General features: G+C 34.9%; 6 protein-coding genes across 13 annotated transcripts; 4 read left to right on the top strand and 2 right to left on the bottom strand.

Moving 5' to 3' along the window:
* Positions 1 to 27,077: 27,077 nt before the first annotated feature.
* Positions 27,078 to 35,883, bottom strand: LOC128558876 (uncharacterized). The gene is made up of 3 exons (XM_053549119.1): positions 35,637 to 35,883; positions 34,077 to 34,190; positions 27,078 to 27,889 (listed from the first exon to the last, which is right to left on the bottom strand). The coding sequence occupies exons 1-3, from the start codon at positions 35,881 to 35,883 to the stop codon at positions 27,078 to 27,080; spliced, it is 1,173 nt and encodes a 390-aa protein (XP_053405094.1).
* A 1,109-nt stretch (positions 35,884 to 36,992) lies between these two features.
* On the bottom strand, positions 36,993 to 81,602 carry LOC123566540 (X-linked retinitis pigmentosa GTPase regulator-like). 4 transcript variants are annotated; one of them, XM_045360743.2, is made up of 15 exons: positions 71,557 to 72,190; positions 70,796 to 71,019; positions 54,313 to 54,355; positions 53,655 to 53,865; positions 53,067 to 53,108; positions 51,043 to 51,152; positions 50,400 to 50,527; positions 49,938 to 50,081; positions 48,315 to 48,476; positions 46,238 to 46,408; positions 45,601 to 45,680; positions 45,002 to 45,152; positions 43,750 to 44,585; positions 42,256 to 42,293; positions 41,211 to 41,381 (listed from the first exon to the last, which is right to left on the bottom strand). In XM_045360743.2, exons 1-15 carry the CDS (start codon positions 71,598 to 71,600, stop codon positions 41,354 to 41,356), a joined length of 2,412 nt encoding a protein of 803 aa, XP_045216678.2. In that variant the 5' UTR covers positions 71,601 to 72,190; the 3' UTR covers positions 41,211 to 41,353. The 4 variants fall into 4 exon arrangements, with proteins under 4 accessions (XP_053405730.1, XP_045216676.2, XP_045216677.2 ...); XM_053549755.1 differs by lacking the exons at positions 42,256 to 42,293; positions 71,557 to 72,190 and adding an exon at positions 81,168 to 81,602 and having other exon boundaries at positions 36,993 to 41,381; XM_045360741.2 differs by lacking the exon at positions 42,256 to 42,293 and having other exon boundaries at positions 36,993 to 41,381; positions 71,557 to 72,173.
* On the top strand, positions 73,288 to 79,397 carry LOC123565779 (cAMP-regulated D2 protein-like). Of its 2 annotated transcripts, XM_045359568.2 has the most exons (6): positions 73,288 to 73,437; positions 74,213 to 74,329; positions 74,684 to 74,807; positions 75,110 to 75,299; positions 75,791 to 75,921; positions 76,302 to 79,397. In XM_045359568.2, the coding sequence occupies exons 2-6, from the start codon at positions 74,241 to 74,243 to the stop codon at positions 77,289 to 77,291; spliced, it is 1,524 nt and encodes a 507-aa protein (XP_045215503.2). In that variant the 5' UTR covers positions 73,288 to 73,437; positions 74,213 to 74,240; the 3' UTR covers positions 77,292 to 79,397. The 2 variants fall into 2 exon arrangements, with proteins under 2 accessions (XP_045215503.2, XP_045215502.2); XM_045359567.2 differs by lacking the exon at positions 73,288 to 73,437 and having other exon boundaries at positions 74,066 to 74,329; positions 76,302 to 79,396.
* Positions 81,603 to 83,897: 2,295 nt separating the features above from the next.
* LOC123566541 (hemicentin-2-like) lies at positions 83,898 to 99,983 on the top strand. Its single transcript, XM_045360744.2, has 8 exons — positions 83,898 to 84,096; positions 88,482 to 88,591; positions 89,258 to 89,459; positions 90,701 to 90,832; positions 92,478 to 92,603; positions 93,711 to 93,871; positions 98,107 to 98,269; positions 99,873 to 99,983. Exons 1-8 carry the CDS (start codon positions 84,057 to 84,059, stop codon positions 99,914 to 99,916), a joined length of 978 nt encoding a protein of 325 aa, XP_045216679.2. The 5' UTR covers positions 83,898 to 84,056; the 3' UTR covers positions 99,917 to 99,983.
* A 4,576-nt stretch (positions 99,984 to 104,559) lies between these two features.
* On the top strand, positions 104,560 to 116,528 carry LOC123566543 (protein CEPU-1-like). Its single transcript, XM_045360745.2, has 8 exons — positions 104,560 to 104,768; positions 105,095 to 105,207; positions 106,909 to 107,110; positions 108,747 to 108,884; positions 110,122 to 110,247; positions 110,599 to 110,759; positions 112,462 to 112,623; positions 115,091 to 116,528. Exons 1-8 carry the CDS (start codon positions 104,723 to 104,725, stop codon positions 115,115 to 115,117), a joined length of 975 nt encoding a protein of 324 aa, XP_045216680.1. The 5' UTR covers positions 104,560 to 104,722; the 3' UTR covers positions 115,118 to 116,528.
* A 2,877-nt stretch (positions 116,529 to 119,405) lies between these two features.
* On the top strand, positions 119,406 to 133,627 carry LOC123566544 (nucleoside diphosphate-linked moiety X motif 17-like). 4 transcript variants are annotated; one of them, XM_045360746.2, is made up of 8 exons: positions 119,406 to 119,519; positions 121,882 to 122,267; positions 123,887 to 124,012; positions 126,465 to 126,648; positions 126,980 to 127,005; positions 130,175 to 130,276; positions 131,825 to 132,063; positions 132,893 to 133,627. In XM_045360746.2, the coding sequence occupies exons 2-8, from the start codon at positions 122,043 to 122,045 to the stop codon at positions 133,038 to 133,040; spliced, it is 1,050 nt and encodes a 349-aa protein (XP_045216681.2). In that variant the 5' UTR covers positions 119,406 to 119,519; positions 121,882 to 122,042; the 3' UTR covers positions 133,041 to 133,627. The 4 variants fall into 4 exon arrangements, with proteins under 4 accessions (XP_045216681.2, XP_045216682.2, XP_045216683.2 ...); XM_045360747.2 differs by having other exon boundaries at positions 119,416 to 119,487; XM_045360748.2 differs by having other exon boundaries at positions 119,417 to 119,480.
* Positions 133,628 to 144,179: the final 10,552 nt, after the last annotated feature.

Genomic DNA, 144,179 nt, shown 5'->3' with positions numbered 1-144,179 from the left:
TTGTTTACTATTGCATGCAAATAACTTTTGTCAATTGACTTGAAAGTGCATTAGCTTGAAAGTGTCGACCATATTACATGTAGTTAATAAAACTTGAATAATGTGTGGCATTTCCCTTGAAATTACTTTCGAATTGTAAATCTTAGAGATTGAAACGGTAATAGAAAATAAGATTTAGAACTTTCGGCAGCCAAATCGGTTGCACAGACTTCACCAAAACGAGTATTGTCCTCTTGTAGAAAGGTTATTTGGTCTGTCAGAAATGTGTCTAGTTGGTGCATATGATTAACATTAGATACTGCAAAACATGCCCCAAGTTGACCGTTAGAACAACTGTGGGACCCTGTCAGCCATCTTCAATAGGACCAGCGGGAATCTTGCCGTCTGAATACGGATTACAATTTTAATGACACTACTGTTGCAAGTGATACGAGCGCTAACATTTGAATTAACTACAGTTTGATTGAACTTAAAAGACTTTGTGTGTCCCAAACATTGACAAAATGATGAAAAACACGAAGAAAAGAGAAAATCCAGTATTGTACAACTTTGTTTTGAGAGGTCTTTCAAAACATGTGAGAAGTTGTGATAGGAGACAATTTCTAAAATTGATTGTCAACCGTAAAATTGTCAAAGTGAAATGGCAAATAGGATTGAGATAATAACTTTGATGAAGATGACAGATTAATTGGTCAAGTGTTTCATAAAAACATGATAAGATATTGAAATTTCCAGCTCGTGTTTGGAATTGCAGCCAGTGTAGTGCGTAGTATTTTCAACTATATAACATAATTTACACACACATTACTAGTCAGAAACTTGTTTGGTAGATCATCCATCCTCGTGACACAAACTATGAACGCAGAGGACCATTCTTTAAAATTACCTAAAATATTGACCAAAAGAAACTATCGAAATCGGACTGAGAGGTGCGAACTTTTTAAAGTACAAATGTACTTCAAAGTAGGATATGTACAAAATGGCGGAAATCGATTTGCTTAATTAACAAAAAAATCTCTATTGTGTTTACAGCTGGTGTTTATGGGTGGAAATTCGTTTTTACGATTATCCGTTATTTAAGAAGTATTGTCACAGCAGGTTTTAGATATCATACAATTTACAACTGAGGCTGTACGCAGATGCTCCTGTTAAGCACTCCTTGACATCAAAGAATAAAAAAGGTATTTCGGTTTTATATCATTCTGTTTAGTACTGTAAATACATACCAGTAGGTGTATGATGAAAATAATATATACTTATGACAGGCAATGAAAAATCTTCAGTCAGGATGATTAACAAATTTCTGTCTTAATACAATTAAATGCACTTAAGGCATAGTTCTCAGTGAGTTTCTGTCATTTTGTCCCTAACATATCTTTCTATCGTTTTCTACGGAAAGTCATTTCCTAGTTATTAATCAGGTAAATCATGCACGTAATCGTACCTGCTCACTTGAAGCATGTGCAATCCGTTCAACCGGTAATGCCTTTTGTCATACCACAAAGACAACCACGCAATATGATTTTATCGCCCCATGAGGAATTAATAAATGATCGTAAAACTCGATTTTCAACTGAAATCGCAGAGAACTCACAACCAATCGATCTTGGAATAAAAACAACAAAACGAATGCATAAGAATATGGTGTTCTACGATAGCACCGAATGAGGCAGCGCTTGTACATGGCTTTGTGGTTTAGAGGAAGGAGATAGGCGTAATTAATGGCGGGGGCAGAAGACAGGAAATTACACTATGTGTTTTTGTACCTCTCTTTTGAAACAATTATGCACGTTATTAAGAAAAAATTGCATCCTCTGTGTTTTTAGATACGTGAACTGCAGGCACTCAAAATACAGATGATAGTCGAGATTGAATTTTTTGTCCGTCAATGATAAAATATTGTTTTCAATACGCATTTTGGTGAAAAGCTCTGATTAATTAAATGCTTTGCTTGATTCAGGTTTGGTGAAACCGATCGGCTTTGCATAATCGGAGCAAAACCCTGTTTCCTACGGATTTATAAAATGTGGTACTTCAATAGCCTAACTGTGACAGCACTTTTCACAGGTAATAAAGTAAACAGAAATGCTGAGTGAATTCGGTGTTGTTTAAACTTGCTTTCATCGTTTAAAGTTTCCGGAAATGTGATATGGTAATATTAGTCCGCCCCGTTTGAGTTACATAATTCTTGCATTATACTCATTATCTTGAGTCTGTGATTCAATGATAACGTTCATTGTTCACTTTAAAACTTGCAGAATATGCAAATGTGTCTGCAGGATATAACGATAATTCATTACGCCATTATGATTATCATGTTTTTGTAAATATCATGCGGGTATCTTGTGCGCTTCATTCTTCCCAAACACACTCAGAATGAGGACCAGTAGTATTTGCCACCAAACAAAAACCTTGAATTGTTACAATACATTTTTGCTTATTGTTTATTGTGTGTCTCATCTTAAACATTATATTTTGGTGTTAATTATGTATTTTCTGTGTTCAGTATTATTAATAATAAAATTATTGTCATATCTAGCCCTTTGTCATGTTAAATGACCCTTACATGAAAAAGTTTTCAACGATAGACACGTAAGATATATTACATGTTTTGAAAAAAAAAGAATAAATAATAACATATATTATATCATTATTTAATCAACCTTGCCCTTTTAGTTTGCTATTTAACGCAATACCTTATATTTTGTATAGAACATCTCGACTGTGTTCCTTTTAGACATCTCTTTATGCCGTTGAAAAATGTGAAAAGGGTCTTTAAAACAAAAAAGCATTTAAATGTAAAATACGCGTGCAAGGCCTGTGGTTTCCCCTTTTATTATTTCTTAAATTACATTTTTTCCCGTTGAGATATACCCCTCGGTATTTTACCCCAGCTTCAGAGTACTAATCAACCCAATTTGCAATCTGTTCAAGCCAGTTTTAATATACACCTGCCAAAAAAATCGAATGATAACAAAGAAATTGACTCCCCATCTCAATTGCTGGTCACTTAATTTACATACGAAATAAGGCGAGTTTAAAACAAAGGTCAAGTCCAGTGGAGGTAAATCAAACTAAATCGCCATAAACGTCTCCAATAACTTTAATACCAAACAAGAGGTGGTCAATAATCTGTAATTATTGCAAAGAGCTGAATGTGGTACAGTTGTCCGTAATGACCGTTAGTGGACGTGCACTGGACACACGACTTGTAACCTTTTGTAATCTTGCTGGTCATTTTAGTAATATATCACGATAACAGTAATTCTTCTACGCCAAAAAAATGCTTGAGACAATTTGCACATCCATCTGTCATGCATGATGCATGTTGCGCGCAAGATGCATCTGCCATTAAATGTGAATAATTCAATAAAGTATTAATCTTTTCAGTATGAGACAATGCTCAAACGTAATTTATTAATCTGGAAATGGTTCCTTTTTTGTATGAAATGTTCTTTTGAAAATTAATAAATTATCAAGATATAAAACCTGGATGTAGGAAATCTTTGATACCTAATGCTCATATATTTCTTTCCTGATGACAAACTGCAACATTAATTGTTTAGTATTTAATAAATCATAAAGAATAGACTTTTTAGAAGTTACGGTTCTTTTCAACCAATATGTGTAAGTTCCTTTAAAAAAATTAGATTAATAGATTGATTAAAAGATTTAAAATCATATTAACCATATATTGGTTTTAATTGAAATTATAGACTACTAATAAGTTTTCGCCGTAAATATACACAAATTTTAGGTATCGTCCTTTTCAGCAGTTTCGGGTCAAAGCAATGTCCATTTCAATGATTGGCTCGCTTTTGGACGTAGACCTCTGACCCATACCACGTGTGCACTCTGACCTCTACTGTGATTTGCACACTGTCTGACCCCTACTTGTGCCTTATCTGCAAATACTGACCTGTGGTCACTTCGTGGTCATTTTTCGGTCGTTGTGGTCAAAAGTTCTTTAAATGAATTAATAGATGATAAAAGTGTTTTTGTATTTCTACTGGTACAGTAGCTTGATAAATATCAGCACATCTTACATAGCCGTATGAATAAGACATGCCTTAAATTCAGTCATTTGAAATTTCTTCTCAAACTTAATGTATTCGACATTTCTTAATATAAAAACAAAGAAGTATTAATTTCAGTGTGTTTTTCTTTTGCTAAAATAATAAAAAAAAAAAACAATTTTATTCTTTTACCGCCTTTAAGAATAGCCTAAATGTCTAATCCAAAATAGTTTCAGAATTTTCTTGATGTTATTGTTATACATATAATATAATTCTTGAAGCTTGCAATGTGTAATACTATTGTTGTTGCTGTTCCTGCTGCTGGTGTTTTTATTCTGTTGTTTTTGTTGATTGTGATTTTTTACAGCTAGGAAAAAAGAAGAAGCAGTGCTTGACGTTGCTTACGATCAGCAACACCGTTCCCTTTCATTTTTATTTGTATGATTATAAAATATTTAGAACGGATCATTAAACTTGCTAAGTCGTGTATTATTCAGTATGTTTGGCAATAACCTAGCAAGCTATGAAACCTGTATACAATTTCTACATAACGTTTATGTATGTAAGGTGCACCTGATGTCTCTGCAGATACAAATGATAATAATAATCGTATATTATTAGATACAGTTGCAGTAGGGCCAAAGTGACCGCAAAGTACTTTTACATGTAGGCACTAACAAGCAGAAACTGTCTTACACTGACGCAGGTCGCCATGTCAAATGCTGACATATAGGCACCACAGCATATGAGTACGCTTCGGAAAGTCTGTTACACTTAATAATGACATTAAATTTATAAAAAACTCTGTATTTCCTTAAGATGACACTTTTCTGTTTAATTTAATTTCACTATCTCATTTTAAGCTAGACATTATGGAATAATTAACCAAAGATGACGGCGTTCAATCTTGTCTTCACAATATCCATACTGACCACCTGTACCAACTCAGTTGTTTCTGTCATTTTCGGCTTATATTGAAATATAAACGTACAATGATATTGGCACCATATCAGTTTTTGTAATCATTTACCAAAAATATGTCTCCGGATTATGATTTTGTTTTCTTCTCTCGTAAGTTGATTACTCTTTGCACGCTTAACTGATGTCTACATATAATGACATGTCATAACTGATGGCAGGTGCCCACTTTATTAGCTATTTAACACCAGTCCGTGTATGTTATCGGTCATAATCCTGCGGCCTCCCGTCCTGACTTTCGATATTAATGAAGAATATCTTGCTTATCAAATATCTTTAAATAATTTCTCCCCTTGACGCCGGCTGTGCGATATGGATACCAGAGGAGCCTGTAAATATTTTATCCAGCAAGCTTCTATATTATTACTCTTTGGAGTTCAGCTTCATTTTCATTGAGTGATATAAATATGATATGTCCCATTTGCGTAACGGTCGTTTATTCGTACATTTGTAAAATTGTACCTGAGATACAAAAAAATACTTATTGACAGCTGAACGTTTATTTATTTCACTCTACCTAACTAAGAAGGACCTAGCTGATTGGAATATCAAAAGTTAATAGTTGTCATGTAATAAAACTCTTATTGAATGGATTTCCAGTCAATAATCAAAACTATTTGGACTATTGATCACTATGTAAACTGGTGTTATTATACACTTACTGAATAGCTTGCCGGTCAAACCATTCGATTTAAGTCTTTTATTACATGGAACCAGAAATAAATTTTCACAGATTTGTTTAATAAGTTTGACTTATTAGCCAGGTAAATATAGCAAAAAACTCTTACCGTCATTTTTTAAGACCTGTAATTTATATTGATTTTAATATTTCATCTTCACGTTCATGAACGTTGCTGACGGATAATGTTGTATTATATATGTAAATTTGAATGTCAGTTAAATCTTGCAAGTTGACTTAGATAATTATCCTTAATGTATAATCATTCGGTTTCGCATATCTTTGGATATTAAGAAATTTGGAGACTTAATCGCAAAGTACCATACAAATGAAAATGTTACGATTAGTTCATCTTTATTTTAACAGGAAGGTCTAACATCGAGTTTTTCTCGTTTGCAGACAGAAGGTTTGATGTGAATCTTAGACACATATTTTATAGCATATATCATACTTTAATGAGCTTAAAGTGCCGTAAATGACCGAAGATATTCCTGTAGCCCCGCTGTAGATCATTTTGACTGTCTGGTATTATAGTTCGCACGGCGGGTACTAATCATCTAATTACAGTGTCAAACACGGCGAGTTAGCGTTGTTTCTGACCATTTCGGACAGTGGTCATCAATAAGTGACCATACAGAACTGATAAGAGCCGGGGAAGTCACCTACAATTAGACTCATCATACAGACAAGAAGAAAGTATTGATTATAGGGTATTGGTCAGTAGATGGCTAAAGAAGTGTCTCACTAGAACTGACCACCTACGGACTGTGAGAAAATTCCCACAAATTAGTTTCGGTATAAATGTTAGTCTTCTTTCTTTTCCATTTTTTTTTTGTGAAATATTTGTCAATATATTATATCTGATAGTGCAAACAAAAAAAAACGCTGCATACACAGTGTGGAGTGTTACATTAATTATACTGTACGTTTTGCTGTCTTACTATGATCTCTTTTGTTTCATATGTATATTTCAGGAAAAACTTCTGTTTATCATACCAGATCCCATTATTCATAAAATCACCTTTAAACCTAAGTCCATACGACAGTTATTTGTAGAACTATTTTGCCACCCGTGCATGAATACAAAAGGTTAAGCAGGGTCGTGAGCTTTGTATGTATTCGCGCGCCGCAAAATGGCGGGTCAATTTACAGGTCCGCAGTAAATCTATTATCGCGCAGTGATGTCTGTATATATTTTCACATATATTTTGATATGGTTGGGGAAATGTTGATATGACCCAGCCGATCTATGACTACCAAGTGTCAAGAGCGGTTTACAAGGTCAAGAGAGGCGATGAAAGGTAATCGTTTCAATCTGGTGTACGTAAAGAGCTCAAACAAACAAAACATGTTAGAAAGTAAGATCAGTAGCTTATCAAACCTACATAAGAATTTCATACGTTGATTTTTGTTGAGAGGAAAGAAAACCATTTCTTACGCACGTGTTGAGTGATTTTTTTTTTACATTTTACTTGCATGTTTTATACATTAAAAGAGGTTCATAAAGGAAGAATTACAAGACAAACTCCATTTTTATTTAAAAAAAAAAACTTGAAAAAGGTATACGTGCTGAATTTTTATAACATTTCTAGCAAACTCAGGACATGTAAAAGTTATTTGTTTTATGAACTAAACTATCTAATTTTATTATAGCGTAAAAATCGTTGATCATGGATCAAATAGACGCATAGTGTCAGATGTTGGGTGCTTCACCCGTGTCAACTCGTCCACCGATGATCAACCTCTGGCCTGAGACCTCTAACCTCTGGTCGGCTGACCTCTGATCCCGAATATTTAATGGGTGCAATCTGACCTCCATACAACCCGGAAAATCTCAACTTGTTTTGAATATGTTAAGCACGTGAGAAATATCTCTCTTTAGTTAAACTGTAAAGGCGAATGCACAGCGACTTGTAAATATGACAAACTTTATCAGTAATATAACCAGTGGGTTTAAGAAAAACTTAAATGAAGTTCTATAAAATAATAAAAATGGTGTAGACTTGTAGCTTTTAGGTGATACTCAAAAATTTAACCTTTTCCACTTAAATATTGTATTATATTTTGTATTGATAAGGGGGATCTAGCTGACTAGATATAATGAGCATTCTTCGGGTATGTGTCTAAACGACTGGTCAGTTAATACTGAATAAATATTGTGTTTAGAAGCCTTCAAATCGTCACCTCTTTCTCAGCCGTCAAGAAAAGCCGTCTATCACCATTGAACAAACAGAGAACCGTTCTGTTCGCGTCAAATTTCTTGATAATTTTACTAAATAGATGACCAGTCCATACTAGCTAAATATTTATCTTGACCAATAAAGTGACCAGCGTCCAGAGCGATGGAGCCTGTATGACAGTTGATGTGCTTGGCATGCAATGGTCATTGTCAAACATGCCTCTGGAATTTTTCTCAGTGTAAACAATTGGCGATCTGTATATTAGTGGACAGAAATGATGACTGAAACATCAGAATGCGAGTGATAAAATAATACAAGAACGCGCGTTCTCATGGAATAAAATATGATTAGATATTGGTATTTGGGAAACACATGTGGAACGGAAGAGAATTGCGCTTTCATATTGTTCCGTTGAGTTAATAAAGCAAACGTGTTTAAAACAATGTAGCCGAATAAATTCACATAGAAATATTAATAAAACTTTACATGTATTTGATATAGAAAAAAAGGTATATTTTAAAATAAACAACGCTAGTGCAGTACCTTTTGTGATCTAACATCATTCACAAAACACACAAATTGATGTATCTGGCAATTTTTATAGTAGCTAAAACTATTTTTTTTTGTGTTGGATTTAAGTATTTTAAATCAAAATCAAGACCGACTGCCAAATAAAAATAACATAGACGGGTCATTGTTGTTCTTTATCATTTGAAAATTCCGCTTATCTCATTGGTCGGTAACTGGTCACATGGAGGTTAATAGAAAGTAATATCCACCGCATGAAAATTAATTTGTTTTCCGTGTATATCACATTTGTTTTATCCATATTCTAAATATAATTGGTTTAAATAAAAACAAATAAAAATTGTATTAATGTTTCATATTCTCTACGGTATCTTTTTAGATCGTCTGAGAAAATGTCATGATGAGTAGTAAATATAGATGGCGTGTGCGTTTGAAAACAACATCTAGGATTTATTAATTATTAGATAATAACCACATTGCTCTTTTTGCCAGTAAAGTCATAAAGTAACGTATTTACTGTAGGATGATGTCGGACAATATCCAAATTTACGGACCTGACCAAGGTGATTTTCACGTCGTTCATCCGGCTCGACGAATATCATATAAAATTCTAACATGATACAATTTATTTTCATATAAAACGAAGAAGTCTAAAACCGTGTGTTATCATGCACTGTTACTACATCATAAATATTACGTCATAGCCTCAAACGGTATAACGGCGCTCAAGAAAAGACAGGTAGATATTTGGTGGATGGCGTCAAGGATAGAGACAATAATCCATGATAGCATGTTGAAATCGAAACAATATATCTCAGTTGAATAAAATCGTATGCGTGTTATTATATTAATCGGGCCGTACCCTGGTGATATAATTCCTTCGCATCTGAAGTACAAAAAAGGATCTTATTCAAGGACAATTCGCTGTTTGTGATATATTATTTTTAACCGAAATGTAAAAGAACCCTTTGTTTAAATGCATAACTGCTGAACTGTCATATTCAATATTTGCAGATAAGCAGTCAGATGAAAACATATTGATGATGTTATAACTGTGAGTTTATTCTAAGGTATAGTTAGGCGGCAGCCAGACTGGAAAGAATCTGTCTTTCAGACAAGTTTTATTTTACACGAGCCTTTTATTAAATAGATCTGATTATTATTAAATTTCGTACATATTTTCTCTTGTTTTCATAATTAATGGAACAGCAAATATTATATTTCAGAATTTTATCCCGATCTGAATAACACGAATGACTTGTAATCATAGAGAGATTACGGAGCCATTCAATCGATGGTTCTGTAATAGAACCCGATTTGTAAAGAGCATAAATGGAAAACACATATCGGCTTTCAATTTGTGACAGGCTAAAAGGACAACCAGATCCCTATTGACGTTTGGCTTGATTATGTCATGGTTTAAATGACTTAGAGAACATATTCTCGGCTTTTGGCCAACTCTCCGACAGGAAATTACCATGTCGGGATCGGAAATGAAATTAAATATTTATGATTTCAATAAAGTTATGAATACTGAAAATATGTGGTGTTGGTTTTCAACCGTTGTCGAGGGAGCTATCAATAAATGGGCCATACACGTCGCCAATTGATGAACTCCCCTTTAGGAACTAGCAATAAAATAGAATAATTCCCGACCGCTGGTTTCCGGTTTTATCTCGACAAAGATTGAATTCTGGTCAGAATTAAGTATGTGGTCTCCAATTAGTTCCATAAGAGTGAAAGTTTTATGTGAATGATATTTTATGGAAATAAAATATTTCTTTATTAAGTAGGCCTTAGTTAACTGCTGTTAGATATGACTTAAAGAGTGCGTGTGTTTAACGTTATGGGCTACTGGAACTGAAACTTGAAACTACAATTCATTTAGTATTATACATAAAGAACATTTTACATTGGTTGACCGTCAATAATAGATGAATTACGTACGTTATCTAATCAAGATATCAGATATTTTATGTATTCCTTTATTTATTCCCCCGCCGAAGGTGGAGGGATATAGTTTTGGCTTTGTCCGTCCGTCTTTCCGTCCGTCCGTCCAAGCCATATCTAGAAAGTGGTTGGGAATATTTGAATAAAACTTCATATACATGTTCACAACTATAGGGAAATGCGGCCCGTCAAATTTCAGTCAGATTGCCCAAGTAACATCAGAGTTATGGCCCTTACAAGTTTCTAGTGTTAACTATATAGGATACTATAAATATGGTAATTTCTGCTTCATAACTTGTGACATATTTGACCTAGAACTCTGAAACTTAAATTAAAATTAGATCACCATAATGTGGTAGTACACACACAGCTTTGTCATGATCTTTTTAGTAACTTCAGAGTTATTGCCCTTTATTTTTTTTAAATATCCACATATTTGTACATAACAAATTAACCAATTGGTAAAATTTCATTAAACTTCTTTCATTTTTTCCCTTGAACAGTTATTATCAACATGTGAAGTTGCGTACCCACACCCGGTCACCCCCACTGCCCTGGTCACATCCCCACCCCCCCCCCCCCCAAAAAAAAATGTTCTTTTTTTTTTTAATTTTCCAAACCGTCCATGAATATTTATCAACATGCAAAGTTGTACCCTCCCCCATCTCGCTCATCCGTCCAGTCAACCCCACCATCCACGATCACGGATCATTCTACACGCCATTCACCCCCCCCCCCGCCCCCAACATTTTCTATTTCATTTTTTATTTTCCATCAATATTTACCTCCGTTCCAGATTTCTTACTTGCTTGTGTTCACTTAGGACATCTGTTCTAAGCTAACATCCTTAACTTTTTGCTGGATATATTTCTTTGCCATTCCTCACCACAAACCCATTCGGCAGAGGATACCAATTTATTTATTTATTTATCTCTGTCTTACCATTTTTTTTAGGTTTTTTTTTATACGTAGACTTCATAATTGTTATTTGTTTAATTCTATCATATTTCTAATTTTCTTACAACAAAGTCTATCAGGAAAGAAAAATATAGATACATTTAATGATTTTCAGCAGTTTAGGATGTCTTTATTTTCGTTACAGAAATTTGTTCCCAATATCTCTTCTCCACTTTTCAAACTTGATTAAGCGTCAGTAATCAAAAGGTAGCTGGGGGCGAGATAGCGGGACTAAAGATTGTGAGGTAATTACCCGAAAATGACCACAGGAGCATAATATCTCCCATAACATGTTGTAATGCATGGCAATACAGCTAATGATTGCCTTGATAGATTTGATATGACTGAAAGGATCTTCTGTAATTCGGTGTAATGCCTTAATTGCTTCAATTTAGAGCGCGTGCCAATATGTTACAAGGGGAAACAACGCGGTGTATCAAAGTAATGTAGCGATTTTGAAATAGAAGAGTTTTATTTTGTTTGAAAACAGGTCGAAATAAAAAAAAAGCTAGAATGAGGTTGATAACGGAAAATCATATGCGATACATGCAAATTTTTTTTTTATTTGTTCATTTACCAAAAATGATGCAAGTTGAATACGCCGAATGGCTTGCGGAGATGTAACGGCAAAAACACCCATCAAAACTATTTAGGTGTTTACAGTTTACGATGTTTTATTCTGTCATGCCGACTTACATGTTCATTCATGTATTATAAAATGGAATTCGTATCTTTTTTAAATTGCAGTTTGAATTACAGGCTTTTATTAACACTGTTCAGTAACTGACTGCTATAGTAAGTTATTACTCCACAAAAGCTCCATACACATTAGTACGTCAATAGGTAAAGGGACAAAGCGTCGACTTCAACACTGGGTAGTGGTTCGAATTCATCACAAGAAGAGTTTGTTTTTGTTGGATTTTTTTTTTTGAAATGACCAACAGGATACTTACATTAAAACTTCGTATAATCACATGCAATGTATTTTTGATACGTTCATCTAAAACATTAAGAAGCGTGGGTTTACAAAATGCCTTTCTATTATTTTTTTTATCAATTTCTGAAAGTTAGAAATTGTAACATGAAATCAAAAGTTGCATGTATACCATCTGGCAGGATTGAAAATAATGAAAAGTTTCTATAAATTTATCAATTCAGTCTACTATAACTCTTGCGATATTCATGTTTTTCAGATTCTAACTTGCAGACGAGAATCTAAACACGTGCCAAGGTTGTAATGGGTCAATTGAATAAACACGGTTCACATAGAAACTTAATAAAACACGTCTGTTGTAAGTAAATCGTTCACCACATACCCATTTGTGAGTATGGCAATGCAAATGCGATCGAAAGTTCGCCATTTGAATATTACAATACGCGACCACGATCAAGGAACTATTGATCTATTGCACTGTTATTAGGTCAAAAAAAACATTAGAAGGTCAGGATGCGAATGGAAAAAGCTGAGTTAATTAGCCTGGTTAGTTGATTTATATTGTGATTTTTTTTTCGTGGTCATTTCCCCTTTTTTTACACAGAATACTTTATAAAATTTGCAATAAGACATTCGAACAGTTGTTATATATGAAACAATTAATATTTATCTTACGGAATAAAGTTGATTATCAAATAAAATTTTAAACAGTTAATTGATTTATTCAGTGTCAGCCGATTTTATGCTCAGTAAATGTGACTGTTTGATGTAGGACGTGACGATGAGCCAGCATTTTACAAGCAATCCATGCAACACCAATTTCCCATAATTCACAGCGCCACTGACCACAGGTGTCTTGGTCAGTGAGACATTGACCATCGTGAGAACTGGTCAGTACGACACGGCCATAATAATAAGTTCTACAGCTCATCAATTTCAGTAATTGTGAAATTTCTGTCCGGATAACATATTAAACAGATCAATTTTCATGAAAATTAATTTTCAAACGGTTCACGTTTATGCTTCATTCAATTCGTAACTGAGGCGGGAATTTCTGGGTGTGATTTAAGACCCTTACACCAAGACTGACCTTATTTTATTCAACTCATTATAACTTTGAGCAAAGCTTACTCATTGCTCTAGTTTTTAGTCAATAACGAAATAATACGATTGTCTTGATTTGTGTACATCATTGTTTTTTTCCTTTTTAACTCTGATTTTTTTGTTTAATATGAAGTCAAGTAAGTTCCAAAATATTTCCCTCAGATCTCTTCGAAATAATAAGTAAATAAATACACTAAAATGAACTAAAACGAGAAACTTTGAAAGACATGATTGGTGATAAAGGGAAAATTTAACAGTGACAAAATATGTTTTCTATCTGTTTATTGTTCTGTTACAAAACGTTTTTATCTGACCTTGAACGAGTAAATCAGGAATAATTGACATATGGTTACAGCGGAGCTCATTCTAGGGTCAAGTTTCCAGATATGGACAATTGGATCAGAATCTGGTTTCTATCATACCATTTTAGTTGAACAGCGGTATTCAAACTGTGGCTAAAAATCCTAATGTCTTCGCTTAAAATATAACTTGCTATTTGTTTTTTCTTTTGGGTAAAAACTATGATCAGTGACTTCTGTCGCCGAAATTCATGGCCACCGGTGCCATTATATATTACCTGACAACTTTTTATATTTAATTAACAGACGAAAGTGTATATTTTGACAGTGCACATATACATGATTAGGTACAATTTGCATGCTTTCAATATACATTTCATGTTTTTTGATTGTACACTGCTAATTTAAGATCTTTCGATGTTTATGCACAGTTATTTTATGGAACAACTGAAAATCTCTTTAAAAAACATAACACATACTCTTATCAACTATACAAAAAATTCTGGCACGTTCTTACACCCCTTGTTTATCCCATTATATTTTTCTTGCCTGGCTCTTATCAAGTAAACGTGTTGGTATGGGGTGTAACAAAGGTCTTGATCCTTGTTTCGGATCGAGATAAGTTGCTGTTTTGACTTTCCTCGTTCGTAATAAATAGCAATTATCAGTTAATATGAAGGAAAATTGATAATTAAGGACAAATCTGTTAATCAGTCGAATTTATTGTCATTTCAGTTATTTCAGGATCTGCTAGACCGCAAGACAATCAGACACGCCAGGTCATCCGCAGACCCCGATGGCTCTTTCGACCTTCGGACAGCCACAAACCAGCATAATGACTTTCTAAATGTTACACAAGCAATGACATAGAGTCGAGTAGGTGTGTGATTCAAAGATATAACGGCGAATGCGTAATACATTTTTATACGACCAGCAGCGGAACTAGACAAAAATAGTCTTTAAATTTTATTTCATCCTGCGCGATAAAACTAGTAACTGTCGAGCATTTTGATAAGTGATATTATGATGACTTTGGTCAAACTTGAAGTGCAATGAGAACTCGAATTATTCTAAACCTTCACTGTTTGCAATAAACGTCTGGTATTGCAAGTTGTATTTTACAACGGTATCAAATTTTCTCTCATTTGTTTTATTCAGTATTTCCTTTTCCCATCAATTCATTTTTTTTCACAGTAAAAACCTTGATTGAAATTAAATGTTGTTTGAAGGAGATATTGCAAATGACCCCATCTTTTTATTTGCTGAATTTTCTAAGTATATTCTGAAGTTTTGAAAAATCAGAGTTTAATTAAATTCTACACTAGAAAAAATTTCGATCCAAACATTCAGAACTACCTTAATGGTTGACATTTGTAGCAACTGATGTTAGTCTGTGTAACATGTAACATATAAACCACACTGTACAGCATAGATCATGATTATACAAAAAATCTGAATCGACTAAATTTTGAAACTTTTCCCAAAAGACAGCCAAATTAAGGAAAACTAGAAGATAAATTCTGAAATCGATAAAAGAACACACTTTTTCTGAGAAAGATTAATTTCATCTTAAAATATTATCATGCTCTATGATCCTTGTTGGATTTTCTCCATCAATCAACTCGTTTTTGACAATCTGAATCACTTTTTCGTTCCAATTTTGATTACGAAATAACACAGTACGATAATTAACAAAATGGCGTAACAAAAAAGGAAGTCATCAATTCGGAATATCTCACACACTATGGGAGAAGAGACAATGTTCGGATGACGTCCATATTATTCACTGGTAATTTGAACTCTCCCAGTAGTGTCAGGGAATGGTTCATTCGGCTTATAATCAATTATTTAATAAAGAAGGGTTCTTTTCTGACGGCAGAAAGTTTGGTCATAAAATACTACATTTTGTTCTTTATTTTCTTCCGAAGTATATTTACATGATGATGCACGTAATTGTATATGATTGCAACTGGCGTAAAATAACTCTGATCCGGTCGAAGTTATTAATATTATATAGTTTATCATGCAATTCTATAAACGATAAAACTATTTTCAAAGATATTAAGGAAAGAAAAGTTACAACAATGATATTAAAAGTGTATCATTTCTTTTGTGGCTTAGAAAGAATAAACGTTATCAAATTATATTCAGTTTTGTTTACGAAGTCCCTAAACATACTAGCAATATCAAAAGATCGGTAGTTTTACAGCCTTTGTTAAAAAAAATGTGTTTCAAAGCAATATTCTAGGTTTCTTTTCAATTATTCAAGTATACATAGCTTACCGGCATCAATAACTTGATGCTATCAAATTTATGCTGTTATAAATAATTCATTCTGGACAAAGTTTTTCTTTATTCTTTAATTTTTATATTTTTTCCATCATATTTATATGATAAACAATCTGTGTCCGAAACTTGGAACTCATAAGAATGTTCATGATTAAATTTTCAAGCTACAGTCCGCTTCATTAATTTTACTTGAATTTCTGCCTAATTCTAGGTAACTTCCGAATTTGGTAGCCGACTTGACAAATCCCTTTCTTGGGCCAAAGGCAGGCCCGCTCTCCAGCGAATCAATCGTCTCTAGAGTTAACAAAAAGTGCAAGATTTCTTTTACGATCAATGTAAAATAAATAAGCTTACACTGAACATTAAATTTGTTGTTCGCCCACATTTTACAGACGGACGATAATAATGTTAAAATCAACACATTAACACCTTCAGTCTCGGCCAGTGAATAATTCATAACTGTTAGTAAGACATCAGAATGAAGAAAAAACTAATTTGTGGTAACCTTAACAGACGATATTTCCAATTAGAATCTAGTAAATCTATGAAATAACACATTAATTTATAAGAATAGAGAGCCAGCTCGGCATGGCGTAAATGCGTTACTTCGATTTTTGCTCGAATTACGTTCCCTTTTGGAGACCATGCAGCAATAAAAAATATCAGGATATCATATGGCAAAAAAAAAGTTCTTCACACCAATTGGGCAATCTTTTGGGTCAATAAATCTGATGTACCGGAAGTACTTCATGCATATCACTTAAAGCGTCTAATTATAACAGACATGACTTCCGGAACTGCTTCCCGGCAGTACTTTATTTACAGTTATACATCCTGGTATCTAAAGTCGCTAGAATGACTACAACGCAGCTTTATTTTCATATTCTCACGGACACACTTAAATGCACTACAATTTTTCTAATTGTTGAAATTAATTGCTAATATTTTGGGAATGTACATGTTTAGTATACATAAGTATAAAAAAAAATATATATATCAATAGGCAACGGTAATGAAACTGGTTCATGTTTCGCATTTTTTATTTGTTTAAAGATAGTTTTGTTTTTAGATCTTTTTACATTTAGCTTTCAGTATTTCTGAACTTTTGAACTGTCCACAAAAATATTTGTTTGTTATTTTGCTGTCGTATTGTCACCATTCAACATATAATTGTGTCGATGTGACGTATTATTTTTGATGTCTTTGATACACATATTGCAGATTCAAATTATTTGTTGTTAGGTTTAATCTCTCTTTCTCTCTCTCTGAAATAAAAGGTAAGAATAAACAAATTGATTTACAGGACAGTCGTCCCGAAAGTAATTTTTCCAAGTCTGAGAGAAATTCAAAAATAAATCATTTGCACCCTAGGATGTCTACAGACAGCATTAATTATAATAATTCCGAGAACTTTATGTGAATCTCAACTCGCAATATTGTTTTACAAAATGTACCCAACAGTTTCAAATTGACAGTAGTGAATAAAAACAATAAAATTATATTTATCAGGAAGGATCCTATCGATCAGTATGAAATACCCTTGTCTTTTGTATCCACTCATCTCTGAAAAAGGAATCTTCGGGGATTAATAAAACTGCCCCAGATGCTCAAAAGAAAATTAGCAATTTCTCCTTTTTCATTATTAGATTAATTGCATGAAAAATTTCCTTTCCGACCACGAACTCACTGATTGCGGTGAAAAAAGCATAACATTAAAATATGCGGGCGATGGTAACCTAATTATTGGGTTCGTGACTGAATGCAAGTGTGCATGTGCCACTGGTTATGTAATTCATGTATTTTGATTGAATTGATGAATTAATAATTTTGACAACGTCATGTGACAGTGTATTCTTAAGATTCTGACACCTTTAAGCCTCTGTAAAGGGAAAAGGGAAAGAGAGGCTTTGATGTATTACGATGCGTTTTCGAAAGAGAAAAATATACACGTTCTTAAATTGTAAACAATGTAGTCATTAGTGGATTTATTTGACAGATAAAATTAAACAATATTTCCAGTTTTTCTACATGTGATTCCATATAAACATTTTAAAAGACACGTCATTTTGTAAAAGACTAATTTATTTTGTATTTGATTACTTGTGTTTCACATGTTTTTAGTGAATTATTGAAATATTACAGAGATTTGTGTTTGAATACAGTCTTCCTTGACATGGAACTATAATTTGGCAAATGTTGGCCCAAACCATTAAAAACATATATTAGAACTTTGTTTTTGTTTCAGATTCAAATTTGAGAACGCCAGTTTTTACAATTGCACTTTTGGCTATGACACCCGCGAAAATACGCTCCTACACTGAAATGATACCAAATACACTCAATTAGAATTCAAAATCGATTTAATTTTATCTTTTATTTTTCTTATCACAGCAACGGGAAGAAGAAACTTCTTTATAAAAAATATGTTTGGCCTATGAAAATACCGCAATTTGTGTTTTTGATTAATTTTTGGCCAGATGGCCATTACTGGTTGGAATTTTCTCGAGTCGTCTGCTGCCCTGCTGGTTTTCGACATGTCGCAAAAGTCTATCCAATTTCTATAATTTCTCAGAAAATACAAAATAGCTGATCAATATCCGCGTAGCGGTTTTGTTTCGGTTAGAAATAAAAACGTTGATTAAAAGATCGTTCACGAAATAATTGAGAGTGTCAAACAAAGAACCCCTCTCTAATGAAGAGATTGGAAGAAAACATGTTTTGAGGTCTCATAAACCGCAGACGACATTTTTCTTTTATGCAGAAACGTTACACTCATTAGTTTTTCGTTTGTTCTGTATTTGTAACTGCACAAAATTTATTGCAAAATGCTGAACTTCTTTTGTATTCCAGGAAACATTTTTAGCATTTTATGAACTTTTAAGGTTAATGTCTTATTTCAAATTCTGTTTCATCATTTCTTCAGTGACCGCAGAAGAACACTTTTGTTGTTCTTGTTGTCACTATCCTTATGTCTATAATATCCCATGCATTTATTCTGTCTGTAATAATGATATCTTTATTATTTTTATTAGTAGTAGTATGAATAATTAATGATTAACTCTTTATGTAACAAAGGTATGGAATTAAAATAAAACATCAAAGTACAAAACATACTATTGTAGATGCAAATTTTATTTTCAAAGAGGCCTTCAAACATGAAAGAAAAACAAACGCATGTACAGAAGCAAACGCACTGATTGGACACTCATATTTCATTAATCTGAACAGTATAAATATAAAATTACTCCAGCAAACATAAAAATAAAAATTGAGACGTATATTTCTGTATATGGGTACGATGCAATGGAGCTCTGCTCAGCCAGTAAACTCTGTTCTATTGATATAAAGGCCGCACGTTTAATCCTGCGCAAGTATAGCAGATTAAGTTGAAGGATGAGATTGGCATGCCATAAACCCGTTGTCTTGAAATCTTTTTGACTGAGTGACATAGCAGACCAATGGAACGAAGGGAGGATATGATAGTGTACTGGCAAAATAGAAGGTGAATAACCTACAAAGATGACAATCGCTTAATCATCAGGATGTGACTTTTGAAATATGTTTTAACCCCAGAGCCACTTAGACCTGCGCAAACAAAACCTGTAATTTGTATTCGGTTAATATAAATACAAACCATCAAAAACATGACCTTTGACACGCCTGAAGATCTCCGGGTCATCTAAGGTGTAAGAGTCAACAAGAGGGCATACCGACACACACAGAAAACATGCATTTGAAACCATATCTTTATAAATACGAAACCATAATCTTTACTAGATCAGTTGAAAATATAACACATTTAGTACAAACTTTAATCATTGTGGTTGTTTGTTAGAGATCATATATACGATATGCAAAGGTTATCGTTGAGCCATGGTCTCGAGTTTGGCGTAGAAACAGGTCATTAGGGGGTGTTCTAAGGTCAGCGAAATTGTAAGTGAAAACATAAGGTCAGTTTCAAAGGGTCAAAGTAATCTAGCTGTCATGATATATCAAGGAATTTATTACTTTGATGAGATGACATGTTTTCTTTATATGAAACACGAGACTGGATTTATATGCACTACCGCGAGTAACGAATTTGATACATTCAGTATCACGGAGGAGCGCCCTGAGCCATCCCCTGGTAATAATACAACCTTTAATATTATAAAACGACGCATCTCTGACTGCACAGTGACATGTAGATTTATTTCAATAAAATTGTTTTCATTAAAAGTTTAAGTGAATTCACTTTTACAGATATTTACTCCATTTCTTGTTTCGAGCTTTTGGTTTTAATTACTTGATTAGCAGCTTTTATACAACAGTCTAAGATTGACATTTTGTTTAAAAAATGTTTACCAATTTAAAGATTTAAGCAGGCTTAGATGGGTTTTAGAGCATTATGTGTTATTCCAGCATGCTTATTTTCTGCTATTAGATCTTTTCAAGAAATATTTTTTTTTACACAATGACGTTACATACGGGCGTAAATCTACTGATCTGTTAAAACATCTAGCTAATCTTCTCGATTTGCCAGATTTCTTGGACATTCTGACTAGATTTTCAGAGCTACTACAGGTCAAGCCAGCATGTTTTCCATATACCCAATCAGTGGGTAGGTGTCAAAGATCCAGTCAATGTGAGATATATGGTCAGGAAAAAGCAATTTTCTACAGACATATGATGGATGAAGTACGGTCCGTTCACACTTCCAAGTGTTTTAGACCCAACCCGAGTGCTCTCAATCCAATTAATCGTTCATAATGTCAAAATCAGTGAATCTGAATGTTTCCCCAGGGAAGAACGATAACTCGTGTATTGATTGGTTTTGTATGCAAAACAGGAGAGAACTGACGAAAGGATATAATTTATTTAGGTGTTTTCTCGCGATCAGGACCTAATAATTGGTTATAGACGACCAAGGCGATATAGATCATCAGTCAAGTTTCTAGAGTTCATCACATTTGCCCGGAATTATTCCGGCTTTGGTTTAAATGTCCATATAGAGCATAGACTTAGACACAACACTTGTTGTGGAGAAAAGGAATTCTTACGGGAAAAAATGAAAAAGTTTTCTAGATATTTTTTATATATACTTGAAGGGAATAGACTTAGGATGTACTAACCAGTAGGCTAGTTTTATGCATTATTGTTTATCACGGGATTAATATATGCATTTTAGTAGACTTTGGTTACGTTTAAAATAATAGAGAAATTAATTTCAAGGTCAAAACCTTTCACAGTTTTTTACAGGTTTTTCTTTTTTCAAGTTTTATTTGTTTTAAGTGTTATAAGAGATTGAATAATCTGGATTTTTTTTCAATTTTCAAAGCTTCTTAAATCTAGGTTACTTTCGCGTTGTAACTAAAGGGAGAAAACTGTTACATTTATCTCTTCAGCTGTGAATGTTGTATTAATACTGAATGTTTCAGTGCCTTCATAAATGTATCTAATGTTGTTTTTATTCCGCTTGTAGTGATATATTTGCTAACAATATAAAAGTATATTAGAAAATTGGAATTTGTGCTTTTATTTTTTGTTTCATAATAAAGAAACCCGTGACATACATTTTTTTTTTAATAGGTGGACTTGAAGTGTTTCCAATATTGAATTAGTTACCACTTGTGTTTGTGTCCCGACTTAAATTTTTTGACGTGATGTATTCTAATCTAAACTGTGATACTCGGAGTAACGCAAAATTTATTTTCAAGAACTTACGCTCCTTTTGCCTTACGTTCTGCTGAGGGGTATAATGCCTTTGATTAGCTCACTCGTTTATTTCAAGCTATAATACATTCTGTTCCAGTACCATATTTGGTAACATTTCAGCAAATGACGAAAAATTACAAAAGTAATTTTATCGAATTGATTTTGTCACCTAACAGTTCAAAAGTATAAAACTATTTATAAACATTTGACAAATACTGTACAAGAGTTAACAACACAATATTCCATCCTGTTACAGGTTTTGTTTTGAAGTATTTTAGACATTTGAGCCGCGCCATGAGAAAACCAACATAGTGCGTTTGCGACCAGCATGGATCCAGACCAGCCTGCGCATCCCCGCAGTCTGGTCAGGATCCATGCTGTTCGCTAACCATTTCTCTAATTGCAATAGGCTTTGAAAGCGAACAGCATGGATCCTGACCAGACTGCGCGGATGCGCAGGCTGGTCTGGATCCATGCTGGTCGCAAACGAACTATGTTGGTTTTCTCAAGGCGCGGCTCATTTTAGTTTATTCTAATAAATCTGGTTCGTTCACTGCCTGAAAAGATCACTACTGGTGTCATATGGTACATTAAAGACATACCTATGTAAAAAGGTTCTATATTTACAAGATAATAAAATTTCTGAAGTATATTTAAAGGAAAAATGAAATAAACTGGCATTTTTGAAAAAAATGCCAGTACATGTTTTTCGAACAATATAATTAAATTTTATAGATATATATTTGTAATTGCTATGATACAAAAAAAAAAAAAAATTAGCGCATCTGAACAACGTAATTGGTAAACAGTATTATGCAGAAAATAATAATACGGGTACACATTTTTCTTCTTTTAGATAAAAACAAACAACACAGACAGATACATTGATAATAATGACAGAAACAGCAATATCGGAGCCATATATAAGTTTGTATTTTGTTCTATATTATTATCATATTTATTGTTATAACACATTATATACAGCAGACTTATAACTTTTAGATGTGATTTACAGAGCATATATCGGCAAATCTAAAACTGTGATATAGACTTAGTCAAACAAAAAAAAAATCAAATAAGTTGACAAAAATACTGTGTCAGTTTGCAAAGTATTGGCTTTTAACAGATTTTTAAAAAGTAGAACTCCAGTTTCCATACATCTCGGATACATAATCATTGTCTGGAATTATTTTGATGAGTCTGTTTATTCATATTTAGCATGTTGCGGTGCATCCACGAGGTGATCTCAGAGAAGCTGCCGTCAAAATGGTTTTCCATTTGACTACTTGGCGGTAATAATTGGGACTTTTATCCACAACTTTAAGGTATTAGACCCCTAATAGTAATGTTTACAAAATGGCTTTTGCTTGGTATTTTCTTAAAGGTAACCGTGTTTCACACTGTGTTGCAATTTTTAAATAACTTTTACCGTGCCTTTTTTATAAATTTTGTATAACTTATGGTATCTCCTCAAGCTCAAGTGGAGACAAATTTCAAAGTGATGGCCACTATCCAAAATCTTTGCAGAGAATTTATCATACCATTAAATTTGATAAAAGAAACATCAAACTATTGGTAAACAATTATAAAACACAAAATAAAAATGCCAATATCATTTTTTCCAGGGTTCCTCAAGTAAACAGATTTACTGAGACATAATTCTAACTCCAACATTGGAAAATTAAGGTCGAATCCTGTGGTTCTGTTTTGAATTTTGCTTACTTCATTCAAAAATAACCTTGGGGCAGACGTAAAACCTACCTAAATTTCTTCCACAATATGTAATCTAAAGAGTAAAGGCAAAATAGAGAACTTTTACCGCATGTAACTCAATATTTTTACAGATGTCTAACTCTACCCCTTCTGTTTCAGAGGTAAATTCACTTTGAACAGCAAGAAGTCGCTAATCAAATTATTTTTTTCCACTTCTGTACAATAAATCAATTATAAGTCTTGAAAGAAGTAAAAACTAACTAGAAAAAAGGAAAATAAGGGAAAATATTTGGTCCCAGTAGGGCTTGAAACGACGCTAGGTTGAAACTTGGTAGTTGATTTAAGAGCTATATAGCCAGTTGTAGAAATGGCAAAAAATGGACACAGCCGAAGCTCTGATTGTTTTAGTCCCACTACTGCTTTTCAAACTATAACCTAATCTCTTCTCCTGTCTCTATATTCAAGTATTGACTTTTTAGGCTGTTTTTAAATACTGCGGCTTTTTACATAATCAATCCAGATTTCCGCAGTTTGTAGCAGAAACTTGAAAAGTAAGAGAGGTTGAAATGGAATTGAATTTACAAACTTCTAAAAATTTGCACATAAAATAGGACAGGCTCTCTTTGAAACAAATACTACTTTCATGACATTCATTAGAATCTTTCCCTGCTAATCTGTTTGGACTTAGGATCTACTGTCATTACTAAAGTTAACTCAATTACCAGTCTTCAGGAAATACAACATAATGCTAATGGAAAACTGCATTTCCAACAATCAAATCATTCACATCACCAAAGATGAATATGTAAAAGAACTGGCTTCATGACCTTGCTCCTAGCTATCAGCTAATATGCTTTTGACTGACTCACTCAGACCAAAACTAAAGTAAAACGAGTTAGCCATTTGGATATACAAACATGTAATAATACTCTTGATCCTAGAAACAAACAAGATTCACCAACCATGAAAAGTAAAAAACTGATATAGACCTTGCTTAGTCTCCATCTTACATCTGACAACACAAAGAAAATATACTAAACATTGAGCCAATTACGCCATGTAGATGTATCTCCTTAGAACACGAGTCGACTCAGACCATTGGTTTTAAGAAATTACTATAACCTTAGATTAGTCTCCCTCTTCTACTGACTATATATGCTCACTCCATTCGTTTATCACTCTTTCCCCACATAGTATCACCCTTTGGAACCTTGTAACACGAGTCCTATCTGACTTTGAGCAGTTCAAGCAGAATATAGTAAATATTCTTGGCCGTTGTGATAATCATATTCGTATGTAATATTGGGTTTATCATTTGTTTTTTTATCATCATTACTGCATTTTAGCATTGTGTCATTTCTGAGGTGTGATATTTTTGTTTAATTTTTCAATTTTCTCCCTGGCTCATTACTTTTGTCTCACTACTACCGTTTCGGACGACAAGAAGTTGGTCCCATGCTTACATCCGGGCTATTTATTTTCTTCATACATTTGACTGATCTTTGCTTCTGGATTTCTTCGTGTTATTGAAATATGTTTCAATGCCCGGCCTGATTGACGAAAGGACTAATTTCCACTGGAGACTTGGTGGTGATTATAAAATACTAATGGTACTTAATCTGTCTGGTTGTAATCTATGCTTCTAAAGGATCTTTTTACAGGTTTTATTTTCTAACACAATAGCAGTCTACAGGTGCGATAACTGTAAAAGTCTCCCCGTACTTGGACTCAGTGGTGTTATATTTTCTGATCATGGAGTACATACATTTTAAAATAATAATAATAGTAATAAATGCATTGAGGTTTGAGACACCAAACTGGATTTTACTGAATTGATCGGTAAATAGTTTTCGGGAAGAATCACATTGAAGTTTTTTTTAATGTATTTTATTTATAACTGGTTATTGATATTGAAATAGTCATTTTGTATTGTAACAGTGGTAAAATTCAAATCTAGTTTAATTGTTTAGTATTCGTAATGACTGCTTAGATGTTTTTATGTTTATTTTAGACTATGCCTAAGCATATAAATAGAGAGCGAAATAAAGTTATAATCACTCAGTGCTTACTACTGCATATAAACTAGTAAAGGAAGATGGTGTGTCAGTCAGGAAAGCAGCAGCCCTTACTAGAGTGCCTGAGTCTACTCAGTTTAAACATATTTTATTTCAGAAATTCAAGGAACATTTACAAAATATTAGTTAAGGAATTGGACAGAAAGCTATAACAGAGATAGAACTACACTTTGTGATAGAACTTTAGGGAAAGTGCATCCAGATACCACTTATGCTGGAACTGGAAATCTTTTTAAAAATCTTCAAGAAGTTAAATTAGTTAACCATTTTAAATAGATGCTTGCATTTGGATATGGGGACGGCACCAGACAAGAATGTGCAGACATTGCAAGTGACTATGCTGTACAGTTCGGTAAAAGGCTTGAAGATACACCATTGACAACAAAATACATGCGTGGTTTTCTGAAGCGTTGGCCTGAATTTAAAGGGTCTTGAATTTTCTACGGCTAAAATGGCCTTAAAAGTAGTTTTAACTGTTTTTTTTATACCTGAAACATACCTTGGATATACACAACTTTGCAGACAAGCCCAACTTGATTTTCAAAGTTGACGAAAAAAGTATTTCTGTAGAACATAAGCCACCTTTTAAGGTTGTTGGATCTTCATAAAAATTATGCACTATCAGCTGTCATCTCCAGTAAAAACAAGACTATCACCATTTTGGGTTGTGGAAGTGCTGCAGGACGGACAAGTTCTAAAGGAAGACCTGTTGCAAAGAGTTTCTCCTGGAGCTGATGGCACCATTAGTGAATCTAGGTGGTAAGACGCATCCATTTTCAGACGCTACATTGAAAATCATTTCTCGAAATTTGCTCCTGGTCATAATGGACAGAAGATTTTTCTTCTTCGTGGCAACAAGTCTCATGCCAGTGTTGGTTTGTTTCAATGGGCTCTTCAGTTTGGAATCATCATCTTTATTCGCTTACCCTACTCACCGCAGTCACAACCAATGGATGTTGGATATGTTGCACCCTTTCAAAGAATTTATAACGCACAATGACAAAAACTAATCAGACAGTAATCAACAATCATAACTCGATACAACATTTGTGAAGGTGCTTGTCATGTGTTCACTAACATTCAGTCATCTTTTCATCGCTACGGTATTTATCCGTTCAGTGTTGATGCAGTCCCAAAGGCAGTTCCTGCCAGCTAATGTGTTTCAGAGTGAGACTGACACAGTAAATGACACAGACAGCCAAGCAACAGTGGAAAGTGGAATTCTTGATGATAATCAGTTAAGTATTGAAGATGAGGAAAATATTACTGACTTATTTGTAGAGAAAGAAAATCATCTCAAGGAAGTCAAAAGTGAACAAAAAAGCAAACAAAGGGAAAATGAGCAACCAAAAGAACTCTAGCCAAAATAAACAAGTGAAGTGAAAAGTCTAAAAGAGATAAAGTACATGTAGCAGTTTCAGTACCAGTGTCCCCAAAGCCCGGTCCTTCACATATTAATTTGATTCCAGATATTGATATAGATGAATCAGTGAAGAAGAGTTATGCTGCCATTGTAAGAGATACTCTCCAGAGGAGAATTGGAAGTTTCCAGGAGTATCTCTATCATTTTGCCAAGCGAAGACGTTGCGATAATGTAATCAGGGGCAAAACATGCAACCACTGGGTACATGTGTCTTATTGTTCACGAATCCGGGTGCCTTATATTGAATTTCAACCAGATTTACTTCCCCTGTGTGACGTCACCAGAATTGATGATGATGATGATGTTCGTCCATCGCTCAGCGAAGATGACCATGACATCAGACTCTACGTAGTTGACAGGGTTTGGTTGTCCGAAGGTGACTCGCCAGGTCAATTTGGGCATGAAAGTACCTTCCACAGGTCGGGCACTTGTGTTCGGTGTCGATATTGAAGTTTTCCACGCTGTGCGATCCTTCGCCAATTCCTCCCATTTGTCTATTTCAATGCCAAGTGTCTTCAGGGATGCTTTCAGACTGTCCTTGACGCGTTTCCACTGACCGCCTAAGAACCTTCTTCCAGCAGTTAGCTCACCAAACAGAAGTTGTTTGGGGATCCTTGTTTCTGGCATGCGGCAGATGTGACCAGTCCAACGTACTTGTGATCGCTGAAGGATGGCATATATCGAGGGGAGTTTAGCTCGAGTGAGTACATCGGTATCTGGGATTTTGTCTTGCCACTTGATGTTCATCAGCTTGCGAAGACAAGTCATGTGAAAGTGGTTCAGTCGCTTGGCGTGTCTGGCATACACTGTCCATGTTTCACAAGCATATAACAATGTAATGATGACGACAGCCCTGTAGAAACTTATCTTTGTTTCGAGATGTATGCCGCGACGTTTCCATACTGAGAGTCGTAGTCTCCCAAATGCAGCACTGGTTTTTGCTATTCGGCAGTCAATTGCATCATCTATGTGCACTGCTCTCGACAGGGTGCTACCAAGGTAAGTAAACTTGTCGACGGCTTGCAACTTTGGATCATTCACTTTTATGCTTGGTTCGACATATGGCTTGCCTGGTGCAGGTTGGTGAAGCACTTCGGTCTTCTTTGTGTGGTAAGCCCGAAGTTGTCACATGCCCTAGATAATTGGTCGACATTGTGCTGCATGTCTGGCTCTGTTGTTGCATTGATGGCACAGTCATTAGCAAACAGCAGATCACGGATAATGGTCTCCTTCAACTTCGTGACAGCTTTCAGTCGCCGCAGATTGAAAAGTTTGCCATCAGTCCGGTATCTGATGCCTACCACTGGGTCTTCATGACTAAAGGCGTCGGTCAGCATAGTGGAGAACATCATGCTGAATAGAGTAGGGGCCAACACACAGCCTTGCTTGACTCCGTTGCTCACATGAAAGTCACGGGATGCTTCTCCATCATCTAGCACTCGTGCCATCATGCCATCATGGAACTGACGAACTAAGACGATGAAGCGATCAAGGCATCCAAACTTGGACACGATTTTTCAGAGACCTTCTTTTGCTTACTTATCAAATGCCTTGGGGCCTCCGTGGCCGAGTGGTTAAGGTCGCTGACTTCAGATCACTTGCCCCTCACCGATGTGGGTTCGAGCCTCACTCGGGGCGTTGAATTCTTCATGTGAGGAAGCTATCCAGCTGGCTTACGGAAGGTCGGTGGTTCTACCCAGGTACCCGCTCGTGATGAAATAATGCACGGAGGGGCACCTGGGGTCTTCCTCCACCATCAAAGCTGGAAAGTCGCCATATGACCTATAATTGTGTCGGTGCGACGTTAAACCCAACAAATAAATATCAAATGCCTTGGTCAGGTCAACGAACGTCGTGTATAGGTCCTGACGCTGTTCCTGGCATTTTTCTTGAAGTTGGCGTGCTGCAAACACCATACCGACAGTTCCGCGATTTGCACGGAAGCCACACTGGCTCTCTGGTAGTAGACCATCTTCTAGGTGAAGTATCAATCGGTTGAGAAACACTCTAGCAAGAATCTTTCCAGCTATACTAAGAAGCGATATGCCTCACCGGAATTAGGAGAATAACAAAATGGCAGACGTTTTGACAGTTCATTTTGTTATAAAGTAGTTACATTCCCGATACTGACACAAGTTTGATGAAAATTAATGCAATACATGATGTTTATTGAAAAAAAAAGAAGATTTATTTATTCAGGTAAGTGTATATTATTTGTTTCTTGTATATATATTTTCTGCATTTTTTGCAATTATTTCTTATCACCACGAAATGAGTTCCTTTGATGGTACAAGCAAATAGCTGTTGCTTCACTATTCATATGACAATTATAAGACTGTTTGTAAATTTGCTTTTCGTAGCACATCCAATATGACTTTATTACCAATATCGTCAACGTTTGCAAATGTTATATTGTCATTGCCTACTGATTCACATTTCTTTGCATGACATTTGCCCTTTATTGTATTAAAATAACATTTCGGATCATAAGTTTAAAAAATAAATTTCACAGATATTATGTCTTATTTGCAATCATGGCAACAAGAGTTTTCAAACCTGTCCATGCTTTATAAACTCTTTGTTTGTTTGATTCAATGCCTTACTTGATCATACAATTATTCTGTGTCTGTTACAGAGTACCATGCCTTAGTTATGATTCAAACGGTAGCAGATTCGAGGCTTTCCTCGGTAGTGTTGCTCCATATACTGAACCCTATAACCTTATAAATGACATAGATATAGTACGAATATTTTTTCGAAACATACATATGTTGTTTTACATAGTCATACCTTGTTATGTCTCCCACCACACAGTGGTGTGGGAGACATATTGATTTACTCCAGTCTGTGTGTGTGTGTGTGTGTGTGTGTGTGTGTGTGTGTGTCACAAAGCCTGTCCGTACTTTAAGTCGAACATTTCTCATCCGATCTTCACCAAACTTCAACAAAATGTGTCAAACAATAAGTGCTCGGCCAAGTTCGATAACTAGCCTAATCGGCCTAGGCACTTTGGAATTATAGCCCTTGAATTACCGAAAAATGCTCAGATTTTAGGCGCATTCCTGGAGCCAAAAGGACCACTATACTACTGATGAGTAGTATAGGGGTCCTTTTGGCATGTTTGGCATGAGTAGTATAGGGGTCCTTTTGGCTCCAGGAATGCGCATGTAGTCTGAGTAGTATAGGAGTCCTTTTGACTTGATGAATGTGCATGCGCTCTAGTAGGGCAAGTTCGATAATGAGCCAAATCGGTCCAGGCACTTCGGAGTTATGGCCCTTGAATTACCCAAAATCGGCCTTTTTACTCTTGTCCGTGCTCTAAGTCGAACATTTCTCATCCGATCATCACCAAACTTTAAGAAAAAAATGTTTGACCATAGGTCCTCGACCAAGTTCGATAACTAGCCAAATCGGCCCAGACACTTTGGAATTATGGCCCTTGAATTACCGAAAATCTGCCTTTTTTTTCTCGTCCGCGCTATAAGTCCAACATTTTTTTTTTTTTTTTTTTTTTGAGGCCCAGATGGTAACCCCGTTTATTATCCCTGTACAATGGTATAATAGGGGTCGGAGAGCCATCCACCTATTAACCTTACAATAATATATGGCTACAATATGAAATTATGAAATATGAAATAATATGGTACAACAATATATATTTTAAACCTTACAGTATGTATGAATACTATATGAAATTATAACGTACAGCAATGTATATTTTTTAAACTCCAGCAAATACATGTACATACACAGTAAATGCACAATTATATGATATATATATACATGATATTTACTAGATATCAAAACAAAACCATACATTTTGGAATTTCTCAGATAAAATGGATTTTTTTTTTGTTTGGAAGTGGCCCTCAAATGGACCTCAAAAAAGTTTTCCGAAAAAAAAAATGAAAAGAATTTTAAGCTGCTGACCCCCCCCCCCCCCCAAAAAAAAAAAAGGGTGGGGGTTAAGATAAAAAAAAATAAAAGGGTACCTTTCCCTGCTATCGCCAATTATAAACCCTTTATTTTACATTAAATGTGGGTAATTTGAAAAGTAGCAAATGTAAATATTTTTTATACAAATCTGTTATTCTACGTATTAAGGTTTGGTCATATATACAGTTTTTGAACCAGTTTTGACCAGTTTTTATCAAACTTTTGATACTCTTTATTAAGTTAAGCTATATATTTTAGTGTTATGATTTTTTTTTCAATGTTTAATAAACAATGGAATATTTAGACACTGTACACAATTTTCTTTAAACTTCGACTTATAAATGTAGTATTTAAGTAGCAATGATATAAAATTTCCTTTATGGTTATCTTTAGCATATGAGAAAAGAAATTGCTTTTCTTGTATATCTAAGACTATTTCATATTCATTTTTTATCCAGTTTTTCACTTCTGTTAAATAATTTTTAACATATGGGCATAGATTGAATAAATGTTTAATCGTTTCTCTCTGATTTTTACAGTAGGAACATATATTACTGTCGCTTTTTTAATGACATATAAAAACGTGTTTGTAACAAGTATGTTTTGATTTATTTTAAACTGAAAATCTTTTAGCTTTACTTCTTTTATTGTCTGTAGATTTTTACAGTATTCCTTAAACTCTGACTCGGTAATTCCCATTGTTTGTATCCATTTATTTGGTACCATTATACTTTTCGTATCAACAAATATATCATAAAAAAATACGGCTCCCTTTCTTTTCTTCAATCAATTTTTTTAGATAAGGATTTAAATACATATTATTTTTATACTGAATTATATCATTTGCGTTTTGCCTTATTTTGTTTTTCCAATCTATGGGTATATTTGAAATAATGCGATGTAAATCTAAAAAGGTTCCATTTATTGTGTAATTGTTTTTCAGGCTTTCTAAATTCAAAAACATTCCCTCATTATCAAGTAAATCTATTACATATACGATATTATTACGATACCAGTTCTGTATGTATTCCGTTTTATTTCTGAAATGGTGGTTATACTATAAAGGTGAGTACAGAATGTCTTCTAAGTTGCTGATTTCACAACGTTCAATAAATTTACCCCAGCTATTAAGAACATTTCGCCAAAAAGGATTTTGTATTTCCATAGCGAGTATTTTTGAATATTGCGATCCTAAAGAAATAGTCTTATCAAATGAAAATGTTAAAAGAGAGTTCCATGTATCACAGTTAAAAATAGCTAATCTTCTAATCCAACTAATTTTAAGACTTAAGATAAAAGCTTTAATGTTCACCATTCTCAGTCCTCCGGATTCTATATTTTTGACTGCGTTTACTCTTTTTATTTTATCTGGTCCGTTATTCCATAAAAAGTTATAGGCAATAGTTTCTAATTGTTTAATAAATTCATCCGAGGGATCGGGGAGTGATATAAATATGTAAACGAACTTAGATAAGACGAGGGATTTTAGAATACTTACTCTTCCGAAAAGGGTAAGTTTTCTTTTTGACCATACACAAAGGATGTTTCTACACTTCAGCAAAATTTCAGGTGCATTCAGATTCCAAATATCATAAACATTTGCAGAGAAACGGACACCAAGTATCTTAATGGGTTCTTGACTCCAGTCTAATGGTTGATCAGTGCATAACTTAAGTGCAGAGTTTCTTAATGAACCTATCCAGTAGGCTCTTGTTTTATCAATGTTTATTATGCCCCCGAAGGGAGGCATATAGTTTTTGAACCGTCTGTCGGTCTGTCAGTCTGTCCGCAATTTTCGTGTCCGGTCCATATCTTTGTCATCGATGGATGGATTTTCAAATAACTTGGCATGAATGTGTACCACAGTAAGACGACGTGTCGCGCGCAAGACCCAGGTCCGTAGCTCAAAGGTCAAGGTCACACTTAGACATTAAAGGATAGTGCATTGATGGGCGTGTCCGGTCCATATCTTTGTCATCGATGGATGGATTTTCAAATAACTTGGCATGAATGTGTACCGCAGTAAGACGACGTGTCGCGCGCAAGACCCAGGTCCGTAGCTCAAAGGTCAAGGTCACACTTAGACATTAAAGGATAGTGCATTGATGAGCGTGTCCGGTCCATATCTTTGTCATCGATGGATGGATTTTCAAATAACTTGGCATGAATGTGTACCACAGTAAGACGACGTGTCACGCGCAAGACCCAGGTCCGTAGCTCAAAGGTCAAGGTCACACTTAGACGTTAAAGGTCATTTTTCATGATAGTGCATTGATAGGCGTGTCCGGTCCATATCTTTGTCATTCATGCATGGATTTTAAAATATCTACGCATGAATGTGTGACACATTAAGACGACGTGTCGCGCGCAAGACCCAGGTCCGTAGGTCAAAGGTCCTAAACTCTAACATCGGCCATAACTATATATTCATTCAAAGTGCCATCGGGGGCATGTGTCATCCTATGGAGACAGCTCTTGTTTTTAAACCTGACATTGTATAAAAGTTATTAAGTGTTATCAAACAGTGTCTTAACGATTCTTCGGACCCGTTTAAAAACATCTGGGTGTCATCAGCATATTGACTGATTTTATATTGTTTATACGGCAAATTAATACCTACAATACTATTATTTCGTCTGATCATTAGCCCTAATATCTCAGAACATAGAATAAATAAGTAAGGAGAAATTTGGTCTCCTTGTCTGCAACCCCTTTCAAGGAAGAAAAAATCAGACAGGTGACCATTTTGTAAAATGCATGTTTCACCCTCATTTTGAAATAAACGTATCCACTTCTTAAATGAATTCCCAAACTTAAAGAAATCTAAAGTTTTGTGTATAAATGCCCATGAGATTGAGTCAAATGCTTGCTGAAAATCTATGAAGAGCAGCAAGCCAGGTATATTTTGAGAGTTAGTTTCAAACATGATGTCGTAAATAAGTCTGATGTTTTCCCCAATAAATCTACCGGCTACGAAACCTTTTTGATCTTGATGGATAAGTTTATCCAAGAAGCGTTTTAATCGATTTGCTATCACTGTTGATGCTAACTTATAAACCACATTTAAAAGAGAAATTGGCCGCCAGTTTTTCATCAAACATCTATCTTTGTTTGGTTTTGGAAGACAGGTTATGACCCCTTGTTTCTGTGTTACTGATAAGTTGTTTATATTATAACCGTGGTTTAATGATCTCAAAACAAAATATGCGATGTCTTTCCAGAAAAACTTAAAAAATTCAACAGTATATCCATCTAACCCAGGGCTTTTGTTATTTTTCATATCGTTAAGGGATTTGGTTAATTCAATTATATCTAATTCACCTTCTAGTTTTAAAGACTCTGACGGACTTAATTCCCTTGGATTATTTCCAATGATATCTACAAGTGGCGTTTCATCGACCTTCACAGAATTTTTATACAACTTTTCATAGTAACCTTTTTGAAAGTTTAAAATATCTTTAGTATTAGTATAGTGAACATTGTTTTCATCAATAAGTTCATTTATTGTTTTGTTTGTAAAATTTCTGTTTTCGAGATTGAAAAAGTAGCTCGATGGCTTTTCTCCTAAATTTTCGTATCTACATCTTGACCTTACCATCACACCATCTATGATTTTTTGTCTTAAAGTTTCTAACTCAGACTTTTTCTCTTGCAGTTCATTAATTGCATTTTCATTTACAGTCATGAAATGTTCATTGACATATTTTTCTAAATTTTCGATATCTTTTTCTAGATCTATTTCTCTTTTACGTTCTCTTTTCCTTTTTTCAGAGCAATATTTTATAGTTTCACCTCTAAGTATAACTAAAAACGTTTCTAAAAATAGTTGGTCATTGATATTTAATTGAACCTGTTGATATTTGAAGGAATTATCGTTTGTATTATCCGCAGTAATTTCATTTCGTTCGGTTTTATGTTGTTCAATTAAATTTGCTAACGTAGTTTTAACTAATACAATATAATTTTCATCTTTTAAAAGGGAATTGTTAAACTTCCAGTAACCTTTTCCCCGTAGGTTATCATTAAATTTTAGTGTTAAAGTTATGCCATTATGATCCGACCTATAACCAGGAGTAATATTTGAATCTATTGCAAAATTCATAACACTGTCACTTATTAAAAAAAAGTCGAGTCTTGATTGTTTCTTATTTGGATTTAGTCTTCTCCATGTGTATTGCCTTATATTTTCGTTTTTAATTCGCCAAAAATCTACAAAACCACCATTTTCAATAAGATTAGTGACAACTTTTCTAGCTCTTTGATTATTGACTGAGTTATAATTTTCATAATCTAAAGTAGGATTAATAACTAGGTTCCAATCTCAAAGTCCAACATTTCTCACCCGATCTTCACCAAACTTAAACCAAATGTTTTTTACAATAACTCCTCGACCAGGTTCATTAACTAGCCAAATCGCCAGAGGCACTCCAGAATTATGGCCCTTGAATTACCCAAAATCAAACTTTTTACTCTTCAAAGGTATATTTGTAGTGAGTAAACAGTATATAAAGACTGACTTGCTATTTCGATGATTAGGCAGTTGTGGGAGACATGCGCTTTTCTCAAAAGCAACTCTAGTTAACTAATGGTTTTGTAAAGTTTTAAATGACTACCACATAGTGACGAAGGAACATGAAACAGGGCCCTTCCTTGGCGAAGACTTATCATAGTGCTGAAGGAAGGCCATAGATGCCACTTTCTTACTGAAGACTTACCGTCACATAGCGCTGAAGGAAGACCAAAAGTTGTCACTTTCTTGCCAAAGACTTACAATCACATAGTGCTGAAGGAAGACCACAGATGCCACTTTCTTGCCAAAGTCTTACCATCACATAGTGCTGAAGGAAGACCACAGATGCCACTTTCTTGCTAAAGACTTACCATCACATATTGCTGAAAGAAGACCACAGATTCTTTTTCTTGCCAAAGACGTATTATCACACAGAGCAAAAAGAAGACCATAGGTGGCACTTTCTTGCTTAAGACTAACCATCACATTGAGCTGAAGGAATACCATAGGTGGCCACTTTCTTGCTAAATACTTGCAATCACATCGTGCTGAAGGAAAACGATAGATGCCATTTTCTTGCCATACACTTACAATCACATAGTGCTGAAGCATAATCATATTTGGCCACTTTCTTGCCAAAGACTTACAATCACATAGAGCTGTAGAAAGACCATAGATTTCACTTTCTTGCTAAACACATCCGTCACATAGTGATGTTCAAATGAAGACCACATGTGTTTTCTTGCCATAGACTTAATATCACATAGTAAGAACATGGTGCAACATTCTTACAATGGACGGAACATCACAGTATGAAGGAAGACCAAAGGTACTCACTTTCTTGTCAAAGAGTTTCCATCACATAGTGTTGAAATAAGAGCATAGATGGCTTTATCAATGCTAAAGACATACCATCACATAGCTAACTCTTACATTGCATTGTTCAAAGGAAGACCCAAGTGTTTTCTGGCATAGACTTAATATCATATAGTGCTGAAGGAAGATCATAATGATAAAGGAAGACCACATTCTTACCATAGACGGAACACATCACATAGTTTGAAGGAAGACCAAAGGTGCTCACTTGCTTGCCAACGACTTGCCATCGAGTAGTGATGAAGGAAGACCATACATTTGTAGGTGCAATCTTTCTTGTCACATACTTACCATTACCATCACATAGTGATGAAGGGATATCATAGTTACCACTTTCTTACCAAAGACGTAACATCGCTGTATTGAATAAGTTTACGGTTTGATACCAAATAGTCCAGTATAATAATTATTTGCACTGTTTTGATTGTTCTTTAATTATTGTAGTAGTAAATGATATCAGAATCCATACCTGGTCGAGTCACTTTTATTGTAACAAACTTGAAATCGCTCTTTTAATATTTTGCCTTCCATTCAAATTTTTTGACAAAGGCATTTTAAAGAACTGAAAACTTTGGAGAGAACTGAAACTGTTTTCCATTCAGATTTTGTATAACAAAGACTTCTAAAAACTTAAGGTGATGGAACATATTATTGCAAAATGTGTCGAACTGGCTTCTACTCGTAATTGTATATTTGTGTCATTGGCATTTATCAAAGCATATTCCCTGCAAACAATTGAGAAATATAAGCGTAATGCTTATCCTTTGACCATTAAAATCGGCAACGAATGTTTAATGTAATGTTCGCTTGAAATAAATTTGGACATAAAAAGTGAAACTGAAAACAATAGGTACAATTTATGTCTTTAATACTCTATTATTCATTTCGTCGAAAACAGTGTAGATATAAATAGCATGACTTGCAAAAATGCCACCAGAAAATTATTTGTAACATATAATTTAAGTGCAGACAACATTTTCAGTACATTTATATGGAATTTACTGTTACAACAAAATAGTTCAGTGTACTATAAGTTAACTGGAAGGTTTCATAACAAAATTTCAAAACTACATTAATGAGGACATTTCATGCTTATTCTCCACATACACAGTGCAGTTTTACTTCAAGGTTAGTTTGGGCTTACTGAGTCATGGTGCTAGGTAGCATACATATTGAATATTTCAGTAAATATATGTATGTATAATCATAAAAAATATGTCAAAACAAGCGTTATCAAAGAGCACAAAGCATGCAATACATTCAATGCAAAATACACACAGTAGCACCGACTTATTATGCTTAACATATAAGGCAGAAAAACAAATATTTAATGAATTTACTTATCAATACAACTGACTGGCGATGCCACCAACTATTAAATAGTAAAAATAAGTTCAAGCACTTACAGGTTTTTAGCTTAGCTTTGTTTTGAGAAATTGAACGGGTTCTTCAGAGAACGAGTGCATGTTTCTAAATGCAAAGCTTATAACAGAATTGACAGTATTGAAGTAAATGAAACTTTGAAGGCGATGAAACGCATTAAAATGACGTCTAATTCCCGATATGAACTTCGGACGTCAATACTGAAAAATATTGACGTCTTATAGTTCCTCAGTAACTCAACGGAGAGTAAAAACAAGTACCAGTATGTAATCAATACAGTTACGTGCGATCAGTGAAGTCATTTCATATTGTTGTAATGCTAAATAAATTGCGTAACAAACAGTAGTTGCATAAGCTATTGCAATAAAGACAATGTCTCGTTTCGTTTCTTACCGTAGGAAAATAGTAAATATAAGAATCAAAAGCAGCAAACCTTTATAAGACAGTTTATTACCACACATAACTAAACGCACAAGCTGATAAGTGCCAGATATAATGATGAACACAGAGCCTAACCGGAAAACCCGATTTTCAATTGATAGTTCGTTACGATTATGCTGATATACAAAATGTATGACTTAATCAATGACTAAATCAGAAAGAAGTAAAAGAAAATCGTACGATCATATATGTAGATTGTTGTCAAGATACCATAAATTACCATAAATTCAAGCTGATAATGGAATGATAAATTCGACGTTGCATCGCATATTGCAATCACCAGTTAGACCCTGTGGTTAAAACGGAATAAATATTAAAGTGCCCCACGCATGAAATTAGCAACAATACGTAATTTGCAGACGCTTTTAGGACTTCAAATTGCAAGTCACACATAACAAATCTCAAACAAACGCAACCTTTGTTTCATGGATCTTTGCTAAATCTGAAGTATTGTCATGATATTAACAAAAAAGAACTCCAACTTTAAATTCTGTTGGAAAAAGCACTGCATTTTAGTTGTGCATGGCAATCAATCGTAATAACAATATATTAATACCCCTGCAGAATTACTTTGTCAAAATTCAGGACTGAATCTGGAATTACTAGAAAATTAGGGGATCATCCTTTATGTTATATGACAATATTAGAATATAAGGGAATCATCCGTATATCATACGACAGTACTTCATAATTAATGTTGGTTTAATGTCATAAACATTGTGAGTTAACTGTTATCTAACTTATCAGTAGTGCGTTGACATTGTAAGATTGTCATCAGTTATGAATTCACCGTTGCATTGCAGCATTTTCAGATACCTCAGTTTCAAGGTGTCAATATCAGTTTGTTTTCAGAATGTCCCCTTAGTACAGATAACATGTGTTGCCAAAGCTGAACTGTTTTTGAATTCTGAGTTGATACTTTACCAGATTTTACAAAGCAAAAGACTTGACATGAAACAATTTACTCGACCAGAAAAATACTCAGCCAAATCTAATGATTATCTAAAAAGCAATAAAGTCATATAAAGATACTTAATGACCTTGTTAGTTTTATTGTCTCATACAGGTTTGAATCAACCGAAAACAGTTACAACAAGAGCCATGTTAGACATGGCCAATCCCCCCGCCGGGCATATTATAATTGAAGGCTAAAGTTCCTGGCAAGTTAGTGTCTGAAAGTATGTTTTGGGGAAAGCTTTGAAGAACCATTTAGTTGTGGTCCGCATCAGGGGTTTGAAAGATGTGAAAGAAAGAATAAGTCAGTGGTGAGGTGGTTTACTGCTAAATTTTATTAATTTTCATGAACAGTATAGCTATGATGTTTTTCTATATGGCTACTGTAAAAAGAAGGAATGGAAAGCTAACAGGGAACACGAGTGCCAGAATGTCACAATATATGCCCGTCACAGCAAATTTCTTTACTCTAGCAGCTGTATTTGCAAATGGAATTTTAATTTTGTGGTTGTTTAGTAATCACTGTAAGTCTTTTGTTTTTCTAAGTCCACAAAAAACTCCTTACCAGGTAGAGATATCTTAAAATACACGTAAAATTGGAAAGTAACATCCATGTTGTACCACAGAAAAGTAGTCTTGTTTTTTCCCTACGGTTAGTTATAAAAAAGTTACAATATAAGTTATTTATAGTAACAACTAAGGGGAGTTAATCTTAAAAAAAAAAAATAGAGATTGGTCAAAATACACCTCAAAATTGGATGTAGCATGCATGTTGTACTACAGAAAAGTTGTCTCGATTTTTCCCTACGACTAGTAATGAAAAAGTTACAATAAAAGCTATTTAAAGTAACAACAAAGGGAGGTAATTCTAAAGAAGGGAACTGCGCATGACACTTCGTCTCATGATGGTGTATAATTGTGCCAAGTTACATCAAAATTCCTCCATGCATGAAGAAGAAATGCTTCGGACAATGTCATTCTTGTATCTGACCTTTGGCCTCTCAGTGTGACCTTGACCTTAGACCTAGGGACCTGGATCTTGCGCACGACATTCTGTCTCGTGGTGGTGAACATTTGTGCCAAGTTATATCAAAATCCCTCTATGCATGAAGAAGAAATGCTCCGGACAATTTGTTTTAAGAAAATATGATAAAGGGGAATAACTCAAAAAATAGGCAAGGTAGAGTTATTGTTCTTACACCCTGCACTTCCTCCCAATGTGTTCTATCAGTGTATGAAGTTTGAAGAAAATCCCTCCAGTACTTTTGGAGTTATGCTCCGGACAAAATGGTTTAAGAAAATAAGATAAAGGGGAATAACTCAAAAAATAGGCAAGGTAGAGTTATTGTTCTTGCACACTGCACTTCCTCCCGATGTGTTCTATCAGTGTATGAAGTCTGAAGAAAATCTCTCCAGTACTTTTGGAGTTATGCTCCGGACAAAGATCTTTGCGGACGCACGCACGCACGCACGCACGCACGCACGGAGAGCATTTCTAATATCCCCTTCGCCTTTGGCGGGGGGATAAAAAGCCATGTAAATATCTTTCTTAAGTTGTGAGATCATAAGGTTTGCATGTAAATTTCAACAATGATATTAAAAGACTGCTGTTTCTCATTTGTTAAGTTTAGTTAATTCCAATTATCAAAGCATGCCAGTTAGAAATGGCCACACGTTTTAATGCTAGACAAGCGGGTTAGTTTAGCGAGCTGGTCATCAATCCTTGGGCCTCTTCTACCCGCACGCAAGGCTCGACCCGGTGTCTCAGGGAACGGACTGATAGACCGGGTCTCATTTAAGCCCTAACTGACTCGAGTACCTATCATTTTATCAGTTCTTGACGTATTGGTTAAAGTAAGATCTAACTCTTCACTTTCATTGCAAAGATTATTCTCGGCTAGTTTAGTCCTCTCTGTCCCATGTCTGGGTGTTTGGTTAATGGCAATGCTAGGCAATTCTAAATTTATAGACTCTTCCGAATGTTTTACTCTCTTTTTTAATAATGGTTGAACTATCAACGTATCACTGTCAATGGGATCACTGTGTCCTCGCCCGTCACTTATACTTGTATAAAGCGGGTTTTCCACGGTCCCAACTAACTCGTGGTTTCCAATGTACATTTTAACAATACCGGCGGCCGCCATCTTGCGTTGTGCAAGCCTGTCAAGATCAGTACGATCTCTCCAAGTAGAACCACTACTAAATACAGGTTTGTCTTTCGGATTTAAAGCACCACCTATGCAAAGTTGATCCTTTTCATCATCCGGTGACTCTGCGCGTACACCTGGTATACTAACGTGACGGTTTTTGATTGGCCGAAGTTTTTCGATACTGCCTTTCCCGGAGGAGCTGGTAGGGTTGTGGATAGCTGCGTATCTACGGAGTTGAGCCAACCTGTCCGCCGGGTCATTATTGTCCACTGGGACAGGGGCAATTACTGTTCTTGATCGGGAGATTTGTAACTGAAATAAAGGCTGAATAATAACAAAACATAACTCGATATTAAAAGTATATTTGCATATTCAGAAATCATTACTATCAAAATATAGTAACTCATTATTGTGTCTGAAACTAGTTTTAAGTCTATAATCTTTCAAAAAAAATAATAAGTTATAAATCGGTAAGAAATATAAGTTCAAAGTGCAAACTGAATCTGCGGTAGATGTGAATGTTATGGAGACAGTCAAGCATCGTTCGGTGTTGAGTTTTCTGTGTGACTTTCTAGTGCCAAAGAGGTGAGCAAATGTGTTCAAACCAACAAAACCTATAACTGCGAAAAAAATGCACGTTCTTCAGTATAACAGCGTGTTTTTCTGTAATTTGTAATCAAATTTTATGTGTAAAATGTTAGTTTCCTATATATGATCTACAGACTGGTTTGTTGTTATGTCTGCGTGTTCGCCTCGCCTTGAATGAAGGGAACAACTGAAAAGGTATGTTGACAGTTTTATATGTTAAATTATGTTTTCCTGCAATTTCAGAAAAAGGCTTTTTTGTGATTTTTTTTTTTTTTTAAATGTATAGAATCAAAATGTTTGATATTTTTTGGTAATTTAAAAGGGAAGGAATGCCTAACAATATGTTTATCTTATATTAAAGCCATTGCCCCGCAATTCATAACGCTGAAAGTATTTTTGAAATCGGATGATTACTGAAAAAGATACGACAGTTTCAAATTTAAGAAAATGGTTAACGGTACAGGTCTCTTTAAGACACGTTTCTAAAGGCGAGTCAGTCACAATATAGTTTGCATAAAAATGACACTATGTTAAAACGTAATCCATGAATGTGCATTAAATCTACTGCAATGAGTGCATTGACTTGCTAAACGTATACCTTGAAACAAAAAGTAAATCTTCAAGTGGATTTATTGGCTGAAATTTCAAAAATAAGAAAACTGTCAGAAATAAAGACAAATAAAACAGCACTTTTGAATAGAACCGTATGTAGTGGACAAACTTTGAACAACATACAATGTATGTTTCTAAAGGCGACAGAACTGCCAACTTTCACTGTTATGGTAGGATGTAAATGAAATGGCACTGGTGGAAAACAGATCTCTTACTCTTCCTTTATTTAAACACAAACTTCATACTGATATGATGGATATCTTTACACGCAAAGTTGAATTTCATTTTTAGCTGTATGACAGAAATATAGTTGAACTAAAATATTGTTAAATCTAAATACATATTTATTCAAAAGGATAGTATTTTAGAGTTTGTTATTAACTAAAGCTCAATGAATTCTACCACCACATGCATCGCTTATGTGTTTGGATATTGTAAAACCATTGGGGCTAACACCCTCAAAATTCAATTCCTGCGCACTTGAACCATGAAACGTATTCCCTAAAATATATATAAACAATGGTGTTACATACTCCTTAGATATAAAATATATATGTGATGTACACCCACACATCGATATTTGTTATAGGATTATATCGTTTTCTGGTGTCCTGGGCTTTATGTTAATTGTTTGCTTTAACGGCACGGTTTACAGATGTATGGACATCAGAAAAAATAATATACTACTAATTCCTATAATTCCAAAAGGATAGGGAAAATTTGTTTGTTTTTGTGTAAGATGAATTTCATTTCATCTTGTGAGCGTCGAAATTAGTATTTTCACGAGTGGCTTCGCCACCAACAAATTTTCTTTTAATTCGACAAAAAGGCAAACATTCTGGCACTTCTGATTTTGTCCAATATAATGTTCCCGGCTGGTAGCCCCAAAAGCAAAAATGATTAAATACCAATGCGCTAATAGCGAAGAGTGCCAAAAACATATCCGCAACAAATATTTGTAACGAAAATATTCTACCAAAAATCGGAATGAAATCGTCTTTATGTTTACTATGACAGTTATAAGAGCGGTAAAATTTGAACCATCGCAACGTGTGTTATGATATATTTTACTGCAATACCCATATGCCAATAAAATATTGACACGGCTGCCATATTGGAAAACACGAGAATCGAGGAAAGGAATTTTGTGTCATTTCGGAAACAAATTATTGATTTATTTTAATTCATGGCAATTTTTTTTTATCAAGTTCTGATTCGAAGCCATGATCATCGGTAAAATAGTGGGTGCTCACTTGTTTCTTCCGAAATATAAACGCTTTTGTTTTCGCCGATATACGCGCATGAATACAAAAATGGTAAAAGGGGTTCATCGATGTGTGGACGTCCCTGGTGAACTTAACAAATTGCTTGAATTAATAGATATTGGAATTGTGAAGGTTTATACTCTAAAACACATATCAAAATGTAGTTACAATTACACCCAAATATACAAAAACAAGTTAAAAATAATGTTACATACCCCAAAATTTGAATCCGTGACTTGCGGTTGCTTATTGTATTTCCTAGGTTGTTGTTTTGGTACGTGGTGTGTGTACTGTCTCTCGTCAGTATATGGTGTTTCTGGGAGTCTCGGAGCCTTTTCTACCAAAGTATGTTTCTTACTACTTCTAAACAAAGGACTTTCCATAAACGTTATATCACTTTTCAAAGACAGGGAAGTGTCTAAATACCTATGTCTTGACAGTTTTGAACCACTTTCCCTTAATTTAATTGGACTAGGTTCGCGAAATTTTGATGGACTAAGTTCGCGAAATTTTGATGGACTAGGCTCTCGACTTTCTTTATGACGACTAAGTCGTGAAAGTTTTTCCGGGGATCTTGGTCCTTTAAGTCTAATTTCTTCCATTTCCGAGAAGTCGACATGTTTTCTCGATAATCCTGTTGTCTCACGGGGCAAAATAAAAGCATCTGCAGGAGTTTTACTTAACTGTACTACCTCTGACACCGGCGTTGTTGAACTTCTTAATTTTTCTCTTTCATATTTTTGTGGATCAAATTCTTTAAATTTCTTTTCAGGTTTGATTCTTTTTTTCATAATTTTGTCAAATTTCTTGTTTGCTATTTCACTCACAGGGCTTGGAACGCGTGAAAGTGTTGTTACACTGCTACTTTTCGTACTACTGGTGGTTGTGGTCAGTGTCATGGGTGACGTAGCAGCATCTGCATATGACGTCATAGGTTGCACAGGAAGTTGTACTATAAGAGTTGCCGCGGATCTCGTGCTGTTTAAATTGTTGCGGTCTGTTTCATCACCATTTTCATTTGCGAAATAGAACTCTGGACTTGGGGACCGATCTGAGATTAAAACAGTACTACTGAAGTTATTTGTACAAAGAATACTTTTTAAATAAGTTATTGACATTGTTGAAAGCAACATACTCGTATTTATATTGACAACACAATACATGCATTACCATTTAAATTGTAGATCTATCTATGTTGGGAAGTGTTTTAAGCGGAAAAAGAAGATAAAAAGATCATTTTTGTGCCCCCTTCCCCATCACTAAAATATTTATACAGAATAATTTGTAATCTATGCCACAGCCATATCAAAACCATAATTACAAGCTATGAATATTCTTATTAAGTCTATATCCAATGAATAAACTTCATAAAAAGCTCGGAGTCATGGAAATGCAAACTTATGGTATCTTTGCATTTGAATAACAGTGCTTATCTTAGTTATTTATCTAAACAAGAAATATACTCACATGATTTATTGATATCCGGAGTTGGTGCATAAAAATCTGCAATGCTTACAGTAGTTTTTTCTCGTTCCATCATGGTTGGATCCCGTTTTAATAATGGACTAGTCAGATCTGCTTCCGAATCTGTCGTATCTTCATCATCGTCATCTTCTGGCTAAAATTACAATAACAAGAATACTTGCGGCATGACCGAATGTTAGCGCTATGTATGCATAGAACCTGTTTGTAAAGAACAGACTTCTTAATGCTGGTGCTTTTTGTGCATCCTTACATGATGAAGTTAAGTATAAACGAATAGAGTGATAAAATCAATTTTCAACTATAGACAATGACATTAAACTTGTATTTTTCATGAATCAGCTTTAGCATGAAGTGCTACCAATCAACTCTTACTGAGTTCCATTACTAGGTCGTCGAATGATGTTCTTAAATCATTTCCAACAGCCATCCCGCAACCGCTCCCTCTAATTCACAGGCGAAGGAAATAAACAATACTGAAACAGGATCCAGAAACACTTTATAATAACTGACCATCAAACTGAAATACTGTTGAAAAACGACATATCAAGCAAGCAAACATCTGGCCTTGAAGTAACACTTACCTCGGTATCTACATCATTTATGTTTGGTATTTGTTCATCCGCAGACTCTCCAGATTCTGTATCTTCACGTAGCAGCAGTTCTACAGCATTACAATTTTATATATCGTTAGCTCATAACTTACATACTTATCTAAGTTTTGAATGGTTTACAGTAATAAAAACTGAAATTAGTGTGCTATTATTTGGTATCAAACAAAATGTTTTTGTATATCACAGTCACGTGTAGACTTTAAACATAGATCTAGCAGCTGAAGTAGGATAAACAAAAAATGCAATATTGAAAAAGGTATCTGATAGAAGAAACCTAGGAAATGACAGGAAAAGAAATGTGACGGCTCCAGTGAATTATTTAAATGCAGGATTGACATGCATGAAAATTGCCCCATTTTACCTGATTATTTTTGTTTGCTAGATAAATTTGCCGTGTGTTGTACGCTGTTGTCGTGTCCATTTTCCTCCGGAAAATCGGTTATGTAACAATTAAGAGAAAACAGTAAAATCAATGTCCAGAGCCAAAGCTGGTCAATGAATGAATAGTAATAAACCACTAACATAAAGAGATACTCCAACATGAAGAGATGCTATTTTTCACTATCCACAATATCCTAAAAATGTGGAGAAACATTAAGATACTTACCTGGGCGGCCGATGATGGCAATAGCGTGCCAAGACCCGCAAAATATGTTAGATATACGCCCACCTCGGAAATTTTTATTCACACCATGAGGAAGAAAAATCTTATAAGATGTTGGTTTATCTGGTAGTATTGTATGACTATTCTTTCCCCACATATACAAAAGACCTTTTTCTGAAACAGACAAGTCAAATTTACATAAAAATTGTATGTGAAACAGGTAAATTTGCATATAGTATTTAACAAAAACACTTACGTCATATTCAAAATGACAGAAAGTGCAACATGTATGCCCGATATTGTCTTTGTACTAAGCTTCACCTTGCTTACATGATTACTGCATGATACCATCATTTGCTTGTGATTTAACAAACTATAATTAAAAATGGTTTTGATGCTGGAATATCTAGCGTAAATGTAATTAATTACCGTGAATGATAAAGTGGTTTAAATCATTTTCGCAAAAATCAAGCTGACCTTTACACTTATTGTACATGCCCTATGTCACACATGATGTGATAATAAGACTAACGAAGACATGTCCAATGAAAATTAACGAAACTTTCACTAGGAACGCTACAGTATTAATTTATGTAACCTATATTCCCTTGATCTGTTCCGCCAGTTATGGTTTCATACGACAATATATATCGTTTCATGACATGTTTTGGAATAATCTAAACTGTTAATGTCGAATAAGATGCTTTATTATGTATCGTATTTATGTCAGTTTTATTAATCTATCTTTGCATCTTAGTTTAATATCTTTACAAACGCATTAACTTATGTAAATACAATCGAAATGTGCACCATAACTCATTTTCTTCCCCATAATATGTCAGCTATATAAATGTTCAGACACCGTCTTACCAAGTGAAAACAAAAGAGATCATTGACACATTTTATTTCAAATGACTGAGCAGTGTTCACTATATGAAATATAAAGCATGCAAAAATAACAGGTAAAAGGATATCCGCAAAATGCTGTGAACAGAACACATACTGAACAATGCCAAGCCGCAGAATATGTAAGTCTAGCAGGATTTCCTGTTCAAAGAACTGAAGACGATCAGTAGGAACCAAATACACTTAGACACGGGTTATCCAACATTTTTTTTTGTCGGTAGCAAAATGATATGCACCCTAGGTGGCCATAAGTAATTTCCAGCGTTAGACGCGAATTGGTAAAAATCTTAAAAAAAGGTAAGTCTAAATACTGAAGACCCTGCTTTCTTTCAAAGCAATAAACAATGCGGATGTTGTGATATGGTGCTAAAGAATGAATATCTTTAAACTTTCTGACACCCATTCAGCTGACCTCAATGGAATCGGTGTCCTGAAGTCGGGCAGATGCGAAACTGCAAATTAAGACTTCTACCCCTAACAAACTAACCTCTTACAAAGTCCTAAGTCCTAAATCTTGCTGACAAAAGTAAATACTTGATAGGTAGTTTTGTTATGCTGAGTAGGTAGGTGAGATGTTTGTGTGCAAAGCACGATGCATTGTTGGACTCTTGCTTCGCGTCTAACTTTTTGCCACAAGGCAAAAATATGGCTATATTATAGAAAATTGGATCATATTATTCGGTATTAGCTATGTGTGAACTACGTACTTTTATCAATGAGAAATATTGTATATGAACTTCAACACAACATACAAATACATGATTACTACAGGATTTATTTCTTTCAGGTCTCTGTGTGAAGGTTATTTCTCCTTGTTTTGTTTTATAGAAGACGGTCTCCGACCAACCCTCAAAAACGTTCAGTAGCTGATACCTTTGAAATTATGCAAACTTCTCTTCAGGTATGACTTCATGAACGAGTTGATCATATCAGCTTGATGATTTTACAATAGCAAATGTTCTAAATTCTTCTAAATTTCTAAATGAGGGCAAATTGAAAAGACGTGATTCTTAATAAACATCAAATATTTTTAAGGCAGAAAGCAATGTTATTTTGATATCCAAGATCATATATAAATGTTTTATTTAAGTTTATATTTTACTTGTAGTATAGTACAATTTACTGCAAAACTACTTTTAAAGACCGACACCAAAATCTTGATGACTGAGCTAACCTGTTACAGCTGCACTGAATGCTTCTCCACAAGATATCTGTATACATCTGCTCGTCACGTGACGATCTTTGACACGTTTCGGTGACGTCAGGAACTTGATTTTCTCACCGTGACCAAGTTGACCATCGTGTCCATATCCCCACGTGTATACACTTCCGTTCGCTGGAAAATGTTATTGTTAAAAAAGTATTTAGGCAGTGACGAAGGATGTGTTTATCTCTGATTTCCCACATCTAATTTCATTTGAATGTAATGAAATTATTTCACAGTTTCCTTTATATTTTTACTTTAATTCCCAAAGCAAGGTAACTGTCCCTTTATTTCATTATGTTTCAGTTCCATATATAGTAATACTACATAGAAAAGGTGTGAACAAGTTCTGATACCTCTGCTGAAATATTCTTGTGTATGACAAGTGTTCTATCCGAGATAGCGCGAGGTAGGGGCCTATTGTTAAAAGCAGTCCAACAAAAGTTATTTCACAACAATGCAAACAAGAGCACCGCCTTGCGGGTGCTGACGCTCATCTGATTTTTTTTTTGTGTAATAGAAATATTGTCCTACCCATGATTTTCTAAGTCTAAAAAGGGCCATCATTCTTGCAAAAAGCAGGATAGAGTTATGTTTCTTGATGTACAGTGTCCACTTATGATGGTGAAAAACTGTTGCAAGTTTTAATGCAATAGCTTTGATAGTTTATGAGAAAAGTTGACTTAAACATAATACTCAACCAAGAAAATGATTTTCTAAGTCCAAAAGGGGCAATAATTATTGCAAAAAGCAGGATGGAGTTATGTTGCTTGCTGCACAGGGTCAGCTTATGATGGTGAACAAGTGTTGCAAGTTTCAAAGCAATAGCTTTGATAGTTTAAGAGAAAAAGTTGACCTAAACATAAAACTTAACCAAGAAATCTGATATTTTCTAAGTCCAAAAGGGGCCATAAATCTTGCAAAAAGCAGGACAGAGTTATGTTTCTTGATTTACAGGGTCAACTTATGATGGTGAACAAGTGTTGCAAGTTTTAAAGCAATAGCTTTGATAGTTTAGGATAAAAGCTGACCTAAACATAAAACTTAACCAAGAAATCTGATATTTTCTAAGTACAAAAGGGGCCATAAATCTTGCAAAAAGCAAGATGGAGTTATGTTTCTTGCTATACAGGGTCAGCTTATGATGGTGAACAAGTATTCCAAGTTTCAAAGCAATAGCTTTGATAGTTTAGGAGAAAAGCTGACCTAAACATAAAACTTAACCAGGCAACGCCGACGCAGACGCCGACGCCGACGCCGACACCGACGCCGACGCCGACAACCGCTCAAGTGATGACAATAACTCATCATTTTTTTTCAAAAAATCAGATGAGCTAAAAATGGAATTACATCATGTAATCCACGGCCGACTGAAAAAAAAACAACGGCAGTTTCGACTCATCGGCCACTCATGTGACGTGAGAAAACCACCCATTAGGCTTGCGGAAGGTCAGATACTGTTCCTATTATACCTGGTACATAGCTAGTAATGGTCTTATGTATTGATTGTGCCAATGTGACTGATACCACACAAAACAAATACCATGTAGATCTATATGAAATTTTATATTTCTTTCGTAATTATATTTCTACCTGTGAGTGCCATAGAATGTGTGCTTCCACCCGCCACAGCGATCACATTATTTCTGTGAGTTGACAACTTGACAGGTTCTAATACGTCCTCTGTCTTGCTCCCACAGGCTCTCCCATACCCCCAAACGTATATCTCACCAGAGTCTTGAAATAAAATAATTTAAATGCATTGAGAGATACAAGAAAACTAAATTATTACGCATGGGCGAAATTCAGCGTAATTCACGTTGAATTTAAGGGATAATGATTACACTTTAATATTATCATGGTCAAAGTCAAATTTAGTCCACATTAGTACTTTATAAGTATGATCAGCAAGTTTCTTTTTATACTTTGTGTGCTATGTACCCTGACAAGCCAAGAAATAGACACTACAAATCTATTCTACTAAAGGTATTTACGCACTTAACTATGATATTGCGACGCAACAATTTAATGACCATTAAATAATAATTATGTTACTTGTTACAGCCAAAGAGTGTTGAGAACCAGCAGCTATATCTTTGACTTGTTGATTCAGCCCCTCTAGGAACTTGGGTATTACCGCCTCCTCCCGGTCACCCGTCCCAATTTGCCCATGCGCGTTGTTCCTTGAAGACAAACATTTTGATAAAATTGATTTGAGCAGTATGCGGATGTTGTTTTTTTTTTTTTGCAAAGCTGGAATTTCGTAAACCTAACTACAATTTCTTGTTAATTATAGGTCTTGGAACATATGATACTTTGGATTATACAGATGCAATTAAAAAAAGAGTATTTCTATTTAGTGATTTAAAAGAAGTACTTGTTAAAACACCTGCAAGAGAACATTTGTCTACCATGTTTATTATTCCCTCTTTGAAACTCCCGCGGGCTTTTTAAAACCACTTTGGCAATTGTAGGAGAAACTACCTGGGATCTCCAGTACCTACTTTATGAAGAAACCTTTCATATTTAGATAATATCAACGTAAATGTTTCTTTACTAATCAACAGTATGTTTATAATAATGAGAAACAAGAAGTCCCCGGGAGAAAATCTCCCGCTTTATGAATGGTTAGTAATTTCCCGCGGGAGGATTTTTCCAGGGAAAATACTCATAATTGTTGCAGCGTATTGTAACTTACCCAACACAGGCAACTCCACCATCTTGGAAACGAAAAATTGTATGTTTGTCCCCGCAAGCCACCTGTGATACTGGCTTATGTAAGAGGAACTTGAGGAGGGTGGGTTGAGTCTAGAGAAAATGGAAATAAGAGAAAGAAAAAAAGGTAAATTAAAGCACTGCCATTATTTGGTTAGATATATTTTGTAATATAGAGTACCACATCAACCGTTATACTGCCCGCCCGCTTAGCTCAGTAGGTAGAGCGTCGGTCTACGGATCGCGGGGTCGTGAGTTCGATCCTCGGGCGGGGCGTATGTTCTCCGTGACTATTTGATAAACGACATTGTGTCTGAAATCATTAGTCCTCCACCTCTGATTCATGTGGGGAAGTTGGCAGTTACTTGCGGAGAACAGGTTTGTACTGGTACAGAATCCAGGAACACTGGTTAGGTTAACTGCCCGCCGTTACATGACTGAAATACTGTTGAAAAACGGCGTTAAACCCAAAACAAACAAACAAAATCAACCGTTATACCTAAAATGAGCATTATGCACTTGTTTCGAAAATGCGAAAAATATAAAGCAAATGCTATCAAACTTTAAGAAAGTCATTGTATTCTGAGGAAAATAAAGCAAAAACATAATAATTACTGTTTAATAAAGTTGAATGAGGAATAGACAATTTGAAAACATCAATATGAAGAATTTTGATTTATGGTAGTTGTGTTTTGGCAAATGAGTGATTGTACTATAAAGCCACGAAACAAATCATACAACACAAGGCAATCTTTACAATCATGCACACGTTAATAACCAATGATATTTGTAATAATACATGCAGCAAAATCCATCATCGCCCAGATGTGCGTTTAGGATAGATTTGGAAGGTGTTTTTTAAAACCATTTCTTGAAAACATTTTAAAAATATAATGTAGATCTACTTGGTTGATAATATCAAGATTAATGAAAAACAAAGGTCAAGGTCAAGACTAAGGCGTTGTTTTTCACTGTTTCAGTGCGACGTCATCAATAACGGTGACAATTCATTGTCGAATGACTCTATCATCGATTACAATATACAAAAATGTATTTCGATATCTTCATGAAATCATATTAATTTTCTTTTTATTTATGCCAAGTTTTGAAACTAAACGGTTTCCTATTTATTACTTGCTAACAGATTCAAATAAGACCCATACTTCGTCACAAAGTCCGCATTTATTCAAGCTATCTTGTGACATCTTGCTAAAGCTAAATAACCTTGGGCACTATTTCATAGCGGTAACTTCGCAATAAATGAAATTCTATTTTTAAACACGATTCACAGCTAATGTACATAAACAAATGGCCATAATTTAGCGTTTAATAATTTCTCGGATCAATGATGTCGATAGGTCGTTGGATATCAACGTTGACGAGGGCAGAGAAAAATATATGAAAAACATAATTGTGGGATAGACAATTCAAACTTCAGAATAAGATTTTATCATTGAAATAGGAAATATTGAGCTACAATGAATGGGATGGGGAAATATTCACTGATAACTTTCAGTATTTCAGCAAAATTAGAGTAATAATAATACTTTAAATTAGATTATACATTGATTATAAAGATGGTATATCAGTAATTATAACACATTTGCACGAGAATGTAATAAATGCACATTTTTGCATGACATTTGAAAGATATAAATCATACAGTACTAGATTTGTAGTATACTGAACGAGGCAATTAATGATGCCAGTCAGGAATAGTGTTGTCCCGGGAGAGTACCTTATGTCGGCGTAATGTTGCACATATGAAATTCTATGGATACGATTCTATCAATCAAATACCATCATGACTGAAAACCCAACCGGGACAATAATTATGATGAACAAGACTGTTTCGTCATTTATTCCGACAGATAAAAATAAAACCCCACGTCTGCACACAAAACACTCAAGTGCAAGGGAAAAATAAAGGTTCGAACTTGACATTCACTGGAACACTTATTAGTTTCAAACACACGCAGCATAATTATTATGTGACGTTTAACTCACTACACATTGGTTGGTATTATCTTCGTCTTCGTCCCAGAAACTCTGAATTTAATGTATTGCATTTTATAGCTACCCATTCATAGACAGTTGGTAAACTCACAGCATCTTGTATTCTACTAAACTAATATTTGATGTAAACCAATATTCAAATGATGTCTGTAGAGTAAAACATTATTGCATGTGTATTTTCATAACATCTAATAAGGGATCATACTTGATTTGTTTCATTTCCTGGTATAAAATGAGTTTTTTAATCAAAATTGTGAGCTAATCTATCTATCTATCTATCTGTCTGTCTGTCTGTAAATTAGAAGCTTTGAAAATATTTGTAGGTTTATTTCTGCGCTGAATCCTGATATTGCAAAGGAACATTGGCAACTCTGCAATCATGAACTGTTTTTAACAAAATCTTAATTTGTGCTTATTGTGCTAACAGAATGATAATTTGTAACGACAAGCGCCGTTTATTGTTAACTTATCGAGTAAAAGCACTGATATGGCATTCCGCTTTAATAAATTTGGCAATTTCTGCGTGATGCAATCTGCAATTGAATTCAAAATGAATATACATCTTAACCTGTATTATACCTGATTTTCCTTGTAGTTCTTTTGCCGGAAGTCGTACCCGAGCTGAGCGTGAAAGTTGTTTCCGAAACTGAACACATTACCGTTCTCTAACCAGACCACTGTGTGTCTGCCACCACATGACACTCCGGCCACGTTAGGGTTCGAGTCTTGGTTGGTGTACAGTGGAAGCTTTTGAGGTTCGAGCTTTGTAGAAAGATCATTCGTTCCAAGTCTGTGAGAGAGGAAAGTAACATCCAGACACTTTTAATGTGCAAAACAGTTGGAATGCGAATGGTAACACACCGTTTACTTGAACATAAGAGTTTCTCGTAAATTACAGAATTGTATTTTTAATATCACGCATTGAAATAAAATAGAAGAAAACAGTACATTGAGTGATTTCGCAAAGCTTTTATTTCGCTCTTGAATAGTGAGCACATTTATTTGCATTGTCCAAAGTTTGCCACTTACATTTTGTTATGTTATTGGATATAATGGTGGTTTTACTGGCAATAATAAAAATGTTTTTCTACACAATTTACTAGCTACTTTTCAGACAAGAGGGTATATAAATGATTTGCTAAATTATACTAAAACTTTATCATCTCAAACTCATTCGATTGTTTACTTAAGAAGAGAGAAAGCATTGCCGCTTTAATATGAGAATGAGAGCACTTACTGGCCGCTGTTGCCGTTTCCCCAGAGATACAGTTCATTTGATCCTGAAAATAAAAAATATCAATAATTTGTTACAGTACTAAGAAATAGCAAGCATTCTTTATCAGTTTGAACCATTGTGACTGGTGGCCGCTTTCACCAAAGTTCGTATGTTTTATAATACGCTTAAATCATTTTGGAAGTATATTGTATACGTAACTGACATCGATGATATCGATCATATTTATTGAGTTTCTAAAACAATTAACGTGGATATTTGTGTGAATCAGACTAAAGATTTCACTTTCACAGTACTACAAACATTCCAATGTACGAATAAGCTGCTCGTAAACTGACTACTAGAATTAACAGTTTCCTGTCTTAAAGATATTTCAACTTTTTCTGGGCATACAACATATCCGTAGCCAATCACAGATTGGATTCTTTCCGTTTGATGTTAAAGTTATTAATAACAATTTTAATAAGTTTTAATATTATACTAGCACATAAGTATGAGTGAAAACTAATGTATAAATCGAACTGTCTCCTACATTTCTATGCACGTATTCTAATTTTCTATCATGATGTACGTGCGAAGAGTGTACAGCATAACTTTATGATACGCTAACTTTGAATACAATATGACATGATGACAACTTTTCGGCAGATTGACAAGATCGAAACTCAATCAGCATCATTTAACATCAATAAGCACCATTTAACACCAATAAGCACTATGTAACACCAATTAGCGGACTGTGAAATGCATGCATATTGGGTATGTTTTTTAGAACAGATCATAAATTGTTGATGACTTCCAAAGCAAATAGTACGCATAAAATATATATGTAGAAGGTTTGTTAAATACATTTTTCCCTTGCAAGGCCGGTTAGTTTGCATATATATGGCTGTATCGCCTTGCAAGACCTGGTAGCTGACATATATATTGCGGGTTCCAATTAGTTTGCATGCATATTGCGGGTTTCCCTTGCAAGACCTTGTAGTTTACATAGATTTTGTGGGTTTCCTTGAGAAGATCTGAAATTTGCATATATCTTGCGGGTTTCTCTGACAAAATCTGGTAGTCTGAATATATTTTGCGGGATTCCTCTTGCAAGACCTTGCAATTTGCATTCATGTTGCGGGTTAACCTTGCAAGACCTTGCAGTTTGTAAATGCATTTTGTGGTTCCCTTGCATTTTTTTTCTATAATAGATGTTTTTTTTTTTATTATTTCTATGCTTAAATGTCCACAGTATTATAAGCATGTAGCTTTCTTTTCTCCCCTCTGTTTTATGACCACGTTTTGTGTTTTGTCCATCTGGGACATGTGTCTGAAAACACTAAAAAAGCTACTATTAACCAAATCACTCTTTCTTGAAATTAAAGTCAGGAATAAATATGGAATAATTGTAACATTCCTTTCAAAATTTGATAGACATCTTAAAATCTGTTGCCCCACATGACTTGTCAAGGGCTATAGAGTTTCAACCTCCCAGGAAACGTATAATCATACATCATTCCAGAATTATGCACATTATAAAACACATTAGCGTCATAAATTTTGACATTTTCGTGACTTCATTATCAATTTGTTCTAAGAAACTTTCACTCGTTCCAAACACCGGGTATAACAGTTAGTTTAAGCAGAAAGTTAGTTTGACGCAAGAATTTTTTTACAAGTAGTTCGAGAACTGACAACTAATTTAGAGGTATTGAATGGCTCCAGTGACAATTAGACAGCACATATAAAGTTTTCCATGCATCTTTTATTCATGTGCTGCAACTTTCAATTATAATTTATGCAATACATGAACTCGTAAGGTATTATGTTTCAGCCTCATTTCTAAAACAAACAAATACACGTAGCATATGAATAACAAATAAAAACTTTAACAAGTTTTTACACTAACCGAGTCATTGCAATTTTTTCGGGAATGCCAAAGTTTGTATTTTCTTTAGCAACCGACATTACACTCATATGTGCTTTTACAAGTAATGTAATTAATGAAGTAAAATACTTGCAAATTTCGGTTCACATATTGAAGGAAAAAGAATAAAAATTCAGGAAGAGGCTAGCCGTGTTGATATGAAGTTAGTTATAAATTTAACTGTTAGAAAATCACGAAAAGTAACTATGTATACCCCTTAATCAGCCAGACAAAAGATTCGCAAAAGTAATTACGGCCAAAAGTAGTTGACAATGATTTAGGTGACATATTTTTCAACATGTCTTACAAATATTTGCTTTTCTTCAAAATAATTTGGTTAAGAAAAGTACATTATTTTTCGTTTTATGTTTTTAGAAGGCAGAGTCGGAAGTTTTCAATTTTTCATTTTTTAAATATTTCCTTGTTACTGTTTTCTGCTAATTATGACCAAATTAGCCAAACTAGGGCTAATTTGAGCTAATCTTCAGTGGTACAAAAAGGCTATACAAATGGTAAATTTTGTCATTTTCAAACTGTTTAGGATGAAATTTGATATTCATGTTTCATTATTAAAGGTCTTTGTTCTTTTGCATTTAAACTCCGAGGTACATCTTCATCCCCAAAACTACTTGTCCGGTTGTGCAAGGTGGAATGCATGGTGTTAATGTATCATTCCTGATTTATGTAATTATGATCTTTATCGCCATAATCAGAGTGCCTCCTAACTTCTCTTGGCTTTTAGAGGCTGTAGTAGGCCGAAAACTGCTAGGGCTTCAATATTAATGACAGTATTTCATATTTTGCGAAGGAATAATGACATCTTTCTGTTAACTTTTATTAACAAAGGGTGTAAGGCAGAGGAAAATCAATGCCTTAATGATACCACATAGCGATTTGGAAGATTGCATGTCATCGGTTTTGTAACTTTGTCTTACGATTTTCGGAAATCATACAATTTTAGTCTGAAGAAAATCGAAACGTTTAATGACGGCAACAGAATGTGATAATCTTAAGATCAGTCGGTTGGTTCTCTCTGAATGCCTTATATATATATAGAAGTCTCTGTTTGCCGTATATAATTAAAAACGCTTAAATACAGCAGCCGGAGCTGTCAACCTTTCGGTCTTCTTCAGCGGCGTTTATTTAACGCCGTTCGTGTCAAAGAAAATAAGGTATATCGCATGTGAAAAAGGACTAAGATCTAAAATAATTAACCGCGTTCTAGGTACGCAGCAGAAAATACCACTGGGGGAGTTCAAACAGTTAAATGTGCATAAAACCTCAGTCTTAAACCCCACCCTGTTCTAAAGTTACAGGCCAGTGTAAATAAAAAGTTATCCTCACCCGATCAATTCCTAACACATTTAATTGCAATACAAAGAATGGTACGTAAATTAGATAAATGCTCATGAATAAGATACGCTCTGGGCAATCGGGAACATTGTTTAACATGTACTAATTTATTTCAGCTCGATCGAGCCTGTCCGTTTCCTGAAAAAGCCAATGCTATAAGAAGGTAAGGTAACTCCTACGGAGCTCGAATCTACGACACTTTAATAGCCAGACCACAACTCACCCTCCAAAACCGTTTAGAGTCCAGCAAAACAGTACAGGAGACAAACATGTCACATGACGTCAATAGACACTAAAATCACTTAAGAAATCATGATATATTTGTTCTTTTCATATCATTTTGAATTATCCTAGATGAGTTAAGTACTAGTAGACAGGTATAAATGGATAAAATTGCAAATACCTTAGTATCCAGCAAAGGACCAAACCAAATGAAGAATTCTATTTTTACGGGTCATTTTATGGTGTTTTTTTTTTGTAGTTAAGAAGCTACTTTATATCTGTCTGCACAAGACTACAGCCACAGCCTTTCAGCCAATAGCCAGTCTCTGGTACAGGGTGTTTATTGATCTTGAAGTTTAAAACAATTCTACGTAAGGTCAAAACTCCTAGCCAAAGCATGGAGTATTTTTCATTTGAGTTGTCCGTATTAAGTTTACCTTGGAGATCCCAACAAAAATCTACATAGAAAATCCATCACGTTCCACGAACATCTCAGCAAACTGAGAACGGTGTTTTAGAGTAGTTGGGATCCACTAAGTAAAGTACAAGACACAGAAAATACTGAACAATTGAAACGTTTTTTTTTTGCTAGTTATCATTCTAACTAGTATTCTCAGAACTGAAGAAAGAGGGTTCGATTAAAAATTGAATAAGGTGAGTACTAGCAACACTCATTATAGTTCTCCTTTGATAGCAGTGTTGAGTAAATGCCACAAGGGCGAAATACTTACGATATAAAGAGAAGAACTTTCTATTAAGACAGTGTTGTAGCCCTCAAAATTAAGAACTTACAATATCTGCAAATGTGAAATGTCAGTAAGAATTATGAAAACTGGTATAATTGACTGACATTCAAGATATGTATAAGGTTTCTGTCTGTAACACCGAAAAAAGTTTACATGTAAAACATTCATATTTGATTTCTCTTACATTTGTACTAATTTCATTCGAATATGTGATTATGCCTTAAGATAGTTTAAATGTACTTGATATCGCCATATGTACAATTATCATCTAAAGCTTTTAATACATTTATAGCGCAAGTTATGTTTTGAAATGACAAAGATTGCCCACTAAACTGAATATTTGTGACTGTCTGTATACCTCGAAGATTTTATTCGTGTTAACCTATTGAAGACTTTTGAAATTTTCTGCAAATTTTTCAATAATCATTTTCATTTAAAATATATATATATACATTTCTTATCCGATTTATTATGTTCCCCAGCCTCTCAAACACCCTCTTCGACCCGACTTCTTCCGTGAAGGTGTTTATTGTTATGCCTTGCCAGTCGTCAGAAGTTTTAACTTCATTAGTTGATGGTCTGTGTCAGAAGATGACCCTTACTATTTTAGGGTTAATCTGTTAAGAGTCTTTTAGCTTTAAACAATTGTCGATCTATATCATGTGATAACTGGGGCAAATTTCATTGGATGATGGATTTTGGTCAGAGAGAGTCGTTTTTGTTTTTGTTGTCAATAGGTCAATGGGCAAGGTAACAGCATATTTGAAGCTGAAAAATCATATACTGAGTTATCTTCAACAGGTACTAATTTGTTCTAGAAACAGCCCCGGTTTCTGAAGTTATGACTGTTTTTTATTTTTGTAACGTACAATCTTGTATGCTTGCTTGTTTTATACTTAATGAAACATACAAGTAAGGCTTGACTGAGTTTCTTTATCCTATATCAATGTAATCATGAGAAAATGTAAACTAAATAAAACGCAAAAAAAAACTCACGAAACGTTTAACCTTGAGGAAAAAGAACAACTTCCAAAAACATCTCTTGGTGGTTCTAAAGTTATATATTTCAAGTGCCTAGTTTCTTCCTTTCTGCATTTATGTATTTTCTCATTTCATGCTTGTATAGATATTTCTGTGGCCAGAATCCCGGGAGCAACAAATTTAGTTTAGTGAGACTATTCCAGAAAATATTAAATTATTTCTGGTCGTCTTCTCTGAATAGCGATGCGATCACATTTTGACAGGCAAATGATGAGCAAAGACCCGAATGCCAATAACCAAATGAGGCAACATTAAAAACCTCTTGTCAACTTTCCATCGAGAAATGATGGAAATCCATGACATGTTTTTCATAAAAATCAGCATTGAAAAGTGGGCAGTAAATTACGGGGAATTTTCCGACAATAACTCGGGTCGATGTTGATAGGGGAATATAAAAGAGTAGGAGCCACGGGAATCGCGAAGGCCGTGATATTTTGATCTTGTTTTTGTTGAACCATACCAGCATGTCAATAGAATGTTATCAAATGCAAAAATGAACAAATGGTGGGGTCTGATTAAAAGTAAGCAGAATTTGTGAGGATTGTTCTGCTCTGTAATCAAGTCGTGACAGTTGGACAAAGTGCAGACGCGGAAATTTATGTATCCTCAGAGAAATACTCGCTCTCAATGAAAGGAGTATGATGATTCGGTCTGTGGAATTGTCAGACAGCTTTTATAGTTACATCTTTTGAAAAAAAAAATCATTTATGAATAATATCATACTGGCGAAAAATCAGCGTCTAGCTGTAAACGTCTTTGCCATTTCTATGCCATTTCAGGGAGGGTCCCAGGTAATGTTGTTATAACTTGTGTCCCAACCCTTTTGTATACTTGCATTGATATATGTATTTATGTATGCTCACTGTATGTATGTATGTATGTATGTATGTATGTATGTATGTGATTACAATGTATACGCAATAAAATATAATTAAACTGCATTACTTTGCCATTAAATCATTTGGTAAGGATACAAAGAGGGATAGAAGGATAGATAGATACGCACAGAAGGACAGTAACTGCACAATATCGCAGGTGTTATAATGCAGTTCGTTACAGGTTAAAATTAAACATAATTACTACATTTCACAGTTCACTTTCAATAAAATAGATGCGTTGAAATTCAAAGAAAAAAAGAATGTCAGATAGCAATAAAATTTCGGCATGCAACTCTTTAAGGACTTTTTAACCTTATATATAAGCTACAGTCTCACTTTGAAAAATGTTTCCACTACTGGCCACAAAAAAAATGAACTTGCATTAAGGCTGGGATAAATCAAGAATAAGCTCCATTTATTGAATTTGTGCGGAAACATATTGTACGCCATTTTGTTTATCATTTTTGCACTACCTTTTTAGATAACAAGGTGAGCTTTTTGTAAAAGCTAGTCAGCGAACGGTTTATTATGCTAGTAGACATAAACGACTGAAAGATCTGTCATGTACATATACTGGTATACCATCAACCAGTTACGCAAGAAAGAAACTGCTATCATTTAGAAAGAGTCTCTTTGAGTTTATATATTGCAATAACTAGTTCTCAACATGTCAATAAATTTGCTATTGCTCGCAATGAAAGCAAGGTAAGGATTCGAAAGCTTCAGGTCTTTTTTGTTCTTTTCAAACCAAAGTTCTACCGTAATACCGACCCATCGATATAGGCCGGAATAATCTACGCGGAATACCGACACCGGAATAATCTAAGCGTAATAATCTACGCGTAATACCGACACCGGAATAATCTACGCGTAATACCGACCCATCGATATTGGCCGGAATAATCTACGCGTAATACCGACCCATCGATATTGGCCGCAATAATGTACGCGTAATATCGACCCAGCGATATAGGTCGGAATAATCTACGCGTAATACCGACCCATCGATATTGGCCGGAATAATCTACGCGTAATACCGATCCATCGATATTGGCCGGAATAATCTACGCGTAATATCGACCCATCGATATTGGCCGCAATAATGTACGCGTAATACCGACCCATCGATACTGGCTGGAATAATCTTCGCGTAATATCGACCCATCGATATTTGTGTGTTCAAAGCCGTTTGCAATTATTTTCCCAGACCGGCCAGGTTTGATACGGCGTGAATGCGAAACATATGTCAAGTATAAAAACGTTATGGCTATTCAGATAAAATTTGGTTAATATATGACCTTGCATTTATAAACACTCAGTCATGAATATAACGTATTATTTTAAAAGGGAGAGAGCAACTGTTTTAAGGACATGTCACGGCTGTTGAGATATGTAAGCACAATTGGTACCGAAATTGTATTACTAATACATGTGCTCATCCGAATCCTCAATATAGATGTGAAAATAAGGAATTTGTTTTGCCTAATTACAACGTTTTGAATTACTCTAATTAGTGTCAGCTGATTTAAACAATGCGGAGAATTACTTGACTTGGATAGAAAAAAACGACTGTCAGTTAGCTTTCATTTCTTTTATTATCTTACTTTTTGAGTACAGAAGATCAAACTAGAAGGTAGAAGAAACAGCTTCCTGAATAAGGGCAAGAGTCACCTACCACCTGTCAAATTTCGTCATTAGTTTTCGCGATCTGTCAAAATTAGTTTGTTTTAGCTCTCTTTAGCTTTCTTTATTGTATTAAGTATTTTGGTAAGACTGGTAAGTGTAGTGTATAACATAACAATGAATTCCATACCAAAATGTGTGCTTGATATTATTGAGTTTCATAAATATTCCTAATGTTTTAGTTTATTGTTGGTTTTAAGGGTACCAAATCTCGACCTAAAAGCACAAGAATGGTTTGTTGAATGGGTTAAGACAAGCATAAGGTGGAATCATAACGTAATTATTTTCGTAAAAACAACCGAAAGTTAAAACGCGATACCCCCTAATGTACATGTATTTCAAAATGCATGTTAAAATACTTCTTGGTCAGTTTAGACATGTCTGCGAAGTCAAAGTCAAGGAATAAAACACATTTTTCTGTGTCAGTTAACCTGTATAATAACCTGTAAATGTTTTTCGTAATAAATGTGTACTGCATATGATATTCTTACGCAATGTTATATCCTTATCATGAAATGTTTTGTCGACATTCATCTACGATCATCTCCGAGTCATTTACTACTTCTTCTTAGAAACCTTACATGTGCCATACATATACATGTTGTTTCAATGACTGTAGCTTAAATATTCTTATCTCACAGAAAGGCTGATTAAATGCAGTACCGCGTATGAGCCCATTATTCGAAGGCTAAGGATCGATGAATTCTTGTTGTCATTCATCAAAATTGGCACGGATTAATTCGGAAAAAATTTCCGGGGCATTTAAAACATTTACAGGGTATTGACGGACTTAATGAAGTAATACGATAGTATGTAAACATCTTCTACATTTACCCTTTTTGGGGGAAATTTCTGTTTTAGGAGGTGGTGGAGAGGATTCAATTAAGGTCATTTTAGACCAAAGTCACATGTACGCCTTTCTAGACAATTAAGACACATGCATCAAATATCGGAAAATATCAGCATACCATGTCCTGTCCGGAAGCCGGTTGACATTTTTCATACCAAGACAATCGTGATGGGTCCGCTTATTCTGGGGGATTATCATGAAATGCTGTTTCTATGCAAATATTGTACTGAAGCGATCGTTTCACGTCCGTTCGTTCTACGGCTGGGATATATGTGATGTTTTATTGGTTATCAACTTCTCCCTCTCAATAAACACAGTGAATTAACTTGTCAGAAATATTTTATCAGATAATATATTGGGGAGATATAGCCTCATGTCAGAGAGTATGATCTTTTTGTGGAATAAGGTTTGCCCGGGTCGATAAGTCTCATAACACGTTAGTTTGTAGTGGTAATATGATGTCAAAATGTGATGACACGGTCCCCTTGTGGCCGGAGTCACGCACTTTAGGTTTTGTTTTCTATCTTTCTGTCTTCTCTCCAGGAAGAGCAAACTGTTATCTTATAGACAAATGCAACTAATTAGAAGTTATCTAACATGTTAGTTGCAGAGCGCAATATGCATAATTAAACTTTTACGATATGATCTTACCATGTTTTGATTAAAACCTAATTATAAGAATGTGTGAATTATGAAAAGAATTATCAATAATGTACAGGCCTATAGTCTAGATATACACCATCAAATCCGTTCAATTTTTAACTGGTATTTATACATGTAGTTAAAAACTGAGAATTTGATGGTGTACATCTAGACTATAGAACTGTACATTATTGATAGTATTTTTCAATATTAATTTTCCACTTACATTCATATCGGAAATATATATCTTGTAGATGAAGTGATATCAAATACGAGGTATTTCTAAAGCTTAAAACAGCGGGAAATGATTTTCCAAAATATCTTTTAAGATACATATCCGGTCTATTCATATTTCCATTAAAGGCATTTGAATGCCCACTTAGCAAGAAAAGTAGAAGAGACATTCCCAAATGAAATAGCTTGAAACAGTCAGATTAAATAACAACATAGCCTCGTTACTTGTAGCAGTGTAGTCAAACATATTATAACATTTGATTTTCCGTTACTTAATAAACAAATAAACCGTTTTAATGTCATTTACAGTTAAAAACATAATGCTCAACTGAAATCATCACTTTTTGCAATTCTGTATACTTAAGCTGGTTTTATAGAGGATCACCTTGTGATTATTTCTATAAGATTCTAAAACTCCTTATATCCAATTAAAGAACGCAAAAGGTGACCTTGACATATGAGCTAGGGTTTCGTATCTTGCAATGGCAGTTTTCAAAATAGCTCAGCTCTACTTTCACTCTTGATATGACAATACTCAGAAAGGTCGTTGATGTGAGACACATTTTAGACCGCGTAGCATCATTCAGACTTGACTGAAAGAATATTTTATTTTCAGGTAAAGGAAAAATGAACTATTTCTCAATAACTGCAAGTTCTTATTTCTTCTAGCTTATTTGACACAAGCAATAAGCAAGCGATTTACCCAAACATATCAAGACTCAAGTTCTTTATTGAGTTGCTTTGACAACTTCATCCGTACATTAAATGTGAACAGAAAATGCACAGAAAGGCTAGTTTTTTTTTATTTTTTTTTTCGAAAAATTTAGGTACTAAAATTGAGAACTATAAAACTATTGATAAGATATTTATCTGTTTAAATTTAGCCTATGGAAACTATGGAAAAGAATATCCTTGAACACTTAGAACAATTTACTTCTCAGTTTTTTTTCGGGTAAAAGCATTTTATGTTTCTTAAGTGAAAACAATATCATGGCCTTAGTTCTTACTGGGGGTAAACTATATAACCCACCTTAATTCTATTTATCTAAACTATACTCGGGTAAACTATGTAATTTACCTTAATTCTGTTTAACTAAACTATACTCGGGTAAACTATGTAATTTACCTTAATTCTGTTTGACTAAACTATACTAGGGTAAACTATATAATCTATCTTAATCCTTCTTATTTAAAGTATACTTGGGTCTATATTACCAACATTTTTTACTTATTTAAACTAAACTTGGGTAAAATATATGCTCTACTGTAACTATATGACATTGAGTCATTCTATGGTGCTTTATGTGCCCATGATTTCTTGCATAAAGTTGCATTTTGAACAGTAACGCTTGCTTACAACATTACAGCAATGGTTTGAAAACGCTTAATGATTCAGCTTCGCTACATAGTACAATTGGTGCTAAATGATACTCTTGCAAAATGCAGAGATCTACCAGCCATGTGTTTTAATTAAGTATATCGTTTGGATGAGCAAGCGAAAACTGATTTGTGCGCATCGTCTTCAGTTATGCAGAGAAAAAAAGCAATATGTTCAAACGGAAAGAAGTGCTCATCTAACCAATTTATTCCGCTGTTGGCATTTTGATCTTCTAGCCAGACCTCTGATCGTGTGTTACGATCCCGTTTATTTGCATTAGCACGAGAAAAACATGAAATTCTAACAGATGACCAATTTTTCACCGCCCTATCTGAATATTGAGAATATTGACGGTATAATAAAGCACATTTTTCATCTTCTCCCTGACAGATTCGATGAAAATATTATCACGTTTTTGAAGGCAATGCCTTTTATGGGAATTGTATACTTCTGCCTTCTAATATTCATTAACATGTCACTTTGATCAGAGCATTTATATCTCAGCCAGATATTTCTAAACTTGTTTTTTTTATCAGAACTGGCCATACACAATAGCTCGATCGTATGAAACATTGCGACCAGTGTTTCTACCTTAATAAGACCATGGCGATGTAAAGGCGAAATATTTATATCAGGATTTGAATTACATGCAGTAAAGGGTAAAGGGTGTTAATATATTTACTCCCATCGTTTGTCTTATATAATTCATTAAAGTGATAGACTTTTTAAATATTTTTTTATTAATTAGCCACTAAAATATCCATGTTGTCAGTATCACGTTTCTTACATATAAGCTAAACTTCAAACATGGTTATTATTCATACTGTTTCCCAATAAAGGGATCTAGAACAATCCAAAGATAACATGTTTCGTTGTTGAATTTTCGATTTTCACTAATTTCATGTAGTTCCTAAAGCAAAGACTTTTTTCAAAAACAATCCAAAAGTACCTGTCCAACCATTCCATTCACACGACGAAATACGCACACCGCATAGGCGCAAAACGGATTTGCAACCTGTCCTACTAGGCGCAAAACGAATTTGCAACCTGTCCTATTGGGCGCAAAACGGGTTTGCAACCTGTCCTACTAGGCGCAAAGCGGGTTTGCGAACTGTCCTACCAGGCGCAATAATACACCCTAAGCACATTTTGCGCGGGATGTATTTTGGTTCACATGACGAAATATTTGCTTTTGCGTTGTCGCGCATTTTGCGCTTAATGACAACAATAGAAATCAAGATAAATTTGTTCATGGTGACCTACACGAGGATGTTTGTTCTTTAATTTCACAGAATGTTAAACACTAATAGACGGGTTTAATAAACTATTTTAGATAGGGCGAAAAAATGTCATGTGTCTTAAAAGCGTATAACGTTTTACATATCGAATACAAACAAGGGAGTCGAATACGGAAAACTAGACCAGCCCCGGTAGCAATGTTGTTGTCTTGACAAATCGAGATGTACTAGTAGTTTACCCAAGCAACATTCCTGTGAAATTATTTCAAAATATGACCAGCGACTCAGGATGCGATGCCGTTTATTTTATTTTTTCTATTTTTAGCACAGGCGGCGATATATTTAACGCAAAATGTATCATCACTATTTTGTCGTTTAAAGTGTTCCGTGTATTTCACGTGATAAACTAAAAGATATTTTTCTATACCTCGCTCTGGTGGTCACTATGTAAACTTAGGCAAAACCGTTCAGAGGACCATCCAGGGGACATCATGGAGGCGTTTGATCAATTTCAACCAAGCTTCAGAGCATATGGTTATCGGGCGAACAGGGGAGGTACAGAGGTACGGTGAGTGGTCACAATAGCCCGCCTTGAGCACGCTGTGCTCTAGTGAGCAAAAATGCCGGCAGTGATGTTGGACAGGAGTTATAACACGAAGTAAAAAATCTGCCTTTATTTGTATCGTTTGTATAGAATTCATTTTGATCAAAACGAAGTCCCCAATTACACCTATTTGATCAAATCAGTTCCTGTAATAGACAAAATGTTCACTATAACTGTCTCAGTATGAGCTATTAAGTGCTAAAACTCTATTTTGTGTAGTCAAAATATTTTTAACAATACTATCTAATCTATAGGTACTTATATCATTGCACTAAATAGTTACAACATGTGGATTTGTTGTTGTTCTCGGTTTAGCATGTATCAATAACTGAAGTTAGACTATATTACATAATCTATATTACATAATCCGCTAACTTATTATATATATTTTGCTCGTGCCTTTGAAGAAATGTACAGTTTTATTAATAAAATCTTAAGAAATAAATGTTTGTTTTTGTATGATGCACAGAGGTTTATCTTTTATTTCATTTAAAATCGTGCCTGGTTTTACAGTCCTATGAACGACACACTGCTAAATGAATCAGCAGATATGAGACAGCGCCACCAGGGTCAAAGGGCAATTACTCTGTCAGTCTGTCTTAGGCCGATTACTTGATCCGCATAACTAATGTAACGTTCTTGACTAAATGTAGAAATGAGGGTATTGCAGAAAAGAACATTATTCGATATTTTCTAAACGGACTCAAAATGTTTTAGTGAACGAAATTCTTAGCTTCTGCATTTACTTGTACATAATACTTTTACAGTATTGCTAGAAATATTTATTCTAACATTTGATTTATTCAAGAAATTACTCTCACAAACAAGACAGTACGCAGTTTTAAACTTCTTCTTGAACAAACAAGAATTTAACGAATGATATTACAATCATATCACATTCCTGTTAACTATCTATTAGAGTTGATTATTATATTGTTGTTTTCTTTTTGTAGCAAACAAATAGCTGATATTGCTTTAGAAATAGGTAAAGAGCTTTAAAAATCACTGTTATTTCAAATAATATTAATATAACTGAACAAGCTAAACGTTGGGACATTTTAACCTTTTCTCTGACAGGTTACTTTCACTGGTGTCATGATGACTGCTCGAATAACTTATCAACTACCCGTACAAACACTTTGCTAGGATATTGTTCTTCTTATAATATTTTATTGACTTAAATTTGATGCCACGTCTTCATTCAATCTATAAATACACCAGAAACGTCGACCAAATTCTTCAGTATATAATAACCTAATAAAATATATAGAATACATGTATCATTTCATATTATGAAATATATCTTGAATATGATTTTGCATAACATGACTCAATAAAGTTTCCATTTTTTGTAAAAGCTATTGAAAAGCCAGCAAGGAAATACAAACAATTCAGCATACTGTTGCAACAACGTTTGCAGAGCGTTTAAATGTTCCAAACTTCAAGGTAAAAAAAAATTGAAATAAATCGCTTAATTCAAAAGCCGAGGGCTGAAATCAATAATTCAGAACTAAGGTTTCTGTTTACCCTTAAGAAATATATCTTTCTAGAATTCCAATAACTTAATTATCAATCATATTTTAATGTTCATGAAGTCATTGATTACAAGCGTGTGATTTTTTAATATTAAAACTTGGGTAACATTGAAAACGCTTATGCGGCAAGTAACTGAAAGACTTTTCACGTAAAACAAAATGTGATCCGAATTACAGTCATTAAGATGCAAATGTAACGCCTATTAGATGTATTACAGGGCATATTTTTTCAGAGACAATCCCTACGGTTTCCTACTTTCAAAGTGATTATTGGACTTAATGAAACTTTACAATCCGCAAAGTGTGGAATACAACACACGTTCGGAAACCGTAATTTCTTCTAGAACACGTAATTATGGTCGAACAATTCATTTTTGCTGTAGAGCTTTACAACTTTAGCATTGTCTTGGTGTTTTCTAATTAAAACTTTGAATCATGCTTGGTAATTCTGGCATAATTTGTCACTCCATATAATTGCCTTTGGCCTTAAAGCGAACAAAAGACATTTTACAGGCAGACGAAAAACGATAACTATTCCGTCACGCGACCTGAGGTCGTAAAATGGCGGGAGATCACACCCTGTCATAACCCGCCATAACTGGGAATATTCTGGGGCTCTTGAACAATCATTTCTTTAACAAGATGTCCATAAAGGTTAACAACTTCTCGATCTCTGAGGAGAATTCTTTGAAAATTACAGCAGTGTCTGGAATTGTTAGCTGTAACAAGAAAATAAAGTTGAGTCCAGTTGATCTCTTCTGACTGACTTGTCTGGTAACATTTGATGTGGATTTTTTTTAAAAAAATCATGTTATTCTAAAATACGTTTGGAATTAAATTTGGTGTTTCAATTATTGTTTAAATCTCATGTTGGAAGGCTGCCTTTCTTTTTACCTTTTCCAAATATTGTATTGAAATCAAACATGTTTTATCTTTGTGCAGCTTTTTGTTGAAATCACAATACAAATACAAACTTGTTATCGAATAACAAAAATGTACATGTTTCGGGCTATTTTTGTAACTGTTATTGTTATTATATAGGCAGTGGGACTAAAAATATAACCTTGACCTCAAGACGGAACTATCTATTTCAGATACATGTGTAGTTAACCGTGTAAAGTATGACATTTTTGTTGTGAATTTTGTCAACAAACAGACGATTTTTTTGAAAAGTCCAAACCCACAAAATTTCACAAGGTAAAATATGTTGAAAAGGCTACTGCTGGAAAGAGAACAATCTCTACTAGGGTATTAGAGATTGTTATATATGTGCGTCATGAGAAAATCAAAGAAATCAATTTCAGGACTGTTACATGCATGACTGTCTTATCCTGCATAGCATTTAACATAAATAGGTTACTTTTCCATTGTACTTATAAAACATGGACAAGATAAGGATTAAGAAACGGTGTTCACTCAACAATTTTACTATATTATATAAACAGATTGTTTCCCTTGTCTAAAGAGGGCTTAAGGTAAGTCTCTATGTTAGACAGTTATTCGAAGAAAAAGACATTTATGAAGTAATACCATTTAAAAGCAAAAGACATTCTTGTAAATGTCTATATCTAATTATCATTTTGGGAACGCTTTAAATAGTGGACGTTTCAGCAGAGGTTTACCGGTACCATGTCGAGCAATGGTATACATCGGGGAAGTGTATTAGTAGGGACAGGATTTTAAAGTCCCTCTCAACTCAGTTCATTTATTAAAAGGGGAGTAACTGCAACTGATTTAACTACCCAAACCCAAGAGACTTATTGTTCTTGATAATAGAAAATGAAACTCATCTTGGCGAAGATAGAAGAGGGAAAGCAGTTGTTTCCAAATTAGCTCAAATCTCTACGAACCCCAGTATATTTACTATACATTGTTAATGTATTGCAATTCAGTTTTTCGCAAAATCCGACAAACTTTAAGTTGCACATTAATTTAAAGATTACCCAATAGGATAGAAAAGTCTTGAATTCCTAAATGCCGCATGTCAGTTTCTTTTAGTGGCAAAGGACTTCGATCTTTGAATGTTCAGTAGTATTTCAAAAGTACTAAAATGTCAAAATATCTGTGTCAACTATCAATGAGACACTTTCAAATGTCCTGAATCAGCATACATCAAAGACCCCTGTAACTTTTTTTGTAGTTCAAAAACTACTTTGAAAAATTAACCTACTTGTGACAACAGCAGTATGACTCGACCCACATCCCACGTGCTTCACTTGATGTTCACGTGCACCACAGAACTTTTCAACAGCCCCGTCAAGGAAAGAGACTTCTTTCTTGTAACCATGACCGTGCTGTCCAAACTCTCCGCAACCCCAACACAGCATATGACCCGTGGCGTCCTCGCGGTAGTGCACAGTGTCCGTCTTCATGTCCGTCTGCATTTCCTCGCGTCTGAAACAAAGCGAAATAAACATTCAAGATTGTTGAATTATCAATTCGGATCGATTCGTAGGGAATTTCCTTTTTTCGTTCTAGTTAAGATAAAGTTTTGTTTTTTTAAAGAATTAGTGTTATTGTGACTGTAGTAGTGACAGTTGAACATGCAGTCTATACACAGATGTTTTTTACATAATGAGTAAAAATGTCGTTTTTATGGGCGTATACGGTTTACCAGTATAACTGTATTTGAACTGTGATTTACTTAGATTTTTTATACCATCTCTTGTTATGTTTACCTTTCTAAATGTGTTCAAAATCTCTTTGAAGTTAATCACATTAGGAAAGTTATGCAATAAATAAATAATCTGTCAAGTGAGCAATAAGGTATCTAATGGTAAGGTAATCTGTCAGCGTATATCAAACTATTGATTATTAATTCATAGATTTATTAGATATAAAACGGGTGGTTCTATTCATATTGTGCTTCGTGCGTACGTGCTTGCGTATTTGTGCATGAGCTTTTAACTGTACATATCTATGGAATCTTACATAGGAGGTAGCGTTGAATATCCGAAATGCAAGATATCCTTCATGTTGACTTGTCCTGTACAAATCTTTGTCACGTTCACCTTTAGCTACTTAATAGTTAGAATTACACTTGTATGACTTAACCCTAGAAACAATGCATTCTAACTAGATCCAACCACCACCGGCACGATTTCTTCGTGCGATAATTGTAATATTCCCTATGATATGAAACAGTTATCCTTTATTTCATAACACTGAAATGATTTTCCAACTTGTTGTATCTGAATCCATTAGCAAAGACAATATTTTCCTTCAAAAACAAAACGTTTTGTCTATTTTGTAAATATTTTCTCTCCTGTTTACATTCAACACGTAGCAAAAATGAACAACCTTAATCCAGATTTTTCATTAAAGACGATTATATTCGTAATATTGCGTCTCCTATTCCTCAAATAACTTTGTCCCTACAATACTGCAAACAACCAGTATGCATTTTCATATCAAACTGTTTACTTTTAATGCGCTTTCCATGTCGATCCTAGACAAAATTTAAATCTAAACTTTCCATAATATATCCCTCAAACAAACATTATTGAAATCATTTAAATAAAAGTCAAGTGCTATTTAGTATTTATCATGATAAGCATTTGAAAGATATGTAAATTCCTGGTGTCATATAGCCATTATTATGGATCAACAAAGAATTATTCAAATCAATGGTACATTTCACTTTTCAGTTTTTTATTGTTTGGTTATATTAGGTTTCTGATTGATTAGAAAAACATAACGCAGATTGTTCTTTTTCCATTTTGTTTGATTTGCATCAAGGATGTTTAATTTCAATTTTCCTTGTATTGATTTTTATGTTGCGGGTATACACTCTGTACATTGTTTCATCTGGTACAACTACCACGGATAGTCACAGTTAATCAAATGATGGTCACAGTGTACTAACGCTTTTTATACTATTTCAGCGGATACAACTACGGCGGATGATCTGAATCTGACAATTTTCAACCACGAAGTATATATACATTGTATGCTGATAGTAATTCAGAGTTACGTATTTATAAGCAGCTGTTTATCACGGAGTAAACGAGGTGGATACAATTACCGCGGATAATATACTTAATCTACTGTTACGAGTATAGCCATCCTTTGTCACAGTGATATTAATAACAATGGAGACGGCACTGATATAACAACCCTTTCACTTAGCACACTGCTCAGTCTATTTCCTTAATTCACACTCAAGACTTTTTGCATCATTAACATAAAATATGGCCAGCCTGTGACAATATACCGTCAACTGGCAGCATCTTTTTAATGCTCCTTTTCTGAGTAAAAATAAATCCTTCTATTTGGAAAAAGAATTGTACTCAGTATGATTTTTCATTAAAACTCTGGCTCTGAATATGTAAACAGTATGTTTATGCCATCGAACGTATCTATAAAGTGAAAAACTTCATACATTGAAATTAAGACGACAAGTAATTGTTTTGTTTTCTTACTTAATATTCGGCAACTGTTTGTTGTCAGGCTAGGTAAAGAGATCAAGCCCCAGGCTGTCATCGATCAACGTGAATCAACTCTGGTCTGGAATTTATTGTTTGAAGAGTTCTTTGTGCGTGATCTATGCTTATCAACTCAATGGAACTCTCAATAGTTGTCAATAGCCGTATAGATCCGAATTCTAATCTACCTTTAGCTCTTGCAGCTACTTGAAAAGAGGGTATAGATTTTATTACTTTTGTTTTACCACGATACGAAACGTGGAGATTCCTTCCGTGTTTAGTTCGATTAAAATTTTAGAATATCAAGAACTTATTTTGGATAAGTCTCTTTCTCAGAGTTGTCGTTCCTAACGTCGGAAGCGGAGGCAGAAGAACGACATACCTGTAGGTAAGAAGGTATTAAATTCCTTCGCTACTATTTTCTTAGTAAAAATAACAATTTATAATATGTTTTAATCAGCATTTCTTACTTTTCACTTCTTGCGAGACTACCCTTGTCGCGAAGGTGTGTCTTTATGCAATTAAAAATACCAAAAGATATTGGGTTGACCATAATGCCAAACCATGGTCACGTGACTGACAACGCTAATATTGCGTAGGAAGACATCAGGAAATACAAACTTTCACTTTCATTTCACCAAACAGCTTCAACACAACTTTTGAAGCATCGCTATCTTTATATAAGATGCTAAAGTTTCATTACAAAATGTATTACTTTGAACAGGGAGTGGGAAACTCCATAGTCCGTTCTATTGTTACATTAGACATCATACATACATACATTACTTACAGTCAGTTACACTTATTTCGACGCGGGTTCCCGTTTAATATACCTTCTTGAAAGCCTAAAAAGTGATTCTGGGAATATAGTTATAGATAACATAAAGATTAGATAAGAAATTTAACAAAAACATCCTGGATCATGAAAAGCACTTTTATAAAGCATAAATAGATCTAAATAAACAAAAAACTCTCAAGGGTTCTATTTTATTGTACCTACCATATTCTCTTATCAGAAAATATAGAAGTAGGTTAAAGTTGGATGGCTGTGTCAACCCAAATATTCACCGCTCTAAGTTTACATAAACTGTTTCTATATAGCTTAAAATGGATAATAAACGGTTACAGACTCTATTTTGCGTTCTTTTGACTATTTTAAACAGCAGTTTTGGTGATGTAATAGTCAATACTATGTTCGGAGATGTACGTGGAACAAGAACAGACAAGGCTTTGCAGTTTTTAGGGATACCATATGCGAAACCACCTACGGGCGACTTAAGGTAGGAAAACTATGGGCAGACTATATAACATGAAGGGCATGCTAGATCAGTTACCTGCAAGTCAAATGATGTAATACCTTATTCTCCACGAGCAACTTAATAACTAAGGAAAATAGTTCGGCTATATCTTACCTACTTTAGACTTATATTAAAAAATATAAATCGTCAAGAAAAATGTGTGCAGCTTAATTATACTTGGCTCGTATGGAGAATGGAATGCTGGGAAACACTCTTCGAGGATCGACCTGTCAAGCTATAAATTGTATAAGAGAGCAACTGATTGTTAAACAAGAACCGTTTCTGTTTTTAGATGGCGGTGGGTCTGTTTTTAGATGGCGGTGTTTCTGTTTTTAGATGGCGGTCACCTGAATCTCCAGCGCAATGGTCTCCAGATATTTATAACGCAACTACACGCCCACCCGGCTGCCCGCAGAAATACTGCACAAAATACCTACCGGATAGTGGATGCCCCACTGAAGTAACGACATTATATATATATAAACATCCTTTATTACACTGACAAATTGTAAAGAAATGAACCCAGTTGAATTGATGAAATTAATAAGATTATTATTATACACATGTACATAAAATATCAACGGTCTCTAGGTATTTCGGTAAAAAATATAAACCACTTGATATTATTGGGGGAAAAGCATGTTTCGGTCAAAGAAGACATTTGCTTCTCAAGAGGAGCAAGCTTGACTAACCACTGTTTGATAGTGCGAAGCTATCAAGTATTTCTAAATATGTTTTAATATTTACTTTATGTTTTCATAGACGTCAGAAGATTGTCTGTACTTAAATGTCTGGACACCACTAGAGGGAACAAACACGATGAAATACCCAGTGATGGTGTTTTTCCACGGTGGAGCGTTTAAATGGGGATACCCGTCGGCCGAGGTCTATGACGGAAATAACATAGTCAGCCACGGTGAAGTTGTTCTTGTGACCGTTGCTTATAGAATTGGTAATATACATTGCTTAGGTTATGCGTATTTGCACGAATAGTAGAATGCACCTTTAAAAAGGGAACGATGATTTGACGGAAGATGTGTCGGCTGCTCAACCCAGAGGGCATCGAGTTTAAACCTCGATATTGTCATGACTGTGCTCCCTCAGAGGGCTGCAGTATTAGTATATCTCGAGGAACAGAACTCGATAAAAACTCAACAAGGCTTGAAATCCTTAATACGCTCTGTAAACAAAACAATTGCCTGTAGTAAGTCTTAGATTATGGGTTACTTTCTTCTTTGAAATTCAAACATATAATATACAGCTATGAGTCAGAGTCCAGTGGTTGTTCATGCGTTGTTTCGTCATTTGGCTTGCAAAGTCTGTGGCAAGCAAAGAAAATATGTAAATTATGTTTGTCTTCGTATTTTTGATAGCGAGGTTTATTTTGTATAGAACGACAGTCCCATTTGGCAATGGTGGTTTTATTTTTCTTGAATTTTACAGGTCTCTTGGGATTTTTGTACACGGGAGATCGCGAGGACGATTGCCATGGTAACTATGGGATCCAAGACCAGAGACTGGCCCTAAACTGGGTCAGAGAAAACATACAGAATTTTGGAGGTGATCCGGGGAAGGTATACATTTATCGATTGTCACGTGACAGAGGAATAATGAGACTTAAAGGTTGCACGGTTTAAACACCCCTGAATGCAAGTTTCTGTAGGCAGCATTACTATTGATCTTTCGAAATTTGACAGGACCACTGTATCGACTTTAATGCTCTGCGAGAAGATTATAACGCGTTTTTACCCATGAGTTAAGAAAACATCACTTCCTTGTTCTGCGGATTTCAACAAAAATATCTTTACATTAGTTGTACACTATTTCAAAAGCCTGTCAATACACAAACTGTTTTATACCAATGTGAATACACATGTAAAATAAACATGTTATCACATAAACCCTCTACCCTGATCTTACGCACGACTCGGACTGTTTTTATTTCTGTTCAAAGGTTATGGCTTTTGGCGAAAGTGCTGGAGCACAATCAGTCTTCATCCACATGCTGTCACCGAAATCTTATGGGCTATTTCAAAGTGCTGCTGTACAAAGTGCCCCGTTCGGTATACCATATCGGACTAAACTGCAAGCCCTCGGTGTGGCAAATGCGATCTATTTACTTCTTGGGTGCTTTATCGGGGATGTTAAATGTCTGAGATCGAAATCTGTGGAAGAAATTGACGAAGCCCAAGAGAAATCTATGCTTACACTGACATCATTTAAAGTCATCAACTATTTTGAACCAATCGGACCAATCATTGACGAGGATGAAAATCCCCTTCAGCCAATGGAAGCTCTTAGGAAAAATAAAGTTAGAAACATTCCCACAATCCTTGGAACACTTAAAGACGAAGGGCGGATGTTCATTCATGGAATCCTAAATACATCCATGCCGCCTCTTTTATACGAGGCTGCGCTGGGAGTTTTCAAACCGTCACATTTCTTTCAAATTAATAGAGAATATCCCCTGCAAGAAGGAGTTAATGACCTTCGAGACACTCTCGGCCAGCTTGCGACTGATTACCTCTTTACATGTTCCAACAGGAATGTCAGCAGACTGAGAGCTAAAGACAATATGGAAACATACAGGTTTGTCTTTGAGCATGCCGCGGAATATCCTAGCGCATCCGCGGATCATTCTTTTTGTGAGGGCCACGTGTGTCATGCGGCCGAGTTACCTTACCTCTTTGGTAATTTCATCGGAAGAAATGTCACAGAAGACGAAATAAGACTTTCACGTGAAATGATGACGTACTGGACAAATTTTGCACACACCAGCAACCCAAATTATGGGATGAGGGTACCTGATATCAGATGGCCCACCTATGAATACCAAACTTCAAAAAAGGCGACAATGCATTTTATAACACCGCGAGACGAGTTAATTGAGAGCTACAGGGATGACTTTTGCGATTTCTGGGATACTGTAGAATATGAAAAGTAAACAAAGAATATTTATATCCATTGTTCTGTAACCCAGACGTTTGTTATTAATTAAAAACAATACCCACCACCCCCCTTATCATGTCAATTAATTTAGGAATTCGATCATTTGCGATTTTTCTGCCAAACATGCAACCTGTTATCAATGGTGTGGATATTCACTCAATTCTATGCTCTAGTACGTCAAATTATCGGTCAGTTTCAACAGAAAGCTCGACGTTTAAAATCGTTTTTTCTTCTTTTGTGGATGTGTACGCGTATGCTGCCGTACGTGCGATTTTACGAACATTGCTTTCATTTTTGCCGCCGCATGCCTGCTTTAGGTACCATGTTCGAACCACATCCCTACATTTCATACTTGCGTTAGGTAGATTTTCGAAGATAAAAGTAAATCTTACTGTATAACAGAATGATTGTGGCGGCATATTCTTTCATGTTCTCAGTTTACTCACACAAACATGCTGTATAAGGTTTTTTCATGCTTTGCGTTCACCTCAGGCTCGACACTGCTTGTTGTCGGTATCACCTCCCCATATAATGGTACCCTACATTTTAAGTCACCAGAAAATGGCAGTGCGACGTAAACTCGCCTTTTATTGACATTATATCGTAACTAACACGTATTTCTTCCATAGTTCAACGTACTTGGATCACAACGAATATAGAAAGCTCAGAGGATATCTGGATTATCCGTTTTGCATGAACAACAGACACGCAGCGGTCGTCGGATCCATTTTAGATTATCGATGTTCAACAGTAAAGTAACTACTCAGGTTGGTGCAGTGTTCCGCTGCAGCCGTCGTGCTATCGCTTTGTCAACAGGTAATTGTGGTACCTTGACACTACGATGGCGATGTTACGACAATAAGATAGTATGGTAGTGATGGTACACTGATACGATGGTGCGATGACGAGATGTCACGGTTGCGTGATAGTGATAAAACGACGCAGCGGCAAGATGGCAGATGCGATATTTCTTCGTGTAGTCGTCATAATGAAGTCAGCTTATCATCATTATGTCATCACTCCACCATCGGTGTGCTATCGTCCTGTCGAGTCACCATTATTGTCCTGTCGTTGCTGCTCGTGTATCTGTCGACATATCGGGGACACGGTGGACATAACGGGACACCGTAGAATGGTATCTGACGAAATATCTTTTCATATAAAAATATAAAAAAGTTCATCAAAGAAAAATATCAAAAACATTAAGAATAACGGCACGTTCGCAGTTTCAGGGGAGAAAAAAAAACACTTATTCATATGGCGTCATCAGTTGTACTGATAAAACATTTTAATTCATCCATTTACGAGACTTTCCATTTATAAAATTTAAAAGTCTCATCAAATCAATTATCAACAATATTTGTAGTTCGTACAAGAGTGGTTTTCTGTGTGTTGCGTTTTAGTTCAGTGACTGTGTAGAGTCCGCTCGACAAAAAAAATGATTAAATCTTTTAACATTCATAAATTATAATCTTTTAATTGTTTTTTAAAGAATAACTTGAAATTTTGTTTGGTCTGAAAGATGGCTCCTTTTGACCTGGCAACATGTAATGTATCGAAAAATGTATCCCTAGTTGTGTACATTATATTTATCAAAATTTATATAAATATTTATTTTCCTCTTATCTAAGAATAGAGCTGGTTTGGGCATTGTAGAGTATGGTGAAAAATGGGACAAAAAAACTGTTCACTTTATTTCTTATATAAATTTAAAATATACTCAATAATTCACAAGTTCAATAAGTCATCGATCACAATAACAAGGTATAAACACCTCGCCGACAATAAACACTAGTATTTGCATATCCTTAAATGTTTTTTATGCAAGAGTGGTGAAGTTCGATATTTTTGTATTATCCACGTATTAAGATAATCTTTAAAGTACATGAAATAACGATTTATCAAACCAGTATCAAACATATTCAATAACAAGCAGGCTTATAGCTGTTAAGTTTGTATATGTAGCACTCTGAGAGGGGGGTTTAATTTGGAAGCATGATTATTCCTAAATCTGAAGTTAACTTCGATAAGATAAGGTTAATCCAAAATAAAAATTATCTGAAATCAAAAAGCAGTTCTTGAGCGAAAATAAATTATTTTTGCTTATCATGTTTTCTTTTGTTATAACAAATGACCTGGTGGTTGTCATTAAAATTTGAAAAGTGCGTCGAGATTATTGATAAGGTATCATTTGATATCACATCGGTTAAACATGATATATCTTAGTAGAATGATTATAAATCTTATAAATCAATGTGATAACATAAAATACAACTCTATGCTAACCTCTACCCTCCTGTTACCACCGCATGCGGGCTCATACATAACTTGCGTGTGGGTTTTTATTCGAACCCCGCTTATCTATGGGCAATAAGTACAGTGTTCCGTTTGGAACATCGATAGTTTTTATTTCTGAACCCCATATCTCGAAAGTCGAAATCACGAAACTATGATGATGAAAGTCGAAACTACGATGGTGAAAGTCGAAAGTTCGATGGTAAAAGTCCAAACTAAGATGATGAAAATCGTAATTTCGTGTTTTCGCCATCTTGATTTCGAATTTTACCATCGTAGTTTCGTGATTTCGACTTTCGATATATGGGATTCAGGAATAAAAATCTCGATGATCCGACCGGAACACCGTAAATAAGAGTACTAAATTGTAGCAATTTAAAATTATTGATCTGGGAGAGGCAACATTTCAGGGCCAAGCGGAGGATGCATGATAAAGGGTAAAATGTCAGGGGCAAGGGTAGTCAATCATGTGATGTAATTATCACTTTCGTTTCATTTCAGTCTGATGTTACGCGGACGGACGGTCAGGGGAGGTAATTAGAATACGGATTAGGACTAGGACAAGGTGGAGAGATGCAAGGTAAAATGTCAGAGGCAATGAGAAGGGTAATATCAAGGGAAAGGGAAGGGGATGCAGGATAAAGGATAAAATATCAGAGACAAGGGAAGGGGTGTATAATAAGGGGGAGGGGATGCAGGACAAAGGGTCTAACGTCAGGGACAAGGGTAGTCCAACTCGTGACGTAATTATCACTTTTCAGTCTGATATCATTTGGATGGACCTTCAGGGAAGATAAAAAGAGTTACAGATTGGGACTAGGATAAGAGGATACATAAAGAATAATATGTCAGGGGTAAAGGGGAGGGGATATAAGATAAAGGTTGAAATTTCAGGGGAAAGAGTAGAGAATGCAGGACAAAGGACACAATTCATAAGAATTGTTCAGCATGATGTTGCGGGTAATTCAACAATTGTTCAGCATGATGTTGCGGGTAATTCAACAATTGTTCACCATGATGTTGCGGGTAATTCAACAGTTGTCACCGTATAACATTGTACTTAAGGTGCTTTGTTGTTAAAGAAACAAGGTTCAATAATTGTTTGAGCTTTCAATATTTCAAATATTAAACAAACATTTTTAAATGATTATGTTCGTCCTCGCATCAAAATGAGCTGATTTGTTCATAAGACGACAACAGAGGGCATACAAGCACATTAACAAATTAATGATGATGCACTGTTGTTCACTCACTGTGCTGTTAGGAGGTCATAAGACACTAACGGGGCCTGAATATGCAACTATCATATTTTAATCCTGGACGTGAAATGTATTCACTGATACTGTAGCACATTCTTAAAACTTTTGTTCATTCATTCATATATCGTTACATAAAGATATATTAATAAATATCCACATTTTAAATACGTACATTTACATACCGTTTGTTAACCATATGTGAAGTTTAAAGGAGTTCAACATAAAAAATGTTCAAGACACATCAACTTAAGGCAAACCTGTATACATTCCCGCCATACTTCAAGTGGTCAAAAAAGTTTAAACAGAACTTGCCTTACCTTCAAGAGGACAGCACAATTGGTTCCATTCTCTTAAGAAAACAAAACGGCTGAATTCCAAAACAACGTATTCCCCGTTTAACAATATTTAATTATTCCATTCAAAATCAAAAGAATTTCTTAGACTAAATGACTACTGATATCACAGTATAAGATATATTGTATTAAATTTTAAAAGTTAAATTTGTTTAAGAAGTTAACTAGATTTTTATCGCATGTTTCCAGTGCCGATAACGTTAATTGTATGTAAACATTTTACACAAACCACTCAATATTTTGACTTAATATAGATCCTTATATCGCTACCGTTCTTAAAAGGTATCAAATATTTAATATGTCTTTCGGTCTGAACATACCCGACTGTTTAACAAACGTTTATCTTATAAAAGGTATGTTTGCATTTTTATGAAACCCATTCAATTTACCCAAATGTTTCATTCAAAATGCAATCAGTCAGTATTTCACACTATGCATGGGTAAGGAATATACAGGTTGGAACATAAACTTTAATTTAACAATTAAGCGGCATTGATTGTGCTTAGTTTAGACGTTTTAACTACAAAGGTCGCATTTAAAAGCCCGATAAATCGGATTAAAAGGTTAATATGTCAAAAAAGTATACATAGTTTGATGAATATACCTATTGAATTTCAAAATCTATACATACAGTAAACTGATATTAAAATGAAATCTTCAACCGATATATTTCCTTTGATAATGAGAAAAAGATTTCTTCAATATGACATGATCAATTTACTACATAATTACATAGTGTTTTGTTTCTTGTAAACAGAGATCGACGTTTTGACAAACAAACGCTAATTGATTAAATATAGTTCATAATGTGTTGTTTCCGTTTTTAAAGATAGTTGTTTTTCTTTTTCATTTATCTTTCCGCCAACAGCAATTTTTTATCTATACAAAATCAGATCAATTTAAGAGCAGTTTTTTTTTTATCTCAAGTGGTTTTGTTTTGTCACGTAAGAAATAGTTAAATCATAAGTGAGGTTTTTGAGTCACACCTAAACAATTTAAGGTGGTTTTTGAGTCACACCAAAACAATTTAAGGTAGTTTTTGAGTCACACCAAAACAATTTAAGGTAGTTTTTGAGTCACACCAAAACACTTTAAGGTGGAATGGCGAGTGCACATCTTTTAATGGTATAGCAAGACCACAAGTAACCCTACGGGCATTATCTCGTCACGGGCGGGCACCTTAGTCGAACATCCAGTCTTCTGCAAGCCAGTTGGATGGCATCCATTTCGCATTTTAGGACTCGACACTCCAAGCGAGGTTTCGAACCTACGGTGATAGGCAAGGTAGTTGAAAATGAGCGACCATATATAGCTACTCGGCTAGGTAAGCTCAATATTGTGAATGCTTCATGTGTTAAAATTTATATAAAATATATACATTTTTTTGACCAATAGAAACCTTCACTTTCCCAGTTACTAAAAACTTAGAACAAAATGTACAGCAAGTGTTTTTATGCGAGATTACTAAAATACAAAATAAGATTACCACACTCTTATTTTTCGAAGGTTGTAGACAAACTTCAACAGATTGTTGGGTTCATTCTATAGTCCAATTGAAACTTGATTGCCCATTTAAGCGAACAATTTATTTTTGTCAAATTAAAAGCTCTGTTTGGCAAGAGAACATCTGAAACCTTGTAAATACGTAAAAACAACAACAAAACATTATAATATGTCACCACTGTACCTATATTCTGTATTGAGTTTGTCTTCTTTTTATCAATAAATACATAAAACAGAAATACATTAACCGTCTAAATAATTTTCTTCTAGTGTATAAACAGATATTTTGAATGTCTATACGGATGTCTACTGTCTATACAGACAGGACAGGTAGTCGACCCGATTTTCTTAATGTCTGAACTAATGTCTAATGTCTATACAGACAGGCATTCACCGCGATTTTTTTTAATGTCTATAATGTCTAATGTCTATACGAATGCCTAATGCCTATAAAGAAAGGCATTAGCCGCAATTATGAATGTCTATACAAATGTCTAATGTTATACTGCATACAGATGGGCATTCGCCTCGATTTTTGAATGTCTATACGAATGTAATGTCTATACAGATGGGCATTCGTCGCGATTTTCTAATGTCTAACGTCTATACAAACAGGCATTCGCCTCGATTTTGGAATTTCTATACGAATGTCTAATGTCTATACAGATAGACATTCGCCTCTATTTTTTAATGTCTGTACGAATGTCTAATGTCTATACAAACAGGCATTCGCCTCGATTTTGGAATATCTATACGAATTTCTAATGTCAATACAGACAGACATTAGCCTGTACGAATGTCTAATGTCTATAAAAACAGGCATTAGCCTCGATAATGTCTATACACATTCACCTCGATTTTTTTAATGTCTATACGATTGTCTAATGTCTATACAGACAGACATTAGCCTGTACGAATGTCTAATGTCTATACAAACAGGCATTAGCCTCGATAATGTCTATACACATTCGCCTCGATTATTTTTTTTTTTGAATGTCTATACGAATGTCTAATGTCTATACCTAACCAGCAGCCAACTTCACACCTGTTAACATTAAGTCAATATTTCGACGTGGTCCCATCCTGTCAGTTAAATATCAGCACGTGAGAAAGTTCAACATTTATTAACGCCTGTTGTTGTGGTTTCGCCACTTAGAGGAGTGAAGTGAGAACATAAAGTATCAATAAGAATATAATCCCTTTAACATATGGCCGGAAGAAGCCACTTCATCGCAAGTTGTTGGTGATCAAACAAACGGTTTTGATGTTGTTATATACACAGAAAAGATAGCGAACAAGAATTACTTACCACATTGCAACCGTGTGTTCATTGATAGAACAAGGAATTTCATGAGGATGTTACACAGATACATTCTAATAGCGATCACAGGTTAGCTCTATTTCTAACATTATTTTTGCGCAAATTATGAAGATTGTTGCATATCATCTTAATTAAAATGTGTGCTGGGTAGATCTTTTCTGTAAATTATTCACTGAATTCAAACAGTATAAAATTAAGGCAAAAGAAAACAATAAAACAATTGTTTTATCTAAAGAACTTTTGTCGAAATTAATGTACAAGATAACTATCATACTGCAAGTAAAAGCATTTTTGTTTCTTACAATCAATTTAGAGTAGATAATTACCAAAACGTTAAACATGAGTGTTAAAAACATTGCACAAAGTAAAAAAATATATATATAAAATCATAATGTTCTTATGAGCATTTTATTACTCAATTATACATACAGTCGATTAGTCAGTTCCGGATCATTAAGGGCTATATTTGTTATTGAGCTTCGAATATATATTTTTTAAAATACATTTTTGCACAGGGAGAAAGAAATATCCTTTTGCTTTTTAAATCACCATATTTGGTTTGAAAATGCAAAGTAAATAATTATACTGTAGGAGCAACAGTGGTGTCACCACTATGGCCAGTTACGGATCATTTTGGTCCATCTCGGATCGTTTTAGAATACAACTAAAACGCACTGGGACACCTGTGAAATAATAATTGTTTTCTCTCATCCGACCAAATCATTACATATTGGCAAGCTGGAAAGATAAAAACATTTTCTTGTTTAAAAATAATTTCTCAATTGTGTTGTGTCCCTGCTGTGTGAGTTCCGGATCACATGGATTGACAAAATACGATTTTTCTTCACATTCCAGCGATCTGCAAAACTTATATTTTGGTATGTTATTTCCCTTATTGAAGCAAAAATTCATGCTAAGAACTAAATGATTATCTTCGCAATGTAAGTGTATACAGTGCTGTGATCCGGAACCCCTATGATCCGGAACTGACTAATCAACTGTATGAATGTAGTCAGCTTTTTGGACTGAAAATTGCCCTTTAGGGATAATCAAACAATAAAAACACAACTATATTTACTGGCATATAGGGCAAAAGCATTGGAGTGGGAAGGGGCAAATGTCCATTCCAAAAAAGCAGTTCGGGGTTAAAGTCCTTTCTGCCATTTCAACTGGGGAGGGGCAAATATCCAGTAGTCATGGCACTAACAGGATTCCGTAGTTAAGTTCAACACTATCGCTCGACGGAAATTGAATGAAAGAAATGTGCTTTGTTTCTGTCGCGTTTAACGTCACACCGACACACTATATATCATATCGCGGCGTTCCAGCTTTCCGTGGTGGAGGAAGACCCCAGGTTTCCCTCCGAGCAGTATTTTAGGCACTAAGGTAGGCACACATCTGGGCAGAACTACCAACATACCGCAAGTCATTTGGATGGCTTCCGTACTTAAAAGAATTAACTCTGTACTCCAGCGAGAATCCGTAATCACAGCCGGTGGGGGCAAATTCAGTCATCGATCTTAACAACTCGAACACGTAGGCCCTAGGATAAGAGAAGATAGACAAACAACAACATTACCAACTTTTAGTAACATCTCGAAACCGATAAAGCGGGACAGATCTACCTATCATAAAAATCAATAAAACCAATAATCCAATATCATCGCTACCGGACGGATTCGTTGATTTCCGTACTAATTGTTGTTGTTGTAGTAACACGGGGGGGGGGGGGGGGGGGGGGGAATCGATAATTAACATCTTTGGTCATTATCTGATGCATTTACAGGCGGGCGGTTTGCTAAACGATATACTTGAATTGACTGAAGTTTTGATAATTATTAAAGTGAAAATCGGAACAAGTCGAAAATTTATATAATACTTTATTAATTGTCAAATAAAAGTAATATCTAAGAATATGAATATGTTATGTAAAATATTTAGAAATCGTTACATTTTATACATCGAACACATAGATTTACTTTCTTTTTAATACATGAAACATCATGCTAACGTATATCTATGTACAGAAAAGAAATATTTACGCACAAGAAACTGTGTAAATAAAATAAATATTCAAGAATATGAATATGTTATCTAAAATATTTAGAAAGCGTATATACTTCCTCTATACGCGCTTTCTTTCACATATTATGAACATTAGAATATGAGCTTTTCATTCTAAAATATTTTCAAAATTCTAAACCACTAACGTTTTTTCGATTTTCATCGTAAAAGGTAGTAAAAACAGCAAATTCTCATGTATTTCCATAACATAAAGTTTGTCAGTAATTAAGTTTTGAAGCCTTCCTAAGAAATATAGCTTTTTTTTCAAGATATCTAAAAAGTATTTTTGTTGTCGAACGATCTGGAGGCCGGTCGCTTTAAATAAAAAGAAGTATAGAAATAAGACTTATACTTAAAATACTTAACCCTTACCATGCTGGACACGATTGGTTCTTCCTTTGCAATCAGTGCAGACTGATCATGATCTGCACTGTCTGCCATTCAGCCAGTAACTTTTTGGTATGCATCCTTTTCATAATTAATAGTACTGTCCAAATTGAAAGACAGACAATTCATTATTGTAATTTATATGGAAAGGATTAATTCTTATACTTTCCAAATAGAAAATCATATTTTGCGTATTTAAATAAGCTGCACAAATACCTACCTAGAACTTAACTAAAAAATTTTTGTTCAGAAAAAAACAAAAACTTTAAAATAACAAAACTCACATATCTAAAATTTTAGAATACAACTTAACTAATAATCACTTAAGATTTTCGTGAAATTTGGGCCGGGTTTTTTTACTCATGATATTTACGGAACAACACTTTAAGGGGTGTAATTCAAATTTTATATTTTTTCACTGTCATACGTTTTTATGAAAAAAGGGGAAAAAAATCGAAAAAAACAAATTTCAAAAAAAAAGGGAAAAGACTTAAAAAAAGAAAAAAAGGAAAGACATAAACAACGAAAAAACCAAAAAAACCCAAAAAAAACCTATCATTTATAGTAAAGGGGGTAACATATTTTTAGGGCCCGCCTTGAAACAACACGACCGGATATGTTTACCCTAGCAATATTGTAATACACAAAAAAATAAAAGGGGTAATTTTAAGATTTTTGTTAAATTAAATCAAATAAAGATATGCAATTTTTTAAAACGTGTTTTAAAAGAATTTTACCAAAAACATGCATAAAATTTAAAAATACAGAATAAAATACAAAGGAGGTTGGGAAAGAACAGAATTATCGTTCATAAAGGGCTATCTTTCAATTAAATTTTGTCAAATTATAATAATAAAAAATGATTTTTTGTTTTTTTTAAAAAATTTTTAAAAAAACCCCATATAAAGAAAAAAAGATACCGCGTGGGAGACGGACCCGGACCGCTACCGCAATAAAAAGAAGTCCCAGATCGTTTGAAAAAAAAATAATATAGGTATCTGGAAATAAAAAATTTACCATCGTTTATTTTTCTTAAAAAAGCTTTAAAACCCAAATTTACGACAGGCTATATTTTACAAAAAACCATAGAATTAGTTGCTTTAAGTATATTTGCGATGAAAATTAAAAGCATTTTATATTTAATATGAATTGAAAACTAAACCTCCTACTTATTTTAAACGACAGCGGATCTAGGGGGGGGGGGGGGGGGGTTTCTGAGTCCAACAATTAATTGTTTTAATGTCTAATTACAATCTGTTTTTTTTTTTTTTTTTTTTTTTTGTTTTTTAGTCAGTGGAAGTTGCCTACAATTTTTGGGTTTTTAGCTATAACAATTTGTACCACAAAGTCAACTAGCAAAGAAAAATTTTTTCCCTAAAACTTCCGAGTACTTAGGAGACGGCGGAAAAACCGGAATTTTTTTAAGAAAGTTCAATGTACAACTAAAATGCAAAAAGGGGCCCAAAAAAACCCTTAAAAATTTAAAACAAATTTCACAAAAAAAAATTGAATAATTTTTCTACATTTTTTTGGGGTCGAATTTTTTTTTTTTGCGGAAAAAATCTCATTTTTCTTTATTTTGGAAAAGTCATTTTTTTTTACCCGTTTTCCCCCTTTTGAGGGCTATATAACTGAGGGGGTCTTTAAAGTAAAAAAGACCAACCAAATATTAAAAATTTTTTTTTTAAAAAATTCATAATATCCGGAATAATTAACTTTTAAATTTGTGGGTATCGAATATTTGATTTCCAAACAGAACTTTTTCTATTTTAAATTTAAATATTTTTTTTCCTTCTTTTTTTATATAGCAAATTTATCGATTTTTCCCAAAAGATCGATGTTACTAAAAAATTGGGTAAAGCTCGATGGAACATTTTTAAAAGTTACACTAAAAAACCAGAGCAGCATGTTCTTGATTTACCTGAAGAGAGATTGCCTGCTTTGTGATAAATTAATTAAGAAATACGATAGTTTTTGTTTACATTTTTTTACTTATTTCGCAGGTTATTTGGCCAGTGGTGCTGGTGCCGATGTTTTAGAAATCCCGGTGAAAGTTAATCAGGATGCCAGTTTACCATGCAGATTGCCAATGGGCAGTCACAAGGACGTAAACGTAAGTATCTGTTCATATAATATTATAATGTTATAGTTTGAGACCCGTTTAACCACGGTTTTGTATTGACTTTCATACCGTATGTGAGATAGTCTAATCAGCGTCGAGTATTGGCTTCTTCTGCACGACTAGCTGATAACTTCCCCACTTAAACACGAGGTACCAGATGAATAACTTCCGGAAGATCTTCTGTAAATTCATACGCCTCTATCCACTAAGTCAATGTCACTTGCAGAATAAAAGGGGAGGTAACTTTGGAAAAAAGATATACATGTTTGTTTTCGTCTTTGGTAGAAATCGAGACATAATAGGTGGGCGAAAACATTGATAACCCTTTAAAAGATTGTGTCTCACAAAATGTTTCAAACATTGGAAAATAAAACATTTTATATGTCTTAGATTTTGGAAATATTATTATATCCGAGTACCGTACACCAATTAACTGATCAGCTTATACTGTACTGTAATTATATGTAAAGATTGCGGACAGTTGTCAGTAAACTTCCGATGTTACAAATTCAGCGTATTTTTCCAGGAATATTTTAATTCGCTCTGCATTTTCCTACAATGTGCATGACACTATATCGCGAATATTAGATAACAGAAATCAGGAAAAGTTGTTGACAATTCATCTGTTGCTGAACTGTTTCTGAATCATAATCACAGGTTCGGTGGTTTAGTGAGAAAGATGGCTGGTTGACTTCCGGTAGAATAGTGTATAAGCATCAAAACCAGATCAGTGTGATCAAACCTGCACCTAACGAGTGGAACCTTCGTATAATTAAAGTTACTGTGGCATTTGAGGACACATACACCTGCAAAACAGAACAAGGGACAGTTATTAGGACTGTGAAGTTAATAATAGAAAGTAAGTGAAACAAACATCTATCATAGCACATGGGCCGCTCATCTCTTCTATCAAAATAATTATAGAAAATAAGTGAAAGTACAAAGGACGCTCATTTCGTCTATCATGATAATCATAATAAGTCTATCATGATAATCATAAACAATAAGTGAAAGTACAAGGGAAAGTGTCAAGATAATTAGAAAAGGAAAAATAAGGGAAAGAACAATCGACACATTGTCATTTATGTTATCTGTCAAGTTTATGATAGAAAGAACAAGGGGCTTTAATCTCGTCTGTCAAGTTAATTGCAGAAAGCAAAGACACTCATGTCATCTGTAAAGTTAATTATAGAATATAAGTAAAAATACATAGGACACTCATGTCATCTGTAAAGTTAACTTTAACTTTAGAAGGTAGGTGAAAGCTGAAGTACAATGCACACTCATGTCATCTGTAAAGTTAATTATAGAATGTAAGTAAAATACATAGGGCACTCATGTCATCTGTAAAGTTAACTTTAGAAGGTAATTAAGTGAAAGTACAATGCACACTCATGTCATCTTTAAACTTTATTTTAGAAAGTAAGTGAAAGCTAGTTATAGAAAGTACAATAGACACTCATGTCATCTGTAAAGTTAATTATAGAAAGTAGACATTGGTCTCCTCTATGAAGTTAATCACGGGAAAGTAAGTTATAGCAAACGTGGCATTAATCTAGTCTTTCAAGTTAATTATATAAAAGTAAGGTAGAGAAAGAGATGAACTCATCCCAAGTGTAGAGTTAATTATGGAAAAAAAGTAAAAGAATCAGGTACATTAATCTCGCTTGTCGAGTCATTTGAAGACAGTGAGCTCTCACAGAATTTGTCAAGGTAATTATAGTAAGTAGATTAATTAACAAGGGGCGTTTGTGTTTCAAGTTAATCATAAGAAATAAGGGAAAGAACAAGGGAGACTCACATCATCTGTCAATGCAAGTGAAAGAAAAACATATTGAGTGTAGTGTTAGAAGATTTTAAGAATACATCAGCCTTGTTTATAAAAGGCCAGGAGCTCAATCAGGAACATTTTTCGAAGGGTGTTTGTTTTGTTGTTGTTGTTGTTGTTAATGTTGTTGTTACTTTTCAACAGTGCGCTGTCATCTGCTATTATTTTAATATATAAAGCTCAAAGCAAAAGATATGTTATTGATGTTAAGAAGTAACGTAATTATAACATGTAGAAAAAGAATAATTTTGGTTCATTTTTTATCGTTTTAGCATCTCCCAAGATTGATGAATCAGCGTCGTCCCCAAGTCGTTTAACTGTTAAAGAAACCGGCACCGCTGAACTGACATGCGCAGTTACAGGCTCACCGACACCGGAAATACACTGGTACAGAGGAAAAAATCGTACGTACTTACAATATTATTACATTTCATTGACAAATAACATCTGTAAAATCAGACCCCTAATTATGCCAGCTCTAGGCATGGCCACGGTATCCCAGTCTGTTTTTTTTTTTTGCTAAATCATAGTAGCTTTTCTTCGTTTTCCTTTGTCCGTTTGCCGTCCGTCTTTCCACAACAATATTTATGTAATAGATATTCACTCTGAGCTGTTTTATGTATGACCAGAAGTACTGATATACACACATTAGATCTAGTTATGTGTAATTTATGTATTATTGGCCCTTTAGATATCTGTCACTCCGGATTTGTCATATGGAGCAAATATTTGGTGCGAGTCTGTTCCTGACTGCTGCTTCTCAACAGAAGATGTGGAAAAAATACCGAATGTGAACAGAGCTATGGTCCAAAATTTTTTTATATTTTTTACTAGTCTACTATCTTTGCTTACAGTTGAAATGATGTGTATAATTGTAGATGCAACAGAAATATCGACACTCTTGTTATTTAGCTACAGCAATATCAGCGTACTTGCCCATACGCTCAGTCAACTACAGTACTATCAGACCATTTCTTTTCCTTAAACTACAGGGATATTAGAGCCGTTGTTTGTCCTTTAACTGTAATAACTGAGTTACTGCCTTTTAACTACAGTACTGCCAAAGTTGTTGCCCTTTAACTACAGAACTTTCAGCGATATTGCCCTTTAACTACAGTATCATTATTATTATTATTATTATTATACCAGATTTATATAGAAATATATATATATATTGCATTCCTGACGCCGAGCTCTATATTCATATTTCGAGGGGTGAACATTTTTCATATCACCCTCTCTGGAATGCAATATTTATTTTATTATATCGAAATCTTAAAAAGGTCAAAACATTTACTGGAAAATCAAAATAATTATTTATTTAACATTAACAAGTAATTACAAACAAAATAATGAAGACAGAATTAAAGAGTCTTTACTTGTGGCGACCTTGCTGTGTAATAAGACTTTTTTTGATAGATTTAGCCGAGACGTTTAAATATCGCTGACTCCTATATTTATTCAAATATTTCAACATTGCGTCAATGAGTAACATTCGAAAAACAGTGATAACTTTCTTTTTTTCTAAACGAAACATACAAGTGTGAGCACTCATTTTCTTAGTTAGACCATTTCCAATCTCATGGTGGTAGTTTCGATTCAATATTGGATGAAAAGTTGTTTTCGAAATATTTGGCACGTACAGCAAATCGTAAAAAAAAAAGAAATTTCGGCCGGGTTCGCACATACAAGAGCATTAGCAAAGGGTAATTTAATCCTAACGTATAATAATATAAGCGCCTCGTCTGAAAATTTATCGACCCAGTCTTTTAATCAATGCGAAAGTATAAATCTCTCGACGGGAGATATGAAAAAATAATATCACATGCGCAGAAAAATGAAATTATGCTGTTGCGCATGTGATACGAAATTATGGATCATCACCTGCGCAGAAATTGAAAATAACAATTTTGAGCATTAGTTATGAAATTACTGGGGAATATGATATATTATTCAAGTTAAACTAATGGGAAATTTGCATTGGACATTTATGTGAGGTATAATAAAATATATAGGCCTATAGCTTATTTTCTTGTTTCATTATTTTAGCAATTGATATCAAAGGTTCCGTGTTGAAGATACCTGGCATAACGAGATATGCAGCAGACGAATATATGTGTCGTGCTATAAATAAAAATGGCGAGGCGGAGAGACGGTTTAATGTCACTGTCAGCTGTAAGTTGTGTTTTTGTGATGACTTTTTAAAAACCGTTTAGTAACAATTACTGTAAATTCATGAAAAATATGCTTCCAAATAAAGACACGATTATTCTATTGCGAAAGCCCATATTACAGGGGACAATGTTCTTGTCCACACTGACTTTGAAAGCCAAAAAATATTTGTGTGTACATGGGTCCTTTTTGGTCTAAATTAAAGGTAATTGACACCGAAGAAGACAGGTACACTTTTCAAGCCATTTAATTGTTAATCTTTTGAAACCGTGTATATCAATGATAGGGTAATGGAATAGATGACTGCTGTTCATTTACAAACGTTCAAATTCCGTTAAGGTCACAACTTAGTCTCATTCTTCCGATTAAGTACCAGATGTGTTTGTTTAGGTAACAGGGTACACTTCGAATTTTGGCCCCCGTCTATTTGTTATAATTAGAACTTCGTGATTTTGGATGTCTAAAAATTAAGGTGAGAGATAATGATTGCTAATTCTTTAGAAAAGTTAAACAGCCGATACATGTAAAATTCTGATGTAAGTTGTAAAACTAACTGCTGCTAGCGTTGTATGAATCGGTGAGTCACCTTGGCGTGGGAAATTCAAATCACGGAAGGGTTCCGTGCTTGTTGATTCTCAGGAACTTTTTCGCTATTTTGTGAAAAAAAAAAACGAGCTGGATGGACCCCTATTCCGTTTATATCCTGTAGTTCAGTAGGGACTATTAAATTGGGAAATGCAATAAAATTGGGCATTGTTCTTACAGCGGGATCATTGCAGACTGTTCAAAAAGTGCAAAATTGATGATTTTTGCATGCTATTTTTAATGGAATATGTAAAACTTTCGTTTTGATAACTTTCTGCCTTCTTATATGAGAGTCCTGATCTTGCCATTAATTAAAAGCACAAAACATGCACGAAATTTATAAAATGGTCACCCATATTCTGCTCATTAGAGAACTGCAATATTGCGACTCGCGCCACATGTAAGTCCGGCCGTTCCCAAAATTTTTGAATCTAAGTGTACCCTGCTACCTTAACACAGAAATTGGACATATCAGTGAACTTCAGGTTTCCAACTGTATTTTGGTTATGTATCTTTTATATTAAGTTGCACCGGAAGTGACTGTCATGGAACCGGAAGTATACGCTGCTGGTGGAGAAGTTGCTGTAATGTCATGTGTTGTGCAAGGTTCGCCGTTGTATGGTACATACTGGACAATGGGAACTGACGTTTACGGCAAACCAATCAAAGCAAACTGGAAATATCTCGTAAGTGAAAAAAATCCAATGTGCTTAAATTGAAAATGAATACAGTCGAACCTCGTTCACTCGTGGCCGGATATTTTGAACGCTACCGTCTTCGCTCGAACTAATCACCAGGTCCCGACGAAATCCCTATATAATGCATAATTGTCGGTGGCTCGAACAACCGATAACTCGAATAAACTTTACCGCTTCCAGTCGCGCTCGAGCATATATATATTCTAATTGAGGTCTCCGAATGAGATTCATTCCGTAATTGCCGGATCGTTTTCCATTTGTTAAGTCTTTTTTGCCCATATATATATATATAGCAAAACCTTTCATGAGGATATAGCACGGTTTTGATAGTTTTCGAATTTTTCAGAGATTTAAGGATACCGTGGGTGATAATATGAAATAATAAAATTGAAAATAGAAGAATAATAAGATATTTGCAACGGCGCGCAAGGTGAGATGATATTAATACAAGAGATAGGGGTGGAATTATATTTTCTGAAATAATCCTAGACAAATACAACATTTAAAATAGATTTCTGTTACCATTAGGATTTTTTGTCTATTCCTTGAGTTCTCACAGATCAGATTATGAGTACTGCCCGCCCTATTCGTTTTGTGTTTGCAATTTCACACTTGAAAAATAGAAACGAAGTGGCCTACGTAGCAGTTATTGCCGAATTAAAGCCGTAAATTGTATTTTATTGGACGGATGACATCGCAAAAAAAAATGTTCTAGAAACTTTAATATGCTACAAAATTTCATTCAATATATTTGAGAGAGGATGTCAAATGTTAAAAAAACACAATGTCGTTATCTTTCAAAGTTGAAACACAGATTTTTTTTAACAAAATAAGTATTTATTTCGAATAGGGCCGAAATCGTGTTACTGAATAGGGCCGGGACATCTGAAACAAACATTTGTTTACGTTTATAAACTAATTACCTTTTTATACGCCCGTTTGAAAAACGGGACGTATTATGGGAGCGCCCCTGACGGGCGTATGGGTGGGCGGGCGGTCTGGCGTCCACAGACTTTGTCCGGAGCATATCTTCTACATGCATTGAGGGATTTTGATGAAACTTGGCACAGTTGTTCACCATCATGAGACGGAGTGCCATGCGCAAGAACCAGGTCCCTAGGTCTAGGGTCAAGGTCACACTTAGAGGTCAAAGGTCAAATTCAAGAATGACTTTGTCCGGAGCATATCTTCTTCATGCATGGAGGGATTTTGATGAAAGTTGGCAAAATTGTTCATCATCATAAGACGGAGTGTCATGCGCAAGAACCAGGTCCCTAGGTCTATGGTCAAGGTCAGACTTAGAGGTCAAAGGTCAAATTCAAGAATGACTTTGTCCGGAGCATATCTTCTTCATGCATGGAAGGATTTTGATGTAGCTTGGCACAATTGTTCAACATCATGAGAGGGGGTGTCATGCACAAGAACCAGGTCCCTGGGTCTAAGGTCAAGGTCACACTTAGAGGTCAAAGGATACAAGAATGAAAACTTTGTCCGGAGCTTATCTTCTTCATGCATGAAAGGACTTTGATGCAGCTTAGCACAGTTGTTCACCATCATGAGACGGAGTGGTATGCGCAAGAACCAGGTCCCGAGGTCTAAGGTCAAGGTCTCACTTAGAGGTCAAAGGATACAAGAATGAAAACTTTGTCCGGAGCATATCTTCTTCATGCATGAAAGGACTTTGATGTAGCTTGGCACAAATGTTCACAAGCATGAGACGGAGTGTCATGCGCAAGAACCAGGTCCCTAGGTCTAAGGTTAAGGTCACACTTAGAGGTCAAAGGTCAAATACAAGAATGACTTTGTCTGGAGCATTTCGTCTTCATGCATGGAGGGATTTTGATGTAACTTGGCACAATTGTACACCATCATGAGACGGAGTATCATCACTGGTCCCTTCTTTTGAATTACTTCCCTTTGTTGTTACTATAAATAGCTTATATTGTAACTTTTTCATTACTAGGCGTAGGGAAAAATCGAGACCACTTTTGTGTAGTACAACATGCATGTTACATCCAATTCTGAGGTGTATTTTGAGCTATCTCTACCTGGTAAGGGTTTTTGTACGGATTTGCAATTTTTTTTTTCTTTAAAGATTATCTTCCCTTAGTTGTTACTATAAATAACTTACATTGTAACTTTTTATAATTGACCGTAGGGAAAAACCAAGACCTCTTTTCTGTGGTACAACATTGATGTTACTTTACCTGGTATTTTTTTTGTGGAATTACAATAATTTCTAAAAAGAAACATTGTTAACAACTACAAAATTAAAATTCCATTTGCAAATACAGGTGCTAGTGTAAAGAAATTTGCTGTGACGGACGTATATTGTGACATTCTGGCACTCTTGTTAATAAATTATTATCTGCCGATTTACTTTCATGAACTTGTGAAACAAGCGAACGGGGCAAGTTGTTACACTGTACCAGTGTGCCCCGTGCTCACTGTAACAACATCCGCGACCACACATGACAACATCTAAGGTAGACAACTCAAGGACAGCACGATTCATTGTTCAGTCAAACAAATTTTATTAAATTCAATATATATTTCAAGTGTTCACATGAACAGAAAAAATATGTGAAACTAGAAATGTGTCCATGGGACACAGATGCCCCCACTACATGACATTAAAATGACCATTTTTTCCCAGGTCAGGGGCCATAACTCCTACAATACTGAATGAATCCGGACGCGAAACCCCAGGTGCACAACTGCACATGCTGACCAACATTCCTGTAAACTTTGGTGACTCTAGGTCAAATACTTTTAGAGCTACGCACAACACAACATTAAAATTACCAATTTTTAACTAAGTCAGGGGCCATAACTCCTACACGACTGAATGAATCCGGACGCGAAACCCCAGGTGCACAACTGCACATGCTGACCAACATTCCTGTAAACTTTGGTGACTCTAGGTCAAATACTTTTGGAGCTACCATGAGTTTAACTAAGTCAGGGGCTATAACTCCTACAAGACTGAATGAATCCGGACGCGAAACCCCAGGTGCACAGCTGCACATGCTGACCAACATTCCTGTAAACTTTGGTGACTCTAGGTCAAATACTTTTGGAGCTATGCACGACACAACATTAAAATGACCAATTTTTTACTAAGTCAGGGGCCATAACTCCTACATGACTGGATGAATCCGGACGCGAAACCCCAGGTGCACAACTACACATGCTGACCAACATTCCTGTAAAGTTTTGTGACTCTAAGTCATATACTTTTGGAGCTAGGCGCGACACAACACTAAAATGACCAATTTTTACAAAGTCAGGGGCAATAACTTCTACATGACTGAATGAATCCGGACGCGAAACCCCAGGTGCACAACTACACATGCTGACCAACATTCCTGTAAAGTTTTGGGACTCTACGTCAAATACTTTTGGAGCTAGGCGCGACACAACATTCTCGGAAGGACGGACGGACGGACGGACAAGGGCAAAACTATATCCCCCCCCCCCCCCCCCCCCCCCCAAAGTGGGGGCATAAAAATTTACTTACGTAGCTGAAACTAACGCTTTTTGGTCTATTTTCCAAATAAATATTTTCAAGTAAACAACACGTCCGTAAAAGATAGCGACATTGATAACTAACAAGCACGCATAATCTGTGACTTCATATGATGCGTCATCACTACACAAATTGCATTGTAACAACTTATCCCGTGTAACAATTAACTATACCCGATATCCCCTATTTCAGTTATGTAACGGTGGGCGGGTGACCTAACCAGTTTACCTGGATTTTGTACCCAGTACAAACCTTTTCTCCGCAAGTAACTGCCACTTCCCCACATGAATCAGAGGTGGATGACGAATGATTTCAGACACAATGTCTTTAATCAAATCGTCACGGAGAACATAGGGCCCGCCCGAGGATCGAACTTACGACCCCGCGATCAGTAGATCGGCGCTTCCCTATTGAGCTAAGCGGGTGGGTCAAATTGAATTGTAGCGCTTGTTCTCCATGACGAGTCAATGTGTCTGAAATCACTTGTTCTCCACCTCTGATTCATTTGATGAAGTCGACAGTTATTTGCGCAGAAAATGTTTTCTTGTTGCAGAATCAAGGAACACTGGTTAGGTTAATTACCTGCCGTTACATAATATATACGTGATATACTGTTGATAAATGTCGTTAAACCCAAAGCGAGCAAACACACTAATTCGAAAAGTTACAGTTTTTCGTTTACTGATATTTACAGGTGATGCAAGAGGATGGGGGCGATGGTATACCTGTCAAGTTTTTGACACTGATTATACGTAAATCTATACTCGCCCATAAGGACTATGGCGTGTACACATGTGTAGCAAAAGGAGAGAATCAGGTGGCACAGGCCGCGGTGGTGCTCAAAGAAAAGACAGCGGGTTAGTAGTGTTATCTTTAAAAAAGTAGGGGTTTTCAGATTTTTTTTTTCAAGAAATATAGATGCACGATAAATTTAGTTTCTTAATCTAATTTACAAATTGAATGACTGAATGCGTACTGTTTGAAGACAATTTACAAGTAATTAACTACCAGTAAAATGAGATATATTTTACATATCTTTTTCTATTTTATATAGACCAATTTTCATGTTGGTACTAATACCAAATGTTGGTAACGCATTCTTCAGGAGAAAGCTTAAACACTCATTCCTGACTGTAGTATGTATCATATCAAATAACAAAAAATAGTTTTAAAACTAAAAACGATATTACGACCTTACATATAGAAAGAGTTTATTTCTTGTCAAGAATATTTCTCTATAAAAATCTATGACACAGAGGCTTTATTTCTTACACAATTATTATAATTGTTACACATCATAAAATACGATGTTTTCATTATCATTTCGATTTCCGTATTTCCGTCTTTTCGTTCAGCCCTTGTTTCGCCCGCGAAAAACGCGAAAAAAACCTACTACTTAGCACACACCTAAATCTAAAGTGACTATTTCTAATTTGAAATGAAGAATCCTGACTTCGATAGGTATGAACACTTATGAAATCACTGCAGTATCCACTGTGCTTTCGAGGTTCTACAATATCGGCTGTTTACCGTAAACAATAGGTCTAATTTTAACTGCATTATTCAAAGAAAACTGTGCAATATAATATCATTCAATCGAACATTGAAAATGCTTGAAGGCTTTTAATACGCCCGTCAGTGAAAGAGCGGGCGTATTATGCGAACACCCGTGGCGGGCGGCCGGGCGGGCGGTAGCGTCAAAAAGCATGTCCGCTCTCTAAGTCGAACAGTTTTCATCCGATCTTCACCAAACTTGCTGACAATGTTTGTGGGCATAATATCTCGGCCAAGTTCGATAACCAGCGAAATCGCTCCAGGCACTCCTGGATTATGGCCATTGAGTTACTCGAAAAACTGCGAATTTAGCCTTGTCTGCTCTCTAAGTCACACAGTTTTCATCCGATCTTCACCAAACTTGCTGACAATGTTTGTGGGCATAATATCTCGGCCAAGTTCGATAACCAGCGAAATCGCTCCAGGCACTCTTGGATTATGGCCCTTGAATTACGTAACTGAATATTTAGACGGGCGTATTTTGTGACAGCCTGGCACTCTTGTTTATGTATTTTTCTTGTGTTTCTTCGCATTTCGTTCCTGTGTTAGTCGTTCCGCCATATACATTACGCTTTTTAACTAGATTTGCGTATGGTAGAAGAAAAAAGCAAGGTTAGCCTTGTTTAAAAAACAAGTAAGCGGCCCGTCTTTTATGCTAATGTTATTGCAACTCTTTTCGCGCTTTGCGGGCTAACCACCATACTTTGAGTTCTGCAATCCTGGCATAAATTAGTCTTAACTATATCAGAATTTCAAAAAAAAACAGTCAAACGGTCTCCATTAAACCAAGGTTCAGTTTTCGTCTTGTCTGAAATGAAAAAGTACAGTATTTAGATCGTGTAAACATGCCACGTATAGTCATTGAAATAAATGGATTACTTAATTGTCTACTTTTTCCCGTTTTAGTAAATGCAGAAGAAGAAAAACAGAAGGTGATAAAATACGACTGATCAAGTGGAAAATACTGATCAATGAGAGACACAGGGCAGAAAAAATATATATTTTGTAATAGACGAGAGACTTTGCAACTTGGTAAATCAGACTCCGAGTGAAATATACTGTCGTTTAGTCTTTCGGAAAGAAGACGAGGAAATGTTTATGACTGGATGTTTACTGAATGTTTACTTATATTGTTTTTATGACTTCCTTACTGCGCCCCGCATTTTGGTAGAATCCCTGTAGTAGTCATTGTGTCCATTTTTTGTGTAAGTATGTCCATGTCCTTTGCCGGGACATAACTTGAATACATATTTCAAGGATCAATTCACCCCACTAATTTTAGAAGCAGCTGGCAATATGTATAGCAGAAATATCAACTTTCACAAACACAGATTTTAACCCTAAGTACGCAAAAACCCGAAAAATTCTGCAGAAAGCAATATATCTATGTATTTGTACATACATTTCATTGTTTCGAACATTAAGGTGATTGTTAAGATTTTTTGGCCATTTTGAATTCCTGATCATTGTAAAAGGGGATGTTTAAAGAAATGGATTTTCAAATACAATAGATATTTGCTTTCTTATGAGATTAATTATATTTTGCCTATCTTAACACTGCGGATTACAGTGCACAGAACCCATTGTCTTGTCTTCAATGTAGAGAGGGGTGAAATTGTCTTATAATATTGCATTTTCTTGCTTGGGTCTTTAATGTAGGTTTATTCTATTTCGAAGTTTCTTCCATTGGCTGCAAGTTTTTATACAAATACGTTTTTACACAATGTCTTCATCTACTATCAATTGAAAATATGGCCTCAAAACCTGATGTATACTAGGGTTAATCAAGAGGTAAGGTCACTGGTGACACAAAAAACCCTTGTATAATTAGTACTACAAGACGAAACTTACCCCGAGATGATATCACCCTTTATTTTATTGTTTCTTTTTCTAATCATGATACCGTGAAACATTGTTTCAGAGCGGCGAAATAGTGTCTGAAGTATACTTGGAATTTCTTTGTTTCTAAAACGCAATGTTTACCCGAGTAATCAGAACTGTACATGCGTACAACTTGATATAATTAATAATTATTACAAAGTTAGCTTTGTGTAAAACTCAGTCAGCAGCCCGTTACTTATGATCAACATAACTGAGACTGAAAGATCTGTGAAGTACATAATACTGGTATACCATCGAACAGTTACACAAAATAGACACAATGTTCAGTTTCTTCGGGTTTATATATTACAATAGCTGCTTCTCAGCTTGCCAATGCAACTGTAATTTCATTAAAATCGTTAATTATTATTGAGAACCATTATCTATTTTAAATCTATTGGTCTTAATGTATCGGACATTAGTCAGATTGTTCATACCCTTGATTTGAGTCATTTGACATTTTCTGAAATTTATGAATAACTAAAACAGTAACTGTGATGCTATTACAATCATTCAATATATACTGTAAGTTATAATAATTATTGATAAACAGGCCCCGTATTCACAAAACATTTTTTGGTCTCAGCTGAGTTTGAGTTTGAAATTTTAATTTCAATTTTACTAAAACTTCAAGGTTTAATTCCAACTGAGACTGACCATCCTTACTGAATAGTTGCTTGAAAATGGTTATGAACTTGAAATTTAGTTTTAATCATGCAATTTATATATAAATGACAAATAAAGTTTCGTTATCAAACTCAGATGAGACTGAAAATGTTTTGTGAACACAGGGCCAGTACACTATCACATAGTGCGATCTTGTAATTGTACTTCCCTATTTATAGCCTGAAGCCACCTTTGCTCTATGTGGCAATGATCTTATGTGGCAAAGGTACACGCAGAGTGTAAAATGGCACAAACACGGCAAATGCATCCAAAAAGCCTTTATGACACACATATATACCGGTCATTGGCTTTGGTATCTTTTGTCTGTTTACCTAAGCCAACATGAGGTCATACTGCAGCCCGATGTGATCTTTCTCTATTCACCCGTGCCAACATTAGGTCATATCGTGACCTCCAGCTTAGACATACATTAGTAAAAGGGCACTGAATGTTGTCAGGATTCCAACTGTGTGGTAAAATATGATTTCTTTCCATGATGACACGATGCAGTGATCTATAAGTATACAATTTAACGATGTGTCATTCATAGCGAGGTCGGTTAAAACCTACAAGAAGTAAGAAATGGGGTATCATTTAAGAGACATTTGTTTACTTTGACATGCGCACATCACGAAAGGTCTTCAAAAATAAAAGATATAACTACATGTATAATATAAGGCCTGTTTGTAAATCCATTCATGCAGAAATTATCTTTGAAAATGCAACAAGAATGTTTTTATATAGATCCGCAATATAATGAAAAGGAGCATCTGACCTACATAAATAATGAAAATGCCATTTTGACCAGGAAAAATCAGCATTATTTTCTGCCACTAGCCCGGAAGTGCTATTAGATAAGTATTTTACTTTCATGAATCCGACCGGATGACGTCACATTGAAAATAGAAGAAAATTTGCAAATGAGGTAAAGTCTATTTACATAAAATTTACACCGCATTCTTAATAAAAAAATATGAAATTATTCACTATTTTCTGATATCTATAAATGTGTGCATATCATCAGTCCATAATTGTATGGATATTTTGTAGTATTATTGCATATGCATGTATGTATGGATGTCACACATTCATTTTATATCATTTATTATTATACACCTGTCTCTGAAAGAGAGGGGCGTATACTAGTATGTGGCGGCGGGTGGGCGGGCGGGTGTTCGGCGTCCATTTAGCCTTGTCCGCTCTCGAAGTCGAACAGTTTTCATCCAATCTTCACCAAACTTGCCGACAATGTTTGTAGGCATAATATCTCAGCCAAGTTTGATAACCACCCAATTCGCCCCAGGCACTCTTGGATTATGGCCCTTGAATGACACGAAAAACTACGAATTTAGCCCTGACCGCCCTCTTAATCGAACAGTTCTCATCCGATCTTCACCAAACTCGGTGACAATGTTTTTGAGCATAATATCTCAGCCAAGTTCGATAACTACCCAAATCACACCAGGCACACTTGAATTATGGCCCTTGAATTTACGTAACTGAATATTTAGACGAACGTATTTTGTGACAGTTTGGCACTCTTGTTTTGGATATCATTAAATGCCTCCAATATTGCATAATAATTTCAAGATATTCATAATTAGATTATTTAATATATAGAAAGCTTTTTTTATTAAATGATATCCTTAATTTGATTTAATATATTTACTTCAGTTTTAAGATATCAGTAAACGATTTCATATAAAACAAGAGCTGTCGGAGGACAGCAACGCTCGACTATTCAACAGCCTTGTCAATTGAATGAATACAAAAGTTGAAAAAGGGGCATAATTTTGTAAAATGCAAAGTAGAGGTATTGAACCTCTGTACTGCATGTCATATCATGACAGTGAACAAGTGTGTGAAGTTTCAATCCTTTCCAATTTGTGGATACTGAGATACCAGCTTACATACAAAAACTTAACAAAACACTGTTAAGTCAAAGGGGCATAATTTTGTAAAAATGCCAAGTAGAGTTATGGGACCTTCACAGTGCATGTTAGATCATGACAGTGAACAAATGTGTGAATTTCAATCCATTCCAGTTACTGGATACTGAGATATCAGATTACATACAAAAATTTAACCAAAAACTGCTAAGTCGAAAAAGGGGCATAATTTTGAAAAAAAGAGAGTAGAGTTATGGGACTTGCTTAGTGCATGTCAGATCATGATAGTGAACTAGTATGTGAAGTTTCAATCCATTCCCATTAGTAAGTACTGAGATACCAGCTTACATACAAAACCTTAACCAAAAATTTCTAAGTCGAAAAGGGGCATAATTTTGTAAAAAAGCAAAATAGAGTTATGGAACCTGTACAATGTAGATCAGTTCATCACAGTGAATAAGTGTGTGAAGTTTCAATCCATTCCCACAAGTGGTTACTGAGTTACCAGCTTACATACAAAAACTTAACCAAAAATTTCTAAGTCGAAAAAGGGGCATAATTTTGTAAAAAAGCAAAATAGAGTTATGGAACCTGTGCAATGTAAGTCAGTTTGTCACAGTGAATAAGTGTGTGAAGTTTCAATCCATTCCCACAAGTGGTTACTGAGATACCAGCTTACATACAAAACCTTAACCAAAATCGGGACGCGGACGCCGACGCGGACGCCGACGCCGACGCCGACGCATGGGCGAGTGCAATAGCTCACTATTCTATGAATAGTCGAGCTAAAAATGAATTTAGGATATCATTTATCAGAATTAAGGATATCACAAAATAGAAGAATTTTGTTACCTTACAAAATTCGTTTTATGATAACACATAATAAATTTTAGATATCATAAATTCGATTTTATGATATCACAAAAAGTGTTACTGATGTCCTAAGACAAACATTTTTTGGATGTTTTACGATTTTATTAAGTAAGTAAACATCGTAAAATTAACGAAATATTGATATCAATAAATCGATATAAGGATATCATAAAATCACACTTTAAAATAATGTATTGATAAACGAGTTTAGGATATCATTAAATCGTAAGGATATTAAGGTATTCGCCGTACTCTATGATGTGACATCCTGGAGACCGAGATACGATATTACCCGATAACTTATTGCATGTTATCATAGTTATGCGGTGTAAATCTCTCCAAATATAGCGCTGACATGATAAAGGAAATAGTTTAGTTGATGTAATGACTAGCAGTTAGAGAAAAAGATTTTAGTGTATTTTGATTACAATTATTTAATACTGGATTATGTGGGGATGTTTAGTTTCGTTATATACTTGTATAGTATTCACTGGTAAGTACATACTAAGACATTTAGATTTTCAATATGTGCTCTTAGGAAATACTTATAGTAACCAAAATGTATCTTTCAATCGAGTTATATAATGACAACCTTCTATAGTTTGTCAAACATGGTGGTTTAAACGTGTGCTAAAGCTTTATTTGCTTTAATTACATGCACTTAGAATACTTTCGCTTTCACCTATAATTCTATAGGCCTAACAGATATTATATATTACATTTTTAAAATAATACTCGCGCATGTTAAATAGACTTACGGTCCAGTCGCTTTATCGTAATGGAACGTACTTCAATGGACACGTTTCATTTTCTTTACAGTTTCTTGCATCCATGTCACACATGCCATTCTCAATTTGACAGTAGAAGCCAAGTTAAATCATGAGGTCAAGTTACCGTGTCGGCTCCCATCTGGAGATTACTACGGTGTTAATGTACGTATCACTTGATTTGTATTGCTATTTGTTTTAATATAAAGTTATTGTACTTACTTAACGTCTTCTTTTATGTCGCGTTCATTTCTCGAATCGGATACTGTACTTAACTATACAGTACACTGTAGTTTCACAGTTGCCGCATAAACATTTGACAGGTATGAAACGTGTATTTTTGAGGCGCACGAGCTTCAGCAGACTTGACGTTTCCTTGTAGTAAACAACACACTTTTAAAACTTCCACTTGTCAAAGACTTCTCACATCAACTTCATTGGCCGGAAGAATCTCTTCTGATACCAAACTGATCAGCCTCATGCTGAAACTTACTTCGTAGCAAGTGTCCGATCATGCATCTTTATCATCTGTTTGTTAGTAAGTTAATAACAATATGATCATTAGAAACACACAATATTGTATCACAAATCAAAGGCAATTTGTATGCTTCCGTCGGTCATAAGTGCAAGAAGGACAACTCTCTACAGAAGCTGGCTTTTCTATTCAAAATAAAACGCTACAGGATCTTTTATAGCCCCATGTCGTGTCTCGCTCGTCGTATTTCAGGTCGACGCACAACAATGCGATACGACGCGCAACATTGATATCACAATGTCGGGACGTAATGTCACCCTTGGAATCGTGTTTCGAGTGTCGTGTCACATTGTAATGCCTCGTGTCGTGCGTCGGCCTAAAACATGACGGAGAACACATGCCGTGAGCCAAACAGGATTTCATATAAAGGCAGTCCAGAGACATTTTATTATCTTACTATACAGATTCCAAATTAGTTGTAGCCTTTAATCACAGACGGGGCGATGATCTGTCTGAATTCTTTCGTAGAACAATTTACATCGATTTCTGAATGTTGAAACATAGATCCTTTTGGAACTTTATGTTTATGTCCTAAAAAGATAGCTTAAATATTAATTATATCAATTAATGTATTGAAATGAGACAAGGGAAACGAAAACGTTTTTGCTCGGGCAACATGTTCTACAGTTACATGTACAATAAACATGCCTATAATGTCGACCCGACTAGATTCTTGACAAGCTTACTTGTTTGGTGGGTAACTCTTAGGACTTTTTCAACCCTTTGTAAACGTGAAACAAATACTTATTTACATTAGTTGTGAAAAGTACTGGATACTGTGAAATCATTAATATTCGTGGGGGACTAATTTTCTCGGATTTCGTGGTTAAGTCAATCCACGAAATTTAAACCCAATGAACAAGTAAATTCCCATTCATTTTATGTTCAAAAGTTAAAATCCACGAATTGATATCCCCATAAAATTTCCGTTTTGACTAAAACCACCAAATTTCATGCCCACGAAATTAAATGATTTTACAGTACACTGACAAAACAGATACATTTGGCTAATGATTGTTATTTTCAACATAAATATGTAAATTTGTTTGTTTGTAAAACACTTTTGGATACTTGTTTTAGAAATCGCTCTATATTTGACACATGCGAAGGAAACCATAAGTACCGGCTGTGATAAACTATACATTTGCGTTTTATTTAATATCCTGTTCATTTACATTGTATTGACATTATACCTTCTACGACCGCAAAAATTAAGAATTACAACCTTCTTTTTTGTTGGGTACCGCAGATAAAATATGTCCGTTTAAACCTCTCTTACCTACATTATCTATATACACTTAAACACAACTTCCCTGATTGTTGATGCACAGGTGAGATGGTTTAACAAAAAGGACGGATGGTTGACGGACGGAAATACGGTATACAAACACCCGGGTCAAATATTTATATCCAAACCTGCACCAAATGAGTGGAATTTGCACATTAAGAGAATTTCTACATCATTTGAAGATATATATACCTGTCAAACAGCGAAAGGAACGGTATTGTCTTACATCAAACTTGCAGTTGAAAGTAAGTGAAATATGAAAGGAGCGTGTAATATTTGGTAAGAGTGGACATGTTTGTCAATGAGGACAAATGTAGAGAAGCATGTATTGCTAAATAGTTTAAAGACATAGCAAGGGATAAAAAAATCTTCTAAAATGACATAAATTTGTTTACTTAAAATAGTTTAAACTTATATTTACTTATACAACACGTAACTGTTTATTTTACGGTGTTCCGTTTGGACAATCGTGACTTTTTATTGAATCCTAAACCGCGATGTACGATGGTACGATGACGAAAACGCGATGGTGCGATGGCACGATGATGAAACAACGATGGTACGATGGCGAAAACGCGATGGCACGATGATGAAATCGCGATGATGCGATGGTACGATGGTGAAATGTCGATGTAATATCGCGTTTTCATCATCGTACCATCGCGTTTTCACCATCGTATCATCGTACCATCGTGTTTTCATCATCGTACAATCGCGTTTTCACCATCGTGCCATCGCGTTTTCATCATCGTACCAACGCATTATCACCATCGTACCATCGCGTTTTCACTATCGTGCCATCGTGTTATCACCATCGTACCATCGCGTTTTCACCATCGTACCATCGCATTATCACCATCGTACCATCGCCTTCCGGTGGTCATGCGCAGTGGTACAGTATATGTGTCAGTTATAAATCTCATTTTCACATTGCACTATGTACCTTCTACATCCTAACAAGAATAACTATTACATCCAGCTTTTTATTTACTTTCATGCATATATAAATACAAAGGACGTGGCCTTGAAGATTTTACACAGTTTTAATGAGTTGAGCACTGAACATTTTGAAAAACATTTTGCAAAACAGCAGAATCTAAATGGTAAATTTCTTCTCACAAAATACATTGAGATACATTCATCTATTGTTGACAAAAATTCAAGTGCACGGAACTACGCCTTTCTAACCGGAAGGCGATGGTACGATGGTGAAAACGCGATGGTACGATGGTGAAAACGCGATGGCACGATGGTGATAACGCGATGGCACGATGGTGAAAACGCGATGGTACGATGGTGATAACGGATGGCACGATGGTGAAAACGCGATGGTACGATGATGAAAACGCGATGGCACGATGGTACGATGGTGAAAACGCGATGGTACGATGGTGAAACCGCGATGGTACGATGGTGATAACGCGATGGCACGATGATGAAAACGCGATGGTACGATGGTGATAACGCGAAGGCACGATGGTGAAAACGCGATGGTACGATGGTGATAACGCGATGGCACGATGGTGAAAACGCGATGGTACGATGATGAAAACGCGATGGCACGATGGTACGATGATGAAAACGCGATGGCACGATGGTGCGATGGTGAAAACGCGATATTACATCGACATTTCACCATCGTACCATCGCATCATCGCGATTTCATTATCGTGCCATCGCGTTTTCACCATCGTACCATCGTTGTTTCATCATCGTGCCATCGCGATACGCGTTTTCGTAATCGTACCATCGTGCATCGCGGTTTAGTTTTAAATAAAAAGTCACGATTGTCCAACCGGAACACCGTATTATTTCGTGTTGCCGTTTTATTCACTTTGGCGAATATATTTTGATTTTATAATGATTTAATTATGTGAGCAGCATCTCCTAGAATTGACGATGAGAAGTCGTCGCCAATACGTGTAACTTTAGCTGAAAATACAATGGTTGTACTGACATGCACAGTATCTGGCACACCGGAACCGGAAATAGCTTGGTACCGAGGATTATCCGAAACAGGTATGTTTTTGTTTGCAATATTAATTTAATTTTCTGATGTACTGCCTGAAAAAATATGACTGTATTCTGATTAATGGAAAAAATTAAACGCTCAGTAAGCCGTTATGCAATTAAAAATGCAGATATTTGCACAATATCCACATTATCAGAATGCAGCAATTTCGGATATTATCGTCTTGTCCCGCATATATGATTTATCTCTAAACAGATAAAAATAAAATCTGGTTCTAACATGGACCACTATAGAGAATAAAGTGGCCGCCAACACCAGTATATATTTTTAACTGTCTTGAGGGACTAAACTTAATCTGAAGATTAATATTGTATATTCATTACCATGAATACTAGTAAATGTGAATTATCTACATCATTTATTAATATTTGGCAATGAATGTACTGTATATTTTTGTCTAATGAGTCTTGAAATCTCAGTTATCCAGAGGAATTTCGGTTGCATATTCTAACTAGAACCTTACTGGTTACATATGCCAATTTGATCAGTATTTGGGGAGTAAAAATGAGCACTTTATTGGTCACATATTCTTATAAGAACATGACTACGAATTGTAACATATGAATGCCAACACTTAAATTTTTGTTGATATGATACTTTTGACATAGTTTGTTAATGCCAGAACTGTCTTTTGTTAGGTTTAACAAAATAGTACGTCATTCAGAAAAGATAGTATGTTAATTGGACATGATAGCATGTTGCTTTAAGAAAATAAGACGGTCGTTTAACAAAATAATACGCTATTCTGACAAAATAGTACATACGTTAGACATGATAGCATTGCAACTCAGCATGATAAAACTTAACAGGATATTGAGAAGATACTACTCTAAATAAAGAAGATCCCTCGTATTCATCTAACATAAGATAGCTCAGACTGGTGTTCCATTATGTCATTCTGACAAAACCAAGATTTGGAATATTATAGCGGTTAGTATGTGTGATTGCTGCATTAAAATGTGTTTAGGGAAAATCCCTTCATAGATTTTCCAGTAAAATGGATCCATAATCATGGAGGATCATAGTGCTATCTTTTCTTCACGCTTGCACGCAGAACACTGTAGTTTTAGTGTGCACACATGTAAGCGTTCGCTTGTAATACTTTTCGTTTGGTGGCATAAAGACAATCGCGTTTGAAAGTATTGTGTATGCAAAAGAAATCTCTTCTATCCCACCGTACTCTTTTTGTTGATATTAACATATTTTTATTCTTGGTTCTTACAGCAACCGGTATTACAGGTCCCGAATTGAAAATTCGTGACGTCACGAGATACGCAGCAGACGAATATATATGCCGTGCTAAAAACACGAATGGTGAAGCAGAGAGAAGGATACGTGTAGCTGTCAACTGTGAGTTCTTCAAATTTCATAAGCGAAAAGTTTGTGATATATTCTCTAATTTTGTCACTTTTCCTGTCTGTTTTTAATCAAATTTCATTTTCTGACACCGACGTCAGTGTCTGTGTATTAATAAATATTTATGAAATTCATATATGGTAATGATAATGTCGTTAAGCATAAGAGTTGCAAATGGAAGTAAGAAGTTGTCGACTACGAGCATTCTTACTACTGATTTGAAGTATATAATTTAGCAAATTGTATTATAGCGGATAATACCCTCCATAGAAATGCGTTTTAAGTTTCATGATATCAGGCAATAGGAAAACTCTTTCTGCGACTGCAAGTATGAACTCTGTTTAGTTGCACCGGAAGTGACTGTGATGGAACCAGTGGTATATGCAGCTGGCGGAGAAGTTGTTGTTATGTCATGCGCAGTAAAAGCCTCTCCTCTCTTCGATGCATACTGGACAAAAGGGACAGATGTGTACGGCACGCCGATTGAACCAGGCTGGAAATATCTTGTAAGACAAATATGGGTTCCTTACTCCCTCTTTCGAATCAGAGCATCACGTGATAATTTCCCGAAATGTTCCTTAGGTAAACGACTAAATGACCTTTGTCCGGTTACCATAACACAAATCTGGGATAGATCGCTGCCCCTAGGGGAGTCCGGGAGTATACCCTCGACCAATGGTTGGCAAGTCTCAGCTTGGGAACTTCGACGTATATTTAACATAGACTGCATGAATATTTGACATAATGCCATCTTTCAATTTTTTAAATTTTCGAAAAAAAGGCTATTTGTCCAAGTTGATGGCTTTTTAATTGGACTGTCGTCCGGCACCACCACTATTAGCAATTTAAATACTACTACTTTAAACTTCTTTGAGCAAAGATAGCCGAAAATATTGTACTAAAACGACTGATGTCTTACTTTTAGGCTACCAAAACTCATGGTCGCCACATTTTAAGTGTTCGGGTTGCATGCGCCCCCATATACGACCTCGTAAAAACAATATGTAAAACTTGGATTTTCAGACTTCAAAATGTGACAAATACTATCTTAAGGTTCCAACTTCACTGAATCATTGCATATCAACCTTAATGACATACATTTTCTTCAAAAATGAGTTGGTTAAAACGTTACTGTAGAAACTGTCTTTAAACATACAAGGTTAAATAGTAAAGGTCCTTCTCAGGTGAGCGAATCAGACCCATTTAGCCCTTTTATATTTGGCTTTTTATCTCCACTGTATTTCAAAAAGTAAAATTTTTCTTGTCAGTTTTTTTTTCTTTTTTGTTTTTTCTTTGTCAGCGTATGCGTGTAAGCAGGTTTCTCTAAAACTCATGTTTGAAACCTTTTTTTTAGAATTTGCCTAGGTATTTGGTATTATGAGAAGACCTCACAGGACAAGAAACAAAACTCTGGCTTTTATTTTGTCAAAGTCATGCCCCTTTTTAACTTAGAAACTTTGGTTAAACTTTTGCATTTAAGCAGGTTCCTCAGAAACTGCTAGGCCAAATACATTTAAACTTCACGCATGTCTTCGACATCATAAGATAATATCACAGAGCAAGATACATAACTCTAATCCGTATTTCATATACATTTAATGCAATTTTTAAACAGAAATTTTGTAAAAAAAAATGCATAATAGCAGATTTCCTAGAAACTGAAAGGCCGAATCATTCAAACTCATCACAAGCCTTTGTTGTACTGAATGCTTTCAAACTCTTTATAAATCTTCAGCATCATATATCCAACTTATAATTTAAAGAACTATACCCCTTTCACAACTTATAACATTTTGTTAAACATTTTATATGTAAACTAGTAATATGTTAAAGGGCTTCAAGCTTTAGAGCAGTGCCAATAGACAGCTCTTGTAGTATAATTCTGGACAAGTCAAACAAAAGCTCCCCCAAACTGAATAACTTGCTATCAACAGCCCAGGATGAGCTAATATTGTGTACATGTCATACTTCTGTCCCTATGTATACTATAGAGACAGGACTATGTATACTATAGAGACAGGACTATGTATGCTATGTATGGTATAGTGACATGATAGAGTATGACATGAACATGTCAGCTTATTTCGTTTTTGGCTTGATATTAGTATATATAACGAACGGGTTCAAATTAATTTAAATACGACAGATTATTTTAGTGTTGTTTTTTTTTTACTTACTAGTAACCTCTTCAATCATCTGGTATTTCAGGTAATGGTGGACGAAGAAAGTGACAATATACCTGTCAGGTTTTTAACTTTGATCATCCGTAAATCTATAGTTTCTGCTCAAGACTACGGTATGTACACGTGCGTTGCTAAAGGGGAGCGTCACGTGGCACAGAACTCAGTGGAACTCAGAGCAAGGAAACAGGTCAGTATCACTTTAAGGTAGTTTTGCACGTTTGGATCGAAAACAATTCTACAATGTAGAATTTGATTAAACTTTTATTTTTCAAAACTTCAGAATATACCTAGAAAATTCAGCAAATAAAAAAGATAGGGTCGTGTGATTTTTTGCTAGACTGATTTGAAAAATGTGGACCTCACGCAATATTTCATACTGGGAGTCTATGGGAAAATCATAACTTTCATAACATTTTATCGAATAGAATTTTTTCGACAATGTAGATTTTGATGAAACTTCTCACAATTATATATAATCACATGGCCTATAATTTGGTGTAATAAAATGTATAGGTCCATGTGCTTATTTTTTAGATATCTGACCATGATTAAAAGGAACATTTCACGTTAATTTTAAGACATTATTTTGAATTTTTTAACGTCCCATATGTTTTAATATCATATTTTGACTTAAGAGATGTAGAAACAGTGCCATTGTAATAAATTTACTCACAGGTTTCGATTAATTCATAAAGTGATTTTCATTTCCGTACGCCGACTCCTGGCTTTATTCTACGTTTTCCGGATAAATGACGTTACGCCCTCACTTCCGGTTTTTCAAACGTGCAGAACTACCTTAAGGTGTAATCAAAGCTTTCAGACCAAATTGTGTTTGTTATATGGTCATGCTATTGATAAAACAAGGAACGGGATTGATATTAAACATTAACCATATTCCTCTCAAGTATTTCTAGTTCTACTTTCTCTTTAAGATAGATTTAGTGAAGACTTGTCGCGATAAATCCTTGATTTTAGGTCTTATCTAGACAACCTAGATCTACAAAAGTGCAAAATTTTCCACAGTTGCTTTTTTATACTTTGTAGCTAAGTTTTAAAAGGTTCTTAAAAAGTGGTCGATTTGTAGCAGTTTCAAAATAGCCGCCATGAAATACATGTAGTTATCTACAAGAGGCCTTCTACAAAAGGACATTGTTAACGTCATATCTATTGTTTACTATTGCCGAAAGTACAAACCAAGTTCAGTTTTACAACTGCTGTTAATATAACGAAATATTTTTCATAAACTGCCGCTATTTATAGATTTTCAAGATGGCTGACAACACAAAGAAAATGTGTATGGATCTATTTCAAATGAAAACTTGGAGACGCATGTGCTCTATGTATTTATCTTTTATATATCTTGACCTCGCCGCATGAAGTTGACTCAAATCCGAGTGCAATACTCGGACCAGTAGTGGATGAACTATCTAAATGGTTCTGGTAATTTTGTTTGTTAGCCTGGAGGCCCATGTCCTACAGGAATTAGTGACTGGAGCACTTGAATTTCAACAAGGTGGTAAATTATTTTAACGAACTCCAACACTCTGTTTTAGCCTCTTCTGGGCTGAAGAAGATCTTTGTACTTCAAGGGCCTCTTGAATAAATCTATGGCTGAATTGCATTGGACCTTTTTATTGGTTGAACTTGTTGGTTACGCTGATGACACTTATGCAATGATAGATCGAGCAAGTGTTTTGTATTCTTGTAATATATTGACGTCTTGCGAGCAGCACCCTATGTTCTGTATTAGGAAGTCTATCTGCATCTAGCGTCTGGTTGATCAGGCCGTTGCCAAGGTGACGCCAAGGTGTATGCCCCACGGACAAGCTTTAAATTGTGGTCATGTAGATAGTAGTTGGCCTCAACAGGATGTCTCCTTTGTTATGCATTATAGCGTGAAAGGTCATGAAATGTCGTTTGCCATTTTTTCAAATGTCAAAATGTCTTCTTGACCTTTACCTGTAGACTTGGTTGATGGTCTTGTTTCTAGTCTTCTAGTTAAGATAGAGCTTTTGGTTCAACAGAGACAAAGTCTACGAAAACGACGTTTGCTTGTTTGCCTTCAGACAGCTTTCTTGCCAAGTTTAAGACTATGGTTATGAACAGTGTTTCACATGGCCGTCTACAAGAGATTCATTTATGATGTTCTGTTTCTCGAAGTGTGCTATGATGTTAGAGTAAAGAATATGTACCTTCACATTAAAGCATTATGGAAGTTAGGGAGACAAGTCTGATGTTAGTTGTTGTACTTTGTCACGCTTCTTGAATAGCGGAATAACGTTGGTCATATATCAATCCTTTCTGATTTCACTTTAATTCAAAGAGGTCTGGTACATAATATTATTACACTTTATAGTAATCGCTTAAATTATACACAGATATGTCTGACTGCGTTATAATGCTAAAAGAGTGTGGTGGAGGAGGTAGAACTTCTTTTTTGGTTCTAATCTGCTAGCCTTTTTGCAGTAAGAAAATGTTAGAACTGGGCGGATATTACGCCTCAGGAAAGTTATTAGGCTACTAATCTTATACTTGAAGCCGTCATACTGAACGGAATCCAAATATACTTTCATTCCTTTTTTGCACTTTATAATCATCTATATAATACGTACTGATAGACATATGACTTATCTGTTTATTTTATTCATTTACAGAAAAGTGTGCGAGTGAGAGGTAAATAACGCTAACGGATATGACGTATGTGTAAGCGGAAACTGTGATCTGTATACAGACGACCCAAAGAGTGATGTGAAATTGAAGGAGTTCCACGCAGACTCGAACAGTCGTGATAGATATGAGTGACCATTTCATACAGGACAACAGTGATATGAAATGTGACTGACCAGTTAAAAGAATAAAAAATGATGTCAAAATTTATTTTTCTTCATGCTGTGTTTACGTTACCTCATAACTGAAGTAGATGTTTTTTGATAAAAGATGTGTGAAAATGCATTACTTATGTATTCTATTTTTCATTGATATCAATATAAAAAACTTTAGTGTTCAATGCGCGTTAAAATTGGGTTATTATAACAATAGCTAGATCTGGGATGCTGTATTCGGCACGAGTGGATTTTGCCAGATCGGATGTCACGAGGCGCGCAAGCGGCTAGCGTGATCTGACCTTGCAAAATCCACAGGAACCGAATACAAAATCCCAGAGTCTGGCTACTTTTATTATATACCTCCACTGTTTGTTTTTTTAATATCGACCGAATCTTCAATATTTGTCAATGTTGAAATAGAAATGGGTGAAGTTTTATATGCCCTATTTATAGAACTGTGTCAGATCATACATATTAAATGAAAGTATTCCAGCAACATACAATACAAAAGGTACAATACGGATATTTTCTTCCAGTTCATATTTACTTTTTAAATACTAGCCGTATTGATTACCGAATTTATACAGGTATATGATAAAAATATTTATAATCGAGGTAATTTATCTCGCGAAAAGCATTACAAACGCTTTTCGATTTTCATCGTTAAAAGTAGTAAAAACAATTAATTCTCATGTGTTTCCGTAGCATATAGTCTGTCAGTAATTAAGTTTCAAAGCATTCTTAAGAAATACGGCATTAATTTCCAGATATCTAAAAAATCACTTTTTTTTTTGTTTTCGAACGATCTGGAGGCCAGTAAAGAATACTAGTAATCTAAAATTTGCTATTTATTCAATACACATACATTTTCGAACCGTACGGAAGCTACCGGATCTTTTCGAAGTTTATTTATACATGTTGTAAAGAAAACAAAAGTCTAGAAGCTATGGGTTCAGATCATGCGTAGATGTTGCAAGAAAGATTATTTTACCTATGAGGAAACGCTTTTCTGATGTGGTCATCTAAACTCTGTTGTACAGTATAACTCTTTAATATGGTTGAAATTTCTATATCACTGTTACAGGATCATTAAATTATCATTTGACACCTGTGCACTTTGGATATAGGTGTCCATACAGCGTTTTGGTCGGATTATCAAAACTTTATCAAGAATATTTAATTCAGTCTTTTACATTTATTTTATATTTTGATATTTATATTTTGTAAATAAAGTCATGGTCTTTGAATAAATTCGTTTTTGTTGAAAGTTTGTTCTAATTACGTCTGACGCGTGGCTCATCCGGGATCTGAATAGCTTTCGGCTTCACAACTGAAAATTGAATTTCTATTTTGTTTGTGCTAGACAATTGTCATAGATCTACTTATTCATTTCAATACCAACAGTCGTTGACCAAGTTAACAAATCTGAAGACAATAAGGACGCTAGTTCAGAAAATGTCGTTTTAGAAAAAAACATAGTGGAAGATATCTACTAAAGAGATGGAGAAGTTCTTGTCTCTCTTAATATGGTGGGCAAGTTGTACCTGTAAATGACACAAAATCATTCATAAATCTTCATTATAAAATCGGATTTGCGTGACCTCCACAGCTGTGTTGTTCTTAATACAAGACTACGGTTAGGTAAACACCAGCTATCAAAGTCCCAACGTTCCTAAACTTCTGCCTGTAATAGCATCGGGGTCAAATCCATAGCACCTGATTTGATAGGCACCAATTTGCGTGTAAAACTGAGGGGCTCTGCCTATGGAGATACTCTGTAAGAGTAAAGTCCAATGCTTTTTAGACAAACTCAGATTTTCAGCATTTTTACTAAATGAAAAAACAACAACACTTTTTCTCAACTTTTTTTGAAATGGATAAACAAGTCTTTAAAAGCGCCCAATAATGCCTACTATATATGAACAATGTTTCGTGAAAAACAAGCTGTACTTTATATCGTTGGATCCATCGTTTTGTGACTGACTGACTGACTGACATGGACGGACACACAGGCAGATAGGGAAATGGTAAAAAATTAAATGATGCACACATTCTCCATTTTTCATGTTTTTGAACAAGTTTCTATTTAAAAAAAGCTAAAAATATCGCAGAATCCACGTTTTGTGACTGAGAGAGAGAGAGAGAGAGAGAGAGAGAGAGAGAGAGAGAGAGAGAGAGAGAGAGACGATCACGACACGGTTTTAGACTACATTAAGACATCATTCTGCTGACAGTGATATACGCCTTTCTAAAAAACGTTGTTGTTTCAAAATAATTTTCCAAAGTACCTACACAATCTTCAACATTTATCAGACACATGGGTTCTACGTTTTAAAGCAGCTAGGAAAGTGTACATATGTGCATTTTGGATAAGATTATTCACGACATTATTATGTAATGAATGAAATCGAAATTGATACAATAACCACCAGAGAAAGAGTTGCGTTTGATGAAAGCTATAAAAGCTGAAGAAGCCGATACATACACCTTTATGGATCAAAAGTTTTCTTTCGCTTTATGGTAGTTTCATTAGATCATATCTGGAATATGCTATTGTGATATATGATATATGGTCCCAGCTGTCCCATTTGGTTCTGGACGATCTGTGTATAAAACGAATTGGAACCACTGCCTTACCCTTGCATGATCGTAAGAGGCGACTAATAGGGTCTTGACACTTGGTTTTGCTGTAACTCTGTGATTCCAGCAGGTATGCAAATTTTGATTCCATACCTCATTTTTTTTTCGATGTAAATGAGATGTGAAACCAAAATTTGTAGTCCTGTTTGGCGCCATATAACCTATACTGTGTTGGTGCGCCGTAAAACCCAAATAAATAAATATGGTCTCAGCTTACAAGGAAATAGTATCTCCATAGAAAACGTCACCACAGGGCCACTTAGATTATTGCAGGAATGAAAAATATGATCTCATGATGAACCAATTAAGACTTGAAAACTTTAACCTAACAACGCTTGCTTGCTGATATGTTGCAAATATTAATATCATGAGAGGGTATGAAAATGTGGGACATCAATTTCACGGGGTGACGTCCTTGTCATATGCAAGATTGTGTTTGTTTTGGGTTTAACGCCGTTTTTCAACAGTATTTCAGTTATGTAACGGCGGGCAGTTAACTTAACCAGTGTTCCTGGATTCTGTACCAGTACAAACCTGTTCTCCGCAAGTAACTGCCAACTTCCCCACATGAATTATCAGAGGTGGAGGACGAATGATTTCAGACACAATGTCTTTTATCAAGTCGTCACCGAGAACATGCATCCCCGCCCGAGGATAGAACTCACGACCCCGCGATCCGTAGACCAACGCTCTCCCTACTGAGCTAAGCGGGTGGGTTAAAAATTACACTAGATCAAGATTTGGGCAAAACAGATTCTCAAACAGAACAGTTAAAACCGCCTCAATAGCTCAATGGTTGAGTGTCCGCTGTGTGTGGGGAGGACTGGGGTTCGATTCCCGGCCGCGTCATACCAAAGACCAAGACAATGGTACTGGTAGCTCCCTTGCTTGGCACTCGGCATTTAAAGGGTTGCATAAAATAAGCACATGTAAGTATCTGTCACTGGATACCTAGTTTGTCGCACAAGAACTTTGCAGCTCTGTTGTATGTTGGATTATATACGACGTTAAATAAAGCTTACTTAAATTTTACCTGCTTATTATCAGATACGGTGGAAGCTAAAGACGTTAATTCTTTCAAGACCTCTCAAACTCGCTTTGAAAGTATACAGACAGTAAAATTAGTACCAGTAGATTGATTTTCTTCGGATTGATCCATCACGTGCATTTATCGCACGTACATATATCGTATATTGTTTCTACAGCCGAAATTATCAAATTGGGCACCACGTGCTACGCTCACCAACGGCCAACAGGTTCGATGTAAATCATTGTAAAGTGAGTAGTTTTGAATTTATTGTCAAAAAGCGACTTTTTTGGGTTGCCGGATTTTTTCATAAATTTCAGCCAATTTATTTGTTTGTAAAGAGTAAATCGATTGTTAACAAGACTTGCAGAATATCTTAACGGAAATATAAGGAACTTTTCGATGTAAAATATCATTTAAAGATCTGGGAGATTGAGGGGCAGATCGATTTGTAGTTACTCCCCTTAGTTGTACAAACGCCATTTGTAACGAACTGACGAGTAGCACAGCAACAAAACAAACGCTTTTACAGAGTCAGATTACTGAGTACATGTAATTGGTTAGCAACTAAACAAACGGAAATAAATGATAGTATGATACTGTTACAAAAAATATATAAATCATTTTTCGTGGTGATAACAGATCATGCATGGTTATCTTACAGTTGGTTAGTCAGTTCCGGCAAAGAGCTATATAAATAAATTTATACTTCTTTGGTTCCGGATAATGGGGGGATGGGGGTCCAGAATCAAATATTGCGCAAAATATGCATCTCTGCGCAGACTTGTCCGTTTGTAACTTCTTCTTGGTCTTTGGTAACCAGTCAGATGCTGGTTTTATTAACTTTTCACTTCTTTTTTTTTTAAATATCATTATTTCACTGTCTGTGATACTGTTTTATAAACTTTTTACTTTGGCAGTGGCTACGATTATGGTACCGTAATCCTTATTCCTAGCCTCCAATTCTAGGATTACAGAAGTTCTATATTCCTAGACACACCTATGAGGATAGGCTAGGATTACGGAATATTTAAGAGACTTCAGTTATATTTTAAGTAATGAATATGTTTAAAAATATTTTGAGCTATTATTAAGAATATATATAATTGTTCATTTGTCTGCCAGTTTAAAAAAAAAATAAAATATATATTTAGTGTGGTTTTGAGAAAAACGTATGTATACGGGTGTTGATTTCGCCTGTTCCTTTAAGACTATACAAATGTATGTTAGGACATGCATAACTGTTATTGTAAAGTTACTTTTTTCACTTAAAATAGAGGGTTTTTTTTTTTTCATGCCTGCCCTATTATTTCGTGTTATCGATCAGCCATTTCGGGTTAGTATAATCTTAAAGAAACAGGCAAAATCAACACCTGTATACATAAGTTTTTCTTTCCAAAACCACACTAAATATATATATGTATCAAATCCTAACTGACTTACTTGGCATTTGTGACTTTTAAATTACATTTGAATTTTTGTGCATGCTCTGCTTACATGTAAAAAAGATCTTGATTGTTTTGAAATGTAAATTTTAATTGATCCTTTGATCAAATATTGAATCCCTTTGATGTTGCTCCAGTCAGTGTTATTACATAATATTGGGTACAGATATCATTTAGTTCTAAGCATGAATATTTGCTTCAATGAGGGAAATAACATACCAAAATATAACTTTTGCAGATCACTGGAATGTGAAAATAACGTATTTTGTCAATCAATGTGATCCAGAACTCACACAGCAGGGACACAACACTATTGAGAAATTATTTTATAAACTAGAAAATATTTTTATATTTCCAACTTGTCAACGTGTAATGTTTTGGTTGGATGAGAGAAAACAATTGTTATTTCACAGGACTGGTGTCCCAGTGCATTTTAGTTTTATTCTGAAATGATCAGAGATAGACAAAAATTATTCATAACTGACCAAAGTGGTGACACCCCACTATTGCTCCCACCATATAATTATTTATTTTACTTGCATTTTTCAAACTAAATGTGGTGATTTAAAAGCAAAAGGGTTTTCCTTTCTCCCTGTGCAAAAATGTGTTTTCAAAGCTCAATAACAAATACAACCCTTAGTGATCCAGAACTGACTAATCAACTGTATTTTAAAACATCTTTCCATGTGCTGTTGAATCAGCTAGCTTATAATAACACCGCTTGTGTAGACAAATTGATCTTTTTTTGTTTCAACTTTGTCTAAGATAGATGTATTTACTTGTAAACAGTTAACTGCTAGGCTGAATTCAAACCTTATAATTTTGTAACTGCCAGAGTGAAAACGGAAGTGTGACAGATTTTATAATGGAGAAATGAATAAAACAAAGAAATAAGTTAACCTTTTCTGCAAAGTGAATGTTTTAAACATAAATGTAACTGACACTACATTTATAAAAGTTAATTCAACATTCATAGGCAAAATCTCTTACTTTTTTATCACTTTCATTGTTATAGAATTAAGCGTGTTAAAAGATTGAATTTCTAACGTACATTATTTATTACTTGAACTTCCTGTGCTTCTTATTACTTGAACTTCCTATCGACTTACATAACATTTCATCTTTGCCATCATCTTTGCAACTTCAGTTTGTCAATATTTTGTCTTGCACAGCAACAGTGGACATCTATAAGCAGCAGCATTGTTATACAAATATTGATGAGATATGGTTTAGCAAATTATTATTTAAAATATAATGAAATATTTTCTTGTAGAACTTTTGAGCAATAAATAATTTTGAGCAATTTAAATATTAATGACGTCCTCTTGTCACTGCAGAGAAAATACTTCCTTGCTGCCTGCATTCATTTTGTAAAGATGTTTTTAACATTTAACTTAATAGATTTCCTGTGATAACTTTATAGTTAAAACATTTTGTTGAAATTTCTGTAAGTTCTGATTTTTGAGATTAGCCATCCTGAACATGCTCACTCTTATTTTTATTTTCAGACAGCTTTTAGAACATCTTCTGGACCATCACAAATTATATAGATATAAATAGCAGGTAGAAAGTACAGACTCGGAGCATAATTGGATGTGTGACATGTAGTTTATTTGACTTTTACCAATATTTTAACAGTAAAAAAAGTGAAGTTTCTATCCCTTATTGGATGAGTCCCAGACAATTTTCAAGACTGGTACCCATATTACAGCACACAAAATCCAGTCTGCCAAGTTCTGTGAGATTTTCTGTGACATATTCTACGCGTCGAGTACAGACAAGCACCAGAGTTAGTTTCCAGTTTGATAAAATGGCATCTACCAGTGGAGAGAGGGTATTAGTGTATTTGGAGAATCAACAGTCCGGCTCATTCACAAAAGCCCATTTTACTGAGGTATAAGACGTTTTGGGTTGTAGTATATAGAATATTGAATATGTATAATATATATAGAGGTTGAGGTATAAATACTCTCACTTGTTGTAAATACCTAAACATATAAAAGATAAAAACTACATGCTGAAAGTTGCTGAATGCTAAAGGTAAAACTGCATGCAAAAGGTACTTTATAGTATTCAAGATGTGGTGTTCATGTCAGTTTATGGGATTTTTCTGTTTTCTAGAACAATATATTGGCACAAAAGTGTACGATAGATGATATAGCATTTTCACTCTTTCTGGATACAGCTGCCAGACAACATTACAGATGCAATATATGAAAAATGTAAATGACTAAGTCACTCTTAAGACAAGTTATTGACTTTTGTGTGAAATATTTTATTATATATATATGCAGCTTTTTCATGGGAGGACCTAAAAATTTTATCGCTGTTTCATTATCCTCAATTTTTCCTGGCTGACATGTTGTGCTCATTAATCCCCCGCCGTGTGGAGGGATTATAGGAATGGTCTGCACCCGTCCTTCCTTCCGTAACAAAATCTTGTCTGGTCCATATCTCCTAAACCCCTTGAAGGATTTTCATGAAACTTGGGTCAAATGATCACCTCATCAAGACGATGTGCAGAACCCATGAGTCAGCCTTGTCGGTTCAAGGTCAAGGTCACAACTCAAGGACAAAGGTTTTGAGCCTTCCATTTTGTGTCTGCTCTGTATCTTCTAAACTCCTTGAAGGATTTTCATAAAACTTAGGTAAAATGATCACCTCATCAAGACGATGTGCAGAACCCATGGGTCAGCCTTGTTGGCTCAAGGTCAAGGTCACAACTCAAGGTCAAAGGTTTGAGCCTTCCATTTCGTGTCCGCTCTATATCTCCTAAACCCCATGAAGGAATTTTATCAAGCTTGGGTCAAATGATTACCTTATCAAGACGATTTGCAGAACCCATGAGTAAGTCATGCCGGCTCAAGGTCAAGGTCACAACTAAGGGTCAAAGGTTTGAGCCTTCCATTTTGTGTCCGCTCTATATCTCCTAAACTCCTTGAAGGATTTTCATCAAACTTGGGTCAAACGATCACCTCATCAAGGGGATGTGCAGAACTTATGAGTCAGCCATGTCGGCTTAAGGTCAAGGTCACAACTAAGGGTCGAAGGTTTGAGCCTTCCATTTTGTGTCCACTCTGTATCTCCTAAACCCCTTGAAGGATTTTCATCAAACTTGGGTCAAATGATCACCTCATCAAGAACTCATGAGTCAGCCATGTCAACTCAAGGTCAAGGTCACAACTGAAGGTCAAAGGTTTCAGCTCTGTATCTCCTAAACCCCTTGAAGGATTTTCATGAAACTTTGGTCAAATGATCACCTCATCAAGACGTTGTGCAGAATTCATGAGTCAGCCATGTCAGTTCAAGGTCAAGGTCACAGCTAAAATCAAAGGTTTACCCTTTCACTATCCATAGCAGTGGCGGGGGATTTAGCTCTCTTTCAGACTGCCTTGTTTGGATTTAGTTCACGTTTCAGTCTAAATTTTTATTTGAACCATACGTTATTATGTAAGTTATGTATATTATAACAAAAATTGCAATCATATCGTCCCACATCATTTTTCTCTGTAGTGTATTGTGGACTTCATAGATAAGCAGAATAAAGAAGGTGTATGCCTTGGTTTGGTAGAACTTAGAGATGGCAAACTGCATATATCATCCGCAGATAAAGATAACAAAGACACAGTCAAAATCAAGGTACCACTTTTATTTTCTTAGGATGTGCATGGAGACCAGTCTGGAAACTCCAGGTTTCTAATTGGTGATTTCTTACAACAGTTTTGAAATTGTCCAATGGCAAATCTGCATTCAAAGACTGGTATCCAAACTCAGTTTTATACCCTTGGACGTAGATGTGGTAAGAGGGATATCCTAGGATTATTAACTTAGGTGTAATGACTTCCATACAGCTCATGGATGAATTTTCTCTATGAGAAAGTCGTACAGAATGCATCTGAAGTTGTGTCCCTGAATCTTGATTATTGCTGAGAAGTTGTAGCATATAAAGGACAAGTTCAGTCTAGGTCAAACTGACAGCTCTCCTATGATAAACAGTTAGTTATGTATATTCAGTGCAAAAGGAAGAGTGTAACTACAAGTATGATGCTTTGTGTCAGTAAACCATTGATGCAATTTAATGTGACTGCAAAACAAATGGAAATTCATTCGAGGGCATTTAGTATGACGTCATCATGCATGGCGTGTATTTTTATGCCCCCCTTCGAAGAAGGAGGGGTATATTGTTTTGCAGATGTCGGTCGGTCTTTCGGTCGGTTGGTCTGTATGTAGACCAATCCGTTTCCGGATGATAACTCAAGAACGCTTGGGCCTAGGATCATGAAAGTTAATAGGAAGGTTGGTCATCACCTGCAGATGACCCCTGTTGATTTTGAGATCTGTATGGCAAAGGTCAAGGTCACAGTGACCCTGAACAAGTAAACGGTTTCCGGATGATAACTCAAGAACGCTTGGGCCTAGGATCATGAAAGTTGATAGGGAGGTTGGTCATGACCAGCAGATGATCCCTATTGACTTTGAGGTCAGTATGTCAAAGTTCAAGGTCACAGTGACCCGGAACAGTTAAACGGTTTCTGGATGATAACTCAAGAACACTTGGGCCTAGGATCGTGAAAGTTGATAGGGAGGTTGTTCATGACCAGCAGATGACCTGTATTGATTTTGAGATCAGTAGGTCAAAGGTCAAGGTCACAGTGACCAGGAACAGTAAAACAGTTTTCGAGGGATAACTCAAGAACGCTTGGGCCTAGGATCAGGAAAATTGATAGGAGATTGATCATGACCAGCAGATGACCCCCATTGATTTTGAGGTCATTTCGTCAAATATCAAGGTCAGATTGGCCAGGAACAGTTAAACGGTTTCTGGACTTGAGAACGCTTGGGCCAAGGGTCATGAAAGATTATAGAGAGGTTCGTCATGACCAGCAGATGACCCCTATTGATTTTCAGGTCAGTAGGTCAAAGGTCAAGGTTACAGTGACCCTGAACATTTAAACTGTTTCCAGACAATAACTTGAGAATGCTTGGGCCTAGGATCATGAAACTTGATAGGGAGGTTGGTCATGACCTGTAGATGACCCCTATAGATTTTGAGGTCTGTAGGCTAAAGGTCAAGGTCACATTGACCCGGAACAGTTAAACACTTTCCGGATGATACCTTGAGAATGCTTGGGCCTAGGATCACTAAACTTAATAGGGAAGTTGATCATGGCCAACAGATGACCGCTGTTGACTTTGAGGTCAATAGGTCAAAGGTCAATGTCACATTGAACCAGAACAGTAGAATTTTTGTTTACAGTGAGCAAATAATTTCTGTTCCTTGTGCAATTACTGAATGCATCAAGGGGGGCATTTCGTGTTCGACAAGCTTTTGTTTTTTATGTCATTTATGTGACAAATTATGTGTATCACCAACGAAACATCAAATACTTAGGAACAGTTTAAAACGATATATTTTTGGTTTCATCAAGGGCCCTTTAAATATACACCTATATATTCTCATGGTGCATAGGTGCTTTTGAATTGTGGTTGCCATAACAACAAAAATAATATTTATTTGTAAATTATGGTAGAATTTGACTTGCCTTAGATACTGGAGTTACAATATACTTGTTTTTAGTTTCTGCAAGAACATAAGAAAAACAAGAATTTTCAGGTATTTTAAACTACTTATTATGCAATAATTATATCATGTCACTAATACAGGTTTTCTCATGGAACGGCCAATAATTATATATTTCTTTGATAACAAAAATTAACTTATTGGACAAATATAATTATTAGACATGCATGGTATTAAGAGTTGTCTGGATACGTATGCAAACCACTTGATTTTGGGAAGTATTTTGCACATGACTGTTTATTTTTACCTACAGAATTTTCAAAATAGTTGAAGGTTTGATCCCTGGCTTCATCAGCACTCAGGATTTAAAGGGTTGTACCAGGACGTAAAAGAAACCCAGGTTAACCTGTATCTGTAACTGGATACCTAGTTGTTCATGCAGGAGCTCTTTAGATTTGTTGTCAGTTAACATTAAATAAAGGTTGCTTTTTCCTTTAGGCAAACCACACTTGACTGTCAGTCCCCCTAATAATGATAAGTAATAAGTATTTGTTTAATCATTATTTTCAGCATCCACCATTTTGTCCCATACACCACATGACAGATGAGAACAAGTCATCTTTACCACCTGATATCTACTCAAGGGGCATTGATTGTGGAGCAGCTGTTATATTGGAGTCTGGGGATGGTCAGATCTTCCTCACCCGCAGGGGAGACCATTTGAGAACTTTTCCTGGAATCTGGGTGCCTCCAGGTTGGAATATTCAAATAAATTCAGTATTTTATAGTGGAAACAGATTAGGCTCACTTTCTATTTGAAAAATCGGCACTATTATTAATAAACACCAGAAGGAAAATTGGTCAGAATATTTGTCTCCATGAAATCACTAGGTAAAACATTTTTAGAATGTTATGGTGTGCTACTCAGGTGAGTGACCTAGGGCCATCTTGGCCCTCTTGTCATTCTAGAAGTGATAAAAGTGAAACACATGCAAAAGATGTAATATATTCCTCTCTGTTTTCTCTTTCATATCTATTTTAGTCCAGTATTGTTCATCATAAATGCCTGATGCTTCTGTTTTCAGGTGGACATATAGAACAGAATGAAACTGTAAGTATATCAGTATTTAGTTGTTATATTCTGACCTCATCTGAACCAACTGATCAGAAGGAACTTTTAATATTTAGGTAGATGATCTAGCATCTGACATCCATCAACAATCGGCTGTCAACATTTTTAGGTCAGCTATTCAAAGAATAGGTGGAGCTGTTGTACCCATCCATTTTTCAGAGTCTGTGTACCATTTTGGTACAGTTTCCTATGTAACGTTTTTGTTTATAAGCTGGTATCTCATTAACCACTAGTGGAAATTGATTGAAACCTCTCACAGATATTCACTGTGATGATCTGACACGCAATCCATGGGTTCCATAACAAGTTCTATAACTTCATCTTGTATTTTCACAAAAAAAAGTTATGCCTGTTTTCTACTTTTGATTTTCATTAGTATAACTTCTTTAATGACAAGTCTTTTTGAATATTCCACTGTTGCTGTCATCTGACAGCTCTTGTTACTTGAACAGCTACTCCTCAGAAACTACTGGTCAGAATTACACTGAACAGAGTCTGTAGGAGAGATTGCCGTGAAGTCACGCGTTAACATCTCTTTATCTGGTGGTGGGCAAATCAAATGTTTTTACATCGTTTGTGTATGGGATCGGAATTTTTAATTTTTAATAACTTTTTGGCTCATTTATGGATTTTCAAAATTCAAAAAGTTTTGAAATATTTACAATTTTCATATTTTTGTATTCAAATATCTTTTTTAAATGAATAACTGTTTTAAATGACATATAATTTTAATAGTGGCATAGTGAAGTTCAAAACCTTTAGAAAAACACTGTAAGTTAAGCGTTTGTAATTAATCAATTTTATTTCGAAATAATAATTAAAAGTAATCAGTAAATTGCTTGTTTTATAACCTTTCCATTGATCAAAAAATTATTGATATAATTTATGTTTTAAGAAAGTTTAGGCCGTTAGAAAATCATCACTGTTTACAAAAAACATGGACGTTTGGCATTTGCCCACCCGATCACTGTCTTATCAGTTCTAAAAATAGAAAATACAACAGATTTGTATACAAACACAATCTCTCCTATAGCAATCTGGCATGAATCTCAATCAATTTTGTTCAAATGGTGTAGCTTGTCTGCATGTAGGGACTTTCAGAGCTAAAAATAGGAAATTGGTCAGGTGAATGGTGTAGGAACTACATTGCCCTCTTGTTAGCTCACCTGAAGTTTATTCTTAGTGAGCTATTTTTGGTATAGGTGTATGGTCTGGCATCCACACAGTAATTGGTCATTATGCATCAGCACTATAAAATAAAAAATATACTTAACATCATTCTTATCGTCTGATACTTTTAACTGATCTGAATTACACCAAACTTGGTCTGTAGCATCCTAAAATGAACCTCTCTTAGGTTTTGCAAAACAGACTTTTAGGAGCTGCCAGAGCTAGGAATAGAAAAACATTTAAACAACTTCTCATAAACCACTAACCAAACTTGGTCTAAAGCATCATTTTATGGATGATTTGATTACGTTTTTTGGTATTATTTTACATGTCAACATTTTTGTTATCATTTTTTATCTTAAGAAAGAAGTAATGTTGCCACTTTTAGCTCACCTGAGCACAAATTGCTCATGGTGAGCAGTTGTGATCGTACTGTCTGTCGTCCGTTCATCCATCTGTTCATCCAAACCTACATTTGCATTCTTAGGTGGCTATATGAACAACAGGTAACTGTACTTTTTCTTTAATGTCATTCATTCCGTATGCTTTTATATGGCTATTTTTCTTTTACATTGCTAAAAGAACAATAGAGAGAATAAAAGAGTTGCCACATAAATACCCATTTGTAGGAACATCCGTTCATCCATCCATCATCAACAATTGTGTTTAAATGACATCTCCTCCAAAACCGCTGAATGGATTTTGATGAAACTTGGAGTGGATGTTTCTTGAATAGTCTTCCACCAAAATCATCTAAATGGTTCTGCTTGGTTGCACATAGGGGCCACCAGAGCTAAAAATAGAAAAATCTTCAAACATCTTCTGCTAAATCAATTTCACACAAATGGTCCTTATATCACCCTCTACCAAGATTGTTCAAATTATACTGATTTGTCAAAAAACATGGTCGTCAGGGGCATGGTCACTTTTCCCTTTATGTATATAGTGGAAATTTAGAAAATCTTCTTGTGTGAAACTGCAAGCCCGATTTTAAAATGATTTTACACAAATGGTCCTTGTGTGACCCTCTACAAAAGATAAAAGGTACAGGATTGTTCAAATTATTCCAGTTCCTCAAAAAACATAGCTGCCAGGGGACATGGTCATTTTTCCCTATATGTACATAGTAGAAACTTAGAAAATCTACTTGTGTAAAACTGTTAGCCCAATTTGAATAATTTCCCACAAATTGGCCTTGTGTAACCTTATAAAAAAAAATGTTTAAATTTTTCTGATTCGTCAAGAAACATGGCTGCCAGAGGGTGTGGTCACTTTTCATCAACAATTTCTTTAAACAACATCTCCAAAACCACTGAATGGATTTTGATGAAACTTTACACAAATGATCTCTGGGTAGCCCTCTTTCAAAGTCTTTTTCTCTAGAGTTTTTATATTTGGCATGTGATATAAGGGTTTGACTCTCTACCATAAGAGTCCAAATTATTGCCCTACGGTCAAAAATGGCCACACCCATGTGTGTGACATATACTATAGGCTTATATATAAGAAACTTTGAAAATCTCCTTCTCTGAATCAGAAAAAGCTAGAGCCTTGATATTTGGCGTGTGATATCAAATTTGAACTGTCTACTGTAATTGTTAAAATTATTGCCCTAGGTTCAGAAGTGTGTGTGACATGTATATAATATAGGCTAACATAGAAGAAACCTGACTCTGTACATGTACCATTACGTTATACAAACACACTTGAAGCCTTGTACATAGATGAGCATTTTAGGGTCAATGACCCTTTTGTTACAAGTTTATATATGGGATTACATTTATTGAATAATTTTCCATGTCTTATGCCAGGTCCAGGTTTTATTCTATGTTATCTGAATAAATGACATTCCATCATGAATTTAATTTTATCAGATGTGCAGAACTACCTTAAGTAGTATGAAATGATACTGGTAAATAAAACTTGCTTATCTCTTCTTGATGTGTACTGAAAGCCAATTATTTATTTATTAAATCAGTTACTGGAAGCTGGCTTACGAGAGCTGAAGGAAGAGACAGGTTTACATATCACACCAGATATGTGTCATCTAGATACAGTTCATGTTCTAGCTGTCTGGGAGGTAAATACTTACTTCTAACACTTTTAAGATTTTTCTTTTATATAAACAAAGAAGGATTTTACCATGTATTGTCTTGTCGATTTTTAACTTGTTTTGCAGAATGACTGACTTTTGGCTATTCCACCTAAAAAGGATTCCAGATTAGTATCCCTTCCTGGTGTTATTCGAAAGATTTTAGTTTTGCATGCTTTGTTGGTAAATAAAACAATTTTTTTCGTTCAGATGCATCGTAATTAATCATTCAGACCGAACTTCGGCCTTCGTGATTAGATTACTACACATCTGAACTAAAAACTGTGTTTTATTTGCCAACAAAGCACAAAACACTAAAATCTATTTCCCAAATAACTAGACTTCATTTAAGTTATCTAAAAACACACACAAAAAAAGCTGAAAACTTTGGATCGACTTTAAGTCTGAAATCTGTGAAATTGAAGACTAATGATGATAAAGTATCAATGTTTCGCAGGTGTATAATGTACCCAGAAAAAGGTGACATCCCATTGATTTTGACCTCTATGACAGTAATGATTAAATATATACATTTTATATTATATGATATTATGGACCAGACGGTACAGCCATATTGCCACTTTTTATTGTAGTAGTTATATTCTGTTACCTTCATAACCTGTTGGCCATTTATTTTTCCAAACAGTTAACTGGTTAACCAAATAAAATGGGCTGCATGTTATTGTCTCTATTCATAGACAACTATTAAACCTTTACAGCTTTGATACTGTAATATATTTAAACCTCATTACTGTGGATGTCCGCTGTTCTTACCACAGACAAAGTTATTTAATTCAGGTGTCACTATCTTTTATTTATATATTTAAAAGTATTTTTAAAAAACAATCAATAAAGCGGCTACTGGTTTTACTGTTCCTTAGTCAGACATTTGAATGTTTATCTGGTTAACCGAGTAACAATTGACATCTCTATATTATATCTTTGAAAATTGTTTCAAGATTCCTATGATATAAAGACATGGGTAACAGGACAACATAAATTCATTTATTTTCTAACATGAAAATTACAATTATTGAGACATGCTGCATCAGATATAGGTTCTTCAGTGCTGTGGTGGGTGTGGCTTTTGACAAATAAGGGACATAACATACATCTGAATAAAGCGGGAGAAATTGCAACCACCGAATTTTTTTATCAGAGCAGCATACTACTACATACAACAAAAAGACATGCTGTGAAGAAACCAATACGTCCCCACCCCTCTGCATTGATATTCTGTCTTAGAATTAAGAACATACTGCAGGCAGTAAAGTTAAACAAGAAAACATGAAACTACCTATGATATATCACAATGATATTTATTACATACTTTTTTTATGCTAACTACTGATATACCAGTACTGAAAATTATCATTGGGATATTTCTGTATCTCACTCATTGTGCCTGAACTTCAAAAAAAATTATTTCCCTTGAAATATGTTCTTAAATTATCTCACTTATTTTGAATGTGTACTATACTACAGCAGTGGAAATGTCTCTGTAATATTATATATTTATGTCCTTTAAAATTGCAGTCTGTGTTTCCACCAAAACTGACGCTGGGTCAGAGTAAACGCCATCATGCCGTTGTTTACCTTCATGCGAAGTTAAAATCCAAATACACAGTTCACAGTTTAAATTCTGAGGTCAAGATTGACCCTGGAGAAGTAGGGGCGTGTGCTTGGTTTGACAGGTCAAAGGTCAAGGCCATTGTGTCTGCTAGGGAAGAAACGGCACAACAAAAAGATTTTGAAAAAGTCTGTGATACATTTAGGTAAAAAAATCATTTTAGGTTTAAATCTTTTAATTGAGGTAAATTATAGAAACACACATTATATATATTTGTATGACTTAAAAAGGAACAACAGTTATCATTTAATGTACAGTATATCCAAACAGTCTATTAGTAACATTGTTTTAAAAAGGGAAGCAACAGATGTATGGTTAAAGTGATGTTCGCAGTACAATGGAACCCGTTCAAGTCCTGCTAGTTAACCTTGGCACAAAGTGCTCAAAGAGAGGTATTGTGATTGCCCTGTGTCTGTCACTTGTAATACATCATTAGTCGTGCTTCATTAACAGGTTTGCTGTCCACAACTGGAGTCACAAGTTTAGTGCAATCTTAGTTAAGTCTGGTCCAAATTTTACTCAATAAAAGTTCTGAACAAGTTTGATACAGTGTTATCTGGGTCAAAAACTAGGTCATTAGGTCAAAAACTAGGTCATTAGGTCAGGAACAGAGAAAGCTTGTTACTATTCTAGAGGCAGCACTTTCTACATGATCTTCATGAAACTTGGTCAAAATGTTTTTCATAGCATAAACTAGGTCATGTCTTAAACTAGATCATCTGTGGTCAAAAACTAGGTCACAAGGTCAATGTTCAGAAAATGATGTGAACACTAGAGGTAACATTTCCTACATGATATTCTTGAAAAATGGTAAGACTGTTTGTTTGTATACAGTCTAGTTTGAATAATTCAATGAATTTATAATTTGGACAACTTAATTCTAGTTACCTGTCCACAGGTCACAAATAAATATTTTGAATAATTTAAATGATTCACAAAATAGTGAAATAATTTTTTCCTTACCATATTTACAGTGCGATAGTGTTAGATGATGACAACAAGCAGAAGGAACAACAGCTACCATTTGAAGATTTACTGAAGACTTCAGGTGACACAAAGGATCAGAAGGGTAGAGTTAGTACTGGTACAAAGTTTGCTCTTGAGGAATGGTTAGCAGTGTAGCTAGCAATAGCTAGTAGGTTTGTAATCTATATAACTAATAAACTCACTAAGTAACTGTAACAGTGTGTACACCTTCCTGACCTTCACCTTGGAGACAGGAGGACATCTATTGTATATGCATACTACATCACAACAATGCTTTCACCATATCAACTGTGATCTTTATTGTGAACATTTACTCTGGTGCGGAGACTCTGTCATTAAATGATTATGAAAATTCAGCTAGTGGCAAAAACAGTGTAACTGTGAAAGAAGCAAAGACAGTTATAAAAATAGTGTAATTGTGAAAGAAATTTAAGGTTTATACAAAAACAGTAAACTGATAATAGCGTGATAAAATAAGGTCAACTTGATAATTATTCAAATTTTAATTTTCAGGTCTGTGCCATAAGAGAAACTCTTGTAGAAATTATGTAATATACATTTAATTTAAATACAAAACGTCTAAAAGAACATAATTTCTTATAAAATAGTTGTTGTTATATGTGTTTTTACAGATACTTTATTTGATGACTATGTTATTTTTGTTATCTGAAAAGAGATGTCACACATAATGTATATAAGCATCAGAATAAATGTCAAAATTATACACAACTTAATTGTCAGACTTACGCAAGTGTTCATGTAGAATTCTATAGATATGATATACAGTAGCACTTTTTTCTTTTCATGTAAAAGATAAGTTGAGCCGTGCCATGAGAAAACCAACATAGTGACTTTGCGACCAGCATGGATCCAGACCAGCCTGCACATCTGCGCAGTCTGGTCAGGAACCATGCTGTTGCTGTTTGCTAATGGTTTCTCTAATTGCAATAGGGTTTGAAAGCGAACAGAATGGATCCTGACCAGACTGCGCAGATGCATAGTGGCTTTGCGACCAGCATGGATCCAGACCAGCCTGCGCATCCGCGCAGTCTGGTCAGGATCCATGCTGTTCGCTAATGGTTTCTCTAATTGCAATAGGGTTTGAAAGCGAACAGGATGGATCCTGACCAGACTGCGTGGATGCGCAAAGCCACTATGTTGATTTTCTCATGACACGGCTCAGTTAAGGATTTTATAAGACAGTGGAAGTGAGACAAATTTTATCCCTTAATCCAATCTTGATTTTATCACTTTTCCTGTCAGTGTTTCTTTTTCATTTATTTTATTCTTTCAAAATTTTATCAATTTATCCTGACCATATTGTATCCATTTATATATCAACAATATTTAGTCAATTTATCCCATCAACATTTTGTCCATTTTCCCCATCAACAGTTCATCCATTTATTGTCCGTTTTTATCCATGTATTCTATTTATCCTGACCATGTTTTATCCATTTATTCAATGAACATTTTATTCATTTCACTGTCATTGTGTACAGCATTTTATCCATTTTTTTGTAGATTTATTACAAAATTCAGTTTGACAAAGGTCTTTACACGCTATGTATTATTCCTGTTCAGTGGGATTATATATTACTTTGTGATATACAGACTTACAGTTAATCAGAAATCAGACTCGCCTTAAGTGTGCTATTTTTTATGCACTAGTATAAAGGTTCCAATATAAAACTTACTAAAATATTGATCTAACAACTAACTGGGAATTTCAAAGCTTTAACAGAATTCCTTATTCAAAATGGTAAAAGTAGGAATGAATCTGCCCCATATCGATTTTGAAATATTTTGCTCAGGGATCAAGTTCGCCGTGAGACTCAGACTTGGTAGGTCGGCTGGTCATGACTGGCAGATGACCCCTATCGATTATGAGGTTGATAGCTCAAAGGTTTAACTTCTTAGAAGTCCACCTGCAAACAACAATCACTTTTTATTGAAATTAACTATGAGGAGTAATACTACATATGCCAGATGGTTCTCTTTTTTGTAAAATGACATTTCTGAGAGTTTAGTAACAAATGTGTTTCTATGAGTTGACAGCCATGCCTTTCTTGTTATGATTATGCATCCTCCAGCACGCCCTCCACCCCACCCCTTGAAGAAGAGGGGGTATATTGTTTTGCACCTGTCAGTTGCGTTGGTTTGTATGTCAATCAGTCAGTCCATCCGTCCGTTTGTAGAGTGAACGGTTTCCACCCAATAACTTGAGAACCACTTGACCCAAAACATTCAAACATTGTAGCACGATTGGGGCTTATGAAGTACATGACACCTATTGTTTTTTGAAGCAGTAGGTCAAAGGGGCCTGAACCTTGAAAACATTTTCCGCCAAATACCTGTAACTTGTGGACCACTTGACTCAGAATTTGCAAACTTAAATAGCTTGATTGGTTTTATGATGTAGATGACCTGTATTGTTGTTGGGGTCAGTAGGTCAAAGATCAAGGTAATAGGGGCCCAAACGTTAAAAACAGTTTCCGCCAAATAACTTGAGAACCATTTGACCCAGCACCTAGAAGCTTAATAGCATGACTGGGTTATGAAGTAGATGACCCCAATAGTTTTTGGGGTCAGTAGGTCAAATGTCAAGGTCACAGTGGCCTGAATCTTAAAAACAATTTCCGTCCAATAAGTTGAGAACTACTTTATCAAGGATCTTTAAACTTAGTAGCTTTATTGAGTTTATGAAGTAGATGTCCCCTATTGTTTTCAGGTAAAGGTCAAGTTCACAGGAGCCTGAACCTTGAGAATGGTTTCTGCCTAATAACTTGAGAACCACTTAACCCTGCACTTTCAAACTTGGTAGCATGATTATGGAGTAGATGACTCATTGCTTTTCTGATAAGTAGGTCAAAGGTTAAGGTTACAGAGGTCTGAACCTTGAAATATGTTTCCACCCAATAAGTTGAGAACTACAGTAAAGACTGTCTACAGTGACAAACCTTCGGAGAACTTCAAAAAGGTCATTGTATACAGGGAGTCTCTATACACAGTCTGACTTGGAGAGGTCTAGTTAGCATTTTATTAAGGACTGTTAAACACTCTGATAAAACATGGAATATTTTAAATGACTTTTCAGTCTGCTTTACATTATTTTCATCGATAAGACGTTGACGCAGTTATTAAGATCTAGAACTACACTCAATGATTTGTACTGGAAAAGTTTTCTCCATTTAAGAGGGTGGGTCAAAAAGTAGTTATAACGGTTCGAAGGTGGTTTGTGGCAAACAAATCATAGTTGCTGTACGCAACAGACAGGATGTCACTAGAAACAAGCCAATTTTAATGTGAAATGCATTGGGAAGAAATAAAAAGGTTGTAGTAGACAGAAAGTCGCTGAAGGCAAGGGGTTGCTAAGGCAGTCTTTACTGTCATACTTGATCCAGGACTGCCAAGCTTAGTAGCTTAGTGGGTTAATGAAGTAGATCCCCCATTCTTTTTGAGTTCAAAGATCAAGGACATGGATCTGAACCTTGAAAATGGTTTTCTGTTATTAACTTGGGATCCACTTGACTCAGAACATTCAACATTGATAGCATGATTGGGCTTATAAAGTAGATGACCCCTATCGTTTTGGGGGTCAGTAGGGACCTTTATATTGAAAACTTTCTGCATGTTAACTTGAGAACCACTTGACCAAGAACCTTCAAACCTGATAACATGATTGGACTTAATGAAGTAGAAGACTCATGTTGTTTTTTCGTCATAAAGGTCAACGTCACAGGGGCTTGAATCCCTTGAAAACCATTTCTGCTTATTAACTTGAGAACCACTTGACTCTGTATCTTTAAACTTAATAGTTCAATTGAAGTTGATGACCTGTTGTTTCTGGGGTTAACAGGTCAAAGGTTAAGGTCATAGTGACCTTGGACTGAAAAGGGGAAATCCATCATGGGCGAGGGGGAGGCGGGACATACATGTTTTACAAGCATCTCTTGTTGTGTCACATATGCTTAGCCGGTGAAATTAAAAAAAAAAAAATTTAAATATTGGAGTTTGCACTTACTTTTTCCCAAAATCAGATTTTTATGTGTAAGTTTATATTGTTTAAAGCGCACAAATCGGGTTGAATAAATATTTAAAACTGAACAATCAAAAATGTTTCCTTCTTTTTCTTCAAGAGTTTACACATGTTAGAAAAAATAAAAGCAGTATAAATTTAAATAGTTCACGGTATTTTTTAGAGGTCAGGGAAAATTGAGATGTGTTTGGAATGATATATATATATATATTGCTTAGATTTTTTATAACTTAATTTTAAAGGAAACTTACTGTTTCTGAATTTTTAAATCATTGCCATAGTGGATAAACTTGATAATGCATAAAATACACAGAAAGCCTTGACACAGGAGCCCCTGCAAAATATAAAGATTTGGGTTATATTGCTTTGCTATGCTAGCAGGTGCCTGTCAGTCAGTTGAATTGGTTTCCAGATACAGTGGTCAAACTTAGCATCACTGTCATGTTTTTAGCTTGTCTTATCACAATGTGCTTAATGTAAGCTATTGTTATTGCTCTGAATCTGTCATCCACTATTTTACTGTTAGCAGATGTCATAATTTTGACCTAATCTAAATGAAACTTGGTCAGAATATTTGCCAGTGGAATCTCATTAATGTACAACAGTTGGTCATATACCTTAAAATATTATGTCTTTAGGTCAAGTAACAGAAAATGTGTTAGGAATCTTGGTGCAGTATTAAGATAACAATGTGGATATAGAATAACAAACTAACTCTGTGTGTTGGGCTGGATATGCACAACTACTCAGAATATGTCACATCAGACGGTGTCTCACCAGTGATGCCACAAAGACCATTTTCAATTGCCTGGTTATCTCAGGGTTAAACTAATGCAATGCCTTATTAAGAGGTATTATATAAATACCATATGGCAGCGTGTGTGACATTGATATTGTCAACCCGAGCGCAGAATGTCACCCGAGGCGATAGCCGAGTGGTGACATTCTGTTCCGAGGGTTGACAATATCAATGTCACACACGCTGCCATATGGTATTTATTTTATTATACCGAACAAAACTAAACACATAAAAAAGTTTTAAAAATGTTTCTGGTTCATTTAAAGATGTATTCTGCTCATCTTTTATTGAAATATTTTATAATAAGATATTTACTTCAAAGAAGATAATCCTCATCAAATATATTCAACTTAACTAAATATATAAATAAGTTGTCTATATTGAGCTACATTCATAATCAAATGTCATGCAGTAACAGCTGACTGTGTAAAAAAACTTTTCATGATAGTACACATTTATACTGCTTTCAGCTGTACATGTATACAGTGTGTACTATAATTAACCAAATTCATCAAAGTTAATACACATAAATTTGTTTATTCTTTGTTTACATAAACTACTGGTAGTATTTATTTCATGTTTTCAAATATGAAATTTGGGTCTAGTATACCTTTAATTCACAGCTTTTCATTTAGCGCGGTAACTCAGTTGTGTACACACTGAATGCAGCATTACAATATGACATGTATCAAAGGGACGCAAATGATATGGCTAAAAACCTGAAGAGTTATTTCCTTATAGACATTCAAAATATCAGCCGGTCACATGACCTGACAGTCACTTCGCTTGGTCACGTTCGAAAAATGGAGGAAAATGTTCTGATAGTCAAAATATCTCCTTTTCGGGTAATGGGATTTTACCATTGTAGACAAAAGTGAGGTATAATAAACTGTAATTCCAAACAGCAAACTTGACAAATTGCTATGTGTCCAGTACACAGCAGCTCGCATGATTCAAGGATATCCTGTTACAATTATATTACACTGGTACAGAACCAGCTTCACCGGTTACAAGTGAAATACAGGGTACAGTACAAAGTTCTGACCAACACATTGGAGGCTGCATGTATGCAATAATAATTCTGCCAATATAAGGAATATGATTAGAACTGTACAGGCTGGTTAGTAAACCTAAGACCAAAACCAAGTGTCATTGTTCTGCCAAAGACTAAAATGTGAGTGTGACAACAGGATTCTTGTTAATGTCCCGAAGCTTTTAGAACTCCTTCATCATATGGGAAGCTGACACATGACTGCTTTCAAAAGCCTTTAAAACCCATTCTTGTACAATATTTGCAAATGAACAATTGATTCCATATCAAAATGCATATTTTATCTAAATCACTAGTTTCTGTAGATGTGCTGTCAGTCAAAACAATCCCAACAATTACAAAATAAAAGCATATGACCCACAAGAGTCAAATCTAGCACTTGTGGGTGGAATGTACCATATAGTAATTTAGCAAAGTCTTAACACTATCTGTGGCAGTTATACGTGGGGTAATAATCATAATTGTAGTATACCAGCCAGTGATAATATGTTAAACACGGTGTGTAATTATTCGATTCAATATCCTTATCTAAAGTAAAAATATAGAAGCACCTTCTGGTGCACAAAACTTCTTGGTAACGTAGTTTACGAGAGAAATATTAGATTAAATATAATTCAAATGTACCCATATAGATATTGATCATTTCCTTATAAGTAATTGTCTAAATATTATTATTATTATTATTATACCAGATTTGTTGAGCGCCCTTTTCATATGTAATATACGTTCAAAGGCGCTTTACAATTAAACATGTGACACATCGCAGATATGTAGGAAAATAACAAAACATGACATATGCAATCACAAAACTGAAACTGAACAATTTGATTAAACGCCTTTTTTATAAATGATATTTTCAATGGCGTTGTACATAATAATAAAAAATAATAGTTATTACAACAGTATCATAAATGAACAATGATAATATTTACAGCCTTATTGTAACAAACAGCCATGACCACACCCCCACCCCCGAGGTCGTTTTACCCCTATTGCCAATACCAGTGCTTTAAACATCTGGTACGCCCAGACGGGCTGCATATAGTGGCCATCATGTATTGTTTTAGATAGAAATACCACACATTTCAAGTGAAACTCAAGTCTTGCGAAAAACACACACATAGAACGTCATAACCCTTAAAATGTAACATGATGAAATAAAAGATGGATTGTCAATTTAGTTAATTACATGATGAATTGTACAGTTAAGAGACCTTCGTCAGCGACGAATGACTTGCTGTAGTTCTGTATTACAAAACTAACAATGGCATATTTATTATGAGTAGAAACAGTCACAGTTGGTATCTAAATAATGCATTTTGAAAGAAAGGAAAATGTATATAACAATATATTTGTTGATTGAGATTTTTATTAAATAATAGTTGCACAATAATGGCTGAGCGCGAAACTATTGTAACTGTATATAAATAAAGAACAAGATACAACAGTTTCGCGCTCGGCTGTCATGTATATTAATTAATCAAAATTAGGAGACAAAATAAAACATTTAAAACAGACTTGTACATGCATGTTATTGATTTTTGAATAATGAATATAAATGATGCTTTACACCTTGCATGCAAGGTTTCCCTAGACTGTGAACTTATTTGTCCGGAACCGGTTCTCTAAGCAAAATACCGTGCATAGGCTAGGGAACCGGAATTTTATTTCTATGCATAATACTGCCAAAATCCACTTTGTTTCTTTTGGTAAGTATCATGTGCATGTTCTTATCTTAATAAGTTAATTAATTTTACCATTTCAGCAAGCTATGCTCTTTTATTTATTTGTGTTTACTAGCTGTGTCTCCAGAAGTGTACTCGCAGCATACTGTCCGCCAAGGTAAATTTCTTTTACTGTCGCTTTGTGTAGAGCTTTTGAGCGACCCTATTTTAAGAACAGTTAAAACCAATTATACCTTGAATTTGCTGGTACCCATTTACAGCTGGGTAGACTGCATGAGGCAGTCATGATAAAATGCCTTGCCCAAGGGCACACCGCAGTGGGAGTAGCCAGGAATCGAACCTGCAGGGGCCTTCACCTCCGTAGGAAAGCATTTTAGCCCTCTCCAGCAGTGCGTCCACTCGAAAAATCTAGCAGAGCGAACCTAGATTGGACGCATCAGCTCTTTCACTCCCAAGTCTTTTCACTCCCAGGTCTTTTCACTCCCAGGTTTTTTCCTCCCCTGACTATTCACTCCCATTTTCTTTAAAGAGGTGACTTTTCACTCCCATTTTTATTTTGTTCTCTAGAAATTATGTTTTAATTATTGGGAGGTCAATAAAAATTAATGATTTTGAAAATTTTAATGTTTTATGTATTTTTTTATAGGCCTTTTTTATAATGCAGATTATATATACTGAGTATTGTGAAAATGTGTAGGATTATTTTTTTCTGAGAGGGGTAAAGATAATTCAAAATATACTTTGGAAATATTAATGAAGGTTTTTATTTTTTTTATATATATTATTGACTGTGTTATTATTAATAAGTTCTGAAAATGCAAGTTTAATTATTAATATTCTGAAAATGCAAGTTTAGTTTGTTTTGAGTATTTTCAGTATATATAAAGAGGATATTGAAAAAGAGAGAGTATATTAAGAAAATACCTATTTAATAAAACTTTACTGTGATGGCCTAAATATGTAATTTAAACTGCTGAGAACTTTTGGGTTTGCATTTATTGAAATGGACTCATAGAAACTATAAATAGAGACTAAAAATGTAACTGGAAAACATTCTAACAAAATTCATACTTCACTGTATCAAAAGAAAAAAAAGAAAACTTTTGATTTTTATGTGTGTATTTTTTTAGTCCTTTGGTCAAAATTTTCATAAGTCATTATAGCATTGTGCTTGATAAATTTTTAAATTGTAATAACATTACCTTATACCTTGTGAAATAATTTGTGAAACATCTTTGATATTCCGTATACTTAAAAGCTACCAATTATCTCATCACCATGAGATGCAACCTCCTTGATTAGTTGTATATTAACAAAGTTATCAATTATCACTTGTGTTAGTTTAACACTCCTTGATTGAAAGTTGCTACCCTAATCATCACCTTTCAGATCAATATCATATAGAAATTGCTAACTGATACTTCTCATGTCTTTAAAGTTAAAATTCATCATAAGATAACACAACATAATTTAGGTTAGGTTAATTAATTATTGTTTGTATGTTCATTAGGCCTAAAAAAAAAAAAATTCTTTGTTTCCGGTAACATGCTCAAAAAAATTAGGGTAGGTAGGTCGGAATTTTTTTTTTTTTGAAAATTTTTTTTATTAAGGGAGACTTCGGAAATTATTTTTTTGTCAAAAAATGATTACAAATAAGGGGGTTATGCCTTTAGAGCATCAGTAAGTTGATTTCTAACACCACTGCCCATGTTTAAAGCATAAAAAGTGCAGTTTTGCATCTTTTTGTTAAAAAGTTGAAAAAAATGTTCTCCAAGGCCATAAAAACATTTAGGGTCGGGCCAAAAATTTAGGGTCGGTCGGGATACCGGAAACAAAGAATTTTTTTTTTTAGGCCTTAGCTGGATTATATTTAGAGACAACAAAACTGAATAATTTATTAATTTATTCACTTCTCTTTTATTTTTTAATGTAGATATGTAAGATAAGATAAATAATTACCCAAGACTGTTTTTTTTATGTTTCATTGTTAGTGCAACAAAAATAATACAAAACATAGAGTGTAAAGAAAACAATCTTATAAAAACAAAATTAAGGAATTTTTGAGGAAATGAGACTTAAAAGTTTTCTGGCATGATAAAAAAAGATCTTTAAGCCAAAGCAAGAACGTTTTTAAGTATTACAGTAGGTTTTAAAAAAGAGTAATGTAAAGATCTGGCTGAAACATCTTTCTTTCGAATTGAGGTTTGGTCATATTATAAACTTAAGAATATGAGTTTTTGTTTCTAAAATATTTTTAAAATTCCAAATCAAGAAAGAAAAAAAAGATGAATGGGCCGGGAATGGTAAAGTATTAAAAACGGCAAATTCTCATGTGTTTCTGTAGTAGATTCTATAGTTTGTCAATAATTAAGTTTTAAAGCCTTCTTAAGAAATATAGCATGTCGTGAATTTGCACGCTTTAACATAACGAATTTTGCAAGATTATTAGATGAGCATAATATGATTAGGTATGTTATTCCAGATTGTGGGTCCCGAGTAGCTCAAAGATTTATGAAAAAATTCTATTCTTGCTTTTGGTATCTTTAGTTCATTGTTTTGATTTGATCTAAGTTCACATCAGATATTTGGCTGTGGTTAAATTTTGAAGTAAGATAGTCGGGCGATTGCTCGGACGAACCTTCCTGTTACAATCAATACATAAATCTAACTGTGACATAATTAATGAAATTTAATTTACAATACATAATCCAACAATTTCATAATTCACTTTTCAAACAGTTATGACACCAGAATAAAATTTAGCATATACAATAAAACTCAAGAAAGAAATAAATTAAAATGCTTGGATTATATACTAGGGAATATAACGGTGATTATAACAAGTTTTTCAATGAGCGATTGATAATTAATATAACAATGCATATTTTTTTATATCACTTCTCTCATTAAATCATCAAAGGACATCAAAGATGCTGTAGTAACAATACATAACTTAATTAAATTACATCTTATTCATATTTCAATAATTACTGATGATAGGCAACTGAAACTTCGTTTCCGATACAAAATAAATCGTTCTTTCAGAAAATGGAAAAAAAGTAAAAGCAATAAAAAAAATACCATAAGGACCCTTTTTGCTTGTCGGGGCTCTATTATTATTGTCATTATTAATATTGTTATAATAATTATATAATAATTATTATTGTTATTATGTACAATGTCATTGAATATATTATTGTAATGTATAGCATTTAATCAAATTATCCAGTTTCAGTTATATCTAAAAATATGAAATTTCAATATTATATATCATACTTGCAATAATATTCAAATATTCTTTGAATATCTATTTAGAATTCAGTTCCAACCTAAATATTAAACAATGAATTGTCATAATAGAAAAAAATGAAATGAGAGTGAATAGTCACCCCATAAGACAGGGGTGTAGGGACGATTTGATCATTGGGGCGGCGAGAGGGGGCGGGGTGAACGGGGTCTGGGGTGGCCCCGTGAAAATTTTTGCATATAGCTAGAGTAAATAGTGCAATCTGTCGACTTCTTGGACTGCTAAGTAGCTGTTGAACATACTTTTTTTTCGAGTTTTCATCCGTATTTATAGTTTACTGTGTTAAAACACTGTAATGGCGGTACAATGTTAGATACTGACAATGTATTGCCAGCGTAGAACCAGTAATGTCTCAGTAGGGGATCGAGCAGAAGACTCATCATAGTGAATCCA

This window comes from Mercenaria mercenaria, chromosome 8 (assembly GCF_021730395.1).
Source record: "Mercenaria mercenaria strain notata chromosome 8, MADL_Memer_1, whole genome shotgun sequence".
Lineage (NCBI taxonomy): Eukaryota > Metazoa > Mollusca > Bivalvia > Venerida > Veneridae > Mercenaria > Mercenaria mercenaria.
This window is presented reverse-complemented; position numbering and strand designations above follow the sequence as displayed.

Coding starts and splice junctions, on each gene's coding strand:
- LOC128558876 (XM_053549119.1), bottom strand. CDS start 35,883: ATGATTATGCTTCAGCACTATGTGATTGTAAGTGTATGGCAAGAAAAT. Junction 34,191..35,636: donor TCTTTCAGCAATATGTGATG/GTAAGTCTTTAG, acceptor ACTTTCAAAAAG/GTTACTATGAAAAGTTGTAT. Junction 27,890..34,076: donor AGAGTCTTTAAAACTAGAAG/GTGAATTAGATA, acceptor AACCTGCACCAG/GCAAGCCATATGTCGAACCA.
- LOC123566540 (XM_045360741.2), bottom strand. CDS start 71,600: ATGAAGGATATCTTGCATTTCGGATATTCAACGCTACCTCCTAT. Junction 71,020..71,556: donor TATTCAACGCTACCTCCTAT/GTAAGATTCCAT, acceptor GCTTTGTTTCAG/ACGCGAGGAAATGCAGACGG. Junction 50,528..51,042: donor GGTGGAGTTGCCTGTGTTGG/GTAAGTTACAAT, acceptor TTTGTCTTCAAG/GAACAACGCGCATGGGCAAA.
- LOC123565779 (XM_045359567.2), top strand. CDS start 74,157: ATGGATAATAAACGGTTACAGACTCTATTTTGCGTTCTTTTGACTATT. Junction 74,330..74,683: donor CCACCTACGGGCGACTTAAG/GTAGGAAAACTA, acceptor TTCTGTTTTTAG/ATGGCGGTCACCTGAATCTC. Junction 75,300..75,790: donor GACCGTTGCTTATAGAATTG/GTAATATACATT, acceptor TGAATTTTACAG/GTCTCTTGGGATTTTTGTAC.
- LOC123566541 (XM_045360744.2), top strand. CDS start 84,057: ATGAGGATGTTACACAGATACATTCTAATAGCGATCACAG. Junction 90,833..92,477: donor CTGGTACAGAGGAAAAAATC/GTACGTACTTAC, acceptor TCATTATTTTAG/CAATTGATATCAAAGGTTCC. Junction 92,604..93,710: donor GTTTAATGTCACTGTCAGCT/GTAAGTTGTGTT, acceptor TTTTATATTAAG/TTGCACCGGAAGTGACTGTC.
- LOC123566543 (XM_045360745.2), top strand. CDS start 104,723: ATGTGGGGATGTTTAGTTTCGTTATATACTTGTATAGTATTCACTG. Junction 110,248..110,598: donor GATACGTGTAGCTGTCAACT/GTGAGTTCTTCA, acceptor AACTCTGTTTAG/TTGCACCGGAAGTGACTGTG. Junction 112,624..115,090: donor AACTCAGAGCAAGGAAACAG/GTCAGTATCACT, acceptor ATTCATTTACAG/AAAAGTGTGCGAGTGAGAGG.
- LOC123566544 (XM_045360746.2), top strand. CDS start 122,043: ATGAGTCCCAGACAATTTTCAAGACTGGTACCCATATTACAGCACACA. Junction 124,013..126,464: donor AAGACACAGTCAAAATCAAG/GTACCACTTTTA, acceptor CATTATTTTCAG/CATCCACCATTTTGTCCCAT. Junction 130,277..131,824: donor ATGTTCTAGCTGTCTGGGAG/GTAAATACTTAC, acceptor TTAAAATTGCAG/TCTGTGTTTCCACCAAAACT.